At 41.5% G+C, this 144,179-nt stretch overlaps 2 protein-coding genes across 3 annotated transcripts; both read right to left on the bottom strand.

Moving 5' to 3' along the window:
- Positions 1-25,525: 25,525 nt before the first annotated feature.
- On the bottom strand, positions 25,526-46,422 carry ints2 (integrator complex subunit 2). 2 transcript variants are annotated; one of them, XM_061740170.1, is made up of 25 exons: positions 46,324-46,422; positions 44,544-44,853; positions 44,285-44,423; positions 43,639-43,741; positions 41,271-41,384; positions 40,207-40,337; positions 38,833-39,003; positions 37,233-37,453; positions 36,935-37,060; positions 36,684-36,755; positions 35,579-35,693; positions 35,020-35,088; positions 33,240-33,374; positions 32,716-32,892; positions 31,665-31,779; positions 30,828-30,932; positions 30,553-30,717; positions 30,180-30,381; positions 28,356-28,481; positions 28,028-28,223; positions 27,626-27,907; positions 27,306-27,413; positions 27,057-27,162; positions 26,634-26,810; positions 25,526-26,065 (listed from the first exon to the last, which is right to left on the bottom strand). In XM_061740170.1, exons 2-25 carry the CDS (start codon positions 44,834-44,836, stop codon positions 25,884-25,886), a joined length of 3,630 nt encoding a protein of 1,209 aa, XP_061596154.1. In that variant the 5' UTR covers positions 44,837-44,853; positions 46,324-46,422; the 3' UTR covers positions 25,526-25,883. The 2 variants fall into 2 exon arrangements, with proteins under 2 accessions (XP_061596154.1, XP_061596155.1); XM_061740171.1 differs by having other exon boundaries at positions 31,665-31,776.
- A 2,632-nt stretch (positions 46,423-49,054) lies between these two features.
- med13a (mediator complex subunit 13a) lies at positions 49,055-127,736 on the bottom strand. The gene is made up of 31 exons (XM_061740168.1): positions 127,330-127,736; positions 127,105-127,207; positions 117,290-117,524; positions 103,444-103,612; positions 85,615-85,760; positions 79,344-79,541; positions 79,054-79,248; positions 78,768-78,930; positions 76,767-76,877; positions 74,705-75,445; positions 73,270-73,486; positions 69,517-69,547; positions 68,798-68,919; positions 68,402-68,492; positions 66,474-66,685; positions 65,703-65,899; positions 61,695-62,617; positions 61,122-61,289; positions 60,609-60,832; positions 60,229-60,418; positions 58,625-59,012; positions 58,193-58,424; positions 57,196-57,387; positions 56,280-56,503; positions 55,902-56,044; positions 55,647-55,805; positions 54,734-54,910; positions 54,211-54,353; positions 53,938-54,102; positions 50,295-50,395; positions 49,055-50,154 (listed from the first exon to the last, which is right to left on the bottom strand). The coding sequence occupies exons 2-31, from the start codon at positions 127,168-127,170 to the stop codon at positions 50,022-50,024; spliced, it is 6,456 nt and encodes a 2,151-aa protein (XP_061596152.1). The 5' UTR covers positions 127,171-127,207; positions 127,330-127,736; the 3' UTR covers positions 49,055-50,021.
- Positions 127,737-144,179: the final 16,443 nt, after the last annotated feature.

Genomic DNA, 144,179 nt, shown 5'->3' with positions numbered 1-144,179 from the left:
CAAACAAAACAAAGTCCAAATTAACATTTGTAATAAAGTACTTAGGTCTTTTCCTAATTTCTCTATAATACTCCACTCAAGACAAACAGTGATCCACAGTCTTCCCTGCAGGAAACACAGAATACAGTCCTACTGGGCCTATCAGCTCGATGCCTTGATGAAAAGTACCATCTGATTTACTGTTGGAGCTAATTGGAGCTCCGCTGTGCTAATTAAATCAAGGAGCCACCTGGCGTGTGAAGAGTGTGTGTGTCCCAAACGGGAGGAAAACTTCCAGCTTCTGTTTATGAAGACATGCAGATGATATTCCAGCAGATTTTTTTTTTTTTTTTTTTTTACTTGCTCCATCTGTATGAGCAGGTTGTCTCTTGTCTCGTTTATAACCAATTGATGGTTGCTTATAAAACCGGTTTGGTCTCTCAGACCCAGTGCAACAAGGGCCGTGTGAAAATGATCCCCCGTTAACAATTCAAACAAGCAAAGAGGCAATTATGCTACTTTTGTGTTTCCAGCGAGGCTCCGCTGTCTCCTGACACAATTCTGACGTGAGGGCCCAGCATTTTAATAGCACCAAGAGAAAAATGACATTCCACAGCTGCGGCGAAAGACTGACTGGACCATAATCATGCCCTCCCTTCTCAGACTCTCTTATCCCTCTCAATCACCACTATCCTTCTCTTCCTGAGTCTCACCTCCTCTTTCATTTCCGAGACAGTCTATTATTTGGGCAAGGCGGCAGCATGATGGTGGCTTCCGCTGGAGGGAGCAGGGCCGAATGCTATCATCACTCCCAGGGCCATAATCAATAGTGTCAGTAATGGCGATGGTAGGAGGAGAACAGTGGATTGCTGCAGGGTCCTCAAAGATCATATTGGAGGGCTTTGTTTGCTCCCTGGCTCTCCCCACAGTGCTGTTAATTTATTCTGCAGGCGTCTCCACTGTCAGCATCGCTTAACTGAGGTTGTGTGATGCTCAGAAAGGGTTTGGAGATTATGTTGCCTGTTGAACACTGGATTAATTTACTGGTAAGGTTGATCAAAAATATGAACTTATACTACGGCTTCAGCCATGTCCTGTGTTAGGTAAAACATCAAAATTGTCTGATATACTCTGAAAAATGATAATATGCAACATTTTACATCATTATTACTCACTGACCCTTTCGCCGGGCTCCAGTCGTTTTAAAATACTTCAATATTATTTGCAGCACGGAGCCTAAAAATGTTTTTCATAGGAGGAGGATTTATTGCATGCAGCGTATCTCGCAGTCTTTTGTGCTGCTCCAGAAGTAAATCACAAGAGACCTGTAGGGGAAGCTCACACTTTGAAAATAACTCAAGTTACTCTAATAAATCAGACCAGCAGTAATAATCGTGCATGAAGCTGAGCTCACTTTTATTGCTTGTGAACCACCGCTGCAGAACACGCTGACATCGCTGTTTAGTTGAACATTTTTGTGGGGAAAAAAAACGAACATGTTGTTTATATTAGTACGCATCCTGCTTCCATGGAAGGCAACCCGATCCTCTTAATGATCCCTGCTCTTGTGAGGAAGCGGCTCACACGGCATGATGTCAAATCCAGGTTGCAAATAGCAAGATTTTTATTTACTTTGTCATTAAAAGAGTCATATTATAACCTTTTTTTCATAAATTTCTGCACTACTAATGAAATGTCGGTAACAAGATTTTGTCCATGAATAAAAAAACAACACAAAAACACACTTCTAAACCATGAACATTAATCTATGACCAGTGTTGCGTCTATAAGACTTCCGGATAAGCAGGACGTAACAGTTGATAACGTCATCATACTGAACAGAAGATGCTCACAACTGTCAGTTTAGTGTATTCTGTAAGGTCAGGTAAAAAAAAAAAAGTAGTGAATATTACTAGTCTATGCAGACGATCTCTATTTCCTACATATGCATGGTATATGTACCTATTTTAGAGTACTCACTGTACTATGTTTAATAGTGCTAAACATGGGGAGATTGGATAATGCAATTTAATTCAGTAACACTTTATTTATCCCAAAGGGAAATTAGATTTTAGAGAGAAATTGTATGACGTCTTCCAAATACACTTCTGAATGAAAACTTAATGGTTGACCTGGTGTTAAATAAGGTCACAGTGTTCATATCGCTGAAATTTTGTGTACAGTAGGTAAACACTTCAAATGCTCAAACATATGCTCCCAAGAAAAGAATAAATTATTTTTTTAATACATTTTCATCATGAAATAATCGGGTTGGTTTGGCTTCACTACCAACAGATATTTCCAAGTACAAAAAGTTACAGATTTCCGCCTCAACCCCGCTGTGACAGATTCTCTTAAGCTCCCCGATGCTGTCGGTTCAGATGTAGATCAAACTTTTATATTCTAAATAAATAAAAGCCAAGAAGGTCTCTGGTGTCAAGTGGGGACGCGCTTAGTTGTATATTTCAGCACTTTAACTAGTCCTTGTCCTGCTCTCTTGCCCTTGCAGCAGCATGAGTGGTTTAGAAGAGAATCTGTTCTCACAGAGGAAACCACAGAGAAAAAAGCACATCATTGTCAAGCCATGGGGGAGGCCCCAGAGGACCGGTACAGGATTAAACCAGCAGGTCCTGATCCCGGTAACCCACCTGCCTGAAAACAGCTCCGTGTAGCAGAATATGTATAAAATATGCTCAATCTCCCTTGTAATTTTAGCAAATGGCTTGTCAATTCATTATGTCTCATTTGAAACGGTTCCAGACCATGTTCGCCCACTGGCCCTATGCAGAATTTGCTGTTTCTTTAAGATGCAATCAAAGAAAACTGGAAACTGTAATTACATCATATGTTACTGTAAATGAGAAAATAATTACTGAAATGTAAATCCAAAAGTTTTGTTTGCTAACTCAATTTTTTTATTGAGAAATCCAAACCGTTTTACTTGCAAATCTAAAAGTTTTGTACAGAATTCAAGAGAAGCCATATTCTTATGCAATTATCTTGAGATCATAAATGAATAATTGTGTTATCTTGAAATAACAACGCTCATTCTCATGATAACAAGTTAATTTATCTCGTTATCTCGAGAAATCGTCCCCTTGATTTCTTGAAATAATGAGATATACCAGCTTGTTTTCACGAGAAAATGTTATGTTTTATTTCATTTTATTTATTATTATTAATATGATTATGATTATTATTTTAAACTTTAGATCATGTTTTTGTCTATGTTTCAATGTCTATGTAAAGCACTGTGAATCACCCTGTTGCTGAATTGTGCTATATAAATTAACTTGACATATAACTCTATATCCTGTGGGAGTTCCAGATCCAGACTATAAACTCCATATTAAAGAAACAAAACTCTGGAGATGTCAGCCATCTTGGCTCATGACAGGTGCTGTACTGCTGCTCTGTTGAGGTGTTTCTCTTTCATAGCATTCGTTTCGTGTCTCACATTGGGAACGCCCTCGGCGTGACCTCATCAGAAGCTCCTACTGCATTCTGCCAGCCAAGATTGGCTGGAAATAATCACGTCAGTGTCAGGAATAAAGGGACCTGACACTGCGCTGCCCGTCATTCAAAAACCTCTACTCGCTACGAGCAGAAGTTCCAATTTCTCTCGTTTTGACTGTCTCTCCATGGCCTAGCTTAACTGTTCACTGGCACGAGTGAAAACTCGGTCACCGGGCGCTTTGTTCACGGCGTGCACAGTTATTCGGGATTTGACTGCTATCTGGGAAGTAGCAATACTTCACCAGCTAGCCGAGTGGCAACGCTCACGGTAGCAATACCACACAGAGTAGCAATACCCGCGCTAGCCTCACCTGGCTACCGCACAACAGAGTCGCCACACTCCCGCTGTGTATTCCGCCTGGAAGTCGCAACACTTTCAGTCAGTGTCCGCTATTCCCCAACCATAACAGGTTAACATTAGCAACCCACACAGCTTAGCATCACAGCTAACGAACCCTGCTAGTGACCATGGCTGACACTAATACAAATGTCCCCACTAAAGCAGAGGAGAAGCGCAAGCCTGCCCTTGCGGGAATAAAATATTGAGCGAGACACTCACCTGATGTGTGTGATGTGTCTCGGGCTTAAACACGCCTTAGCCGCCTTCGAGTCCACGGAGAAGTGCATTCATTGTGAACGGCTTCCCCTCAAGGCGCTTCGGCGTCGTCTGACCCGCCAGACGAACCTGTCTGGCAGCGACCCAGTTCTGGCTTCCACCTCGGAAGCTCCGGAGCCGATGGCGCTCGCTGCCGTGTTGGTTCCCCAATCTGAAGCAGGGCCAAGCTGGAGAAGCCAGCTCAGCTTCGTTGACCTGCTTCACTGGGAATTAGACGGGCCCAGCCTCGCGGGCGGTCCGCTTGATTACCTGGTGGAAAGGGCGGATGACGACTCGGGCAGTGGGTCGGAACTCCTCATGACCGACGAGGATGAGGACGATGACCCTTCACTGGCTTTGTCGGGCCGGGTTGCAAAACCCCAGCCACCAACGGCACCTTAGTCGGCGGATGGCTCATCTTCCCCTGTAGGGGATTTGGACCTGCAGGACGTCTGTAAACGCGTCGCTGCTAAGCTCAACGTCCAGTGGCCCGAGGTTCAAGCCGAGGTGATGCGGTCCCGTTACAACGAGAAAAGGTTGCCCAAAGTGAAGAGAACAGGGAAACAACTCCTGCCGATCTTCCCAGAGTTACTGGAAGAATTTGCTGTCTCTTGGCGTAACAAGCCTTACAGAGAGAAGCATCCTGTGGCGGGCAGCTCCATGCTTGACTGCGATGGAATGGAGAGCCACGGCCTCCACAACATCCCTTCGGTGGAGCCCGTGGTGGCGGCTCACCTCCACCCGAAAGCATCAGTGGGGCCCACACTCCCATCCAAAGCAGACCGCTTTCAATCCAGCCTCACAGAGAATGCGTACAAGACGGCTGCACTGTCGGCCCGGGCTCTCAACGCCACTTCACTCCTGATGGCTTACCAGGCCGAGCTGGAGGAGGAGATGACAGCTTCACCTGACCCCGTGTTATGGGAAGAAGTGTGTGTCATCACCGACCACTGCCTCCACCTTCACAAGGTGGTGATCCAGTCACAGGGCAGAGCCATGGGGCTGATGGTGTTGCAAGAGAGAGCCCGCCTGCTCAATCTCACCACTCTGTCCGCCAAGGAGAAGGAAGACCTCCTCGACAACCCCATAACACCCCAGGGCCTCTTCAGCACGGCGGTCACGTCGATGCAGAAGAGGTGTGAGGAAAGGAAGAGGGAGGATGAAGCCCTGAAGCTGTGTTTGCCGAGAAAGGCACCCACTGTCACTCCTCCTCAGTCCTTTGCCCAGGCTGTGGCACGGCCGCCTCCCATCTTCAAAATCCCCAGACTGCCCAAACCTCAGGCAGCCCCTCAGGCTCCACCGAGAGCACCGGCTCCAAAAGGCCCGTGGCAGAGGAAGGCCCCATCCCAAGATGGGACTCCGCCTGAACGGCCACCTCCGACCTCCAATCACCTGGTAAGGAGGAAGAAGCGGCCGGCCTTATAGGCTCAGATGCAGCGAGCGAGGCGGCCCTGTTCGCCCCTCTGTCTCCGCTCGTTTCAGCGGCTTTGTTCCCGAGCCCCTCCACAGAGCTCAGTTTGGTTCTGCGCGTGGACGACGGGATGTTCGACCCGGCTCAGCGTCCTGTGAAGAGAAGCAGAGACAGTGTTCAGCGGGTAGAAACCCCCAGCAGTTGTCGAATATGTCTCACAAACACTTCTCACTGTTGCAAAACATTAAATTGATTGTAATTGTAGCACCTGTCGCATCCAGGCATTATGCCGAGGGCGCAGTTAAAAACAATGGAAAGCAAACTAAAACTATTGTTGAACAACAATTTGGTCACACAGTCCCCAGAGGGAGTGACCCCTCTCTCAGGCATAGACAACTGTGCCGCGAACGGCACGGCACACGCATGCGCAGTTTTGAAAGAGCGGTGCTGCGCCCCGGTGCCACGAGGGGGAGCCCTTACCCCGTGTGACATACGAGTCTGTCAGCCCCCAGACTGACCGGTCAGCCCGCTGTCACTGGGAACAGCGAGGTGGTTTTTATTCAAGATATTTCCGAGTCACCAAGAAGGGGCACGAGGCATGCATGCAATTCTAGATCTCAGAGATCTAAACAAGCATCTCAGGAAATACAAATTCAGGATGTTGACGCACGGGTCTCTGCTGCGTTTTCTGCGTCCGGGCGATTGGTTCACTTCAATCAACCTCAAGGACGCGTATTTTCACATCCCAATATATAGAAAATATCTCAGATTTGCTTTTCTGGGGACATGCTACGAATATCTACTCCTCCCCTTCGGCCTCTCACTAAGCCCAAGAGTGTTTGTGAAATGCACAGGGGCAGCTGTGCGAACGCTCAGGAGGCGGGGTGTCCAAGTGGGGTCCAAGCGGGGTGTTCTGTGGCTGTGATCTTGGCTTTCTTACAAGACATGGTGGACAAAAAGAACTATTAAGGTACTATTAAAGAACTATTAAGGTGTATTTGGCAGCCATTTCAGCCTGTCATATCGGCTTTGGTGGAAAACCGATGGAACAGCATCCTTTGATCTGCCGCTTCATGAGGGGTGCGCGTCACAGGCTCCCGGTGTCTAAACAAATGGCACCATCCTGGGACCTCCACACTGTCTTGGATGCCCTTTCAGCCTCACCTTTTGAACCACTAGATCAGGTGGACTTGAAAATGGTGACTTTAAAGACAGTGTTGTTGCTGTCTTTGGCTTCAGCAAAACGGGTGGGTGAGATTCACGCTCTTTCAGTACACAAGAATGTACGAAGTTCCTTTCAGAACATACTGGGGTGACCTTACAGCCTAACCCGGCTTTTATGCCTAGGTGTTAGGGTCATGTTCCCCTATTGATCTTGTGTCCTTCTATCCCTCGCCATTCCTCTCAGATGAGCATCGGCGGTTACACATGCTGTGCCCGGTGCGGGCTTTACGTATCTACATGGACAGAACCAAAAGCTGTAGGAAAAGTGACCAGCTTTTTGTGTCTTGGGCAAAGAATCAGACGGGGAAGCCAGTTTCTAAGCAGCTGCTTTCTCACTGGATTGTGGGAGCTATTCGTTTGGCTCATACCACCGAGGGTTTGCAGGCACCAGAGGGTCTGCGTGCTCATTCTACCAGGGGTCTCACTACCTCATGGGCCCTTTTCAAAGGGGTGTCAATTCAGGAGATTTGCGCCGCAGCAAGCTGGGCCTCTCCACACAACTTCGCCAGGTTTTACAGGCTTCATGTTACAGCTTCCCCATGGGCCCATTCAGTGCTTGGTGTGGCTAAACCTTAGTAGGGCTCATCCCGGGACAGTTAGTCCTCTGATGGCGTCTGCCCGGATGACGCTCAGGTAACATCTGCCCAGCAATCCGGGAGTCAGTATTTTCCCAATGTGAGACACGAAACGAATGCTATGAAAGAGAACTTTAGGTTACTTGCGTAACCCCGGTTCTCTGAGTAGCATGACTGAGTGTCTCACCAGAACACCCTCCTTGCTCTTTCGTAGCGAGGAAGAGGTGAGAGTTTTTGAATGACGTGCAGCGCAGTGTCAGGTCCCTTTATAGGGGAGGGTCTTCACCCTCCCTCACACTGACGTGCTTAGTTCCAGCCAATCTTGGCTGGCAGAATGCAATAGGAGCTTTTGATGAGGTCACGCCGAGGGCGGTCCCAATGTGAGACACTCACTCATGCTACTCAGAGAACTGTACGCATGTAACCTAAAGTTTCTGAGCTGTTTGTTATTATCTGGAAGAGATTAGTGCAGGGAAAAAACCTGGTTATGTAGTTCTGGAGCAAAATTAAAGAAAGTGGAACTATCTTTTTCTAAAAACAAAGATTTTTCTTTCTTTCTTTTTTTGGGAAGGCTAAAGAGAGCTTTCAGAAGAAGCGTCAAAGATATAATTTCACAGATGAGCTCACTCACTTGGGTTTCAAGCCGGGAAGGATTTCACACCTGAAGTAATAACATAGCGGAGTTAGAAGATTTTTTTACACTGCTGCCCTCTATTTATCTTCATCAGAGAAAATAGTGTTGCCCTTTAGAAGGTCTTAAAGTACCACATGCTTTGAAATAGCAACATAATATCTTTCTCTATCTATCTCTAAAATCCACTTATGCTTACCCTTTATTCATCTGGTGAGACTATCTTACACAAGACCCTCAGTGTTACTCTTTCTAAATGTATATTATTTAAATTCATAATTTTTTAACAAGTATTATGATTTCTAAATTGCCTTTTAGTATAATCTCCCTGGTGTACCTGGTGTACCAGGTGTGTCTCCTGGTGTCTTCACTCTTTATTCTGTACTATCCACAATCAGCATTTCACTTGAAAAGCAACCTGCACTTTCCATTTTATGCTCTTTTTTCTATGACCACAAAGCTTGTCAGTCAAAAGCAGACGGGGGCGGATGTATGTTGACTCACAAAGGAAGAATAAAAGTTAGCAAGATTTGACCGAGCATGCCATGAACGCCTTGAAAAATGTAACTGTTTCAGTTAGCAGCAAGTTCTTTTACCCCAGTTAGAACCATGTCAGAAGAAATCCTATGACCATGGAAAAGATTTTTCTTTTCAAAATTTAAAGTTGAGACATGAACTTGCACCATAAATATTCATTTTAACTATACACATACTATCAAGTGTTTTGTAATTTCTTTCAACAACCACATTTTCCTCTTTTTTGTCCAAACAGCAAAACTTCTCTGATACACGTTTTACATGGATTTCATAAAAGGCGCCTAGCTGCCTGAAGCCCACAGACCTGGATATGGATGAGGCCATAGCTGTACAGTCATCTATTCAAAAGACTGAAAACTTCCAGGAGTAAACTGCTTACTTTGAAATGATTCATTAAATAACACTCTGACCCCCCCCCCCCCGGACCCTCTACATCAGTGATTCTTAACCATAAGGCCGCGGCCCACACTTGGGCCGCGAGCGCCATCTAGTGGGCCGCGAAAAAAAATCTGTTTTGTACGTGTGGGCCGCGAGGGCCGCGGGACTGCATAGCAACTCCCGACCAAATGAGGAGAAGACCCTCAGCTAGCTGTACGTGTAATAGTAAGAGAAATGGTGTGTATTTATAGAGAAAATCCTTCATTTTGCACAGAGTAGGTTTAGATCCGCCAGGATCAGGGATCGATTACTTGGGTCTGCGCCCAGAGCGAGCGAGCGCGGCGTGATCATTTATCCCGACACGTCCCCGCGGCCGGGGAGGTCGGTGCCGCTCGGGCGGTGGGCTCCGTCGTTTACTGCTGAAGGATGGTAGATGCGTGGGCTGACGTGTCTGCTGGACTGGACTGTTGTTCGGGCTCGCAAAAGCATCGGAAATTGACTCGGCTGCAGCGGCCAGAGAGCTGCGGTGCTGGCTCTGCCCGCTCAGGCTTGGATGAAACCCGACACGCGCAGTCCTGACAACTTATTAATGTAAATAAAACGTAGTAAGTTACTTAGTAAGTAATTAGCTTGACTCTTACAGAGATGAGAAGTGTAACAGGTGGAAAGGGAAGTTCAACCCAGAATGGACAGATTCATCCTGGTTCAGTCTTCCCACTGGGACAAAACCAGTGTCTCATACGTTCAGAGACCGTGGCGTTCAAAGTGCGAAAGTGAAACGCCACTGAAACAAAACACAAAGTTTTTCATCAAACATATCCACTCAAGTCTGAACTGAAGTCACAGAAAATAAACTGACCATCTTAAAACATGTTTGGGTCCACATACAGCTGTGAAGCAGCTTTGTCCACAATGAACAGAATTAAAACTAAATATCGTTCCAGGCTCAACAATGAACAGAATTAAAACTAAATATCGTTCCAGGCTCAACAATGAGCACCTTCTCATGCATATGATAACCTGACACCATCCAGCCCAGATTTAAAGTTCTGACAGGAGAAATTAGAGCTCAGTTCTCTCACTGAACGACAGAAAGTGGGGGCATAAGATTAAGGGGAAGAAAGAAAAACTGCAAAACTGTTCAATTGTTAAGATGTGTTTATATTAATTTATTATACAAATGTGTTGAGACAATTAACAAAGAAAAGGGGAAATTCAAACTGCTGGTAAAGAAATAAAATAAGATAGCATTTGAAAAATAAAATACAATCTATTTTATTTTTAAGAGAAAGAAATATGTGTAATTGAAGTTACACATGTTAATGGGCAAATATGTACTTTTTTAATATAACAGTCAGATGCAGATGTTGATACAACTATGAGGCTACTTGAATATATATATATATATATATATATATATATATATATATATATATATATATATATATATATATATATATATATTTATTATGATGTTCTGGACCTTCGCTTGAGTAAATTTTCTATAAATGGACCTCTTAAAGTTGAATACCCCTGCTATACAGTGTTAATATTTAACGGGCCCCGGGCCACTCTGTACTGAAAAAATTGGGCCCCGAGGTCAGAAAGGTTAAGAACCCCTGCTCTACATACAGTATCAGACATCAGACTGCGGAGACAGAACATGATGGAGGTGTGGAGGGACAGGAGAGGGCAAGGCTTGGTTGCGAACCTTTTGCCACTCTGGTGGGGGGTTTACGGGGGACAAAAAGGGATTGGGCTGGAGCAAAGATCTGAGTCCAGTGTTGACCCGCTCCATCATCTGCTCAGTGACTTTCAGGTGAGGGGAGGAGGGAGAAGGGGAGTGGGAGGAGCACAATTACCAGTCACAGATTTGGGGGGCTGGGGAAGCTCTTGGTCCCTGGTCAGGGTCATTGGTGCTGTTGAGAGGGTTGAGGGCAAATAAGGACCCCTCTTCTTGCTTCTGGTGTCTCTCTTTTCCGAAGCTGTCTCCCGGTGGCAGCAAAGGGCGACTCCTCCTTCAGGTTTCTTCTGGGCTTTGTTTGTTCCTCTCTATGAGATAACTCGTTTACCTCAGCCTTGGCACTGAGCACAGATGGATGACGTACAAGATAAAATATGTTGGAAGTGAACAGTTTCCCCCCGGACTTGTTAAAATTAAATCCATTTGTCTTAAAAAGATGCCTGCATTACCAAAAAATGTTAAAAGTATTGATAAAATGCACTGAGTAGTCAGCACATGTCGATAAAAGCCATTTATTCAGTGCTATCGACCTGCTGAATCTCTCCTCTCCTATTCTGACTGGTGGTACAGGTCCACTGATGAATACAGCTGCATTCAGAGAGCTCACTGGCTTTAATAGTCCGATAGTAGTAGTCACGTTTCAGAACCTCTGATTGTTGCTTGTATAGTACAATATGCAAACATAAGAAAAGAAAATGTATATATTTTTAATACATTAATGTAATTTTCAGTTGGCGTTGCCCTTTGAAATACATGTGGAGTTACATCATTGCATGCTTTTTTTTTGCATTTTGAAAGTTTTTTCTCTTCCATGCTGTTCTTTAATTTTAAGCAAACTGTTCACTATATGTTGACCATAGTAAACCTGATAATCAAAGTGACTTTAAAGATAGCTCTTAGTTTATAGGAACTACTATCATTGTTGTTAAAGGAGCTGTATGTAAGAGCAATAATAAAACGAATCATAAAATGACCCCGATATGTCAACAGACATTTAAAAATCATGTTCATTTCAAATACTTATGTCACTGACAACAGCACTCAAGCCAGGATATTCCCGTTTAAAAAGAGGAGTTGCAGCCCTCAACTGATGTTTATGTTGTCATTTTTTGTTTTGGCCTGAAGCTCCACCCTCCACCTATCTCCCAATCACCAAGTCAGTATTGTTTCTGAAGCTCCACCCTCCACCTATCTCCCAATCACAAAGTCAGTATTGTTCCAGCATCCGGGTTGCCAGCTCGGCTCTAATTATCGCAGCCATGGCAGCCTACGTTCCTGCTGCATTCTGCAGCCTACCTGGCAACCTCTGATCGGGGGGAGGAGGGGGAGGGTACACGCCGCTCAACAATATTTTGAAAGTGACTGCAGTACCAGTTTTGGCCATTTCTTACAGACGGCTCCTTTAATATTATAATAATATACAGGTGACCCTGCTGCCAGTATTTTACTGCTTTTCTACAGGACAATTCTTTACAGTTCTGGGACTTGAACATATCTGCCTCTTTTGATTGTAAAAAAAACTGTAAAAAATTAATATACGTGTATGTATATATGGGTGTATATATATATATATATATATATATATATATATATATATATATATATATATATATATATATATATATATATATATATATATATATACACACACATGTATATATAGGCTATACATGCATATGAATGTTTTACAGTTAAAAGAGGCAGAGATGATATATATATATATATATATATATATATATATATATATATATATATATATATATATATATATATATATATATGCGCATGTATTATAAAAGGATGTTTATCCCTTAAGTGTTTTTGGACCCTTTCTTTTAGTATTTGCTTATAACCGTGTTGATATACTGTTAGTTTACCAAATGTTCCCAATGTTCTTTCAAAGGTTTCCTTGAAAATTAGTTAAAAACAATCTTTATCCAGCAGACTGAGTTTGACACCTGCCTCCCTTCATCCTGCATGTGACCTGTGCTGGATGCATTGGGCATAGCAGGTTTCTTGCCAAGGATGAATGTTTCTAGTAGATGTAACGTCTCATGTGCTGAGTGGGGGTTTTCTTTATTGCCTTTATGATCCTCCAGATTTATGTGATTAAGCCTTCAGTGTCTGGTCCAAGTCAGCAGGTTTTGAAGATTAACTTTATGGTGACTGCCAGTACAACTATATTTCCTTTGAAGATGTGGAGAAAATTGATTACATCAATATTTTCAGAATAAAGAAAGAATCTATTTTTGTAGAGGAGTTATGCACATTTGAACAGATGAATAACTCTTGTCTGATATCAAACTCTCCATACATCAATCAAAAAGATACCCCTTCATCTGAGGAGAAGAAGGCAGTCAGTTTCATGGAAATTAGTCCACAACAGGACTTAAATGACAATAATAATAGAAAACTTAATAGAAGTCCCAGGCAAATTAAATGGAAAGATTTTTTTCAACAAAAGCCCAAATTAACCTTGACGTGAATAAAACAAATAAAGCCTTTGAGTTGCAATTTTTAAACATGTATTATATTTTAATGGCATCTTCCAGTAGTTCAAATGGAGTCCTCCCTCTTTTTATAGGTTCAACAGTCAATTTAATTTTTAATTTAGTTTCCCCTCACAAAAATGTACTTCTGAAAGAGCAATTTTTAGACATCCTAGAGACAGAGGCAGATGAACTCTACATAAGCTATGCATAAACAATGACATCTGAAAAAGTCTGAAATGTCCCAACAATCTGCTGTGACAGTTGTTTCAGTGCAAAAACAGCCAGCTGACAAAATATAAACCTTTTTGCAATCTTCAGATAAAGAACGCATGATTTTAAGTTATTTCGGAAGGAAAAGAGGATAAATGAAAATGCGTAGCAAAGTTTTTAATATGTAACATTATGGGGATCCAAAGTAATTTCAAGTGGACATCAAAGGTCATTCCTGTCATTCTTGTCTTATTTATGATATATTAGCTCAAACCCATCCCACATTCAAACAGTTTGTAATTGCTTAGGAATAATTAAAAAAAACTTTCACATGTAACACAGCTTCCTGTAAACAAGATGATGTTGTCCTAAGTGTTTTCTGGTTGCTTGAAAATCTGGAGATCCAAAGGTCTCCATTGATTGGTTGGATTTCCTCAAAGTTTGTGTCAAGGAGCCTCATGAACGCCCACAACTCCTGCTGCTGATCAGGAGCTCCCAATCAAGCTATGATAAACAAAACTTTAAGACATTGCTTCTGTTTTCAACAACGTCCAGAAATTGAGCCCTACACATTTGAGCGAGAATCAAATCTGGAATAAGAAAAGACTTCAGTTGGAGGACATCTCTGTTTGACTTTCTGTGATATTGTGCTTAATAAGAGTTTCATCACATCATCTCAAGCTGAAGTCGTGTTACCCGACAGCACTTTCCAGTTGCTTTTGTCATCAACCAGTACAGGTTGCTGCTTATGACAGCTGTGAAATGAACTGCTATGGAGCAACACACTTTCTGGAGCGTTCCTTTCAGTCCTCTTCTAAGATTAGGCAATGATACATGTATGATTATTTTTAGAGGTACCAATCAGGCTCCTCAGGCTATTGCAGGTGAGGTATATAATAGTCTGAGAGGTACTGGTCGCTACATCTTTCAAAACAATACTGTAGTTTTCTCTTTTCTTTTTTTTATGGTTGTTTTGTAAATCTCTGTCAAACCTATACAATTTTTTTTAGCTTAAAATAAATGCCTTGAATGACTTTAACCAATGATTCAAGTCATCGTGCTGAACATACTACAAAAACACAGTAACACCTGAACCCTGAGAAACCATTCGCTGCACATATCACCATCCTCATATCCTCGACTCTCACACCTAAACCTCAATTTATTCCGTTATGCTGCAGACACTAAATCAGTCATTATGTGTCAATCAGGAGCTTAGACTCAGCTGAGAAATCAATCTGTTATCTCACTGAGTCCCATCTCAATGGAAAAGCCGAGCATGCACAGCTTCATAGCTGTGGCAGAGGACAGTCAAAAGCCATAATTGCTTTTCAAATCACAACATTAATGACAAGGTTTATAGATTGCAATGCATAATGATCGCGCCATTAATATGGATATGATGGCAGCATTGGGAGCCATCTGTTCAGCTCATTCAGCCCTCCACGTTTTCCAAAAGACATACACTCTTCAGGAACTCTATTTTGGCCAGCCATCATTGGCAGCATAATCAATGTGAACAGCCCCGCTGGGAGACGAGGAGCCCAAACTGATCCATCAGTCATCTACAAAGACGAATGTGGATTCAGCCTTGCCTCACTTCGCAGTTACTCACACTCGCAGATGAAAGAACCAATAAAAAAAAAGAGAGGGGAAAAAAACAGGAGCTCTTTACACAGGGCTTAGTGTTGGCTCTTTGGTGGGTAGGTGACTGCCTTGGGTTACCTATGGGTGGAATCAGTTATACAAGCTTCTTAAAAAGGCGTCTTTGGTCTTCACTGGGAAGTCCAGAGTAAGCAAGCTCCTGACGTTTCTAGCATTCCTTTTTTCTTTTTACGTCCTAATATCAAACTTTCTCCTTTTTAAAACTTTTACGTATTTACTGGCAGAGTGGAAATGTGGGGCGTTTGAGTTATTTTTGCCAGCTACAGTTGCCCCCTCCCTCCTTCGTTCCCTCATGACTAATGCATTTCCAATACAAATAGTGCGCTCTGCTTTTAAAGAAGCTCTGCAGGAACTCCTGGGTGCTGTTGCTGTTTTTGTGATCGCTGGGGGTGGAGAAGGATGAACAAAAACACTCTTTATTTTGCCTCAGGGTTTTTTTTAACAGCTTTACTTTGTGTTTTAGCATTAAAAAGACTGAGAAAGCATAAGTCTGAGATTGTTTTGATATGGGTATTGTTGTGCCAGTATATTCCCCAATCCCAAGTACATGTCTAAGGAGGCTTGAATGGGGAATGGGTTTATGGGTAATCTGAAGTAAAAGATTAATGGATCCATGAAATTTAAGTCTCTAGAGTAAAATCAAAGATAAAAGAAGGAGACAGCAGTGATTAGATCAATAGTCTAGACCAGGAGTCCAGACAATGAACACTGTGAGACGTTAATATTGTAACTGCTCCCTTGAGGGTGATTGTGATTGCCAGATATTGATTGCCGGATAGGTTTAAAATGAAAATAAAATTGGACAATTTTTTTTCCTGTTTGCCCCTTTTCATTATATTCTGAAACAAAGTTAATTTAGCAATGAAAGCAGAGGCAGTATGAGACCTTAAATGATTGCATTTTGCATTTACTTTGCTTTCGCTGCAACTAATTTGCAATGGTTTCCTGGATTTTCAAAACTCTTGAAAGAGAACATTTTTCTCACATCTCCTAGGCTTAGCTTGAAGCGTAAGGGTATGCAGGGTGCATGCTACTGTTTGTTTATTACAGTACATCACACATGTAGCAATTTAAATTTGGGACTTTTTAACCTGCTGAAACATTGAAGCTTTGAATCTTTTTCAGTCTGTGCTTAATTGGCAAGCCTTTCTACACTCCCCCAGAGCAGAAGAAAGTCAGCAGGGAGGAGAGCAACCAACGCAACACATCTTGTCTCTGCAGATTTCTTCATCGCTTGTAATTAATTGCATCTTTAAAAGAACAAAATGTAAATACATCGCTGACACACTGCCAATTAATTTTCAATTGCCGTCTTCCTGTTGATTTCTGCTCAACCGAGGGGGAAACAAAATTTTTTAGAGGGTGCTACGAAAGCTTTAATGGTGTCCCTTTGTTCCTGGCAACATATTGTGAAAAATGCATTCAGGCCCAACAAAGTGTTCCTGCACTCTGTAATCAATTCCCTTTAGCTTCTTCCAGCATAAGGAAAGCCTGAGAGGCTCGGGGATGCTTGTTCTCTCTTTGTTAAAAAAAAAAAGCGCTTCTTGTACCATGAAGAAATGTTGATATCGAGAAAAACACTTCATCTACGCAGTGGAAATAATCTGAGGGAAGAAATAATCTTCCCTCAGTAGGGCAACAAGTCAATGAGCACTGTTAGACCAACAACAATTTTAACCATTTTAAGGGCCCAAAATAACTGATACTACAGACTATATAAAAACAACTGGATGAATTCATACACTCAAAAAAACAATGGATGAAGCATTAAGTCATATGACCCATTGGTTTCTGATGAACGGTTCTGAAGCCCTGTTGCCCGGGAAGACAACAGGATCACGCCCAGCTTATCTCAATTAAAGTTAGCTGTGGCTACCAGCTCCTTCAGCTGATCACTGCCAAAATAGCTTCGTCATACGAGACGCCAACTTGATGGCATAATCAAAAATTACTGTCCCATCTAGCCGACACTGGGTTCATACTAACTCCCAATTTAGGTTTAGTCGCATGACTATTAAAGATAAAAGTGGTAAATCTCTCCTTACATGGCATAAAAAATTTCACCCCTCTCAGATTCGTTATGGATATAAAATCAAACAACTGAGACAGGAATTATAATTTGAACCAGGCTGTAAATATGTTTATTTCTGCTCTAAAGTTGGACATTTTAACATGAGAGTCAGTGGAGATTGACTTGTTTTTGCAGCCAGCTTCTCGTGATCAGTTGAGGAACTGCAACAAATCTTAGTTCCGCATTGGCCTCAACCCACAAGTTCGATGGTTGACGCTTGTACAAACCCTGTATGATTCCACCCATAGCAGTATGATATATTATATTTTGCCAGGAGCTGACACCACCTGAGCCCAGTTAATCCAAAAATTGTCCAAACAAGCAAAAAGAGCAAGCCTGCTATTGGTAGGGACATGCCATCTTTTCTCAGTTACCACAATGGTATGCATTTAAGGTTGGCTTTTTCATGCTAACATGTGATGCTAAGTAATTGTACCTTCCATTCATATTCATGAAATCTGTCAACTGAGATGAGATGAGTTATTGTTAGAACTCCAGTATCATCTGCAAAGATCTGATAATCAATGTTGTCGTGCATGATCTGACCTATTGTATAGGTTGTGTTCTAGTGGTCCAATAATTGACCCTTGAGGGACTCCACAGGTCATGGGGATATGCTCAGATTTATGCTCACCTATGGGAACAAAAAAACTCTTTGGAAGACTGGGTGGGATCAGCACACACAAGTCTTGATTCAGTCTGCTGGGAGCTTCTCTCCAACAGTGCCATGGGCTGAACCATTATCAGGCAGTACTACAGCTGATGTTTTACCTGAGTCAGTGTTCAGATAAATATCATTTAGACTTTAATCAGTGCTGTCTCATTTCTATAATGTTGTCTGAAGCCATAGTGACATCTCTTAAAAAAATTAATTAGCATTTTAGAAGCTGAATCAAAGCAGTTTTCTTAAAAAATAAAAAGAATCCACTAAAAGGAAGATTGTCCTGTAATTAAAAATTAGTTATAAATTGTTTAAGGATACTAGTTGCTTTTCTTTAGTAGGGGCTTGGTAACTGCAGTTTTGATGGTTTTTTTGAAAAGTTGAGTGAATCATTGGCAATTTTCAGCACATCTGTGTTTAGAGAAGGGAAAACAGTTTTAAAGAAGCTGATTGGCAGGAAGTCTAAGCAAAATGTTGATAGTTTCACGTTCTTGATTATTTCCTCCAGGCTTTTAGCACTGTTGGATTTCTATCTGATCAATCTGGGTGGCTGGTTGTTTTGGGGGGGGGGCTGATCTAGCCTTTTTTATAACACCGGTGTGATTCTCTTTAACGATTTCCAGATTACTTTTTCTCCATTCACACTTTACTGCATTCACTTTTTTGATTCGTGATAGATGGGCTGCTTAACAATCTTGTTTTCTTGCAAGACAAATTTTCTCCTTGTTTCAGAATAATGTCAACTATATTCAGAGCTGTTACATTAAAAATGGTCAAGAAGCAAGTCAACAGACTCAGATCTTAGGCTTCCTGTTATAGACACGCCCTCCATGTTAATAATCGACAGCCCAAAAAGACATTTTATCATTACAATACGATTTATTGTGCTCTGTTAGGTTTGCAGCCTAGAAGTCAAGATTAATGGAAGTGCTGATTGGTTAAAAGGACAGATAGCTGTTTAACACACTGCAATGTTGCTATCATTCAGATAAATCATGCTTGTTATTATGCAGAAATTTGTAATTTTGTGTCATTTTAATTGATGAAGGAGGTTATCTATTCTGCCAATAAAAGCAAAGTCATTGAGTTTTCAAAGTTGTACAAAAATATGTGTTGAACAATCCACAATTCCACAAAAGCTTAAGGGTGTATAATTTGGGACATCATGTGTTCATACGTTTAGTCTCACCTGCTGTCTTCAACTATGTTCATCTAGCTGATAATACTAGTCTTTTATTTGTACTTTTTGTTTTTATGTCACATTCATTTTTTTTTCAAATCAGACTTTTAATTCCAATAATGACATTAACATTGTGTCTCTTCAGTAAATGGTTTGAAAGCAGACACATATCCGATATGTGGCTGTGCAACAGGAGTGAAAATATCAGGATTGATGTGGCCTCTTGTCTAAATACATGCACTGAGCATTGTGAGACTGGAGCTGCAGTTCCACGGCGTGCAGAACTCTGCATTAGACACAGCTGAGAGGGACAAAAGAAGAAATCAATCAGCAGCTGTGGAGGAAATGAACTGTAGTCAATGACAAGATGTCACCAGTAACACAGATTACACACACAGCCCTTACTTCCATGTGCATGTACACAGTGAGACGTTCAACAGTGAGGGCTCACATTACTAAACTTTACGTGTAATGAAGGTTTAGCACTCATTGTAAAAACATGTCTTTAAGTATAAACTGACAAATATAGACTGCCATTTGAGGGAAGACGAAGAAGGAAAAAAAATGGTAGACTGTCACAAGGCTGTCTTCTAATTCATTTGAAAGATTTACTACCCTTCACTTCATCGGTTTCTTACATTAGTCAACACCCAGCAATGCATGTTTTGGGTAATAGCAAAGTTTGGGATAAAGTAACTATCCTGTAAACCTTTAACCTGTAAATAACTTCAGACAAAAAGGACTAGAGGGAAACAGACAGGTGAGATACAGAAAACAGGAATTAAACAGACTGATAAAGGGAGGAGAGGTATGAATCTCTGCACATAGTATTACTGTAATGTCTGTCACTGTTAAACATGGATGTGGATATGACAAGTCTATATTCTGGCATTTACCAGCTGCTTCAGTTTCAGAAGCAACTTTATGACTGTAGCAGTAATAGTAGGTGAATTAAGCGACACTTGTGTAACATACTGTATTGCAAATTTCATGTAGTCTTTGTTGAGTTAAAAATGATGTGTTTCGACTTGCAGGGGAAGCCAGCCCTTAGTAAAGCTGCTTGTCTGACGAGACGCCTGCTGGAAAAGGCCGTACTGTGTGAGAGAGCTTCTATCCCAACTCAAACAGTGGGTTTGAAACATCAAACACCCAGACAAACATTGTCTTTCATGCGGACGGCTTAGCAGCAGTCACGGCGGCGCGTGGGAGTTTCACTGCATTACACCTGAAGTACCACTCTGTCAAAGAGCCGCTGAGAACAAAAGGGAGAGAATGTGCCGCTAACTCAATGGCTCTTGTAAAAAGCTGAAGTGGGATTTCCTGCTACCTCTTAAGGGTTTGGCCTTTATCACTAACAAGTAAACAGAGGCAAATAGACCTGTAATGTGAACTGAAACAAGCTGGAGTGCAGCGCTGGTGTTCAGCTGGCTAAGTGCATTAATGCCATTTAAGTGCTTCCCTCCGGCGATCTCGGGGAAGTTTCTTCAGAGGTAAGAGCACCTTCTCCAATCAGGCTGGTGTTTATTCATCACTCAACACATCAACAAGGAGTGCGAGAGAAAAGACTCACCACAAATAAGGGATTCAGATTAAAGTAGTAAATACACCCACAAGCCGCTTTGTTAGGTACACTTAGTTAGCCGTCCCTAATAAAGTGGCCAGTGAGTGTACATATGCAGCTTTGTTTTCTTTTTAGTTGTCAATTTCCTGAGGCATTAGGGCATTAGTGAAATATCGGTTAAATGGTTTGTCTAAATCTGACATCACATTAGTAGCTGGTTTGAAGCGTCGGAGTGAGGATCTCAACCCTGCTCTCCTTTAGGGTGTGAATCTTTTGAAAGTGGTTATACGGCTGTGTGTTAGCCCTCTCAGAGCTGCAGTGAAAGCAACAAGTTTGGTGGAGACAAAGATGAGGAAGCTGGATCCGTCTCTCCTGATCTGAGTCTGTAATGTCTGAAAATATAAACTGCTCACTGAATGACCGACTTTCACACCAAACAGGCCCAAACACAGTGACAAGGCAAGAGGGGCTAACTGGTAGGACGTCTCTGCTGATTGGGTATTCTAAAAGCAGGAAATTATGTTCAGCCCTCTCAGGTGAACTTAATCAAGTGACCACAAATCGTTTAAGCATTTTGCTACGAGTACATTTGATGAAGTTGGAGAACGAACAAACAAAACGATGGATGGACGGATCAGTGGGTTCAGGTCTTGCTGTCATATATAATATGGAGGTCCAGCGGGGGGGTTTCTTTTAATCTCAATTGCTACGACTGCTGTGTAGGTTAAAAAAGAAAAGCAAGTACCATCTGGTTTTTACGTGTTTCTTCCTTCTTTTTATTTTCTGCTGGCTGTTTGCGAACTGCAAAAAACGCACATTACCGCCAGCTGGTGGTCGGCGGCGCTATTTTTCATTCAAAGGTTCTTGTGTGGCGCTACACTGCAGTGGAAACATGCCGGCTGTAGGGGCCGAGGAGACGGGCTGCCCTGTTAGAGGTTTCTGTCCGCCAGATTTACCCTGAACTCCCACTAGTGGAAACGCGCCTTTTGTCTGATGATGTCAAATAAAACTATTATACTTTTTTTAAAGTCACGATTTCATTCTGAATCAATATACTGGTAAACGATTCAATTATGAGCAGTATATACAAGTACAGTATATCCCTCACATTCCCCATTGTTGTTGTTTTTACTAGATAAAACTGTAATGATAATGAATGTCACAGTTTCTCTCGTCCTGTTGTCAGGTATCGTATCCCTTCAAAATTATTCCGTCTCCTTTGCAGTTTCTTTTTCCAAATTTTTTTTATTTTTGGAAGCTGAAAGTTAGAGGGACGGTGACAGCATCTGTGAAAAAAAAAAAAAGACTACTCTGTGATTTCACCCTCACTTGCTTCGGGCATTTCTCACAGCATTGGGAAACACAGAAACACAACACACTGTTGCAGAGTTCCTCCACTGAGAGGTAAAGCTGCACCCTGCAGGCAGGTTGCTCCTTTCGCTTCACGTGAAACACAGATAGACATAACCTGCATTTCTTATTTACTGATAGACTTTATTTAAACCATTTTATCTTCCAGTTGATTATTTTTTCTGTAAATGTCATCTTATAAACTTAAGTCTCTCTGAATTGCAGTGTTAATGTTCACTTGTTAGTGAAAACGACGACTTATCAACTTAAACAGAATTGTATTCTTTTTTTTTTTTTTTTTTTAATCACCTACTTTGAATATTCATGTAATTAGTAGTCTGACAGAGGTTTTATTTTTGTTATTTGTGCAGCAAGACTGCCCTCTGGTGAATTACCCGTATATATCTGCCAGGATGTGATTGTTGGAAATTCCTCAACAATCATTGTTTTCCTTTCAGAAAATCTTTAATTTCCTGATACAGGATTTTTTTTAAAGAATGCACTGAAAAACAATGGAATACTTTTTACATCCACTGTGGCTTTGCAGATAAACAAAATATAAGATAGGTGAGAATGGTGTAAAATCAACCACTTCGTAATTATCTGTTCACCAAGGTCAGAGAAAATGAGGTAAAAGTGCACGTTAGTGTCCAAACTAAGTTCAGTATGTTTCCTACAAATGTACATAATCAGAATACATCTATAACAAAGGGTTTTCTAAAACTCAGGGGGAAGAAAACATGAACATATAACTGAATCTGCAAGAAAAACAGCTAAAGATTTCACTTCTTTTCTTGAATCTAAGTTAAAACAATAATTAACCAATTGTAGTTTGCATTTCAGTATCTTTAATTGTTTGCATTTATTAGACACTTTCTTGACCAGCACATTTGCAACCATCTCAGAAACAGACTGAACCGTGAGAGTGAGAGTGAGAAAGAGAGAAAGAGAGAAAGAGAGAAAGAAAGAAAAAGAAAGAAACTGCACATTTTTGTAGAAATATTTCTATTTTATTGCAATTTATTATGGTTCAATTTAACCCATAGCTCCCACTGTGAAATTTAACTACTAACCTTATCAATTTAGATGACCATTTACCTAAGTCATATTTATACATTGGAAACTAACTAAATAGCATAATAAACTTTTTCTAACCTGGCTAAATCTCCTTTATGGTAGCATTCATTACATCAGATATCCTAAAAGTTCATTTTGAAATGATAAAAAAACTTTTTTTATTTTTAATTGGTGCTTCTCTTATGACCTCCTCCTAATAACAGAGGTGATATTTGGCCCTCAGGGCTCAGTCACGGCACTGGAAGCAGCTTCGTGGGCGACACAGGTCCCAAACAACCAGACTAAAACTGGGCTTTGGGACGCGTCGCTACGAACCGCGGCCCAAATCTCATAAGGTAGTTTTGGGATGTGATACAGCCAGTGTGGTGAGGGCCAGGTGTGACCCAGATGCCCAAAGATGATGAACTGGGCCATATCAGATGGATATGTGGCAGAGTTTAAGCAGACACACTGACCTCGAGTCAATGACGCAGTCAGCAATAAACATGAACTAAAGAAAACTACAGATATGTGCAAAGTCTGAGCCAAGCAATCTTTGCTGTCTGAGTCTGTTTCCTGTTCCTCCAGAGATGATCAGTTCTACTGTAAAATACAATCACATGACCATACAAAAGCACAGATGTACCATCCTCCCCGACAACGAGTTAGACCACACAGTTGTGTGAAATTCCTGTCACTTCCAGGATTTAGTCAGAGATACTGTAAAGTTATATGAGAAAACACCTTCTACAGATACATGTAGCAAGATGCATTTACAACAATAAAAACAATAGTAGAAAATCAATACTGGTTTCAGATCACACTGTAAAAACTAATGAGTCATTCCACTGTGTAGAAATGAAGATTATATTTCTAGTTTACCATTGCCATCACTTTATCTGAACTTAGTTTACAAAAATGACTTGTTATCTCTTCATGTACTGCAGTTGTGAATGTCCACGGGAGCAGGCCTCCGATATAATCGCCACCAGTCAGGATCAATCGGTCCAGCGACCCGCATTGATTAAGAGTTAGGGGGGATTGTTTGTCAGGAACTGTTGGTTAAATGTCAGGAGGTAAGCAATTGTGAATTATCTCAACACGCAACCTTTTTTGTTACATTTAGTGAACATCTTCTCTCCATCCGCCAGCTCCCGCCTCGCGGGTCGGCTACACACGTCTGCAGGCACGGCCTCCAGAAACAGGACAGCAGCACAGTAGGGTGGAGTCAGTCTCCCAAACTACAACCAACATAGCTCCAACCTGGCATCAGCAGGGGGAGGGCTCATGCTTTTGCTCGTCCACATGGAGTGGGGCAGGGGGGGATCTGGTTTCTCCTGGAGTAATGGAGAGGGATGGAGGAGCCACCTGTACCATGTTTTTTGTTGTTTTTAGCAAACGCCAACAGAGGTGACATTATCCAGAAGTTCCTTACCCTGCTAGGAGATAAACCAGAGCTGCAACCTGGACGGCTGAGTGGATTTTCATTAACTTCTTACTTTGTCACTTGTCTCTCAACGTCTGCTGAGGAAAAGGTCCACATTTTCACATCAGTTGTCTCATTGAAATCCAGAACAAGTTTCAACATTTTGACCGTTTGTGTCACTCAGGTGTCGTATTTGTTCTATGATATATGCTGTGATATATGCTGGTTTCTTGATTTTTGTTGTTCCTGACAGTTGAGGACAGATCAGACAAGCAAGAGCTCACAAAAAAAAGCTGACTCTACATTTATACATGTCTGCCTTCGCCTAACACATAATAATAAAATAAATATTAGCATCCTTTTCCTAAAAGGCGTACAACATTCTTAGATAAGTGTTTTGTATGTACTTTATATTCACTAAATATAATTTCCATAGCCCTTTTATAATTAGCACTAATATCTGCAGTACTTTCTTGGATCTGTTAAAGTTCACAGTTAAATAGTTTGAAAGATGATATATTTGCAAGATATATTAGTATAAAAAATACAGGATCCTTTATATGAAATAGTACCATTAGTTTTCAAAACATTATGTCTCATGATATAGCCTATTGGTGTAAAATTACATGAGGTCTTTATAACATTTATCAGATATTTTTAAAAAATAAATTGATTTCTTCATGGCTCAAAATCAGAACATCTCTTACAGAACTGCTATCACAGAAAATGAAATGTTGGTGCTCCTCAAAACAATTTCCAAGCAAAATGTTGCTTATAGTTGTGAGAAATCGAGTAGAAACAAAATGTAATTGCCACATTTCTAAAGCTCTGCTTCTTTTCTATCATTGTTTGCCACCTGTAACAAAACAATACTGTAGTTTCCTCAGACTGATATCAGCTACGGCCTCCAGCTACCTAGTGAAGCTGCATGAGTTACAGCAAAGGACCGGCACCATGCTCTGCTTTGCCGTTGACAGGGTGGTAGAACGGATGACTGCCAATAGTTGTCAGCTCCGTTTGCAGACCTTAATTACGAGTTTTCAGGATAATTGTACGCTGCAGTGATCTCAGAAGATGCTCCTCACCTTAACAGCAGGAGAAGACGCTCCTCACCAGGACGTCCTCGTGAGATTCTGAGCAAATTCCTTGGAGAAAACTCCCATAAAAACTCTCAGTAACCACCACAACTCTTGCACAGAAATACAGGGCACCGGTTACATTTTTCAATTGTTTTATTAAAAACAAAGAGTAAAAAAAATCTCCATATTTCAAAAGAATATTTTCATTTTACGGTTTGAGAAATGAGTTCAACAAAGCTTAGCTTAATGTTGTTGGTATTTTTCTCTCTACAAACTGACAAAGCACTTTTTCACGCATTTTCTAAGAACTCATAACACGTTTAGTTTCACGATGTCTGATGGCTGAAGACGGGGCCTTTCAGTCCACCCAGTGCAGACCAGAAGAGAAAACACCACAACATTATGTGCAAAGTACCTGAAAGCCCTAAATGAAGGTGATTGGATTTCTGTTGACAGCAGCCCTCTCGGGAGTGTGTTCAGAGGCAGTGTTTGGACTTGGTGACCGAGGTCAGGTCCTGCTATAATGCACGTGTGTGTGTGGTCTATAGTCCATGTAGGGTGGAGCTGATGATGTCCATGAACGTGGCTTCGATGCAGTAGCAGAGCTGGACGTCGGGGTCGGCTCCACCCAGCTCCTCTGCCGTCTTCTGGGGGAGAGTGAGCTTGGAGGAGCCTCCGCCCGGAACCAGAGCCTCCTGAGGTTTCTCTTTCAGGTTCTGCAGGCCTAACGACAGAGAAAAAATAAGTTGCTCATTTCAATACTAAGATTATTATTTTTCTAATCTAGAATCTTTATCAGTTGTTGTTATGATTGTGACGTAATTATTCTGGTTTATAGACACCTAATGAAATGCAGGTATAAAAATGTTTTAAAAAGTTTGGACACCCTTCCTTTAAATGAACGGATTAAAAACACATGTTTATTCTTGTCTGTGTACATTATAAAATATAGGGAGTGGACTGTTACAGCATAATTTATTTTCTTGAATCAGTCTGCCACATGAGGTTCATTTTGATAATTGAATTAGATGTAGTGCTGATGATAACAGATACTAATATGGAGCATTTATATGTATTTTTGACATTTATTCTGTGTTTACATAGAAACTTTATAAATTATTAATATCTAAGCTGCAGTTGATTCCAAAAATTGTCCTCATCAAATAATAATGATTTTTAAAAAGCTGTTAAAAAGCACATTCAGTCCAGACTGGTGTAACCTAATGATAAAAATGGCCTAACCGTACCACTTATCAAACGTCTACATCATCCATGTAACGTTTTATACTTACAGGTGATTAGCGGGTCGATCTCCCTGGCTTTGGTGGCCACATCGGAGGCACAGACCTGGCCAACTTGCACCAACAGAGCTGCTACATCGTCATAGAGGGGAGGGAAGGCCTGGCAGAAAGCCACCAGACACGGCAGGGTGGGCATGAAGAAGGAGAACCGCTTGGCACGAGTCAGCACTGTAAATCAGAACAAACAGAGCCGTGAAAACCGTCAGTAAAACATCTAATGGGCTCAGATCCTGCAGCCTTTGGGAATAAAGAGAGGAGGCTGCACTAACGGCTGGAAGCCTGATGGTGGCAGCCAAATACAAGGATGATAACCGTGAATACTTTTTCTTTTTGAGCAAAAGCAAAACAGTAAGTGGAAAATAAGAGAAACAACACAGAGTCTAACAAGATGAAAAAGGAAAGGTGTTTGCTGACCTGTTAGAAGGGTGCCCATGACGCTAATGGCCAACCTGGCCACACTCAGGGATTTGGGTAAGGCGTACTGGGTGCACAGGTACGACAGTAACTGAATTGCAAAGATCTGTAGGAACAAACCCAACCAAAAGAGCTTTAAACTTCCTCCTGTATATTTATATAACAAACAGACAAAACTGTTGCTAAGCACCCCAACACTGTAGGAGATTTAATGCAAGGAGACGCGGAGGGAAAGTTGGGAGGACCTACCTGCTTTTCCAGCTGAGGCTGAGCCAGCAGCTCTGGGATGAAGTCCAGACAGATATGCATGGAGGGGATGCCTGCCACCGTTAAAGGCAGCAGAGCCTGCGGATAACCCTGACAGGGGGGAAAAGGAAATATTAAACTCATAATTACACCACGAAGATGTGGGAGCCTACAGGAAATATATTCAAACAGTTGTTTCCCTACGGAAGTCCTATTTTACACACGTTTGAGCACAAGCATGCACGACGCAGCTTCTTCTTAGCAAGGTAGATAAGGGTGGAATAGTGTGAAAGGAAAATACAGAATAAACATGTTGCATTTACCTGAAAGTGAACCAACTTGGCGATGTTGGGGTCAGCGATGAACATCTGATGCAGCAGACAACAGATGAGACACTGCACCTCCCTTATGTCACTGAGCAGGCCGCCCTCTGGCTCAGCGTCCTCCTCCACCGCCCTGGCTGCTGACCCCAGGCTGCCCTGCTTCCTTTTCCCTTGCACAGGGACCCGAATGCTCTGCAAAAGACTCTCCGTGGTGGCCCCTAACTGCTGCTCTTCAGAGTTTGGCAGACAAATCTCCAAAAGGATCTGGACTGCTGCACTGTCCTGGAAATAAACCGACGTGAGTGGTTTTCACACTTTATAATTATTAATGCTCTATCCGTGGAATGAAGATATAATGAGGACTTTTCTATGAAACTTGGCATCTGTAAAGTGTGGACTTACCTGCGCAGATAGAAGCGCGTTCTTGAGCTCCTCTCTGGTGACTTCAGGTGTGTCAGGCTGTCCAGAAACTCCCAGGTTTGAAACAGTCTGCCGATCGAAGTCAGCCGTCTCCTTCAGGTGGCACTGCAGGTAGGCTCTCGAGGCCAGCAGATAACCATTCAGCATGTGAAGGACGATATCTATCAAAGGAGGACACCTGACCAAAGAACCACAAAACTTGTCATTGACAGTGATGTGTATGTTTCCATTTAATTGACTTCATGGTTGACAGGAAGTACATTTCTATCTTTACTAGCATTTTTAGAGCAGGATAAGGAGGAGCCGTCACCTGTACACCCTCTGATCACAGCGCAGCACAATGAGAGGATCCACCATCAGGTCATTCTGCGTGTACGTCTGCTGCCTGAGCAGCTTCGCTGAAGGCTGGAGGGCGTTTACCGTCATGACCCACAATCTGAAACACACACATTACTTTGCATTTACATTCAAATCACAGTTTTATTGAATGAATAATACACTTTACGCTAGGTAACTAAAAGATCTGTTTTCTCCGGGGAATTGGGAATTGCATTAGGAACTGGCTTTGTTTAATGATTATCATAAAATTACTGGTTGGAAAATAAAGAAGCAGTTTCATTGTAGGGAATAAATGACTGAATATAATTCAAACTGAATAAAAGGAACACTTCTGTGTGGGTATAATAACTTTTTTTATTCACAGATTGATGCGTATCAGACCAGCGCTGATCTCTGAGCGGGAGGTGCTCTCCGAGTCTTCAGGTTCAGCTTCCATGGCAGCATCAATCAAGGGATCTATGTGAAATTTGACACTGTTGCCCTTCATCTCAACCAAGGCTTCTCTCATCCATCTCTCTGCAACACTCAACATATTAGCGGAGGCAAGAGAGGAACAGAGGGAGGTGGGGGGGACATCCCCCCACATCTGATGCATCTTTCTGCCCTGAGCTCTCCTTGTTAAGGGCCTCTTGTGGATCGATAGTATGTCTGCTCAGAGCCTTGTGTGTGTCAAAGGGCACAATGAGAGTGACCCTCATTGTCGAGAAGGTTCTCAGCTAAAAGAGTTGCTTTTCTTAATGCTCCTGATTGATTCTCAGAAGAAAGAAAAAAAAAAAAAAAAACAGTGAGCAAGAAGCTTTCAATTAAGGGCAGGATCTCCTCCCCCATAGGTATTCCTGTGACCTCTTTAGGGATCCTTCTACAGATTTTCTCAGTCCCGAGAGAAACACCAGCAAATACTACACTTGACCTATCACTGCTAAAGCAACTCACCCACACCCAAGCAAGAGGCTTGGTAAGACATCCCAAATCCTAATTAGAATAATAGTGCAGAGGAAATACTGTATCGATCATCTAATTTCTGGCTCAAGATGTCATTGGTTGTAGACAAAATAAATCTTGAATCCTGAATTAGTATCTATGTTTACAGCTTACTGTTGTGTGACAGCAACATTACTTCGTTAGGCATTAGGGCTGGGTGATATGGACCAAAAGTCATATCTCAGTATTTTCTAGCTAAATGGCGATACTCGATATATATCGATATTTTTTCTGTGCCATAATTGGGGTTTCCCCCAAAGCATTATAGCATAGCATCTCTGTTAGCTTCATTTTTTTCTGAGGCAAACCCTTAAACAAACAGTCAGTTTTAATACAAAGCCTCGTGCCAAATGTCACACAGGTTCCTTTATTAACAGAGGTCTGCACAATATCAAAATGTATAAAATAAATGAAATAAAAATAAACTGCCTGCAAATATAGAATAAAAATGCTTCTTGAATAAAATAAAACAAATATCCCTTTCCTGCATAACAATTAAATTAAAATACACTGTGCAATTAATACAATGTAGACAGTAACAGGCAGACTTTTCCACTGAGGTTGACAGTTGTGCAAATAACAAAACATTTGTGCAAATCTCAAATAAAACATTCAAGTCAATTTGTCACAAAATAAACTATATCAAAATCGTAAAAAAAAAAATATATATATTTTTTTTAATCGATATAAACGATATTGTCTCATACCATTTTGCGTTTGAAAATATATCGATATATATTCAAATCTCGATATATCGCCCAGCCCTATTAGGCAGTACCACTTTCAATAATATCAAGTCATACAGAGCTCGTACCTGCGGGGCATCACAGTGTTAAGACCCATCCAGAGCTTGTTGAGGGTCTGCATTATTCGGCGAGGCACCGCAGGCTCCAGCAGCAGAGCCGTGCTGGCTGTGAGGGCCTCTGCGTAGGGGATCAGGTCTCCAGGTGAAAGCAGCGTCAGATGCTCCAGGATGCGCATGAGCCTGGGACTGCTGGACGGCAACTTCTGGAAGGCTGTATGTGCAAAAGGTTGGAGTTATTTCCCCAAATGAGATAATTCTGTTGTGTTTTCCATGCCTTACATTTACAATGATGTCACAATCAGGAAACGTTACCATAAAAGCAAAGGAGATCTAAATTGAAAACAAGCTGCCCCAACCAATAATTGGCCTCCACCCTGCTCACCCTGGTGGAGCTGATTCTGGGTGTATCTACAGGTGTTGGTAGGCAGCATCATCCTCCTCAGCAGAGGAAGGGTACCAGTCACCTGCTCCTCACACACCCAATCCTCCACAAGACATAGGTGGGGATAGTTGGTGGCGAGCAGTCGCAGCAGGGAAGAGTGCAGACCTGGAACCAAACACAGGATATTTTGGAGTTTATAACAAAATTATTTTGAGCTTCATGAGGTAACTGTTCACCAGGGTTCTCATAGACTGGAAACAGAGTTTTAAACTCACCCCCCAGCTCCTGCTGCAGACCCTGGGCCTGAGTAACCAAGTACTTAATGGGGATCTGATCCATCAAGGCAGCTGTATAGGACTTTGGCTTCTTCTGCATCAGTGCTTAAAAAAAAAACAAAAAAAACATACAAGGGTGAATGAAGCGAAGACGTTAAAACGGCAGAGAAAGCGATCACAGAAAGCAGAAGGACAAGTATTTTAATCGGGCTGCATAGGGACACCAGAGCCACTGTGCCGATGCATTAAAGAAACGCAGAAGTGATTTTTCATTGACGTGGGTTCATTACCACCACTGATGGGCTTCATTACTCCCTCTTGAAGGCTATGGAAGCACTTGGGTAAACAGCAATTAAAGCGATGGGCATAAACTCTCACATAAATCTGGCCTAATGAAGGACAAGGGGAGAGCTCGTCATGTGAGGCAACAAACACCGACTTAGCTACCTGCTTATACTCAATCTAACCCGTGCCTGCCCTAGTTAGCGAGCCTCCCACTGCCATTGTCCTTGGCTCTTTGTCAGCCTTCCATCTCTTCCTTACGAGGCAGCCAACGTGCAGTGTAAAGAGAGACAAGGGAGAATGTCTGCTCATCCAGAGTGAGAGCATCTCCTTGAACTTAACACGGGACAAATGCTTCCTTTCTCTTCTTTCTGCTTGGCAGATTCACTCCAGCTTACATACAAAATATTCTCAAGAGAAGAAAATGATAAAGGCTGCACTTCAGAGAGGCGAAGAAAGAGAACATAAGGAAGCAGGAAAGAAGTGAGCCAACGTCTCAGTGTGAAGCTGGTGCAGTGCTGCATTTTGCTGGGACGGTTATTGTTTCATACATACCCAGCTGTTTAGTGCTAGCCAGCAGGTTCTCCTCATAGGACAGGATGTAGTAAAGGATGAGCAGCTGCGTAGTGATGGAATACCGCTGCCGCCCTCCTCGACTACTGTCCCCCTGCTAACCGAAGGAGAACGAGAAACAAAAACAACAGCACTGGTTAAAAGGCAGGGAGCATAAAATATAGTCTTGCATTGTTAGTGGTTAGTGTTAATGGTTTTTTCAAACAATTCACACAATTAAAAAGCCCCATTTACTCCTGAACTGCTCAGACATTATTTACAAATTACGTACAATTTTTTAAACAAAGACAAAATTTTAATTCTGAATCTACATTTGACATTTGTGCAACTGCAAATTTCTTTCTATCAAGCTCACGTTTTTGTAACACCTTTACATAATCCTCAACATCAATAACTTTAAGTATATAAAGGTCAATAATCTCTAATCAAAAATCTGTAAATAGTGCATGCTTACCAAATAGCAAGTATAAAAAGTGTATCATCCAGAAAAGCAAAAATAAAACTAAAATGTACAACACTTAACTTTCTGGAATGCGCAAGAGGGCTGAATTATTAATCGAAATTCAAATCAAAATTGCAATTTAAAACAATGGAAACAGTTACTTGTAAAGGATGCAACTATTGTATTGTATAGTAAATTATGCAGCATGTCTGACAAAGGCTCACTGATTTTACACAGAGACAATTTATTCCTTCGTTATAGTTATGTCCGCCAATTAAAAATTCCAATTCCAAATTATAAAACCTCATAAGAACTCTGATAAAAGATTTGCCATTCCCTCATATTTTAGTCACATTACGCTCCAAACCTGCTCAAACATTTCATTAACAATGACCTTCATCTGAACAACATACAACTTGCAGAAATGCTCTAAAACACCAGACAAATGCATAGTGGATATTGTATGTGAGCTTGATAATCATAAATTGAATCACAATATTTGTCAGAAAAAAATGGAAAAACATTCTCCCTAAATGGTTCAGCACTAGTGAGGATCTGTGCAGTCCTGTCAAAGCCCCGGGACAGACTCACCCCTGCAGAGCTCTGGAACACATTGAGGATCTCCTGCTCAGTGATCGGCTGATTGGTGGCCTCTGGGTTGGCTTTGGATGCTGGAGTGAGGATGGAGTTGATATAGGCATCAATTAAAGGAATCAGTTGTGTGTGGATGGGTGTGGTGGTCTCACACAGTTGACGATAGATCCAGTCCTGTAATAAAAATAAAACCAATAAGGCTGAGCAAATGGATAAATACAGTTTACGAGGTATTTGGCATGACAATTCACAGATTATTTTTCAAAACCTGCCCAAAAGCTGTGTGGCTGTCCAGTATCTGTAGTTGTGCACTGTGTTATCAACTACTTCTATCCCTTTTAAAAACAAAATAACAGTTTTTCTCTTTTGCAACCACTTTCTGGTTTGAATCCTAGACACATACATCTGCAATATGTTGATAATACCCAGCTGGGACTTATGGATGTCAGTTATACGAATTTAACAAATCTAATTCTATTACAGAATTAAAAAGAAAAAAATGATCATAGTGCACAACATACTTTGATAGACACTTTGTGCTTGGTGAAGGACCGGCTCCGAAGCAGCTGGTAGATGCAGTGAATAGGCAGAAAGCCTGTGATGTTGGCACTTAGGTTGTTGGTGACTGCAACCCTAACTGCATGGGCCGTGACTACCTGCACATCAGAGATAAAATACATGTTACAAATACAGCAACCGCAGCAAAAGGATTACGATCAACTGGACATTTTCACATGCGTTATTTTTGTCTGATGATTTCTGCACAGTGCAAGACCGTCCATTAACTTCCACTAAAACAAATTCAGGTAACAGGAGGCAGAGCCGAAGCAGAGAGACCCAGGCCTCCCTCTCCCTTGCCCCCTCCTCCAGGGGTATAATCGAGGCATTCCCAAAACAACGGAGAATTATTATCTATGCAGTGTGTCCTGGGACTGCCTTCATGCTCCTCCAAGTTGAACTCCTGCATGGCTGAAGATCCGTGAAGGAAACTCATTTCAGCCGCTTGTATCTACAACTTATACTTTCAGTCACTACTCACAGTTAATGACTTTAATTGAAGATTAAAACATATATCGACAGATAAACGGAAACCTTACCTTTTAGCTTTATTCACAGCACAATACAAGTACAGTCCGCATTTCTGCAGATGCCACAACCATCTGCTTGCCAATCTTCCGATCCATTTTCCCCTCACTTGTGAACACCATGATATACTTTAACTCCTCCACTTTGGGCAGCACCTCACTCCTGACCAGAAGAGAGTATTCCACCCTTTTCCAATTGAGAACCATGGTCTCAGATTTGAAGGTGCGGATTCTCATCCCAGGCACAACACACTAAGCTGTGAACTACTCCAAGGAAAGCTGAAGATCATGGCTAGATGAAGCCAACAGGACCATCGACTGCCAAAAGCAGACATCCTTTGGCCACCAAATCAGATCCCCCTCTCCCCTGGCTGCTCCTAGAAATTCTGTCCGTACATTTTATGAAACAAACTCCCATGGTCCTCCAGGAGGGGCCATACAAAGCTGGTCCAGTGTCCCACAACAGAAACTGTTGTGGGACACTGGACCAGCTTTGTTCCAGAGGCCACGTTGATCCTCAAGAATCGGATGTTCGATGATCAATCAGCCTCTCTGTAGCAGAATCTTCTCCGAGCCACTTTTAAGTCACTCTCCATGGACTTTCTGAACTCCTCCGACACCTGAGTTTTTGCCTCAGCAACTGCTGACGCTCCCAGCAAACCCTCACCATACATTTGGGCCAGGAATGTCTGGCATCTTCTCACATCACCTGATCCAACTCATCACCAGATGGTGATGCATTGACAGCTCAGCTTCACTCAAGTGTCAGGGGCATATGGCAGCAAATCCAATGATACAGTTATGAAATCGATCATTGGACTATGACCCAGTAGTGTCGATCTACAAGGGCGTCCAGGAACACCCTTATGTCAGAACACAGCACTTGTTATGGACAAAGCAATCCTCGCATAGACGTCCAAAAACAGAACAGATATAGATCAGAGGTTGTTCTTCCCAATCAAGGCCTCTCAGAAATGGTTCTATTCATCTTTGTTTAATGTCATGATGGTAATCAGCATATGCGTCATAATGGAAAAATGTTTACGTAACACAACACACAAACCCACAGTCTTTGCGTGTGGTTCTCATATGGAACTAATTGATGTTGAGATGCTGAGAATATGAGCTCACAATTAAATTACTGAAATTAACACGAAAGGTGCTCCGTCACTGGGAACAGAGAGCATTCACAAAGATGGATGAGTAGCATGCGTACCTGTTCAGTGAAAATCTCCTGTGTGAAGATAGTTTTCATCTTGCTCAGAGAACTGGGCTTGATGGCAATCTGTAGGAAGGTAAACAACCCCCAGAAGAAGAAGAGGAAAAAAACAACAATGAGAAACATCAACAGTGGTAAGCTTGCTGCGAGTGAAAATAACCTGCAGGCTGCGGCGCTGGTATTTTGTAATTCCCTCCTTTCATATTTCATGAGAAAATTCTACATGGCAGGCACCACACTGAATTGAAAGAATTGCCCTTGGGGTGGAAACAAACAGGCTCCAAATCCAATTACATTACACATCTTAGTGGAAAATACACTAAGACAGCAAAACTACTTAGCACACAGGGAAGAAACAACAATGCACTTAATAAGTAATAAAACAGCAAACTGGCCAGAGGGTATGGTATGTCTTGCTAGATATGTGTATGGTGCAAGCATTTCATTAGTGGTATAGTCCTCATATGCGCTGCTGCTTTAGTGGAGAAGTGGGGCCAGCACCTGGTCAGCCAGACAAATATATTGATCAATGTCTCCCTCCCACCTCATACCTTACCTTCATCCCCAAAGTAGAGCACACCAACTCAATGATGGAGCTGAGCTGGTTGCTATGGAAATACATGGCAACCAGTAATAGCATCTCTCCAAAAGAAGCAGATACTCCTGCAGCACTGTAATGAGGAAGACACACAAAAGCAAGTGAGAAATACTGAGCAAGCCCAGTTTTAAGGCGTGCTGATCATCACATCACATCCCACCGGACAGAATTTCAACAAACTGGTTGCAATTCTTGAGTCAACTTTAGATAAACTTAAAGTCCCACTAAGTTGAAGATGTATGGTACATGGACCAGAGTCACAACAAAAATGAAAGAACTATGCCCACGCTCATGGGACCTGCAGTATCTATTACGAGCTTGTATTAGAGGTTGAAAACTATGGGATTTTCAAAAGCCCATGCCAATCTTTATAAATCAGTGACATTAATGTTTGAGTTTCAATTACTTCTATCTTCTCTTTTTTTTTTCTTCTTTTGGACAATGTGTTGGGCCAATTGCACAAAATAGAACTGAAAACAAAACTATAAAAGCTGTAAGCACTCTAAAAATACTGAAATAATACTGCAAAAAAATTGACTGCTACTCTAAGTGTGCAACTAATTACATAATATCCTAAAATCAAAAGCCCTGTCACAGTGAGTTTTGCACAAAATTGCACATTATACGCCAAGCAGGGTTTCCCACACTATGTTAGAACTTGGGTGAGACAGACAGACAGACAGACAGACAGACAGACAGACAGACAGACAGACAGACAGACAGACAGACAGGACTGCACAAACATTGTGGAAACCCATTCATATTCACATATTTTCATTGTTTTTACCATCTAAAATCATGACATCCAGTTCAGTAGGGCTACATGCTCTACATTGCTTTGATTCGGCCTGTACTGCTTTATCTCTTACACACATACACACACTACTCCCCTCTCATTACACACACGTTAGAAGTTCAATCATGCACAGGATGAATGCTTGTTGGATTAAACTACTGCCAACTATATTTAGAAGCTTTAGACCTTTTTGCCTTTTGCTCTCAAAAAAACACAACTGAAGAGTAAGACCCACAGTATCTCTAATTATAAAGGTACAGTTCCTACCTCTCAAAATATTCTTCCTCTTTGATCATCCAACTGAGCCACATGACCATCAGCTGTTCTTGCTCTGGAGTGCTGCAGAAAAACAGATATCCACTCTATAATGCTACGTATAATAAAAAACAATCAATCAAGTGTCCAGAGAAAGAAAAGGGGCTTTTGACAAGCAACGCACGATGCCAGGAAATCAAAATTCAACACCACTGGTGGCTGAATAGGCTTCATCGTCTGAACATGAGGTGCACTTTATATACCTGACCAGGGTGGGGAAGGCCAACAGCTTGCAGAATGACAGAGACACGAAGCGAACCCCTGCGGGAGTTGCGGGTGGCCGGCTAGTCATCAGCTGTAAGAGCTGCTCGGCCTCTTCATCCGTAGGTCTAGGGAGGAATCACATAAAGTAGATAAAGTAGTAAAGTAAAATAGATTCAAATACTTAATTTAAACAGTTTAATTAGTATTTCTTTAAACCACACTCCATAAACAAACAAAGTAAGGTCTAAATGATGAACAGATACATTCCAGTTTGGTGCTGCATCCTCACTGACCTACCTGAGACCTGCGATCCCCATGAGAGCGCAGTAGAGGCGGAGCAGCGCGCTAGCCTTCACCACATGCTCCTCTCTGAGACCAGAGTACCCTGAACCACTTTCATCATCCATGTTGCCATCGTTGGGCACGTGGGTGCTGCGTGAGCGTGGCAGAATGGCTACCAACTCTAGCAGCAACTGTCTGCGCATCTGCCACAGGACCGAACTGCTCTCTCTCTTACGCTAGCAGCACAGAAAAAGACACAAAATATAAGCAAGACTAAAACAGTTTTACTGAAGTACAGATTCTGACATTACATCTCCAATCAGTGAACCTCCTTTATTGGGTGGTTAAACAACTGCTAAATGACAGTAGTAACGTTTTTTACAAGACTGCTGCCAGCTGACCCATCGTTAAGCCTCTAGCACAGATCAGCCAGTGGCTGCTGAGTATCAGCTGCACAGGAACCACCGCTCAAGACATGTACAGCTTTCTGCTCCATAGAAAAACACTAGAAGACCCTGGACCCTCATCTGTTTCATGGATCTTGTGCCAAAAAACAAATAAAGATTTAAAAAATTGGTAATGATTCTAGATATTCCTAGAGGATTAACAATAGATGTTTCTTTTCTTCCATTCCCTTAATCCAAACAAACAGAGCTAAATGTATGCTTAAACTGATTAAAAGTCATTTATTTTACTTTTAATCATCATAAAGACAATTAAAATATGGCTTTTCCCACTTGCACTATGATTTCTAAAACCTGAGCTTAAACTGAACCAAATATATTTCTATATTTTGTACATATCCCTCCATGGTATATTTAAATCCTATTTGAATGCTCGTCCAAAATTTGTCTTAAACATCTTAGGACAAGTTTTTCATGCAGGCTGTTGCTGTTGTAAAACTGTAAACAACGCTGAGAGATTTGAATACATTTCAACAATGTAGAGCGTCTTCTGCCAGCTCAGATGGAGCTTTATTTTCTTAAAGCAAAATTGTTAAGAACCGACATCTGCAGTCTGGATGCCTACAAAGCACATCCCTGCAGAATGTTAGCAAATAAAAAGACTTGAAAGTCCATTTGTGCCTTTAAATACATCTTAACTGACAGCTTAATCTAGTGAAATTTAATTCGAGGAGTGACAACACAGGAAGCGACCTTAAGCAAGACCACCACTGGTGTGTGATACAAGACTGAGGGGAACAGCAGCAGTTTGTCTGCGTGTGCTGGTGCTTGTGTTTGCACTGCAACCATTTCTTGTACTGCTTATTACACAGAGGCCAATGTAAGTAAGCCTTTTGATGAGCCTTCATTAATTCAAACTAACTTGGTTTTATTTACAAGGTTGAAATTAGACTAAAGGTTTTGTTTAAGTATTTATTTACTATGGTAAAGGAAAGAGTTTGGGTTTTGAGAATAAATAAAACCTGCAGAGATACAACTGTCGAGACAAGTGCACCTATAAACAGTTAATCTTAATTTTTAACTTAAAGGATGATTACATTACATGTTTTTTTTTATTCCTAGCATGAGTTTTACATTTCTATAAATTGTGTCTATGCTTTATGTACACTTTATGTTGATTCAAAAAAGCAAGGTAAGCCAGAGACCCTTACCTGTTGTCCGTTGCGAATGAACATGCTGAACCACGTCCGTACTTTACTATTGGTTCCCAGCAGCAGACCGCTGACATACGACACGAGGGGGCTCACGGCATCATCCGCTGCATCTGGTTTGTAATCCAACGTCAGCGCTACACCTAGGCCAGGCAAGTGACACTCCTCCACCTGGGAACACACACAACATAATCCCGCACAGTTAATCCTCTGATGGCAGCCTACTTCCATGTCTGTATAGTGTTTCTAAGACAACAGCATCTTTGAAACATTACCCCGTCTCATTGTTTTCCTCGCTTTTTTATTATTAATACCTATAAGAATCATTTCTTTGCATCCTACGTGAAGTGACCATGGGTGTTTCCATCTCTTTCATTCATCGTTTGCAAAATATCTACACGTCCTCTGATTCGATGACCATGCCAGCTGCCTAAGCTGCGCTGATCACTTCACGTACGAGTCCTGCAGAACCATCACTGAGCAAAAAGCAATCATTTCCACAACCTCCTGTGGCCTTGATAAATAACTGAAGTGTTGTTACCTCCCTGAGAGATAAGCATTTGCGACTCTGCCCTCAGTGTTTGCACCAGAACGTGTATGACAACATAAATCAGTAAAGGGAAACATTTATTTTACCATTGTTTATGAAGTTAGTTCATCTTCAGAATATTTTCTTTTTAAATGTCAAAGACACAACGGAGCCCCACATTTGTGAGTTATGCGAGACCTACCAGATATTACTTAGCAACCATAGAGGGAGTTTTTCTTTGCTACTGTTCCGCTTTAAGGTTTTTCTCCAACTGGGTTTTTTTAATTATTTTTTACTTTCCACCGTATCTTTAATATTTGCTCAGAATCTATGAAAAGCACCTATAGAGACCACTTTTATTGTAATAGATACTTTATCCATAAAATTCAATTCGCTCATTTTCATAACACAGATACACAGATGAATAATACAAGAACACAATGCTTTAAATCAATTTGCTATCAAGAGAAACTGCTAAATCTTGAGATAAAAGCCAAAGATTTTAGATAAGAGCAAACAACTATGTCAAGATCACACTCAATATTTAATTTAACCATGTTTCCGCAAACATAATCATACTGTGTAATGCCAACACTTCCATTGTGAAGCATTTCACAACTAAAGAGAAGATACTGAAATGTATTGTTGCATAATTCATGTAGGGAAACGTAAAACAAAATCAACTGTAGCAGGATAACTGAAGCATAATTGTATCTCCAGAGCCAAAGTTAAACAATATCTCTCGCATCCAAAATATTGCATTATTACGCAACATTATTTTAAGCTGTAGAGCGTGGTTCAGGATTCAGCTAGGAGCCGGGGATTGAATCAGCAGTGATACTAACCACCATGGCTCGGATGTTAAGGGCTTGTGAGGGGTTCATCTGACACAGCTGCCTGAGGGCTTCGGTCCTGCGCCGACCACCCACACTCTCTTCATCCTGGCGTTCCCCATTCTTGATCAGACCTCGGCACACTGTAAAATGAGAAATGCACTTTAACAGCCTGAGGACATTTACTGGAATTCTACAAAACGGATACCTTGAATCAGGTGGCTGCATGTTCAGAGAACACAAGTCTTTTTTCATACATCACTAACAATGACTATATCATTGCCCTGTTGCTTTGCCTTATAAATATACCAAAGATTTATGAGCCCACCTCATCAGGGAAGTATTATGTAACTTTCTAATGGCTACTGACAAGCTGACAGGATTATAAATAAATAAATAAAAACTGGCTATGACTATTAGCTGCCATTTACACTTCTTTTTCATCCATTTCTAAATAAAAAAGGAATGCCTGGACTAGCAATCAGCAGTTGTTAAAAATGACTGGGACTGATAGTCTCAGAACTATTTCCCACACTTCACCACTGCATCAATTAGTTTCACTTTCAATTCAATGAAACAAGACCTATTCTTGTAATAAAGCCAAAAGGATTCCTTGATATTGTCTGCTATGTAACACACAAATACACTATTGACTAGCTCAGACCCTATGGGTGATAAAGAGGCACTGGAGACAACTGGCATTCTCCTCTAATTTGTCTTTCAAAGCACACAGCCCTCTCTGTGAGTCAGACACTAGGATGTTTATCATCACAGACAAATGCACACAGCCTTTGGCGAGTGGCATGGAAACAATTAATGGGGGAAAGCTATTCAGAAAAATAAATAAATAAATAAATGAATGAATACAAGCTTGCACCTCTCTAACCATCTGTTTAGATGTATAATAAAGCCATCACAGAAAGTTTCTGAAGTAATATTGAGTCAAATCCTGTCCCTGCAACAACAGGCAGGCTGCCTAACCATCTGAAATTAGTACTGGCAATTAACCAGCCACTTTATCTAACACTATCTATTTTCCTGACAGCTTGTGCAGTGTTGCAAGTCAGATGAATTACCTTCATTGAAGCTGTCAGGCACGTTGGCAACCAGCAGACAAAGAAACCAGTCGCCATTGCGGACATGAAGCAAAGCCTCAGCCACGTCCACAATGGGCAGCAGAGAAGGCAGCTCTGGGAGGGAAACAAAACACATGTATGTGTCAGTCTGTAAATTACCAAACTTTGGTGTCTGTTAGGCAGTTTCTACGATGGTGCATCCATGTAGGAACAGTACTCATGTGACATGTTACATCTGGTACACCGTCTCGTAAACAACAGATCTTAACACACAAACATGATCCCAAACACAACTGATCTTGTGTTTAAAAACTCAGCATGTGATGTAACAAGGTGAATCTATTGATGCACTGAATTAATCTATTACATTAAAATGCAAGTTCCTTAGCCTGGACAGTCAAATAAGACCATACATGCAAACTTTCTATAAGGATTTATTGAAACAGACAATAATGTTGTCAAAACATTGTTGGCTCAGATTCTGGTCATCATTTTGGGACATCACGCAACAAATCTGCTGATCTAGGCTAGTCCTGCCGGCCTTTGCCTTTTTTTTTCCTTTTTCAAGATTTAGAATGATGCACAAAAGAAATGTTATGTTTTTAAAAGAAACATGTCAAGGATAAAAAAAAACAACCTTTTGATTACATTTTGTAATTTATTGGTATTTATTTATTAATTTATTGGTAAAGTCAAGATCTTGACTTTGTGCTGTCAAGTCTTTCAGTATAAAGCAGTTTGATTCATCCTCTCCAGTGTGCTCCTGACTCATTTACTCATCTGAGAGGACACACAGTGGGTTGGTCTCAGCCTGAATGCCAGCATAATTGAGCTTAATTTATCACAATTATCTAATGTGCTATAATTTTATACACGATTAATGTTGAGATATAACTAATCCATAAATGTTTGTTGTCAGAATAATGACCTCTGCCCCGGAGTGTAAAACATATTGGCTGAATAGAGGCTGGGGACTGACAGGTGTGTGCAGGCTGCTTCTCTCTAGGTTTATAGTTTGATTTTCTGACAGACTGCTAGTTGTTCTTGCCTAGCTCACAGGCAGATTTTAGACCTATGCTTTGCTGCTGTCAACATGAGTTGACTATAATCCAGAACTGTTTTCACTTTTTCACTGTTTGTAGGCATGATTGCCACTTTTACAACATCAGAATGCTGTTACATGAAATGACTCTGTGCCTTGTTTTGAGTTGTTCTGTTCAAATACAGCTCTCAGATTTCCTGGATTCTGCCACTATATTATACTATATACTATATAAATGATTGTCGGATCTAGATGTCATGATCCAGACAATCCTGTCTACGTGTAACTGTGCCGTGCCCGAGCCCATCTCTTCCAACTGCACCAGAGACTGGAAACTGCACTGTTACAAGTCCAATGACCCGGACTGGAGAGGTCAATCATACTTGGGCAGTAAAAGGACCACCTAGGGCAAGCTGGCCAGGTTAGATATTCCTGCTTCCAAAGAATTTGTCAATAACACGGTGGTGCAGACCATGATGACAAGCTGATTTATTCGAATCAGGTGTGTTGAAGCAGGAAAATGTGCAGAACAGCATCTTGCTGGTCTGAAATAGGGAAGCCTTGGCCTAGTGTGACATATTTATTATAAAACCATGTTCAAGTACGAACTTATATCTGAATTAATCTACAATTACGGTGTTACACAGCTTCTTTTTTTCCCCTGCTTATCAACACACGACAAAAGTATCATTACTAATATACTGGACTCTATTACTTATCGATTACTATCAACTGCACACAGCCTTGTCCAACCCACCTGGAGTGTCCCAAAACCTATATTAGGATGCTATTTGTCGATTTCACATCTGCTTTCAACACCCCCCTGGTCCTTCCATCTCTCAGCATAAATCGTGAGGAGGTGAGGATCCCACTTGGAGAGGAGGGCTCAGCAGAGACATTTCCTTCTGCAGAGGTTGAGAAAGGCCAAGCTCCCCTCACAGCTTCTCATCAACATCTACAGGAAAACAGTTGAGAGCTTTCTGTGCTACTGCAGTACGGTCTGGTTTTCCAGCTGCACCGCTGGAAGCAGAAGGGACTTGGCCCACATTGTCAAGACTGCACAGTGGATTGTGGGTGCACCGCTTCCCAGCCTGGACTCTGTCTATTCTAGTCGGCTTAAGAAAAAGGCCAGCAGCATATCCAGAGATCCCACTCAACCAGGAAACAGACTCCCCTTCCATCAGGAAAAGATTCCATACATTAAAAACAAGAACCAGCAGATTACGAAAAAGCTTCTTTACCAGAGCTGTTGCCACTATCGCACCCACCAAATCATCATCTGAGCAATAAGAACTTGAATTTAGAACTGTGGATGGAGTAGGTTACCTGCTTGTAAAATACAGAGGACGTCTGCCACTTCTTCCAAATATACAGGGCTCTCAAAGAGTTCAGAGGACTTTAAGAAGAACTCCCCATTGGAGTCTACCACCTGAGGAACAACAAAGAAATGTATCAATGGTTTAATCTATTCCAAAAGAATTGAGAAATAAGCATCACTCTATGGCTCGATATTCATTCCACTTTACTGAACAAACTTTTTCCCCTCACCAAGATCAGTGCTCATGAGACAAAGGCACTAGTGCATTATACCAACCTATATAACATACTATAGCCTTTTTTTAAATCTTGAATAAGGCTGGAATATCAGTCAATAAAGTAGTATGCATATGATAATGGACTGTATACCTTGTGAAATCGGTTTTCAGTGATTAGCCTTCCATACTGTCATATAATCTATTCAAATATCCAATTTTCTGCCAGTGAGGGGAAGCAGCTGCCAGAAATGTGTAACTCCCTGTACTAACTTTTGTTGAATAATTTTAAGCATGCTGTGTCAGTATTTATTTTGCTCTAAGACCCTTGTCTCATAGTAAGTGCATGTGTGTTTTTGTGACATTATATCTGTTAATTTCATGTTTAAGAACAGCATTGTTAATGAGTTGCCATTCTGTAAATTATACAAGAACTACACCTTGTTCATGATTGCCAACAGCTCACTGAGGGTCAGACGGAGTCTCCTGAGAGGATCACTGTGTTCAAACTCCAGGGTGAGGCCATGTTGTAGCTGTGACACCAGGACGCTCTCTCCATTAGAAGCCCCTGCCTTATGTCTTGCAGAAGCAACAAAATACTGATCATCATTGGTTGTTAAAAAAACAATTAAGTTATAAGTGCATGATTATGAAGATGAGGTCATTTACAGGCAATTTGCATGAGAAAATAGGCTTTACCTGAGCTGCTGTTCCTTCCGTGCATCCTGCTCCAAAGCATGGAAGTCGACAGACAGAAGTGCTACAATGGAGTTGACAGCTTCCACTCCAGAGAGGAGACGGAGGATAAGCTTCTTGTCCTGCGCCCAGGACTGGCTCTGATCAGCGGGTGCACATAAAGCCATCCTGACCAGACAGGGCAGCAGAAGCCTGAGCTCTGGGTCGCTCAGGGCGGCCAGGCGCACCACGTCCACCTTCTGCATGGCTTCAAAGGCATAGGAACTGACAAACTGCAGCCCTATGCTGTCTGCCATCTCTCCTCACCTGAAATCTGGGGGAACAGACAAAACAAGCTATATATATATATATATATATATATATATATATATATATATATATATATATATATATATATATATATAAGAACAAACTTGCTAGGGCTGGGCGATATATCGAGATTTTAATATATATCGATATATTTTCAAACACGATATGGTACGACACAATATCGTTTATATCGATTAAAATTTTTTTTTTTTTTTATGATGATTTTGATATAGCTTATTTTGTGACAAATTGACTTGAATGTTTTATTTGAGATTTGCACAAATGTTTTGTTTTTTGCACAACTGTCAACCTCAGTGGAAAAGTCCGCCTGTTACTGTCTACATACATATTAATTGCACAGTGTATTTTAATGTAATTGTTATGCAGGAAAGGGATATTTGTTTTATTTTATTCAAGAAGCATTTTTATCCTATATATGCAGGCTGTTTATTTTTATTTAATTTGTTTTATACATTTTGATATTGTGCAGACCTCTGTTAATAAAGGAACCTGTGTGACATTTGGCACGAGGCATTGTATTAAAACTGACAAACAAAATGAAGCTAACAGAGATGCTATGCTATAATGCTTTGGGGGAAACCCCAATTATGGCACAGAAAAAATATCGATATATATCGAGTATCGCCATTCAGATAGAAAATATTGAGATATTACTTTTGATCCATATCGCCCAGCCCTAAAACTCGCATTCAAAAACAACAGTCTGAGCCTTTGCAGCCCCATTATTCAGATTCAGAGGACTTTATTAATCCCTTTGGGAAGTTCCCTCGGGGAAATTGACATCTCCATCTCACTCACACAACGCTGTCATTTACAAATCAAACACCCCAAAAACCAAACAACCATATAAAAGATAAAAAGATAAGAAAATAAAAAATAAAGATAAAAATAAAAAGGTAAAAACAAAAAATAAAAAAATAAAAATAGACAGTGCGGTGCCATAAAAAGAATTCATTCATTGCTGTTTTATCATAAAAATAAGCCAAAATAAACCAACAGCAGCGTTTAACAACAGCTGTCATATGATAACTACATTCTTAATTCATCTAGGTTTAAATATGACTATTTAATCAAACCAGAGGTTTGGTTATAAACTAATCACAGCATAATGTTAAAACTGGAACTGTCACATTGCTAATAAAATAAGGTAAAAGGGGATTAATGCCAGAACTCATAACTAGGGAATAGTGATTATCGTTTTTAACTGGGACTCTCTCCATCCATCCCGATGTTGACCTCGGTTAACACATATCTGTTAAATATACCCACCATGTGTGTTTAAAACACCAACAAGCTCTTCTGGCTGGATTGTTACCGCTAGCCGCTAGTTAGCATGCTAGCAGCTAATGCTAGGCTGTGTAGCATGTGAGAAGACAATAACACGGGAGTAAAGTGTGAATAGTTTCTCCTGGCGTGAATAAAGCGGTCGTGTAAACACAGTTCTTCCACCTACCTCGATTCTGGACTTGACTGGAGGTTAATGTCCACAGTTAAGCCTCGGGGTGTGATGTGTGCAGTCAGCCCTGTGAGCCTGAGCTGCTGCAGAGCTGCTGGACACAGTTATGGTTCTGCGTTAAATCGACGCAGAGACTACGCCGTCGGGTACGCGGCGACGCGCACCGTCCGTGCACGTCGCCGCGTACCCTACGCCGTAGCTCTGCGTTGGTGTGACGCGGAACTATAAATCAGCATTAAAAGTTCACATGTAGACAGTGTTAATGGTGGAAAATAGAAAACATACACACGAATAGATCAATCCAGGCAATACGTTCAAGTCCAACTGCTTACCAGTTATTATTAATAATAATGGGGACATATTATGAATTTGAAACTGTTTTTAGTGTCTTGAGTGACTATAATAATAGCAAACACTCCTATTTAAGAAAACCAGGCACTTTGTTTTGGGCCAAATTTGAACTTCCAAGTTTGTGTTGATGGGGGAAATAAGAAACATGTGCAGTTCATCCACCAACCACTAGGGGCTGCCCCCAAAAGCGAGTCGACCGCCAGTGGCTCCAGTGAATTAATTACTCTACTGCCCCCTTACTTTTAAACAACTTGTGCTTTTCTTTTCTTATCATTTTATTTAATTGTATCTGTTATTTACTGTTTAATTATATCTTGCTGCGTTTAATGTTGACGTAAAGCACTTTGAATTACCTTGTGTTGAATTGTGCTATACAAATAAACTTGCCTTGCCTTAATTAGGGGCGTAATCTTTTGGTTGGCAGTCGGCATAGCCAATGGCTATCTCTCATCAAGTTTGCTACTTGTTTTTTTTTTTTATTGAACACAATTTATAAACAAAAACACACATTTATACAAACTGCTTGTGGAGGAAATACAATACAATATAAGTAAATAGAACATATTTTGGGAGGTATCATGAACAAGAGACACACAAATGATAAGGTAAACATAAATACAATTAATAACAAAAACAGTAAGGCATTTTAATGCAAATAGCATCGGCGTTTCAGAAAGAGATTAAAATAAAATATACTTTGATGTTGTTTGCTACTTTTGGTTAGCACGGTTGAGCGTTGCTTTCATCAAAAAAAATTGGGGAATTTTTGACTTGTTATTCATTGCGAGCATCAGGCAATCAAATTGCAGCTACCCAAAGATTGTACACGTTTCAAAGTACAGGACTTATTCTGTAGCAAGAATATATATTTTTTTAAGAGGCTTCAAAGGCACTCTTTTCTATACTTCTGAAGTTTGTAAAGCGGGTTGTAACACCCATTTTTAAAGATAGACATCCTTTAGAGGAGAGGAGTTCAATCACCTAGATGATTTATGCTATGATAGACACATCACATGCACCACCCATTGAGCGTTAATGCAACACTGCTGTGTGGGCACACGGTTAGAGAATAGTCATTTGTATTTGAAAGAGAATATGCTTTGTTGTGCTGTTAATTGCAGACTGCTGTGGTTGAAGGTTGTAAAACATGTCGGAACACCTATTATAAAAGATAGGCTGCTCACAGACAACAAGACTCCACCCCTTGAACCAGCTGCAATCAACAGAGCTGTAAAAACATGGCTAAAAGGGAGCTGTAGTACTTCATCTCTGAGAATGTCATCATCACCTAAATAGCATACTGTCAATTTGTTGAGAAATAAAGGCAACATCTCAAGTATTTCAGCATAAATCATTTACATGACAGCCAGGCAGGTGTGTGATTTCTTAGTGCTTAAAGAGCAAAATGTTGATTACAGAAAGATAATAAATCAATTTTAATTTAACCTCGATATGTTCGATCAAGGGTTCTTTGAACGGCTGCTATCTCATCTGTGCCGATTTTATTTAGAACTTACTTGTCGGTGTTAAAGACATTTACCTATTTAGTCCAACATGAGGCAACATACAAATTGATTTGTTTTCCAAGCACACTGTCAGCAGTTGCTGATAAAAAGTAAGAGGACAGAGGTGGGCCTGTTTATTCAGAAGCTGCTGACAGCAAGAGGAAATGCAGAAAAAGTCAGTAGAATGAACTGCCCACAGCTACATGACCCTGGAGCAACTCTGCAGTTCACAACTGACTTAGTTATTTCAATGACTTTCCTATTTGTGGATGAATTACAGTATTGCCAGATAAATACTGGAAACCAAGATTTTCCAAAAACAAGAAAACATGGGAAAATACACTTTCAGATGTTTATTAATTTTGAATGTATTTATCTACACTCAAAGGACAAAATACATTTTGATGTTCAAAATTTTCAGGCCAACACATATTGGCAAAAAAATTCAAGATAAAAATCAATGTCAAAGGTTTGTCTTACTCAAAGAGGAGAAACCCAGCTGGCACATATTCCTCATTGAACAAACATCAGCAGCATATCCGATAGGCAACCATCCTTAGCTGGTTAACGCTCATTGACACCACACATTTACTTTCACACTGAAGTAAAATGGGATTGTTTTGAATGTATCAATAAACAACAAGCAGTGCCTGAACAGCAAGACCTCAGCAGTGAACTAAGGGACACTGCATGTTTGCTATTAACACTGTGTTCATACTCCAGCTGTCATCATCCTTATAAACAGAATAAAAAGGTAAAGAACCTGAGTTTAGCTACTTTAAGAGTTGTCAACAGCTCCTCCTTTGGTGTCCTGGTCCAATTGCACATCATGGTCTCCCTCCCGATAGCAATAACCACAAACACAGGGAAAATAGGTTGACGCACTTTATTCCTAAAACAGAACCCACACCACCAACTGCTGGCATGGCATTCATATATATATATTTATTTATATATATTGCCATTTGGTTTTTGTGTCTAAATGTGTGGTATAAAATACTATATACAACAATGTACCTCTTTATTTAAACACAGTGAAGTTCATTGCTGTACAAATCCTCTGTAGCTACAGCTTTGCTGCAAGTCCATCATGCTTGAAGGCATGGAACATAATTCTGCACTCTTCTGTACATTGCAACAATACAAATATTCTGTCTCCATTACAAAAAATAATACTCTAAAAACAACCTACTGGGACTTTATTTCATTTTTGTGGGATTTTTCCTGGTTGTTTTATATTATTAAGACGATTACATATATCTTAGACCAATTGCTTTAAAGCAGGAAGGTGATATAAACCTTCATTTTTTATATATATATAAAAGAAGGTAAGAAATAAGACAAATTATACATTTAAAAACTTACAATAAATAAGATAGATGCAGGCATTTCCGTTGGATATCACTTTATCCAAAGCATTAAAAAGGAATTTTATGTCTTAAAACCAAGGATCCATTTCTGAGTTTTTTCCAAGATCAAATATGTCCCTTTTCCTCCAATAACTTTACAGATACTCTCTGATACAGAATGACCAGTTACTGTACTGCCATGCTACATACCATGACAATATGTCATTCTTTCACGTTCACTATTTGCAGCTCAGCTTCTTCTTTATTCCCTTGTTACTACATGAATGTCTTTAAACGACAGAGACAGGCCTGTGTCAACCAGTAACAGCCACAGTGAAACGGCTTTTCCCAGCCGCCTGATCCCATCCGGTACAGGATCCAGCTCTGTACTCCGTTTCTTTCATTTGTCTTGATGGAGCCCCGTTTGGAGCGGTCACTTTGCTCTTCTGTGAAATGTTTCCCCTACACCCCTCTCGTAACAGGCTGATGGTTACAACATATTCATGATGAAGTTGTACATCTGGTTGAGCACCACAAAGTGAATGGGCAGACACGATCGTCGGTCCTGCGTGGCCGGGTCACACGTTAGCCAGGAGAGGGCGTTGTACTGCTCCAGCACAAATCTGTTCAGACACACACACACACATCTGTTAAAAAAAATACTAAAATCAATTCTATCAATGCAAAAGCCCGCATGCAAACAGGAGGGTGATGATAATTATCTGTGTGCCTGGCTTGAGGCGGAGTGTGTTCTGGTGTTTACCTGAGTACATCTGAGGTCTGATTGGAGTCGAGGGGGTGGGAGTGTTTGCTATGCAGTAGTTCATCTGATTGCACTGAAGACACATGGAGGTGCAAAGAGGCCTACGAGAGACGAGCACAGGCAGAGAGCTGGCATCAAAAACACAATAATTACACTTCTACTTGTTCTACGGTGAATAAAAAGTGACAAGAGAAAGTACTTAAACCCCTTGTAAATAACTGGTTTTCTGCATACATTTTCAGAAAACGTGATTTAATCTTCATCTAGGGACAAACACTTGCTGAATACATCTATTAAACTTTCACAGTGCTGCTGGAAGAAAGAGGGAACCTTTGGAGCCACTAGCTGGTCAAACCTATTGAGGAAATACGGACTTCAATCAAGCTTTGCCTGCATCTTTGGATCAGAGAATAATTCCTCTAAAATGGGCTCAATTCAGACACATTTGTTGGATGTCTGGTGTGAACATCCTTCAGGGTCATTCAACAGCATCTCCTGTCTATAATGTCAATAACATCTCTTCCCTCAAAGACAGGAAGTCAGATAGAACACATGTAGTGTGATGTCACGGTCTTGTGTGTCCCGACTGAAGAAACCTCTAATCACGAGTGATGATGGTTGGGATGGGTCGCTCTGTACTTGAATTCATCCATCATCCCGGTCATCCTGTAGGTCAGTTTTTAATATTGCCCCTGGATAGACGCTCATCTCTGAAACCAGCTGGTATGTGGGGCAGTCAGCTGCTGTACCTTGTTTCCGTCATTCAGGGAACAAGTTAAAAACATCATGTTCCCTTTCAGTCGATTCTCTTGGTACAGCAGATGCAGTATAGAACATATATACACACCCGCAGGGCAGCCGGAGAACCGAGGTCAACCCCTGCACCTCAGAGCTGAACACATCCAGCAGAGATCAGAGTGAGACACAGAAGGGGCCGTCACATCCAATTGATAGAACCAAACGTGTGCTGTGACGACCAGCTGGGTGCAGCACAAATATCACCCAGAGAAACTTTCTTAGACAGAGCCCGTGATGTTGCCACCCCTGGCTGGGCTGACTGGGCCCTTATAAACACAAGAACAAAGAAGACCCCTGCTTCAGTAAGCCAGGGAAATGGCTTCCACAATTCAGTGAGAGACAGCTGCTTAGAAAGGTTTTTTTTTTTAACTCTGGCTGGATTGGCAAAAACAGACAAACTGCTGATCACACAGAAGCACGCTTTGAGTACAATCAACGCAATTGTGCAAACCGCCAACTGTGCACAGGAGAAGCAAATGCAAGAGCAGAGAGATGCAGAGGGGAAAAGCTTGTGAAGTTGACTGCAATGGAGCTGTAGTCTGAAGGAATGAGCTCGGCTAAGCAGGCAGCGTCTGGGCACAGTGACCTTAGAGCCATCTGATATAAATTAAGCACATGAGAGACGAACCAACAGTGCATGACAGTCAGGTCCATAACTTGATCAATTTGAAGCATGGCCAAGAAGCTCAGTGTGTAAGTGCTGCTTTCCTGTAGACATGAAAAACCCACGGTGGTTAGGGGTAAGGGAGGGGGCTGGATATGCTGCCAAAGCCCAAGTCCAAGTTTTGTCCAGAATGCAGGTGGAGATATGTTTACCCCATGATGATGTCAGCTCTGAGACAAGATCTGGGTACATGGGCAAGCAGTTCTTCACCATAGGGAGGTTAAAAACCAGTGACAGCGTCCGAGCAGGTGGCCTGGCGGCTCATTTTAGATATTCATCTGTAAGGTGGAACTATGGAACAACAAAGGAAAGATCTGCCCTCTTGACCCACCGACACAGAAGCAACCTGACGATATGTATTCCTGGCTATCCTCCAACACTCCATACACATCAAAGCTGATGTCCAGGACATCATTATCATCATACATCTGTTGAGCTTCCAGCTGGAAATGTGGCTGCTAAGCATCCTCAAAGCGCTCCCACTCAGTCCCCCTTCAGCCCCTCGATGCAGTCCACATGGTCAGTCCAGCTACACATGAGGACTTTGACCCGAAACAAACCCCATCTTATTCTCTTAACTTGTATGAAGCCGGGTCCCTGGGTACAAACTTTCACCGCCTTGCCAGGGTTACGTGCCAAACACGGTTACAAAACACATAAGCCTGGGCCTCCATCAACGCTCTCCTGGCGTTGATGCATCCCAGACGGACGAGGCATTCTTCACGTTGGTCCTCATGAAGAGAGAAACCACATCCCAGAGGACGGCGATGAACAGGAGATTTATGCTTCGCCTGGGTTGGCTTGAAACACAAGACGGCTCCTCAAGTTTGGAAGCTTGCTTGGAGTGAGATTTAAAAAAATCTTTTTAATTTATCCTATAACAAAGGAAAACACTGTAGCGGCCATTGTCTCTCCACAATATTCATGCTATATTAAATAATTTGTCTTAGTGATTTATAATAATAACAATAATAATTATTCCCATTCTGCTCTAAACAATCAAACAAAAAAATTAAATAAAGAAAAACACATTTAGCCCCAAAAGGGCCCCTTGAACAGTGGTGGTTATTCGGTGTGTGTGTGTGTGTGTGTGTTGTAACTTGGGTCAACTCTAGAGGTGGGTGCAATTCATCGATGTGTCGATGCATCGCGATGCGTCACGTGACGATTTGGAATCGATTATTATTTATTTTTTTTTTTTATCCTATCCAGATTCCAGACTGAATAAGCTGCTGAATCATTTCATTTTCAAGAATGCACATTTCTTATTATTCACTTGAATATGGCGGATATGTTTACACTAAATAAATTTGATGGAAGTAAATATCTTGTTTACTTGAATTAATGAACTCATTAAATCCAGGGCTTGACCGTTTTCAGTGTTTTCCGCCAATAGAGGGCGCTCTCATGCAAGTGCAGCTTTCCCTGGTCAAAGTTAAGTAAGTCAAAGAGCAAATGTTTACATAGTCATAAAATAAATTATTTTGTGTCTTTGAAAAATACATGTCAAATGTTCAAAAAACCTTGTTATTTACTTAATGGGTGTTGTTAGAGGAACTGAGTTAATTGATTGGCTATTTATTTACAAATGTAGCCACAGATGAAGACAAAATCAATCTTGTATGGAAAAAAGCATTAAAAATCACAATAATCGAAGAATCGTGGAACCAATAATCGAATCGAAAATCGTTATAATCGAAGAATCGAAGCTCCAATAATCGAAATCAAATCGAATCGTGAGGTACCCTTGTTTGCACACCCCTAGTCAACTCCGCTACGCATTCATGGAATACTTTAAGCTGAAACTCAAACCTTACCCGGAAACAAAAAATTCTATTTTCTAAATTGGCTGATAAAATTCTTACAACATTTCATGCCATTTTGAAGCAGAAAATCTGTTACTTTCAAAGGGTTTCATCGTTGGGCTTAAACTGTAGTGACAACAGCAACAAGTCTGTGAGCCACTGTAGAGGTAACATTTATTACTCTAAATCAATTGTGCCGTTGTAGTGTGCTCTCCCTTAAATAAAAACGGAAAGGATAGAATAAAACAGCTGTTTTTGTCTGGTTTGCTGCAGTCACCCAACATCAACCACCAACATTCTACCATGTACAACTGTATAAAAAGGCAGCCTTGTACGTGTGCAAGCATACTGGTGTGAGAGGGGCGAAGGCTGGTACCTTGAGGAAGAGAGGACACTGGTTCTGAGCCTGTGGACAGGCGGACCAGAACCAGTCAGGTAGAGAACCCGCCTTCGCCGTGGAGACAAAGTAGCCAAGTGCCAGAGGCTGCTGCAGGAGGTTGGGAACTTCTTCATGAGACTCCATCCGGTCCGTGCTCTGGCCCTGCAACACGGCAGGGAGTCAACATCATCTTCGCTAGCAATTAATCATATTGAATGCTGTACCTCAAGTTTGTCGATGTGTACATGGGTGTGTGTTTACGGTTCTCACCTTACTACCATCACCTCCATGATGATAATGAGAGCCAGGGGAGTGCACCGGGGAAGTGTTGGGCGAGATGTTGATGATGTCTGGATCCACTAACTCGTTCTCCTGGTCCAGCAGGTCTATGATCCCAATAGTGTCAGATCCATCTGGGAAGAACAGGAGATCATTTGGCAATGCTGCAAGTGATCACATGGTTATTTCTTCTAATACATTCAACTCGACTGATTTATTTAACTGATAGTTAGAGAAAATAATACCAATTCTCCTTGCAAAATTGGCCTAAACTTCCAAATAGTACGCTAGATTTTAAGCCTTGCTGTTAAAAATCTGCATAGTATGTTTTCAAACTAAAACACTATTCTTCACAAAGGACATAAGCTGCAGAGAACTGTGCAGGCATTAAGAATGAAAGAGTGCAGACCATCAGATTAGAGAGCAACAAACAGCACATAGATAAAAGGCGATAGTTCATTCATGTCGATTTGTTTGGGAATGACTGAGACACGGATGAGGAGGCTCCACTGACCAGTGGTGGCGTTGAGAATGTCGATGTTGGTGTCATTGGAGCTAGCGATTTGGACGGAGGCGGAGGTGGGGAAGACCAGGATGTGGGTGCAGGATGTGTCCTGCGGGGTGCTGAGCTGCGACGTCTGCATGTTCAAGGTGGTGCTGCGGCCAAACACAGAACCCGTCGACACAGAGTCTGAGAGGAAAACATCAAGAGTCAATAAACACCACGGCAAAGAAAACTGAAACAGCTGGGAATCCTTAAAAGCCTTTCATCCAGAAGGATTAAAACGAATAAACTTGGTTAATTCCCCCTCAAAATCGACTGATTTTGAATGATTTCACTTAACTGCAGCATAAAACGTAAGTTGGTAATATATTATTAAAGTCTTTAGCTAAATATCAAGTCAAAGTGACCGACATGACTGGACAAGCTAAACCGGAGAGTGGTGGTTTAAAAGAAATGCATTCAAGCACATTATGTAATGAAAGGAACAAAAAAAAGAAACTAAATCTCACAAAAGCTGTTCTGTTCAGTGCCAACCCCATTGCTTATGTCTGTCAGCTTGAGAAGTTTTCGTGCAGAAGATGTCCTCAGCCAAGCATAGATCAACACAATCCTGGTATGATTCACTGACAATCCCCCACTTGTTTCCCAAAATAAACCCATTGATCAGGCTCTCCATCACACTGCATTGAGATCAATGGGCATCCGAGAGGCAGTGCTTTACGAGCGAAAGGTACATGCTCTTCCCTGCCATCAATCTGCTCTGGACAAGGGGGGGACGTGCATTATGATATGTGGTTGCCACCCATCACCCCACACACCAGATCTGCTTTTCTGTGTGCGTTATCGTCACTCAGATAAGAGGACGTACATTAAACGAGATTCCGAGTGTATTTATGATCCTCATCACATGCATACGTCATACCTGGCATGATGATAAAGGATCCCTGCGGCTCCATGGCGACCAAGCACACGCTGAGGATGCTGGGGGTGTCTGAGGCAGAGATTACGCACATTCGACACATTTCTTTCAGTCGCCGACTGAGCGACTGCAGATTTCTCCTGCTCAACAGAATACTCCAGTCTGGAACAAGAGAGGCGACAGGGGGGGGGGGACTCAGTGTATGAATGCACCATCCATCCTCCACGGAAAAGCTTTTGCCATGGCAATTTTCATTACCTTTCAACTCTCCGTGGCCTATCCTGCCCAGTCGGCCGATAACCACTCTCCAGGGAACGGATGTCATCTGCACCAGTCCCAAGCACCAATCCCACAGCTTTTGCAGGCCGAGCCGACGAACCGACCCCTTTTTCCTCCGCGCCCTGTGGAACACAAAGATATCAGGTCAGATTTACTAGACACGGATAACTGCAACAGTGTTTCAAATTCACAAAATGCAACAAATGAAAGAACGAAAACTAAATGCAAAATTACATTTTCTATCAGTGGAACACTTGGAGCTGCTGTAGCAAGTGCTGTAAAATGATGGTAATAAAAACTCTGGAGATGCTGTGTTTAAATGCAGTGTTGGCGGGGGTGGTGGGGGCGTGGTCCTACCTGTTGGGCACGTCTATGTTGATGATGCAGGTCTCCAGGAGTTCTCCATACAGGTCAGTGCACGTGGCCAGAAGCCACCGCTGGTCATGGGACAAACAATATCCCACAAACAGTATGTTGTATTTCTGCGACGCCTCCCCAAACGTTTCCCCCAACTCTGTCTGCTTGTCCTTTACTGGTGCGAGGATGAACGGCGGCGTGTACAGACGCAGACACTCCGGCCTCTGAAGATGAGACAGAAAATAAAAAAACTTCAGATAAATGTTTAAAAGGTATTGATTGGTAATGACTTAAAATGTATACTTTAAATCCTAACATCTGCACACATTATACTGTCTTAAAAGCAGAATAAGCCATTGTCTCTCTCAGTCGTCCTGTCTTCACTCCCAGTTCTGTCAACAAACAGCTCAGGAATCGCCGGGGCATTAAAGGGAAAAGGTACAACTTGCTGCAAGGAAGGAAGTCAACTTAATCAGATCCTGATCTAAGGTGCCCCTTTGTCTAAACTGGGAGCCAAGATCCCATTATGAAGGTCTCAGGAAGGTAGCCAAGCAGATAGAGTAAACTTTACAGTAACAGAGGTTACAAGTTCTTTTAGTCCTGCTAAAAATAAAGGAAAATAAACTAAACTGATGATATAGTTCTCTCTAAAAAGCGTTACTCTTTCCCTTCACTGGCAGACTAAATAAAGTAAGGGCAAGAGGATGGGTCAGGCTCCCGTCTCCCTGAGAAGCTTGGAGTAAAATGCTGCTGCGAGGTCACGGTGTCAAGTGCCTCTTTACTTACTGATCAATAAGAGAACAGAGTACTCTTGGCTGATCCTGAACTCCAGCCACATACAAACAACTGCCACTTCTCTGTTGATAAATGATGTCAAAGTAATTAAAGGTGCAGCTGAGCTGTGCCTTGCATTTACCTCTGGGCTCTTCAGTGCAGTGTCGATGGCCAAACCCGGGCCGAAGCCGGTAAGAGACTTGACGTTGGTGGAGGCGGGAAGCGGCCGTCTGCACTGAGTGAAGACTGAGAATGCCAGAGATTTGAGGTGCTGAGCGTAGATGTGGCGGTCTTCACCTCGCACCGGCTGAAGGAGGTACTGGCACGGGACAATCTGAGGTTATTAAAAAGAAGAAAGAAAAAAGAAAGTTAACCAACTTAAAGCATCTCTGGACTCTTTCAAATCTTTAACTGACACATATTGACATTAGAAAATGTAGAACGTTACCATAAATCTGTCAGAAAAAGTCTTACATACAAGACAAACTTTGCATAAATACATAAACCCCGTTTAATAACGAGGCGAATTACACTTCAATATCAGGCTGGCAAAACCTGTCCAATAAAAGGTGCTCTGTGTTAAATATCATTGCTACAGGTTTGTCAATGCACAGTCCTACAAACTGAAAACCTTCTCAAAATGACTCGTATCTTAACTACTTTACAAAATGGAATATAGCAAACACAAAAAGAAGAGTATCTTTTTGCAGTGAGACTCATTTCTGTAAAAATCGGGGACTTGTTCAAAGAGAGGTTCAGTTACTCTTCACTAAACTCCTGACCTACTTCTGCTGTTGTGACAAACTACTAATCATGATAATGTGACAAACGTACTCCCGCTGAACATTCAACCAGTACGACAGCTCAGAGTGGATTGTTGTTGTGTGTTGATGGAAAAAACGTTTTCTTGTCACTCCCTCTCTCTTTTTGATTAAAGTTTCAATAACTCATCTTTGTTCCTCAAAAATCAATAACAATTTTGAGCTATTAGTGATGGATGTCAGATATGAAACAGATGAAGAATTTAACAATCCACAAAAACAGCTTTAAATATGTACAATCTAATTTTCTACCCAACATCTGGATCATGCAGTTATTGATGTAAAAATGTAATACGCCCCCCAGAAACATGCCCTTACCTGTACAGAAATGGAATTTCGAATGTGTGGGGGCAGGACCTGGAGCATCTCGTGGTAACACCGCAGCAGACCCAGCGTCCACATGCTGGAGTGGGATGGCACCGGCCCAGAGCCTCCGTCGGCTTCCTCGTAGCTAAAGGGGTCCACAATGTAAACGACAATGGCAGGTGGATACATCACAGCGTGAGATTCCCCATCTGTGGGCACGCCCACCTTCTCCCGCTCCAAAGTGCTGGAGACAAAAAAAGCTCTCTTTTAGTGTTACAAAACTAGCTTAGTCCAAAGCTATGTCCTCAGTTTTATTCAAAGCCTGTGTTTACAGCTCATGGCACATTCTACTAGTGTTCTTAATGAATAAAACTAAACAAAACAAACATAATAAAATCCATGCCTGCTTTGCTGAAAGTGTGCAGTGTTTGTGTCCTGTGGTACCTTTCAGGCGGCTCTGTGGGCCCCGGGGCCTGGCTGCTGGAGTTGTCCCCTGAGGCGCCAGTGTTCTGGGTACCAGCCTGCTGACCCAGCTGACTGCTCTGGGAGCCCTGGCTGCTCATGCTTCCAAAAGGCGGAAACGAGTTGGACTTGGCTGACGGTATTGTGCTGACAGGCTGGCCTGAAGATGTTGCAAGGTTGTTGGAGGAGGCGGGGCCGTTTCCCAGCCCACCACCGCTGCTGCTGTTGTTGGGAACAGAAGAACTCTGCTGGCTGACTGTGCCGGAGGTGGAGCTAGATTGTTGCGTTGATGAAGACTGGTTGGACGAGGGGGAGGCACTGGGCTGTGTGAGGAGGGAACTATCTAATGCCTGCGATGCGAGGTATGGAGCTGAAGTGAGAGACAGAAATGCAACAGTGAAATATTATTAATGTGGTCCATGTTAGATCGTCAACTCTGTCTTGCAAAAGATCCCACCACCATAAACATACTGTATATCCCACGACCAACCATGCTCACTGAAAATGCCTGCAAGAGGGAACATTCAGCTTGAAGTAATCTATGCTGCAGATTGCTTTTACAATGGTTTTCCTCTTGCAGTACTTAGAAACACACATTTTGGCTACAGAACAGCTGATACCAACAACAAAGTCCGCAGCGATGGCTGTTCTGTCCCCACGTTGTTGTTTATGTCATCTTAAGGGTGCATCTGGTTGTATGATGCGTGCACGGCAAATCAGGGAAGGATATGTAGTGAGGCACGAAAGCAAATCTAAAAGCGAATATGTGCAACAACGGTGTCATTTATAAACGCCTTCAGTTTTGCTGTGGAAGCAGGTTTTCCGTGTCTGAGGTGTGAGGTGTGGTGATGTGTGGATGTCAGGGATAACTGTAACAAAAGTTTGCTGGTTTAGAGTGTGACCACATTTAAGCGGATGAAGCTAAAGTTTGTACGCCTCTGCAAAACATCCCACGTCTGCCAATACATGGAACACAAGACTGTAACCATGGCAACATTGAGCAGAAAACTGTTACTGTATTTTACATTAAAATGTAACGGCCAGCAATAACTTTTGTCCTCCCAGATATTTGGTTAAAGTCTGCAATGATCATGTTTGACTTATTTATTTTTCTGTTTTGTGTGTGTGTGTGTGTGTGTGTGTGTGTGTGTGTGTGTGTGTGTGTGTGTGTGTGTGTGTGTGTGTGCTTGCGTGCAGTGTTGTAATGCCAGATTGAACACTAACAGAGTCTAAGCACCTCATCAATCAGAAGTAAGCTGTCTCCAGCACCTGCTGTCCCTGGACACACCACGGAGACAGATTTATTAAGAAATAAATAAATTGACTCCATATCAGCATCTCCAACACTGATCTCACTTCTTTGGCATTTCAAAGCGCTGCTCTCCTTTAAAGCAGTCGAGGTTCTCCGACTAGACTTTTACAAGAAAGCTGCGTTATAATAACTAAACCAAGAGGTGCTGAATATGGAAATTGTGCAACAAAGAGCTGAATGAAGCTCGTCTCGAGCGCAGGAACACCCAAGGCTGTATGGAATCAAGAATGTTGCTGCTGAGCAGCCGTGAATGTGATGTGTGCGTGACACGCACCGAGGTTGTGGCGGCACACTTGTGCATAGAGTTTGAGCTTAATGAAGGCGTCATTGTTGCCACTGGCAGCCTTGAGGAACCAGTCGCTGACTGGCTGATCCACCATGCTTTTGGCTCCGCTGCCGCCTACGAGGACGATGCCATCAGGGTAGCCTCTTGAAATGGGCCGGTGCTGTCCCAGACGACAAGACTGCAGAAGATCAGACGGAAGCGAAAAGACTGAGTGTGTATAATGGGAACATAAATGGAATTCATTAGATAATGAGGATCTAGTATCTTTTTTGGGTGAAATTAACTGCAGACCCTGAGGGAGACGCAGCTGAAGACATGCTAGGCTTGACAGAAATGACACGGAAAGCTCTGCACCGTTCTTTCTTTACCTCGTAGACAGCTGTGAGGTCTCGGAAGAAGCTCCTCGCGCCGCTGAGCAGGGCCTCGTTGTCAGGACAGACAACAAGGTACCCGATGTCCCGCTGGGAGCCAAATGGATCAAGCAGCAGTTTCTCCCAGTAGGGCAGACTAAATGGAGAGAGCACCACAAAGTCATACTCATAACCCACCAGGAAGGTGGGGATGGGCAGAGGCTCTGGAGACTCATCCGTGCCTTTGGGATGGATGGAGAAACAAAGAAGCAGAGAGAAAGTAAACAGAAATAATGAGTGAGAACAGTCAAGAAAGAAAGTATCACTTCACCACTTCTGTCACTACGCAACACGATGTGAAGTCACCAAAATATCTAAGCTCTTCCTAGAATACTGCTACTGACATCCCTGATTACACACCAAGATACACAGCATGTGTCATGTTCACAAACATAAAAGGAAATAAAAAGCTTCATCTCTTTCCCTCTCAGATTTTATCATCAGACATCTCGTGCGCGGGTTCTGCTTTACCGTAAGAGCCGCGTCCAGCCATCTTGTGGAACTGCTGCCAGGTGAGGGGACCCTGAACGCCCCACGACCTCACCGTCCTCTTCTTCTGGATGGCGTCCTGAAGAACGGGCTGGAGGGACATCAGCACCCGGAGCACATCCTGAGAGCACAGTGCACTCACGTCCACCGCTGGGGGACAAATGCGTAAAAGGAGGAGATGATCAAACACTTGTTGCAAGTTCACCGTGAAGTAGGTGTATATCTGGAGAGGTGCCTGCTGCAAAGTTATTACCTGATCAAAACAGTGACTATTTCAAAGCAACATCATGTAAAGCAGAACACTGGGATGTAAAAAGTGTTTTGCAAAAATGTTCTTTTCAAATCCTTCAGGTATAAAATTCCCATATAAAAAGGACATTGTCTCTTTGTTATAGAACAGAATTGTTTGCAGCCTTTTCATTTCGATTTATGGTTAAATGGACCACTCCAGTACTCTAATTATGCCAACAAAGAAAAAGAGAAATACTACAGGAGTTATCCATGCATGCAACAATTCCCTTTAGTGATAAAAAGGTTATTTTTTTTCCCGCTCACCGTTTTGTTTTCCCCAGTGGTGCAGGCAGGTGCTCTTCACCAGAGCCTCGTCCACTTTGCCTCCTGACATGTTATCCATGAACTGCCTGCCGTGTTCCAGGGCCATGTAGCAGTCGCTGCAGTAGTCCTTCTCCTCCACCCTCACACAGGGCGGCACAGTGGTGCCACTCGGCCCCCGCGTGGCGGTTTCCTGCTCTATGATTGAAATGGGTGAGAAGGGGTTGGCGCACTGGTCCTGCACCAGCTGGATCAGCTCGTCGGGGATACGGTCCCCCCTCCCGACTCCCGTTCTCTCCAGCGAGGACAGCCGGAGTTCCTCAAAGCGCTTTTCTGCCTCCCTGCTGACGTCCGAGCCGCGGCCGATGATGTCCAGCTCGTCCTCCAGGAAGAGGCCCGAGCCGTTTCCGTAGCGCCGGTTGACCACGGCGCTGAAGCCGCAGCTGCAGGGGTCCTGGGCCTCGCCGACCGGGTCGCTCAGGTAGACGCCCACGTCGGATCCTTTGATGTTCATATTGCAGACGCAGATGCAGCAGCTGTCAAAGTTGCAGTCTTTGAAGAGGTTCATGACCGACTCCGAGAGGATGAGCGTGACGTAGAGGCTGTGGGCCTCGGGGATGGAGGGTACGGTGGCCGGTTCCACCGAGTTCAGCGGGCGACAGGTGGAGGGCGTGGATGCTGGTGAGTATAGATCAGAGTTCTCGTGCTTTAGCGATCCCTGGACACTGGAGGGCCCGCGAGGCGTGCGTGGGGTGCGAGGGGTGCGTGGGGTGGGGGCGGGGAAAAGTGGGGTGGCAGGTGAAGGGAGGATGCCAGTCCCACCGTTACTGGGTGGAGCACTGTTGGATATGAAGGGAGTGTGGGTCTGTGGGGTGTAGGTCTGGCTGTAGTCCTGGTCCATAGTGCTTCCCACACTGGGGATGTTACTGTCGGGAAGACAAGGTAGAGGACACGAGTTAGAAACACTACGAGAAAACAACTGCATGCAGTGATCATCAGGGTTCATGCAGATTTGCACACAATTCAAGGCGGAACAACTTCAACACCACCCTCCGCCCTCCATGAAATCCTAGTTTGGCACACACTGAAAGAACGTCAGAAATATATCAGCTGAGACTGTTAAATACTGAACCTGTACATCAGTAAATATCATCTACACAGCCTTTACGGGTCAGGGCTGTCACTGGCTCCCGATATTGAAACGGTTAATAGTGGTCCTTAAGAGGACCACTATTATTCTATTATTCTACCTGTACGAATGCATCCAATTGTGAAGAAGGATATTTTCGTTGCAGGAAAAACAACATTCAGTTCATCGCTTCAGGCAACAATAGGTTGTTTTCTGAATATTTAAATGAATTTGCGAAGAGATTTAGAGTAATCTGACAACTTTCACCACAGAAGGAATGCAGATTGGAGTTTAAGAGAGAGGGAGAGGGAAAAGGAAAGGGGCAGTGAAAGGATGAAGCACATTCAAAAAAACATTTCAATGATGGCTCTCCAAGGTAAGGGTTATTTTCGTGCTGGAAAGCAACTGTGAGGGGGTCGCGTGAGAGAGCGTGCATGAGAAAGCAGGAGGGAAGGATGGAGGGAGGGAGGGAGGGAGAGCACATCGTGTCCCGCATCTGTATGAGGGGGAAAAACCCCTGGCACGGACCCATTAGGAGGAAGTCCCGGTACCGGTCTTTCTTCAGACAAGGCAGTCGCCGCGGGATGAAGATGCACTGGCACTAGATTTTAAAGTCTTAAACAAAACACTTCTGGGAAAATGGCCAATCGTTGACAGTTGCAGACATCTTTCCCTCCGTGTAGCGTCCACTTTAAGACTGGAGACATCATACATGAGTGCGTATCGCTCTCAGAGCAGATGTCATTTATGTTCGTGCACTTCTCCCTCAAGAACCTGACACGCCACGAGTACTTCATGTGATGTAATAAAATTCAAGATGCGACAAATTGTGATGGCATTTTTCTTTTTCATTTCATACTTGTGGTTTAAAAAAAAGGGTTAAATAATGCTATGTTTGCTAAAGTATCTTCGGCCTTAGTAAGCTCCAGCACTCAAATAAAAGAGTAAATGTTCTACAATAATCTGAGAATTAGGAAGGAGCAAAACCCCACATTTGCTAATAGCTCTGCTAAAAACAACAACAAAAAGATGTCACACACACACACACACACACACACACACACACACACACACACACACACACACACACACACACACACACACACACACACACACACACACACACACACACACAGATATATATATATATATATATTATATATATATATATATCTGTATATATATATATATATATATATACACACACACACACACACACAGTAATGTGAACGTGGTTCATCTTTGACGTCTCGCTGCTTCAAGGATTTGCATTGTGTTCTGCATTCTGATTGGCTAAACGGTCTCCCAGCTTCTTCACTTCCTGTGTGTCAATAACGTTACAGTTTAATATGTACTGTACATGTACATGTACGTAAAACAGCTTGCCAAATTTAAGTTTGCAAATTTTCTCCAAAACCCATAATGTAAACAAAACGTTCAGATCCAATAACTCGGGGCGGTGCTGATCGCAATTAGAAGCCTTGTATAATAATTGTAAAAAAAAAAATAAAGGTTACTACCTCACGGATTTCAACTATCACGGGTTCTTTTTGGAACGTAACCCCCGTGAAAACAAGGGATTACTGTATATATATATATATATATATATATATATATATATATATATATATGAATAAATCAGTGAAACAGTAACAAATTCCAGCTAAGGCTGAGCATAGCTGACAGTCCACCTTTCAGTTAAAAGCCTACAAATATTCTGATCCCCAGCACACAGAGACAATACTCTGCCGTTAGCTCCAGGCTGCTTCATATGATCATAGTCTGTTGTGTTTAGTGGAAATTTCATGGCTTGTTGAGCATTTTATATTATTACAATTAATTCCAAACACATGAGGTTAGTGCGGTTAAAAAGGGAAATAAGATATTGTGAAAGAGGAGGGAGATTAGATGCAGATCAGCAAACACTGGGGCACAATAAAACAAATGGAGAAAACAAAACAAGGTTTGTTTAGGGATTTCTACCCATGCTGATAAGAAAATCCCATGTTTGCGTGAAAAGTCAGAGTGCTGCAGCTGTTTATTTAAAAGAAGCAGTGACAGCTACACTAGTGACAACACGTTGCTATGAGAAGGGAGGTGGCATGGAGCGGCGGTGGGGGCCTCAGCTCATCACTCCAGTGATAATCCTGTCTTCGACCAAGAAGGCATTTTACACTCGCCTCCTCACTCCGCCTGAGGCGCTCATGCATGCCTGCTGAGGTGGTGTCCGAAGAGTGGACAGGTTAGAGTGGAGGCTAACTGAATTCCTGCACACTCAACACAGATGACCTGGACTTAGCACTTCTTCTGCAAGTCTAAATTTAAATCCTTCTGTGACTTATTTTCCAGATCATGGTCGTAAATTATGAGGACTTTTCTGAAACAGGCCAAAGAAGACAAACAACTTCCACACAGTTCAGAAGGATAAAACTGACAGGCACAGTTACGCTTAGGGGTTCTTATACACAAAACTGACATGAAAAACCAGGCGTGACAAAGATCTCTCCACTGCGTTTCCTTGCGTCAGCAGTTATTGGGCAAAACAGTAAGTACTTGGACCCACTAAGAAGACAACATCCAGCTTCCAGGGCATATAACGTACTAAGAAGCAATGATCTGAATTCTTCGGTCTCGACACTCATAAAGCTCAGACAGCGCTGTTGAATCAATGAGCTGTATACCTCACCGTTCTGGCCTAAAGGCAACAGGCTTGTTTTCAACATTTCTTCCCAAACTAAGCAACTTCCAAAAACTAAAACAATGCAAAAAGGGAAATAGCGTGTCGACGTAAAAACCACGGGATGTGATCTATGCCCATGTCAACCTTTCAGATGCTTTTCAGTGACTACAGCCTAAATGACAACAAATTCCCAGCATCTCACCTGTCTTTGTTGAGAAAGGTCATGACGGGCACGGGGTTGAGCATCTCCCGGCCCATGGTCCAGCTTGGGCGATAGATGCAGTCCTCTGGTATTTTAACAGGCGGGAGACACTGGCTGGGCAATATCTTCAGAGGGGCAAACATGGAGCAGCCGACAAATGCCTGACACAGCTCTGGCTTGTACACAAAAGAGTAGTCCTAAAAAATGGACACAAAAAAAGAAAAAAACAACTGTGTCTTTAAAGATGTTTCTAAAAAAAAAAAAAAAGAATAACTTAAAGAAAAATGACGGAAAACACAAGATAGATGTTACGGCGGCATTTCTCTGCCATCTTATGAAACTATGAGGACATTTGTTGGGAACGTCATTTCAGATTCCATTTCTTATGACTGACAACCTGATAACAGTTGTAATTTGCTGTGAACGTGCAGCAGAGTATGTTGCATTTTCAGAACATTTAGTGCCATTTGTGATCTGCAACACCTTCATGGATGAACAAAAAGAAAAAAGAAGAAAAAACTATCATCGGAAAACTATGATTCTCAAGAAAACTCAGAAGTTTGTCATTTTAAGGAACCGTCTCCTCTTCATCTTCTTCATGGACTTGTGCGTGTTTATCAGCAATGCACATTAAAGATAGCTACCTCTCCTAAGCTGGGAAAGACATGAAATTAAAAAGTGTTAAGTGTATCTTGTTTCAGAAAAAAAAAGCACACAGCAATTGCAATAAAGCACTTATTTGTGTGTTTTTTAGTCCGAGTCTGGACCCACCTTGACCTCCGATGGTTTGGGGCTGCAGAAGCTCTCGTCCACCTCGATCTTGAAATGGCCTCCCAGAGTTGAGGTGCCGTCAAGTGTGGTCATGCCCGTGTTGGGCTCCATCCTGCCGTACTCTTTGCTGCACATGTATATGGGGGAGTAGCCCATGATGTGTGTGTCTGGGGAGGGAGGCGTGGGAAACATCCGATGCAGATCTGCTGAACCTGATTGAAGGGTGAAACAAGAGCACACGAGTTCAGATCGGGATTTTGTCGGGACTTGTTTTGAAGTAGTGAAGGAGGGCCTGGCATTATTCCAATATGGCAATATTAGCAGAAACTAGTTTTTGTTTCCTTTATCAAAGCTGCCAAGCAAATGCCAGGCACAGATATATCAGGTGATTATGTGAATGATGTGGATGAGTTGGTGCTTTCAGTCGTACCACCCATTCAGACAAGATGCTCGCTGGCGCGACTGCGTTGTATCTACAGTTGATGAACCGTTCACACAGCTAGTTATCTTGGCAGTTTCCCTAAATGTTTCCTTTGTTCCTTTGAGTGCTTTTACAAAATTCAGAACCGTCAGACAATTTTGCGGGGGCATAGTTGAAAGGCAGATAAAAGCCTTTAAAGGCTGCTTTCATTTACAACTTAAGATACAACTTCACTGGAGTGACAAGTTTCCTGGTGAACAGAATAAATGCAAAGATGATATAGACTTAAATCTCAAACCGTATTATACCCTTGATGTCAACAACGATGATTTAGTAGAAAAGGAATATTTATGAAAGGCTGAGTCTTTGACGATATCCACAGTCAACAAGTTCGTGAGGAAAATAATTGGTATGTTAAAAAATGATGTTCAAAGAAAGACTGGAAGGGATTTGCATATTTCTTCCTTTGCAGCACATATCAATGAAAAATTCAAGGAATGGGAGGAAATTGAGTGTGTAAAGGGCAAAGGCACAAGCCACAATTGGATGCCTTCAGATGGTGGTGTGGGAAGAACGACCATTCAGCGATATCTGCACAAGGGATTTGTCAACATGACAATGCAAAGCAAGTTTGGCTAAGATTCCAAAAAGCATGACAATGAAGAAGAGTCTATGGGTGTTGGAGAGGCGCACGTGGACTGCTGACCCGTAACAACAAACTGTACAGCTGCAGGACGAACGAGACCAAATAGCTGAAACACTTGAGAATACAGAAGGAACGGCAACAACGACCAAAAAAGCTTCACCGTCCCAAATTCATTTTGGAGTGCAGCTTAAAATGTCAAAATCAATGTATATTACCAAATAAAATCAAACGGATGGGTTTTCTATAAATAATTTGTTCCATTTTTGGGGGGTATGTGTATTTTTTGACGCCATAGTGTCTGCATTAGAACACGTACCAGTAAAAACTACTACTCTGATCAGTAGTTTATAGTTTACGGTTTCTAGATTACTGAAGATTTGCGTTAATGAAAACTTCTACAAGTAACGCAAATGTGTATCTGCTCGATTTGTACGAAAATTTAAAAAAGACTGAGTGACATTAAGTCTGGACTCTGCTGGTAGTACAGACAGACAGCAGCAACAGGCTGACAGTTGGGAGCTCAACACTGACAAACTGTGACATGTATTGGACATTATCTTCACCACTAGGTGGCAATGCCAAGTGTGAGTATCAAGTGTGATTGAACAGGGAAGAGTCTCATTTTAATTAATGAATTAAAGGAATTAAAACCATTGTGCTTAACTGACCATTTGAGCAAAGAGAGCAGTACATCTGAAGAGGAATTGGATTCTGGCAAATTTGAACATCTCATTCATTTTTAACCGGCTTACATGAGGGATGATTTAATACTTGCAGTTAAATCATTTCTGTGGACATGGGGTTCAGTGTTTAAGCAGAAAAGGGCAAGGGAGACATCACAAGAGATGAAGAGATACATACTATTGCAGGATACTGGGTCCAAAGTGGATGGCTTCGGTTCCTTGCTGCCAAATTTCTCATCTGTTCCATTCACTGGTCGCCTCGAGCCAGGCTGCGGACACAAAAATGAGACATGTTAGCAGCTGACCGACACTCTTGAGTATCAGTAAGTTAATATCACTCTTATTATCCCTCTCAAATCTGAGGGAGCGGCAAGTCAGTATCACCCGTGACATCTTGTTAGATTAATAGCGGTGAGAAGTGAGTATTTTCAGCTGATGAAGGGCAGAGTGGAAGCACTGCTCCAACAAGGATCCCAGTGGAAACTGGCTCTTACACACACACACACACGCGCTGCGCCAGATCACGCTCTGTAATCGGATAGCTGCTGCAGTGTGAACCAAGGTCTGCACTCACCGCCATGTCATCCTCATCTGAGTTGAAAAGGTTGTCCAGGTCGTTGATGGACACCGCCAGGTCTGTCTCGTGGATGAGACTGGTGGAGGCCATGCGGTTGTGGGCAGCTGCACGCTGAGCATCTGTTCACACAAACACACAAGATGTTCACACTAAACATTTCTGGATTCAGTCTTATTATCCATGGGTGGATCCTGGCCGCTTAAGAACTCAATGAAGCAAATATTTAGCTTTCAGCTATTATTGTTTATTTGGACTATGGGGGTGGGCCTCAATTTACTTTTATTTTAAATCAAAGAGGAGGTAGATTTTCTTTTAAATCATTGCTTTTCCAAATCCTTGTGGCATGAAAAGTTTGTTGCACGAGATTTGGATAAGAAATAAACAAGAATGACTGTAACATATTTAGGCAAAGAACGTAGTTTCTGTCATGGACATAAAGAGTGAAAACTGGAACAGACAAGTTTTATTCACCATGACAACTCCCAAATCAGAACACACAGTGGGATTTAGATCACACTCCCTGATGTCCCCATCCAGGATTTCTGAGGGGAAAAATATGACTGTGCTGCCGTCTTGGCCAGAACACTCTTGTAAAAAATATTATTAACCTCATTCAGATTTTACTGCCTAAATAAAGGTTATAATACATTAAAAACAGGTCTGTGTCTGAGTGATGACTGCAGAGGGAATAGTTGGGAAATAAAGAAGCGCCTCACCATCTGATGGACCTGATCCTCCATCTTCACCCTGTTGAGAAGGAAACAAAGAATACAAACAGTTTTATACATATACCTTCAGTGTGGACTGGGAAAAGATCTGGTAATGTTTCCAAGATGTTGTAAAGTTTCCATTAGTACAAGTTACTATTAATAAAGTAGATGAATGGACTTAAATGAATGACCTGTTTGAGAAGTTTAAATATTTAGCAGTCAGGATTAAGTTGCAATTCTCCGTGAATACAGTTACACCCAGGCGCCTCCACTTGAAAACAATGTGAACAATATACTGTAGCCATCAGTTCCAGCCACACATCCTGAGTGTGCGTGTCGAATGATTCCTGTATGCGAGTGTGTGCTTTGCTGACTGACTGGGTGCTGAAAGTACTTGAATTCAACATTTAGTAGAGAGATTTAAATAAAAGATAAAAATAAAAACTTGCAGGAGTATTTTCCCTGAGGATATCCTCATTAACTGGGATGTGTGTGAAAACACTGGTAGCAGCATTGTAAAGACTGCACTATACAAAATGTTGAAAGCGCAGCTTCTCCCATTTACCTCACACAAACATATACAACCTCAGCACACAGCCAGATGAACACACCCCACTTAAATACTCAGCAGTTTTTACCGCAGATTCCTTTCTACCCCTAAACAGGTCGTGCTGTGACAGTATCATGTCTGCTTCAGCTCTGGTTCTGCCAAATACCCTCAGCCCTGGAGATCCTAGATCCTTTTCTATTTCCCTCCCACCGACCAATTAAATAAGATGTGGGATGTGTAAAATTAAAAAAAAAAAAAAAGAAAACTTAAACAAAGCAATATGATAATTCAAATGCGTTTGCAGTTTACTTGATAGAATAGACAATACAAACTTGGACTTTAGTTCCTAATCTTTCACCTAACTAGCAGTTACTTCATGTCCTTGTGGACATTTACGTGAATTTAATGACATCAGTTCAAACAGTTTTTTTAAACTTATTTTTCCTCTCTTTTTTTTATTAAGTTGGATATTGCTTTTTTTTAATAGTCTTGTTATTTGATACACTATTATGTTTACCTTACTATCACTTTATATTAACTATAAAGTGATATAGAAGGACCTGTAACCTGGTACACATTTGAAGAAATGCTAAAGTTACATTTACAGTAAATATTTTATTACGAAAAAGATTTTTCACTTCAAAATTAAAAAGTTATTTTGTCTAATGCCAATGTCAGTTACATTACAGTTCAATCAACATGATGAACTTGATAGAATAGTAAATCTGAATTGCTTAAGAGAATCCAAATGGGTGCATCCCTACTAACAACAATGGTTTTTCCAATCAGAGAAATTTAGAAAAAACAACAAATGCTCATCGTGCAGTAAAGAGGAAAATTGGACGGAAACCGAAGACCAGGGTGGAGGGACTGCTTCTCTCCACTGTGGCAAATGGGATTTCCAGCACAGACCGGAGTGAAATCATGATCCAAGGAATGGCTTCTTAGTCTCCTGCCCAGACATCAATATCTAGGAGGGCTGGCGGCGTGTGTGTGCTCGTAAGACTGGCGGTGTGTACACAGTGTGCAGGGCAGATCTAGCTGGGGAACAGGACTGTTATGTCCTTGCCATTGATTTCATTACGCTCCAGGGCTATTCTCTGAGTAACGCAGGCTTTAATCTGTCTCTCTTAAAGGCCTAATCCCACCGGTACACAAATGCATACCAAGGCCGCAATCTATAGGCAGCAATAATGCCTTAACCCCTTATCAATAACTTAGCCTTGGGTGGGATAGTGAGTCTTGTAAAGATTCTTTACATATTGAAAAACAGTGTTTGACTCCAAAAGTGCCAGCATGAAAACAAAACAGTCTATTTTTTCTTCCTGATTCATCTAAATCTGTTTGTGTGATACCCTGTACTTAATTCAGCAGGTGTGCCACTTCTGGGCAGTTATCAGATGATGTGTCCATTAAAGCCCGAGTCACATGGCCAGCAGTGCAGTCAATAGCTCTCCAGTTAAGAGACTGCTCCATCGCTGCTTGATGCTATGATATTGTTCATACCGGATCTCAGCGCTTTCGCCAGGTAACAGAGTGGTTTAATATTCTGATGAGGAATGAATGCCGGATGTTTGCTGAGCTCAAAGCTCATTTGCTCAAGAAAAGAATAAAATGGCTGAGAATTATTACTTTATCTCAGACACATTTTGATACAGTCATCCATCTTGGGGAGACGATGTGATAACATTTACAGGCACAATAATGAAAGCATTTCTCAAGAGAAGACAGCTACAACACTTATGGAATTAACAGTTAAAGTAAAAGTTAGGCAGTAAAGCGAATCCACATGTCTGCACAGACAGCCGCAGGTATGTGGTGGATTTACGCACGCCACATAAAGCTGACAAATGGTAGAGTAGCGCCACTGTGCAGACGGCTCCTCGGGGACTCTTCCCCCCAACACAGTGGCAAAGATGGGGGGCCATGCAGTGTTCTTAACCAGACTGTGGGTAAAGAAAATATTTGCATGTGCTTTTTATTCTTCAGTGAGCCAAGTTTGTACAAGGCTGTGAAAGGCTGCTGCAAACATGCAGCCTGCACAGAAAAATGTAGCTCCACTCCAGAGCTACAGGTATTACCAAGCTAAGAACAACTAAGGAATATGCTGCAAGGAGGAGGAGGAGGAAGGCTGGATCAAATAAGGAAAACATAACTTAATGGAAATTGGACTGGCCAACTATTTGGCATTCCTTTGGGGGAAAAACAACAATAGTGATTCAGAAATGGTTTCCTGTTCAGTTAGACCTGGCCAGTGACAGCGGATGTACAAAGAAAGTGGTTGCATAGTTATTTTTAGTGCCGCGTTGCAGACTGTGCCCATGTCCCATTTTCTACCTCACTTGCTTCCAGATGTTAAAAATCAGCCTTCTTGCCCCATTTTGCCCCCAAGCAAACTGAGGAGGGTGCGGTTTCCGTCTATATTTCCTCTCAAAAAGCTTCAAACCACTGTGCGACTATTTTTTAAACTGTCACTGCTGTTTTGCAACGAGTCTATCCTGTGGCTGAAAGAGGGATTAAGAGGAGCTGGTGAGCAGCTGATTTCAAAGGGGAGTGGATATTTATTTATTGTGCCAGCCAAGCACAATAAATAAACAAAATGGCAAGTTTGAAAATAACACATGAATGTTCTGATTACTGGTGGATGCAGAGCTCTGGGAACGTCCCCAATGCTGCTCACTACATTTCTACACCATTAATGTAAACCTCAGTAAGAATAATGTAAAGGCCTTAAATGTCACTACATGATAAACTAAACCATGTGGTCTTTACAGACTTTTAAAATTAGGAAAATATAACCTTTACCAGGGCTAAAAACATGTGGAATAGATGTTATACAACACCTAAACCGTATCACACATGAAATGTTAGATTTCTGGTGTGTTTCATCAGAATTTAGCCTTTTTTTTTTAAACTTTTCTGTTAATGATCCACATGCTCCAATCTGGCAAAACTTTTGTGAAAATCTTGATACACCTTCAGCTGCACTTGAAGCACTTTTAATCAGTTTGAATGTTTTTATATCATGCAGACGCTGAAAAAAAAACAAAAGAAAAAAAACAAACTGTTGGACACAACCGGATTCATTGAAAGTAGTGCTTGTCTGAGGAGAATCTGAGTGCTTTGTTGAGTAAACCGTCAAGGTCAAAGTGTGGCACCTTTAGTTTGGTAAAACTATACTTGGCACTTCTGCACCTGGCCTGACTTGCCTTATGTTTCTTCCCCGGCTCTCGCTCTCCTCCTGCCTTATCCTTCTTGTTGGAGAACGTGAACTTGACATCCCCCTCCTCGAAGGCATAGGGGTCCACCTCAGGTTCATGGTCTCCATCAGTTACTGCAGCACATAGGTACTGGTTCTTCCTGGCTCTGTACATTTGAACGCGCTCTTCAGACACCTTTAGTGGCCACTTCGATGTAGACATCACCCTGGAGGAAAAAAAAAAAAAAAAAATGAATGAATGGTCAGGTGTCAGAAATCACAGATCCTATATATTCACTCTTAAATATCTTATTACAAAATTAACTAAACTGAGTATTTAGATGAGTGCTCAGTTTGGCCAGACTGCACCTCATAACATGTCAGCGTTACTACCAGGTTCACCTGCAGAAATACAGATGTCAGAGGCTGTAAACCGTTCTGACAGCTGTCAAGCAGCTGAACCAATGCATCATGTTTGCTGTCAGACTATTATATTTCTGCTAAAAACAAGATGACTGCAGGAGTGCCTGTTCATGCACTCACATACACAGTTCCCACCTGTTGCAGAGGCATCTGTCTTTAAAATCCCTTATGTAACAATGAGTTCTTCCTCGTATGTGGCAGACTAGGAGGGGAAGGGATGGAGGGAATAAAAATGTCTGCTTTACAAAAGAGCTTGGACTGACTCAAGTTATGCATCATTCCTCGCTCTAAATGCCTCCAACATTTCTCTGTGCCACTGCCCGCTCGACATGCTTGTCCAGCTCTGATGCAAGGTGATGGTGTGCAGTGGCCTGGGCAAGAGATTAGCAGCCTTTCAGAGCTGCGGCTGGAAGGATTACAGCTCACTAAAAAAGGCCATCCAAGTTGCTAGCCCCTTGGGATTGCATAACCCGCACAGATAATTCCCCCGCCCAGCCAACCTGCATCCTTCCACAGTCAACAAACCACCAATCACTCTTTCAGCCCACGCTTTTCTGGCTAGCAGCTTTTTTTTTTTGGCTGCTCCTTTCCAGTCCCAGTCAAACTGATAGCCAGAAGACAGGAATCCTATCAGCTCAGAGTATATTACATCAGCTGAGGTTTATCTTAACCTATCATTCTTCTTCCTCTCACTGAGTTTATGTGCAGGAATCAATGTGCTGGCCACGCACATTGTTAATGTATGATGTCAAAAGCACCCATAGCATGAGATTAACATGCTGTGTGCAGCTAAGCACTGCGGCGGCCATTCTAAAGCTGATGAATGGGAGGAGTGGAGAAAGGGAAATCTGAAAAAACAAGAGCGAGAAGGTGGGCTTACTCGACTACAGTGAGCAGCCACCCTGTAGCGAGGAGAATGCAGGGATGGCCCGGATGCCTGACCGAAGCCTCGCCTGGGATTTTTGCGCCAATGTGGGGGACTGAGACAGGGAGAGTATGTACCGACTGGTGGAGATACTCACTCTGTGACTGACACCAGGTCCTGTGATGCTAAGGCCTCGTCCCTCAGCTTGTCCCCAGGCAGCAGCGGCGTGGGTTGCTCGGCTTCCTTCCTCCGGGGCAGGTTGAATAACCTCCACGGCGCGTGGGAGCCGTCATCCTCCAGGTTGACTGCTGCGCCGACGTACACGGTGGGTTCAGGAGGCTCAGAGTAGGCAGAGGTCGCTGAATGCGGGTGGGGATGATGGGAGTGGAAGTGCTGACTCAGACAGTCCGACCCGCCCGGCTCCTCGCCACCCTTCACCCTGACGAGGGAGGGCTCTGGGGGCGGCTGGTAAAAGTGTTGACTGTTGGGGGTTGAGGGGTTCTTCATGGCATCCCCTGATTCCTCTTCACGCTCACAGGGGTGGGGGCTAAGAGGCGGGGGTTGTGGGGAGTTGGCCTGTTCAGAAGGCCCAGTGCTGATCCCCCCACTGTGGAGCTGGGGGGCTTTGGGGATGGAGGTAACATCTGCAGAGCGAAACCTCCCCCCATCCTGACCCCTCATGGCCAGCCTTTGGCCGACTGCTGCGTCTGTCTCTAAGGATGTTTCATCGCTGGTCAGGCTGCGATGATGGAAGGGCGTCTGGGGTCTTTTCTGCTGCTTTTCACCTTTTTCTGGCTTCTCTCCTCCAGTTTTGTGCTTGGTTGGAGGCTGGGAGGGCTGGCCTGCTGACTGAGTTTGACCTGGCGTGCTGCCTGCTCGCTGCTTTACTGATTTGTGTCTGCGGTGCAAAAGACAAACAGGGAAACACAGTGTGATCACACCATGAAACAGCAAGCAAAACAGTGGCAGAGATGGGTGATCAGACAAACCATGAAGATGCCAACTGAGCATTTTTAATGGACACATTTCATGTCTTAGCTTTTCAAAACCCTATAAACAATAGAATATGCATAATTCATGCCCATTATGTAAGGTATAGCAATATGCCACAGCGGCGCTCATCATAGTGGCCAACATGTCGGATCTATGCGTCCAATACGCAACGGTTCAGAAATGCATATGGAACACATCCACCATGAAGGTGGAGTGAAGTGGCATTAATCTGTCACTTCTCCTGGGTCACTATTCAGCAGACCGTTGAGGTTAAATTAATGATGAAAAAGCTGCACCTCTTAAATGAGCAGGAACACTTGAAGGCTTTTCTACACTAAAGAGCTCCTGGCCACGAAATAAGTGATGCAGAGCCACTCATCTCTCTACTGTCAAAGCTTTCAACAAATAAACCAGCCCCAGATGACTGCCCCAACCTGTATCTCAAGTCTGTTCTTCTAGGCTTAGGTGACGTCTGCCTGTATGCACAAAACTAAGTGAATCTAATCCAGGAAAACAAACTTAAATCCATACAAGATGGTACTTGCTTAATAATCGTGATCTGTTTTTGTTTGACAGATCTACCATTGAGGATTTAAGTACACAAACCTCAGCTAACGTGTTAGAAAAGCAATAGACAAGATTGTGTTGGCATGCGTCTCTGGGAAGTAGTGAGCCAAAAGGCCAGTTGACGACTGAGGGATATGGGAGATGGAAGACTGCTGTTTAATTCGGTTATGGCAGTCATTCAGGGACATAAGATGGATAAGAAAATACGAACAATACTGAGATTTTACAGTAAAAGCCTGTGTGTCATTATAGGCTGTTAAGATTTAGAGCCTATGATCACACAAGACTTTCCCTGACCATATTTTGCCGGTAAGGATCCGATGTGATTGATCTCTTCCTGAAGACAAACTGACATTTCAACTACTACAGCCACCTCATTTCACTAATTTTAAAACACATTTGACAGCTTTAGGAACTTTATCAACACAGCAGACCCTGATTGGTCCATATTCTTTCTCCTTGGAATGTTTTCCCTTCAGTGTTAGAAAGAAAACATTTTTTTACATGAATGTACAACCCAGCAAAAGTCACTTACACAAAACAGAGATAAATTAAAGACATATGAAGCCGATAGTGCTTATCAAAGTCTAGACACATAAATTACTAGTGGATATTTTGGTGACTGATATTTCAGAGGTCCTCTGCGGTGACTGACTGACCTGGAACAGTTGCAGTTTGACCTCTGTGAAGATTCTACGAAATCCCAGGCTCCCACTTTGGCCAACACCTCCTCCTCGCTGGTACCACTGGCAGCAGCTGAAAACTTCCGCCTGGAGAAGAAAAAAGAAAAAGAAAAAAGAAAAGAAAGAAAAAACGCATATCAGAACCACATAAATACAACTCAAAAGCTTACAGCTTTGTATATTGTTCCTGTGTTGCAGTGTTGCTTCATAAAACATTTGCAGATTGCGATTTCATCACAATACTTGGAGCGATAATACTTTGGCTGATGAGCCAAAAGCTAAGTGTAGCTGACATTCTGTGCTTGGTCAAGGGGTAACAGATCCTGGGGGGCTCCCAGTGTGTCAGATTCACTGATGCTGCATAACACAATAGACCACAGGACAATACTGTGCACTCGAGCCCAGATTTACTATGGCTCTGGGCTGAGCGCAAACTCTGCTTTGGCGTCATTGTCGATATTTACTAATGAGGCACAGTGGTATGTCAGCACCTCAAAGGAGTGGATATAGCAATTTTTCATCTGGCCCTGATGCTTGTGTATTTATGGGAATTCCCATTCAGAGCGCAAACTGATGGGGGGTGATTATTCAAATAAATCCTGCAGACCGACAACACTATGCAATTGACATTTTGGTCACCAGCACTATTTACTGAAAGAAAACAGCAAGTCTTCTATCATGTGGTTGATGATGTTGCTGCACAGAGGAGGCACAAACACGGCAGGAATGAAAGAAGTTTCTACATGTATTTAGTTGTGATGCAAGATTAACTTTAGTGACACTCAAGATTAGCAGAGTAGATCTGATTATCTTAGTTAGTTAAAATATATTATTTGCCTTAATTAGTTTAATATTATCTGCACTGAGGTGTGATAACAAGGAAGAAGTTGTGCTTGTATTATTGATGAACAACAGGCTCCCGATTGATCTGCGGCTCTGCTCGTTAGTGACTACGCTGATTTGTGTTGCTCCTGCTTGATTGCTTTGGTCTGTAAGGAAATTAGTTTTGTTATGCATGTGTTTGTATCCGAGTTTAGAAAGTCAACCACAGAAATGGACATCTTCAATTTTCAATTTCAAATCCCATGAAAATGTGCCAATCAATCTTTTAACAGATGACACATTGAAAAGATGCCATATAATAAACATCGAATTACACTAAAATGATTAATTAAAACTGCAGCCTTTCATCAACTGTCTCAAATTGGAGTACACTAACATTTTAGACAGTTATGATAATCCCATATTACACTGAGCATTCAGTTCAAGCTAAACATTGATCCAATACTTCTCTGCATGATGATATTTAAATATTGCTTCGATTTGATGTTGCTACTGGGTTCTACTAACAAAAACAATTACAGCGCTTTTTATGTCAATTTCTGATGCAGAAGAACAGATCTTTCTCTCTCTGCCCATTTGCTACATCAACATGTAAAATTAAAACCATAAAAAGGACTCAAACATGTCTCTTCTGATTTAAATGATGTAGACAGAAAACGATCAGAGCATGTCAATGATTTTCTTAAAAATAACCAAGCTCATTTTTGTTGACGGCTTTCCTGAAAGCATAACATAAACTAACAACATCATGTCAAATTGGAGCACATATAAGGGCGCAGATTTCAAAATACTTTTAAACCCGTGCTTATCAAGGAACAGTCAGAAAGTATGTCCACCAGATAGCACACTTCTTCAATCAGACACCTGCATAAACACATAATACGTCTAACAGCTGACAGCAGATGATTGAGTTCAGCTACAGAAAGATGACAGGTTGGGAAAGAAGTTACGACAGAGAAGCCCCCAGCGCTATTTATTAAGTGTCCTGAAATACATCTTCAAACACTGTCAATATTACATGCTCCTTATAATGAATAATAATTAAAAAACAAAACAAACACACACCTCTAGCGCTTTTTATTTATAGTGTGTTGGAACACTGTGTGTCTCTTGAAGACCCGGTGGCAGACTCACTTGTTCTGGGCTTTCTTGATATTGCACTCTTGCCAGACACGCTCCACCACCTGATTGGCTAGCCGGCGTGGAATCTTCCCTCCGTGGTGACTTGTTCTGTCCACGCTGAACACATCACAAGATGAAGGCATCTTTACCCACTTCTGGGCAGTGTGAGAGTCCCCTGGAGAGTGGAAGAGGAAGGTTAACAGACCGTTCTATGAAAAAAGACAAATGCAGCAGACCGTGACTAGGGGAAAAAAATATATATATATCGAGAGGAGACCAAACTTAAATCTCCTCGTACCTGTGTGCATCTCCTCAGGTGACGTGGGAGGTGTGAGGGTCACCAAAGACATGGCAGGCTCTCGCTGCAGAGCAGGCACTTGGTTGCCACCCGTGTAGACGGCAGTGCAGTGGGAGGACCCCACAGGGGCCACAACAGGGATGTCTGACTGGGGCACTAGCACCAGGCAGGCTGGGTATACCATACGCACACCGCCTGCACACGGACAACAAAAACAGATGGACTGATCAGAAACCAAATCAGCCAAACGGGAATCCAAATCTTAAAGCTGATTTTGAAAAGGAACTGACCAACGAGGACCTCTACAGAGGCCAAAGAGTCATCTTCCCAGTCCATGTCCTCCGCCTTGTCCTCCGAAACACCCTTGGCTCTGGGGCTGATGGGATAAAACTGGTTCCACTCCTCAATCAGTTTCTGGGTAGGGGGGTCTGACATCTTGAACGACTGACCAGTCAGGGTTCCGTTGAGGCCAAACGGACTCAGGATCACTAGTCAGAAAAAAAAGGTTGGAGAAGACAGAAAGACAGGTAATAAGCATCAGTCCATATCCATACAGTATCACACTCGCGTTTCCTTCACTTTTGTATTGATTTTATTCCTCACTTAATTTCAGTTGTTTCCCACTTCAACAGTCTTGAAAGATTGAGATATTTATGCTCTTCAGAGGCAGACACTGATACAGATATACATGTAATAATTGTTTTAAACCTAGATTTTTATGCAATGTGTCATGTATTTTCTGTTTGATTTAATGAATCTTCAATCAAGTTTGTGGTGGCTTTATTGTTTTTAAGATGTGAATAGTATGTTGCTTGTGTATAGCCAGGACATGTTGCTCTGAGATGTTAAGTGTCTCAGAGCCTGATTGATTAATTATATACCGTCATTCTTAATGTTTTGCATCTGTCTCTAATTTTTAGCAATCCTTACCACGTCCCTTTATTTATCCTTTTATCATCTTTCCTCTCACGCTGGCCTAAAAGCCCTCAGATTGTCTTTCTTTCTTAGCCTCACACATACGTTCTCATCTTTGATTCTTACTTTCAGACAAAAGAGTCATTTTATCTTGATCCCTTTTCTCCAACACACGTTTTTCGTCACTGTCACTCTGTCATCTTAAAGACCAACAGGGTTCTGACCTTTTTTTACGAGCCAATTATTGGAAAATGCTGGTCTTCCACAGCCCATAAACAGGGCCTTATAAAAGGGGCCACTTCTTGGCAAACAGTGATTTTACAAAAAGAGTCGCAGACAGAACCAATCACTCCGGCTAAAGAGCATCCATCAGCCAAAGCAGATAGCCTCATAAAAACACAATGCATAATGCATACATGTGAGCACAGAAACCATATGCATTTCAAATAGAGACATGCATATACACAGACACATGCACACAGTTTCATCTCTCACTGTGTGTATTATGCACAGGAATGTGGAGACGGAGGATAATGGCTCAACGGCCAGACTGTCTGGGTGGGTGTGGGCACAAGTGTTAGTTAATGTCCCCCTCTGCTCTGCCTTTCTAGTATGTCATTAGCAGACTGTATGGCCTCTGTCCTGAAGTATTGATCGAGTGGCTGGACCGCAAGAAAAAAAAAACCTTTCATGACAGGAAAATGGCAGGGGACAATGAAAAGAAAAGAGTAGGAAACCGAAAGCGAAATGCATCAAGCGTGATGACTGGGGGTGCTTTTCTCAAAGATTTATTTTTGATACACAACTCCAAAAAAACGCTGTGTTATATGCCCATAAAAAAAAAGACTATGAACTACAAAGCTTATAAACCCTTATTGTTTTCACACATTATGAATTTGATGGAAGCTAGTTATGACGTTGACAACAGAAGGCTGGAAAGGTAAACGGTGCTAACAAAAACAAAAAACATATGCACACATGGTGCAACACTTTGCAACCTGTAAGTGTACTGGTAACAGGTTAGTTAAGTCATACACACACCAAATAGAGCATCTCTGAGAGGCTGAGTGCTCAGAAGCAAAGAGGGGTATATTCTCTATCCTGTATCTATATAAACTGTCAAACAATGTCATATTAAAGTTAATCTGCATAAAATTGCAAAGGCTTATAGTACCTCATAAATATAAAAAGATTCAGAGAGTCTGGAGAAACGTCTGTGCGCATGGGTCAAGGACAAAAATAAATACCGGTTGGCCGAGCTCTTTAGGCTCTGTTTCAAAAATAGGAATGATTCTGTCATGGAAATCACTACATGGATCAGGGACACTTCTGCAAATCACTGTCCAACTACGCAATCCACCAATACAGGTTCAAGGTATCAAGGTATTGTGTATGGTTTTATGAGACTTTGAAATTCTTGCATTTTGTTTGTATTAACATTTCATGCTGTGTTGCAAAATTATTTTAAAAGCAGGTTATCTGCAGTAACTGCAAAGTAATTTTATATTCAGTAATTACCCATTAATGCACTCCTTTTTTTAAAGTAGTAACAGAGCCTGTGCTTCCCATCGAGGTATCTGCCAGAACCCATTTAGGATTCCAGCTCACTGATACTAGTCTCAGTATTCAGCAGTCACCATCTTCCCATCAAATGAATTATATTAACTTGCTGCTGCTGTGAGCCATGTTTTTCCCCCAACTGCCCCAGTTTCTCCGCTTTCTGTGGTGATTTTTACTGTAACACAGGCAGCCACCGAGAACAGTTACCACTGCAGTCTAGACGAACTACCCCGACCCCCCCGGCCCATCCTCAGTGAGTTGTTCAGGCTTAGCAACAGTGAGTGCAAAGATAGGGGCAACAGGCTTCACACCTCCAACTGCAGAGCAAGATAACAAGCTCCGTAACTATGCCCTGCTGCTTTGTGAGTAAACCGTACACAACATATACACTACAGCGGAAAAATCACATAACATCTGTAGCTACTGATGTACCAATGAGTGACCTTTTATGCTTGGTTTCTCTGCAAACAAATGCACAGAGCTTTTCTCCTGTTGCATTTCCTGACAAAGTAGGTGCTTCAAGGAGCGCTGCAGTATTTAACTGCACCCCCCTGTTACTATGGCAACCCCACTTGTTGCCAAATCGACCTGGAGTGAATTTTAAAAAGGACTTTAACTATGATGGAGAAGGTTTGGACATTTTTGCTCTCAATTATTTTTGGATAAACAGATCCAACACTTGTGGGTACCTCGTGGATGTGTAGGGAGTAAAGGCAATGTTCTCCTCTGTCAAATGAGTCTGGATAGCCTTCAGAAGATATAGAATGTCTTTAAAAGTCATAAAACATGTTGCTCTGCCCCGCAGCAGTTTGGACCACACTACAAACCACACTATCACAGCACATTTATTTATGTTACCATACACAATAACGTCCAGCTATAGGGGATTATGTTAACCTTGATATTCAGCCTCGCTGCTTTTGCGTTTCATTTCTGCCTTTCCTGCTGCGTAAAGATTCTAATGACCGGAGGCCAGTTGCGGACGAAAGATCAAATTCAGCACAATTATACAATTATATAGAACTGGTTTACCCCCCATCACCAACCCACCTCCCCCATCATCCTCCATCCCTTCTGCCCCACTCTCAGGCCGTGAGTGTATCTCTGGCTCCCTGAAGACATGTCAAATGTGCTCAGCTCAGTGTAATGGGCTGAGAGTTCATTACATTCACTCTGCGCCCTTTTATGAGGTCACATCCTGGAGAGGTCAGCGTGCCCGAGTGCTCTGCTGCACAGTAAACCAAGCTTGGCAGAGGTGAGTGGGGAGAAGGAAAGGGGGGGTTGGTGGATGGATGAAAGGCGGTGGAAGTCAGCCCTTCCTGAACGCTACGCTTGATTAGCCAGGAGGAGATACACTGCAGCAGGGAAAACACACACCTGCACATACTCAACATGTTGGAGATAAAACACACACAAGCTATAGAGATATTAACTATAGGTGCTTCAAGTACAAATTGATGATTAAAACATCAATGATCAATATCAAGATAATTCATAGTTCAGGATTCAAACCATAAGCAGCTTTTATTAACAAAAGAAAAAAAAAAGATGGGTGTTTTTGTGTTTATATATATGTCACACATCAATGCATTATGTAATGACTACTTATTAGCTGGTGACTGCACAGCAATGATCCAAAATGACTAGCAGAAGCCATCAGCGGCCCTACAGGAATCCAGATGGGGAAATAGTCCAGGCACTAGTCAACTGAGGGGGTACTATCACATTCCTTCAGGAAGATCCAACAACGCTGGTTGTACAGGAATCATGACAGTAAACACAGGAGGAAGAAGTCTCACAAAATCCTCCTGTTCAATTCCATGCAACATTAATTTTGGGCACACACAGTTCTGTGTGTATTATCTTGGGTCTGGAACAAGTAACGCGGTAAGTCAAAGTTGAGAACATTTATGTTGCTAAATGAAGCTCAGAGAGCATTTAGGAGAAGTAGATACATTAACCTGTTTTATATTTCTGAATATCATGCAAGGTGCTTATAACCAGACAGGCGGAAAAACTCAGCATTACTGAACAGTGATGGTTCAAGAAGGTCTTAAGTTTTAGCTTAATTTAAATGCGGAGCCTCATTTGCAAGAACAATCCTGCGTGTTAACTACATTTAAAAGTAGTGACAGCGACCAGGAATTAAGCAATTGTTATTCTGTTTATTTTACATTAAGTTCCTGATTAGGGCTGTAGCAATCGAATAATTTGGTAATCGAGTAATTGAAAAAAAAAAAACGCACTTTTGCTTAATTAAAGCCCAATTATAAATACACAATAGAAAACAAAACAGATCACTTAATAAAAGCAACCAATTTGTTTCTTTTCTAAGAAAAATTACTATTTATTTACATATCATGCAAAATAGTAAGCTGTTTGTAAAATTTTCCAATCGAAATAACTAAAATTACTTATATTAAATAAATAAAATTAAATAGTATCAAAAATAAAATAAAAACTGTCATTAAACACTGCTTTTAAATTGTGCATCTTCACATTCAGAACCAATACGTTTAAACAGCAATGCTTGGTTGTGGACCGGTAAGACAAGAATCTTACACAATGAGGACCGGGACCTTGACTTTTAATTCAGAATGATCCCACGGCTTTAACATCTTCCGTCTCTTACTCTTATTACTTTCTCTTTACGGAGTTTGCTCATTGTCGCTGTCACTATTTTTGGACCCGGTCCGCCATCTGTCCAACAAAACTGTTCACGTCTTTTTCATCTTCTTTATAGAAAACGCATACGTGTAAGCATGTTGTTTCATACTAGAAATAATCCGTGCGAAACTTGAACGTTGAATTTATTTTTTAATTAAACGAAGCTTTAAGGCAGAGGAAATTCCTCGATGACTTTCTGTAACAGAGTTACTCGAGGAATCGTTGGAGCCCCATTTCTGACGACAAACTGCTCAGCTTTTACAAAAGTCTTACCAGTGACGCACAATCCTTATCTTGCCATCATTTTATGGATTAAAACCGCTGCATACAACTGGATAATGTTTTTATGATCATCTCTGATGGGGTGACTAACATTTGTGGAAAATAATAATCTGATTATGAAGTCGTACTCCTCAGAAAGAGCAGAACTTCCTTTCCCACAGAGGTAAGACAGAATGTATATTATAGTATTTACACAGTCATGTCTAGGTGTGAGAGACAAATGTAAGCACGCAGTAGTTTTGGGACTACACTGCATTTGGCCTGAGGTGGGCAATGAAGGAATATCATTAGCGTTGCTCTTTTATAACGACACTCCAGTATAATTTAAAGTGACTGTGTGGGCTATTCTTTCAAATTGGCTGCCAGCCAATCCGTAATGAAAGACAGTCTGACAGGAGAATATATGTACTCTATCTGGATGCTCAATGCAGCACTTACACATTTCAATCAAAATCATTTAAAATAACATTCTTTTTCATGTTTACAACAAGAACATAAGTCTTGTTTGTGCTCCAATCTTACTTTGACATATGACATGGAGCTGTTTAAATCTTTATGACTAACCTGTTATTGGGTATAACTAAATAAAGTTGTAAAAAGAATAATCCTAAAAGGTAATGCGTACTCCATTGTTTAGTCATTTCAATTTCAGATACGATTGGTCCACTGAATGTGAGCCATCAGGATGCACTGCACGCATGTCATTTCACAAAATAATTCATGTTAAAAGTAATTGCTTAAACCAAGAGGGGAAAAAAAGGCAATAAAAGCAATTGGCTGCAGCCCCGTTGGCTGCTTCTGCAGACAGGACAGGTCTGTGTAGTAACACAAATGTAGGGTCTCCAGTGGGCAGTCAGCTGCTGAAATAGGAAATGCCATGGCAGTGTTGATGCTTTAGTCCAGAACACAAGCTTCTCTCTCATAAAAAAAACAAAAAACAAAAAAAATCGCACCCCTCACCAAAGATTTGTGTCAAACTCCACAAATCAAAGGGACACCAGACCACAGGCCAAATGTTCAATGACTGATCAAACTTTCTCAGAACATCTGGGTATGATGCGCAACAACATTGGGTCCCATGTTTTTTAACACTATAACGAGGTTGCACAGCCGGTGCAGCATGACACACACACCCACCTTGAAATGGACTGGATGCTTGCTGGGCCAATGTGAGGTGCTCCTCGGTTAGATGGTAGATGGGCTGGTGCTGGTTGATCTCCACACTGGTGCACACATTACTCTCCCCGTGTAAGAAGAAGGTGAAGGCGCAGGACAGGTGCTCGCTGCAAGGAAAAAAAGGGGGTAAGAGGTTTCAAATAATAAAAATAATAATCTTTATTTGTCATTTTGCCATTTTTCCGGTGCCTGGTGACCAATTAGGGTTAAGGGCCTTGCTCAGGGGCCCAAAGTAGTTCACCTTGGTTGCCATCCTGGGGGCTTGAACCTGGGTCCTCCAGATGTACACATTAAGAGTACATGTCTCCCATTTGAGCCTCATTACCTGCCATACACATTTTAGGATCCATTTTAAATTGATTATATCTATGTGCTTTTAAATATCTCAATAGTCTTGCCCTTCTTCACCTCTCTGAGCTGCTACATCCTTTCACGCCCACTCATTCTCTCAGGTCAGCTGATCGGCTGCTCCTGAGCATTGCAAAGACTAAAGGTAAGTTCAGAGGGACCATGCATTTGCTCGGTACACTGTCTGTTGTTGTAATATTTTACTTCAAACTTGTTTTATTCGCATTTTAATATCTTATGCTAGTTGTGCATTTCATGTTTTCATTACTTATGCTTCAGCACAGCACTTTGGTTCACTGCAATTGTTTTTATAGTGCATTATAAATATTGTTGGTATGGTGTATGAAATGAACTCCAACAGAAGGCGGGTTGAGAAGCGACTGATGTGTGCTGATCAGATCACAGAGATCATGTTCCTGTTTTAAAAACAGTGAAAGCAACATCTTTTATTTAGTTATCTCTATTGAAAATAAATAATTGTGAGCAATTCCTTAAATATAAAGACGCATGCAATTTCAAATCAGGATTGTTGACAAATGCTCAAGTGGGGATGGAAACAGTCAACAAAGCTTTGCACACAAGTGCATGTGTGGTGCTGTGTGCAAAACAAAGGGGCAAGTCCTGGCTAACCCTGGCATTGCAGCCAATAAGCTCAGCAACAAAATAGCACCTACTCTCACACATGTACACACATAACAGCTCCTCTTCTTACGATGCCTGCCTGTGCCAGTCTGACCTCAACGGCACACAACAGAGAAGACAAACTACAGAGGGGAAGGGAAGACAAACTACAGAGGGGAAGGGAGGACGAGCAAGGAAGAAGGAGAGCAGGGTAAAATGCAGTGCATTGTCTGGGGGATTTCGACTCTCTGCCAACATAAAGCCATGCAAAGACACAGAAAAAAGAAAATGCAGGAGGCACCACAAGCAACTGATGACCAAATAAGAGTGAATGCAGTAATATTTGGAAGTGGATCAAAGGGTTCCTCATCCGAGGATTTGGTTAAGAAAATATCAGTCTTTCTTTCCCCATCTCTGTTGCTCTGACACACCTAGACTGCAGAAGATTAAAGAGCAGGAGCGAAACCGAAAAAGAGAGAACCTGAGCAACACAATATCACCTGGAAGAAAAAAAAACGAAGAAAAAAAAAACAAGATCATCTAATGTCAGCTGGAGGGAGCTTGTACACCTTTACTGTATTGTGGCTCTTAATTAACAATGTTCCTCAGCTGAACACCTGACTGGGAAAATCGAACAACATTTTCAATCAATACAGCTTTTAAAAACAACATTTTCTTTAACGTCAATTAAATATTAATCACAACTCTCTATATGAATAATTGCCATAGAGTGAGCACACAGCCCACTAACATACAGTACCACCACACTGGCTACACAGCCATTTACCATCCGAGCTCTTTATTACTGCCGACATCTTTCCACCGTGGTTTGCGTTAAAAACACACCTGTATGCTCCGAATCTGCAAACTGGAAACACTCTGCTCACAGCCACTAATGATGAGTTAATCAAATGTATCTGATGAGCAGCACTACTTACAATGCTAATCCCTACAGAATCAATAAGGGTGTACAGTTTCTGCATTTCAGTGTTTATAGTTTTGCTGAAATAAATGAATGACTTTATTTCATGTGATGATACCTAACATGACTTCCATAATTTGTGTTCGGTTACAGCTTCGAGGATCACTGGCTGTTCATGCACTGCTCACATGTGGACCTTCTGTGTTTCCACCTGTGCTTCTTTGTAAAAAGGTAACTGGACAGAACGTTTCGGCACAAATAAACCAGCTGGTGATGAGCTGAAGTGTTTTCCTCTTTATCAAACATAAAAGACAGCAGCGGTAGCTGGCTGTGTGCCTTTTACAGATCTTCAAATTGGCTGTTCATAATGTTTCACAAATGGTCCACGCATCCCACAGTCAGCTGTGCATAGAAAGTAGCAACACATATTTCAAATAATCAAAGTCAACTTCTAAAGTTGTGAGTAGGAGTTGCATGTGGTAAACATGCCTTTGTGTTTCTCTGCTGAGATATACTAACAGATGTCTATATAAATCTGCATTTTACTGTACCTGATAAAAACCTGTGTGTGACAGCGGAGGAGTCAGCAGTGCAAATAAGTGATAATCGTTATGCTAATGCAAAAGATTAGGTTTCACTTATGCTCACTTGGCAACTTACAAAAACATTTAGCTACGCGCTCATTATCTTTAACAGACAGTAATTTTCATTTTCTTTCGTTAAAGAGGCAAGAGGGCTAGTGGAGGACAATATAAAACCACCACTAATTATCGTTAATGAGCAACTTGGTCATACACTAGAATTTCACTTTGCTGGAGTTTGTGACGGCTCCAAATGAGCGCTCTGTGGACATTATGTTACAGGTGGTCTATTTTGATGTTATTTCACAGTTTCCATACAGGTAGGTGTAAAATCATCAAAATACCTGACAAATACCAGGTGAAGCTATATTTTCCCCATATCAAACTTTCTACTAAGGTTAGAAGTTAATTCAAGGTTAAGATCCCCCTTGATTCTGGTCTAGACTCACACATTTAATTCCCTTAATTTTTACTTAATTGGTTATTAAAGAATAAGTGTTTAAAATACATAAAATGTTTCACACACCGTCTTTGTTTATACCAGGTTTAATTGCCCAGTAAGTAAAGTGGAATTAAGAATAAAATACTGGTAAGAAAAGAAGGAACAAAAGGCAATTATGAGCAGTCACCTGAAGAAAAGCAGAGGGCTAAACGCCAACAGAAGAAGAAAAATACTGGTGAGCAGCCAGATCAAGCTATGAAAAGACATCTGGGGAATTCAGCCACATGTTGGCACAAAAAGTAAATTTTGCTGAGATTTTTGTTTGGAAGGTGGGTCACTACAACTCAGGTATCCAAGTAGTAAATTATACTACTTTGCAGTGTGCTGGGGGGTAGGGGAGGGGAGTACTTCGGGTGCCAAGATCAAATTGTAAGGTATTATTCCAACTAATGAACACAGCAAGCAGTTGTGACCACTGAGGGACAAAATGTGCAGGTTTGTTCTGCAGACGTCAATAAAAAGACAGTGTGCCATTCTTTACTCGCGTGCAAAGAAAACCTGACACTACACATTCACACGTACTGTATCAGTGCTGGCAGGACACTTGTAAGCTTAAGGTGGAGAGCTGCCATCTGTGGCTCAGCAGGCAGAAGTACAACTCAGCTCTCACAAAACAGTCACAGTACCGTGACCAGATCTAAATCAATGTCTTTTACAAATGTGACTGTACAGATTGCGGTGTCAGCTGGAAAGTTAAGAAGATTATCAGATATGCCAGATGTTGACATTTAAGCATTCTCTGCATCATCGCTACAAAAACATGCCTTTAAATATCTTAATGTTACATAACAGCTCTGTTTGCCGAATTAAAATGTTCAAATTCAGAGTTGAGGCATTAAAAGAAAAAAGCGTCTGTTCCTTTTCTGTGCGCTGAGTTTGTCAAGCGACTTAAGTGAAAGGGCTGGGTCATATGTCAACAGGTGCTCCATCAGCTCCCGGCCAAGTTAGCACTGCAGCATCAACAGCAACAGATGACACATTTCCTCGCCACTGCCTCCCACTGACACACATACACACACACACACACACACACACAAAAAAAGGGATTTAGTAAAGCTTGCACTGCGACAAAGTACAGCAGAGGCCAATTTAATCTGTTAGTCTCTGTACTGGTGTGTTCATTGTCCCGTCCACGGTGGCACACACAAACACATGGAAACATACCAATTCAAGCCATCAGCAAACAGCCACAGCCTGCAGCTGCAAACACGAGCTCACACACACCACAGCATGTGGGAAACAAGCATACTGGTAAACAAAAGCGGCCATGCATGATGGGAAGGCCTGTATGAGGGTCAAGTGCAGGAAACCACAACACCCCCATATACATTTGTACTTTCATCAGTGATAAGAGTTAGATAAGAAAATTATATCTGGGAGGCTACAACCAGTAGATCAGTAAACTAGCTTAGACTTAAGGTTAGAAACTGGGGGAAACCGCCTGGCTGTGTCTGGAAAGAGCTAACAAAAATCAGCTTACTTCAATTTTTTTAAGACTCAAAATTTAAATACATGTACTCACTCACTCATAGGGCTGGGCGATTTTGGACAAAAATAAAATCCAGATTTTTTTCTCTGAAAACCCGATTTTCGATTTCTATTTTTTTGGTAAAACTACAAAAGACAATGGAATAAATTGTTTCAAATATTTTATCTTTATTTTTAAAGAAAAATAGCAAACAAATTTCCCTATTGGGAATTAAGTGCAATTGAAAGATACTGTAAATCCTCCTTGAGTTTAGTAAAGTGACAACATTTACAATTTTCTTGACCAAACAAAGATGACTAGACGAGCTCTGTTTGTAATGCAGCCAGCTACAAAAAAGGAAAAATCGATTTTCAGATTTCCTTTTTTTAACCTCACTCACTCACTCACTCACTCACTCACTCACTCACTCACTCACTCACTCACTCACTCACTCACTCACTCACTCACTCACTCACTCACTCACTCACTCACTCACTCACTCACTCACTCACTCACTCACTCACTCACTCACTCACTCACTCACTCACTCACTCACTCACTCACTCACTCACTCACTCACTCACTCACTCACTCACTCACTCACTCACTCACTCACTCACTCACTCACTCACTCACTCACTCACTCACTCACTCACTCACTCACTCACTCACTCACTCACTCACTCACTCACTCACTCACTCACTCACTCACTCACTCACTCACTCACTCACTCACTCACTCACTCACTCACTCACTCACTCACTCACTCACTCACTCACTCACTCACTCACTCACTCACTCACTCACTCACTCACTCACTCACTCACTCACTCACTCACTCACTCACTCACTCACTCACTCACTCACTCACTCACTCACTCACTCACTCACTCACTCACTCACTCACTCACTCACTCACTCACTCACTCACTCACTCACTCACTCACTCACTCACTCACTCACTCACTCACTCACTCACTCACTCACTCACTCACTCACTCACTCACTCACTCACTCACTCACTCACTCTTAAAAAATCACTTGTTTCATTTAAAAACTTGATGCGTTGCCTATGGTTCTCCAGGAACTCCCTCAGGGTCCTGATTCATGGCACATCATGTCCGTTACATTATGTATGCAGCACAGTATGTATGAGCTGGTGTACACAAAAATGCCTGTTTGTCAAGACGGGACATTCCCCACTTCGTTTGTTTGCCATTACAGGAGAAGAACAGTCCATTTCTCTCCTGCTTCACACCTAGCTGCTGTGTTAAACAGTCTTCAAAACAACTTGACAGAATATTGTGTTTGTTAACAACATTCGCGGGATCTAATTTCACATTTTCATGTGCCCCGTGTTGCGTCTGTCATGTTGAGAGAGCGTATAAGGGAGAACAAGGTTGCCACCGCAGCCACGAGATGGTTTAATCATCGGTTTTTCGTTCACCTTCTTTCCTCCCTTCTCTGCTCTTCATCTATTAACTGGCAAATTGCTGCGACTGCTCTCTGATCTGCTCTCTCCTTTTTGTCTACTTCTTGTCACAGACACTCGCTCATTCCGATCGTCCACAGCGGTACTCCCCACACCATTTCTCAGATGCAAATAGTCGGTGGCCTTTAGCTCAGTGAGGAGACAATAAGATAATCCAGTGAGGATTTGAAGGTGAGCCACATACAAAAGAGGGCAGGTGGGCAAGTTTGCCTTCAGCAGGGATGACATAGAAGTGTGGTGCCAGAGACCAGCAGTGCCCAGTGTAGCAGCAGGGGGGAGATCAGAGCAAGGGAGGGAGTCATGTGGGGCTGACAGCCTGCATCAGTGTCTCAAGGATGCTCTGCTACAATCATGTGGAAATAAATTACTCTTTCAATGCTAAGGATTTGTCCATTAGGCTTTTATAGAAAACTAAAACATAAATCTGGTCCATACCAGGTCTAAAAATTGGGTTTAACTACCTCAGAAGAAAAACAACACGTGCCATGTGCAGTGTTATTTCACAAAATCTTAATGCAGAGTGTGAAACACCAAATACAACTTTACTGCTTGCACATGTACTAAGAGGATAGATAGCAGTCAGATGCTGCTAATCAAATGCTCTTGATTAACTCATCATCGACAAGTATGTGTCTGTTTAGGTGTGACTTGGCACGATGCCAAGGAGGAAAGGCATCAACTATGATCTTATGAGCTCAATTGCTGCTGGCCATCAATCAGGGGAGGTTTATACGTCCATTTCTAAAAGAGTTTATCATTCTACAGGGAGAAAGATCATTCACAAGTGGAAAGCATTCAAGCAGAGTTGTCAATCTTCAGAGCACGGATGTCCCAGCAACCTCACAACAAGGTCAGACTTGCAGTAAAGAGATATTTAAAAAACACTCAAGAGCGCCATCTCAGAATCTACATTTAGCATGTTAAAGGCTGGAAGACACAACATGAAAATGTTAGAGTTGCAAGTGAGTGTACTTTTACACGCATCACTAAACCAGATGAGCAGATTAACCATCAAACACTTTAGATTTCTAATTAATAAATCAATTTGTATTAAAGCTTTTTTTCTTGGTGACATTTCTCCGTCTCAGAATTCTTGATGCTTCAGTCTCCTCAAACACTTTTTAAATCACAGGACAGACATTTGTCAAAAATCTGAATCTGCTTTTTCTGACTATTCCTGATTTAGTAATCTGTCAATCATTTTTGCAAGTTACAAAATGGCCTAATTTTATATTTTCTACTTAAGCAACAGATTTGAATTTGTAGTTGGTTGGTGATAAAATACAAGACTTTTCTCTCTGAAAGCGATTACTATGAGGGAGACAATATCTCACCATCTTCCATGGTTTTTGTATGAAGGCTTGCCACCAGAAACATCTGAGTCTTATTGTTCATGAAAATGGCAAAAAGTGGTTATCGTGTAGCCGGACAATATTCAAATTAATTATTTCTTATTCTAATGTGAAATAAATTAAAATATTTTGCCCTTTTGAATCAATGGATTATAGTTTGACGGATCAATATGCATCAGTGGCATTTTTCATTGAGTTTTATTTCAGCTGTTTAACCACTTTTGCTGCATTATTCTGTTCTCCAAATATGTTCACTGAGGAAATTCTCCCACAGGACAACATGATGTTTGGGTTGTCTGTTAGCTTTAAAGAAAAAATGTTTATGTAGTCATTTCAAAGCGTTGCTTCAGTGTTTTAAAACCGCTCCACTTCTGAAAAAGATGAACCAGTAGATGCTGAGTATTGTGCTTTTCTGTTAAGTTTGACAAATTCCTGTGTTTGCACTTGACAGACGGTTTCAGAGCAATATAGAACTTGATCTGAGGTGAATCCAGTCTCTTGTGGAGTGTGGGTGGGTTGGGAGAAAAGGAAAGTGCTGTAGAACTGTGACATTCCACAGATGCTTGTTGGGCTTGGCTGGCTACGCTCTAAGAACTGACCTTCCGTTTAGCTGATCTACACTTTCCTCAGTACAACAACAAATGTGGCTTCCTCTGAGAAAAAGACACTCATCCCATGCCGGCCATTTTCCTTTACTTTGGAGCAGTTACCTCTAATCTGCCTGGTGCATAAATATATTCCACTCATGGCGGCTTGTTATTGTGATCTGGGGTGTGGAAACATGTTTTGACTGGTCAAGTTCAGCTGCAGTGACAGGATGTGCTGTTATAGGCACCGCTTCTGACAAGACATTACGATGCAAAGATTTAGTATTTAAGCTTATAACATGCAGCGCTGCTCTAAAGAGAAAGGAGACAAATATTCCTGAAGAATATCATACTATTTTAGCTGACGTGATTGCTTGCATCATAGCCATAATTCAAAGAAAAACACTGACGACCGAAAGGCACCACACACTTGTTTTTTTTATATGAAATGCCACATTAGAGTTGATGGGAGACAGGACTTATAATTTTTGTTATTTGTGCCATGCTGCTTAAAAGAGAAACATAACAAAGAGGGCGGACAGAAAAAAAGGGATGACGCTGGTAAACAGCAGTGAATCAGAGGACACATTTCCAGAATGATATAATCTTCCCTACTGTCTGGCCACCTGACTGCTGGGAAACAACAGCACTGCCTCCTGCCAGAATGACACAAACACCAAAACGCACAAGGCATGCAGAGACACACCAGATAAAGCTCCAGCGCATGTTTAACAGAAAAGGCTGGATGCTCGAGAAAACACTCGACTAAAACTCTTAAGCCCGGCACTTTCACACATGCAGAGCTCTATTACTTGGAATTGATTTCCCCCTGTCACAAAAGGAGAGGAGGCTGAGCCTTTTATACATGTCAGATTAAACTTGGAGAGGAAAGAAATGGGAAGAGGCAGAACAACATGTCCATAAAAAGAGGAGGAAACTGATACACTCCAAGTGGATCATGACCATACACAGATAAAGCCAGAATCGGAGATAATGTTGCCACGATCCTTGCAGAAAGTCAGCTTCCAGCTCCTTCCCCGTGCAGGACAACACACAAAAGGACCCAACCCAGGGTTTTATAAATGTAAATGTACCCGTCAGATAAAAAGTTAACGCCTCAATTTAAGCCAGATACCTTTGCTCTTCTTTATTAGAAAAAATAATAAATCACAATAGGTGTTCATTGGCACATTAATAACTCTTTGCAATAGTGTGCAGCATTTGTGCAAGAAATATTACATCAATGTAGTGTGATGTGCTTAAAATTGCTAAAACACACAATTATCAAAATTAATAATGAACGCACAATTAGCTGCAAAAAGATATACTATAATCCAAAAGTAAATATCTCTGCAATATTGATATGTAAACCACTAATTGTAAGCATGATCATTAAATCATCATGACATAAGTAATTCAAGTTGTTCAGCTGTAATGAAAAAGATGTATTATTCAGAGCTATGAGCAATTAGCCAGCCTGATCCAGGATTAAAGCTGAGCTTCTGCATTTAACCTAGAAAGATAAGGCCCACTGCCTTTTCTTTTAAATGCAAAATCAATCATATACTGCTATTATATTACTTTCATTTAAAGTTAGACGCCGTCACACGATCTGCATTCAGGTGTAACTAAATGCTACATCCAAGACTAATTAGGAAGAGACACATCAATATGAAAGAAAAGCTACTGTTAAAGTTCACAAAGCTTGGTGGTGAAGCAGAGAGCAGGTCTGACTGGCTTTGAAATCTTGAAATTAGGCATTGGCCCTGAAGTAAAAGTTGCTCTTTGTTCTCATCAAGTGGAAGAGATAAATTGCTAATATAGTCTGCACGGCAGTTCATTTCATCTATTACACTGGCCACACTCAGAAATGCTGAATCCAACAGGTTTTCACGCCTCTTGAGAGGAGAAAACAGTCCACAATTGGCTTTTCTAGAAGAAATTCTATCAAAACCTCACCTAAACTGAGCAGTTTGAAACTACAAATGCCTTTACTTTTAAAAGAGCTTCTGATAAATGGCTTTATATCATGCTGCTTGTATTGATACAAAAGTGTTGAATGGACAGATATGTTCTTAATTTTGGCCTTAGCTGAGAATTCAAACAAAGTTCCCCTGGATGTTTTTAGGCTAGTTAAGGCTACACTGCTGTAGTTTACAGTCATGAGGCAAACAGTCTAAAAACACAAAGGATTAGCTTTAAGTACAACCATCTGTCTGAACCTCTGGATTAAAGACACCAGCACATGAATCACAGTTTCTTACAAAAGAACTGGGAAGAAGGGAGGGGGGGACTAGGAGGGAGTGATGCCTGACGGATTAACTATGACGACGTCCTCAGACCTTCACTTGGCCCTGTGCTCCGCCACAGCATCTGGTCACATGGGGAGATGGGAGGAATGGGAGGAATGCAGCGGCTGAGGAGGCAGGAGAGTGAACGGAAAGGGGGGGTGGGATGCAGCGGAGGAAATGTTAGGAAACAGGATTCCCTCAATGAACAAGGAACTTTGTATCCGCTGGCTCCCTGAATTCAATGCCCACACCACTGTGGTTTTATAAATAAAGAGAATAACACCGTTAACTTTATTAAAATGAGATTAGTTCTTTGTTCTGGCAGGGCTTTCGGTTGGCATTAAACAAAATAAGGAAAGTACTTAGGGCAGGATATTACTGAATAATTACACAAGGAGCTTCTGCATGAAATATTTTAATTGTGTGGCTCACTGCACACCGTTTCATTTACCACTAATTTGTGGTATTCATCAACAGAAACGGTTTGCTTGTTTCTTTGAAGAAGTAACTGGTTTATATTTGGTTTGAATTAAAGCATTCAGTTAAAAATAGCAAATGGCTTTGAAATCATGATGGAATTGACTTTAAACTTAAAACAAAAAGCAAAAAAAGAGGAAATTAAACAGAATATATAAATACCAGTGTTTACTCTACATTCATTTAGACGTAGCATGCTGCCATACCTAAATTCTAGCCGCCGCTCCTTTAAATTTCTTCTTTTTTTTTTGATCAGCGCAAATATGCCACGGTTGCATGTCTTCACCTTACAACTCACGAATACTAAGCTAATCTAAAGACGACTATCTTGTTCTGTTTGTACTTTTTTTTTTAAATTGTTCAAATGATCTTAATTACTTGCAAGAGCGCAGCCTTGAAAGTGACATCCATCAGGCAACAGGTGTCCTCTTGGAAAACAGGGCAGCGAGGTACCAGAGAATAGGTACACTTATTATCTTAAGATAACTCATAACAGATTTTACAAGTTAAACAGACAATCTCAAGATATTGATGATGAGCTAATGTTACATAACATTTTTGTAGCTTAGGTTAATTGCACCCTGGTGCCAAGTGAATGTCACCAACTTGAGTAAACTAATCGATGGCATAAGTTGCCAACTTAATAGTGTGAACTCAACTGTGAGAGGGAGTTTTCAACAATGAATAGGGTAAGACATTTAATAATATATCAGACACAAACTACAAACCATTTTAAAATAAGTAGGGTGTATAATATTGAGAGAAACAATCTCATTATTGTGTCTAATTGTAGGTGAAGACTGACTTGAGAAACACCTTACAGCTGGATGCTGCTGAGCATCAACGGGCCACCCGCTGCTACACAAAAAACCCAGTTCTGAGCCTGGGTGCAAATTTTGCCGCTGATTCTCCATAAAAGGAATTATTATTTACTGTTTTTATTTCATTTTATTGTTTTATTTATATAATACAATATTTTTTATTTAGTTATTGTTTTATTTATATAAAAAGTTATTGTTTTATTTATATAAAACAATAAGTGAGTGAAGAGCAGGAGGCTACGAGCTCATTCATTCATTCATTTAGTTAGTTTCACATTCAGCCACCAGGGCCCACCTGTTGTTTCACAAAAAACCCAGTTCTGATCCTGGGTGCAAACTTTGCCGCTGATTCTCCGTAAAGAAATGTATTTTTTATCGTTTGTAATCGTATTTCATAGTTTTATTTATTTAGTTTTTATTTTACATTCAGCATTGAAAATGCAATTTTTAACTGGCTATTCAATAAATAGTTTGTAACAGTGAAATCTAGAATCGAGTGTCATGTCTTTACGCTGCAACGGCTCCCCGGAGAGCCGGCCCCCACTGCTGAAAAAAATCCTAGAGGAAACCCTGTATACACAGACATCGTAATTGTGTAGCAATGATGTCAAGTAGCATAGAAATTAACAGCACTGGTTCTTTTCAGTGAGAACCATATTTATCTTCTTGGCAGGATATCTCGGGGAACGTGATCTATCCAGAGTGCCAGGTCACATGGTCTTACATCCCGGTCTCCCTAGGCCCTGTTGCTAGAGAGGCTGATGAAGTATACGCGAGAGCAGGGGGTAGGGGCTGGATTTGCGGGTTGGGTATTAAAGAGAGGTGTTGAGTTGTCCTGTATGTCTATATCAGAGCGGCTGCTGTGTTTGCACAGTTGCGTACAGCATGTTATGTAAGCAGCTTCTTTTGACTTACTTTCTTCTGCCTTATACAAGTTGTTCTGATGAAAACCCTGTGTGCCAACTCCGTGACTGCCCTCGATGCGGAGCGGTTTGCATGCCAATTGTTGACAAGGATGTTTGTTTGCCCATATCCCTGTGTGTTTGTGTTGTGCTGGGAGCATGGGGGGGTGGGTGGGGGAATAAATTTAGAACTTTAGCCCCAGACTGGAGGCAGTGGCCCTTTATCCTGCACTGTCCTACTTATCAGAGTGCTGCTCTCTGCTTCCGCCTGCCAGCAGTACTCACGCATTCACCTCCGAACATCGGCCAAAACCAGAGGAAGAACGTGCACCGTCAACAGGGCCCTTTGTTGTGGGGAAAATGCACACATCTGCATGTGTCCGTGGAGCCATATATGTGAATGTGCAGGTATGCTTTGTATTCATTCATAATCACTCACTCTTGTAATATACGCTTCTGCAGCATGGCCTTATTTCATAACAGCTTGATTTATTATCGAACAGCAAAATGCACAACAAAATACACACTGATTGCTTCGCCGCTGTTTTTTTTTTTTTTAAATCTAAGACGCCCCCTGATTGCACAGCAGTTGGAATCTACAAATCTTGTAAAGGCTGCTTTAAATACACAACAGCTAAGCCGATAAAAATAAAATAAAATAAAGTAAATCTCTCCTCTCCTGATCAAATTGAAACATCAAGGGAAAGCAGGATTTGATGTTGCTCTGATTTTCCTTAATGCAGCCATTTAGGAGGAAGACAAGGAGTTGGACTGCCTGAAGCTGACCAATAGACCATGAGCATCCTGCTTCCCCTTGGAAACATACGATCCCAGGGTGCATTTTCCTGCTGCCATGACGACAGAGAGGAGCTCTCCCTTTCTCACCCCTTCCCTCCCTCCCTTGCGTTTTCTCCCGCTCTTTCACTGTGTCTCCTGAAGGCAGTGTACCTAACAGCGTACTTTTCACAGAAAACCACCAGGCTGCACAACTTGGAGCTGCCTGTACTCCAGACAAAGAGAATTACAGGCAGCTGTATCAACATATAGTGCTGCACGGTTCACATGGAAACAAAGGCTTTTGACCAATCTGCACTGGTTTAAGTAAAGGAGCGCCTTAAAATGGTAAAATGTCATTACTGAATTCTAACAGTCTTGACATATTTTTTCTTCGAGCAGGCACATAAAAAAAGAGCATCTGGAGGAATCATCCGCCTGATTACACATAACCACCTCCATATGTGGAGGAAAAATACAAAGTTGAGCAACTCCCGGATATTATATCATTAATGTTTTCAGATCCTGTAGATTTTGTTTGCTGTGTACCATTTACCACAAATAAGAACATGGGAGGGGAGGGGTGCAAAGATGATGTAAGTATTTCAGCACAGGCTAAGGTTTGAGGCTGAGGTGGGGAGCGCTGTCGGCTGACTACAGCATCCACCGACTGGTGACCGGGGATGTTGTACAGTGTGCTGCCTGATGATCAGTGGGGCGTCCCTGATTTCCATCAGCAGACTATGATTGGAGCAGCACATCCAAGAAAACTCTTCAGCATTTATTATCTCGAGCTTTTGAATATACATGAGGAAATGCTTTTGAAAGCACGGGCTGATTGATGACTGATAAATTCAAAGACGCAATGATAAACATGAATAAATAACTAAACTGTCACTAGAACTTGAAACTAGCGATGATGTATTTAAGTCCCATTTTCTCCATGCGATAAGTCCCACTTACCCCGTCTGACAAGCTGACACAAAGACTGGAGAAAAAAATTTTTTGACAAAAACTGATTGCTTAATAAGAATGTAATCTTAATATTGAATCAGTAATTAACATAATTGTTAGTTGTGATTCCACACAGACACAGAACTAAACATATGACATAGTGCCTTGAGCAAATTAGATCTTGTAATTTTACACATTTCACACCGATGACAAGAGACTTGCAATAATTTTGTGGGAATCCACAACTAAAATGTAGATCTTCTTATTATCCTTTAGTTTATAAACTACGAGGGAAAAAAAAGATATTAAAACATGTGTTCAGTGGTCTCATACCCAACAATGTCACGTAGTTTTCACATAAGAAAGCGACTTCACACAACTTCCCATCCAACTCCCAACTGAATCAGCAAGTAATATCCATAAAGTCAGTCATGCCCTTCCATGCAGTTTTACCAGAGACCAATCTCCACAGCAATATTAAGAGGTCAAAGTAAAATTTCATGACAGTTGCCCCAAGTTCCTTTCCTAAAGTAAACTAATCACTGAAAATACCAAAAATATCGGGGAGAGAAAAAAAGAAACTACTTATGCTTGTACATAAACTCTAGTCTCATAAGTAAACGTTCAGCAATTATACCCTTCGTTCACCGCTGTTACGTCTCATGTATGCTCCTCATTCGTCTATAGTGACTTCCTGAAGACTATCTGAGTAGACAAGCATGATTGTACACAGTTTGGCATTATTTTGTCCAACAGAAATAAACACCAGCACTACTTGAGGGATAAAACAACAATGCGGATACACAGTTTTGTGCTACTTTGACTGTGGAAATCCCAGCGTGGTTGTGGCAAAGTGGATCACACAAAAGGAGAGAGAGGAAAAACATCCTTGACAACAACAGAGATTTGGGGTGGTTGCACCACTATTTATAACCTGCCCAGTCTGCTCTGTGGCAGCAGAGGGGGGTGGAGGGAAGGGCAGAGCCAGAGTGAAGAGGGCGAGGCAGAAAAGCAGAAACACAGACGGAGGGTGGCCTGTGAATTTTAGAGCAGGGAAAAAGAACCCCCCCCCCCCCCTAGACAAGGGGCTTTTCTGATCAACACATTGGTTAAAGGGCAATTTAAAAATGCATAGTATAGCTTAGAAGTGTCCCGATTTAATATTCAGCTCTACTTTGTGTTTTATGTCTCTAATTAGTACCATCTATCACAATTATCCTGAGAGATACAAGGCACTGTTTACAAATGCAAGGCCACAAAAGAGTCGGCAGTAAACCTGCCAACTTTGTTTCCTTCCGCAGACATCGTTAGTGATACAGACTGACAACTGGACAAAAAGGGATTCACCTCATTACAATAAGACTCATCTGCAAATTAGCAAGTGTGTACAAAAAACAAGTCTGTGTGATAGTGTGGCCACCACAATCGCCTGGCTTGGGAAAAAAATCTTGCTACACAAACGCAAAAACAGAGACACACACGTGCGCCAACCGAAAAGTTAAGAGACTTTTGATAAGTTAAGAGCGTTAAGAGTGTTAAGAGTTAACAGTTCCAATACCGCAACACTTCTGGTCTTTTAAAAACTATTACCACAACTGTTACAAAGCGCACAGTGTAATAATCTTCAGACGTGATCTGCGGGATGGGAGTCAAGACTGCCACAACTGAACTGATAGGCACACTAAATGAGCAAACAGAAACCTAATCAAATCAATAATCAGGAATAATGACATAAAATTCACGCACGCTCATATGAACCAGTAATTCTTTTGCAATCTGACAGTTTTCAGCTTGATAAGCCACATCTGGAGAGCGCCAGCCAAATGTGAAATATACCCAAGCCGCAGGATTGTTCACACCAAAGCCTATGAATGAAATACTATGTATCTACAAATGACAGTTATTTTGAGATCTGGTAAAAGTAGATGACAACTGGCCCTTGCGATACATTTTCATACAAGTACAAAGTTAAAGGTCCCATACTATCCAATATTGATCTTTATTCGCATCGATCAAACACCACAACAGCTGTTTTACTCTGATCGCAACTGAAACTCTGGGTCAGGCAGCCGATATCTCCTGTCTCCGTGTCCCTGCGTTCCCTTTCACTCTGCTGTTTGTTACCATCCTAAACAATTCAGACGTTTACTCCCAGCCACGTGCCACAGCAACAGAAACAATTGGAAAATGTTTGTTCAGCGCCATGCTTTATTTAATCCTAACTGAATAAACCAGTCAGGGACCAGAGCCACGGGGACTTGTTGCTGACTGTGGGCCGCAAAGTACAGGAGAGTTGCCATCTTTTGATGATTAAATCTGCAATGTTTCTTCAAGCGAGCACTGGGGAAGGAAAATCGCACTATGCATTTGCAGGTTGTCCAGGAAGGGACAACCTGCAAATGCATAGTTCAGGAGTGGCGGCGGAACAACGAGGGGATTCTCCAATGCATTTTTATAATGCCATTGCTGGGTGAATACAATTTCAAGTTAATTAAAAAGTTTCTGAATGCTGTCAATTATCGTTACCAGATAGGGATAAAAACAGAAGTGTTCAAATCACTGAGCTGCTTTGGGTTGAGCTCAAATCTTTGCATGAGCGTCACATCCCCCCACTAGGTGCATTAGTCTCATTATTCTGTCTAGATGAAGTTCATTTAAATAAACCATATCTGTATCTTGTTTAAATGACGGTTTTAGGTGTCAGCTTGACAGAAATGGAACAACTTGTGTTTATACTAATTCTAAAAAAATAAAAAATAAAGTGTTTTGAGCCCCTTTTAGACATCCACAGCTTTCCATTAATAGGATGGCGCCGGTTCAGTTGTGGGTCACTCTCAATATGACACAAGCCTGACGTGCTGCACATTAACAGAGATGCAATGCAGCTTTGGCTTATTTTGACACATGATCTGTTCAGAAGAATCCAGCACAGTATTATTGAATAAAGAAAATCACTTTCAAATATTTTTCTTTCACTATGGTTTTAGCAACAAATAAATAAATAGCTGCTGTTGCAGGTTTTCAAAGCATTTAAAAAATAAGAGAAAACTGATCAAAAATGTTTTAAATGCAACTTCTGCTCTCCATCTGATATTATATCATTCATTCAATTGTGTTTCTGATAGTGCTGGAGCTTCTTCTCTGTGCTAATATGACATAAAAGATAATGGAGCTTCTCTCCATCATTGCTATGTTTGATACAGTTATTGCATTATTGGCCTACTACGATGAATCAGGACATATGTCCTAATTGACACATGTTTTTATTAAAAAATATAAATGAATAAAAAACAAAAAAAACCTGCGGTTCATTCAGATAGCAGGTAGTATGCACATGAGACTTTTTTGGCCAACGCTACAAAAAAAAGGAACAGGAAATTCCTGATGCAATCAGTAGTACTAAACATCTGCCTCAACCCAAAATAGACGTATGAAAAGAGCCCAAGTAATGAAAGTGTTGCTTTATTTGCCTACACAATGAATAAGACATTAATTGTAACCCGGTTTATACAGTGGGCTGCTGTTCAGCCTGCTATGCTGCACCAGGCCACGTCGTAGCAACAGAAAACTATAACAGAGCTGAAATAGGCAACCGTAAGGTGGGGGGGCACTTCTTCCACAGTCCAGCTACAAGTGTGGCCTTTTGCAACAACAAAGAAATGTGAACAGCTACACAGAGCAAGCGGTGCCAGCGTACCTCTTGTTGATGGGCTTCTCATCCTTCTCATAGGGTTTGACAAACCATTTGCCGATGCGAACAAAGCTACGATTCATGAGGCAGCGCTCCAGCAGGTTGTGGATAGCTTTGAACAGCAAGGTGCGACACTCATAGGAGAGACCGTATTCCCACAGACCATCGTCCTCGGCTGAAAAAAAGAAAACACAAAGATAGACAAAGGTGTGAATGGAAGGGGGAAAACTTTAACAGTGATCATTTTTATTTCTTTTAACACATCCGTAAGAACTTCTCTCAGCCACATTATGTCAGGCTTGAGAGCACAAAAGAAAAACAAACAAAAAAAAAAAAAAACAGTGCTGCATGTTGCTGCAAAGTCCAGTCTTGTATGTGATGAGATGGCACATTCACTAATGAGGCTGTTCATCTGACTGTGAGAAATTCAACAAATGTGAACATTAAAATACATTTCTGTAATTTCTCATTGAGAGCTGTGACCATCTGTTGAGTGTAATGTTTAATACCGAAATTCGAAATCTCTTGCAATGCAAAGCAGCAAGTCTAACACGACTTTACGAGAAGATAGGAAGCAGGTCATGTAAATGAAAACTAGAGTGTGCTTACTGAAACGGAGAGAAAAGCCAAGCAGAAACCTGCCTTTTGCCTGCTTCTGGACCGTTGAGGTTTCAGATGCTTTCTGCTTCTCTGCACCGTTGAAGAGAACAGAATACTCTAAAGCCCTGTTTCCACTGAGCAGATCAGTCCGAGCCGGTATGGTTCCTAAACCGTTAGAATGGTCCCTCCAATTCGGGCGAGAGTTCCCACTGCAAGTCGGACCGCGCCTGGCCGTGCGGGGTTCAGACCAAATGAACGGTGCGGTTTGGTTTGGTTGTATGGGAACTTTTTACAAAGGAAACCCACAAAATAGCGTATCCAACTGTACCGGATCAAATCACACAGTGGAAATGGGTTTTAAGTGCGAATGTAGACCCCTTTTGCTGCCAGTGGGGGAGATTATTTTCTTTTTGATGAAAAGTAATGTGCTCAAAGATTTCAGCTCGTTATCTAACAGAGATAGTGATGGAAATGAAATGTCTCAACAGAAAGACAGACACTCGCCCCCTTTACATTGGCGGATACCCTGTGTTTAAGATGCGGATTTAGCACGTCACCTTGAGGGGTACACTTAACCTCCAGTCAGGACTAATTTAAACAGAACTAAGTAGGGCTGAACGATTAATCGCATTTGTGATATTTGCCATGAAATTAAAAAAATACTATTTTTAAATCACGATGCAAGCGATATAAAGCTGTCACGCGACAAGAGAGCGAGTGAGCAAGCACTCGACTGCATCAACTCTTCATGCTGGGCTTCACTCTGTTGGCCTTTGGCTAGACTGTTATATACAGTCTATGGGATAGATGGACCAGTCTGAAACTGAATCACCTGAAACTGTCTAGAAAAGGAACAGTACACGCATACTGTAGGATTATTTGGGTTTTTACAAAATGAAGATGCCGTGCAACATCACGTGTTCAGAGCAAACCGTGCTAACGTTGCTACTTCACGGACTAAAACTACAAATTTGTTCCAGTATGTTAAAAACAAAAACACCAGAGCCAGGTACGACACGTGTGTCTAAAATGTCGAGCGTTAGTGCGCTAGACAAGCCAATGACAGGGATCACTGCCCGAAGTTTAAAACAGGAAAATCACTCAACTGTGTCTTTAGCTAATGATGTGATGCCAATGACCAAGCCTGTGTTCATGACATTGTGATGATAAAGGGCCTAAGTGCTGGTACATAACCGCTGCTGCATCAAGTGACACTCATCTAAACATACGCTTTTAATGATTTTTGTTCTTGAATAATTAAAATAATATTTTCAACTATTATGCCGATGAAACTCCTTGATGGTTCTTTTATCGCGGTGGGATACTGAATACTAAAGTTTACTATCAGAGCTCTTATTAAAACTTAATATTCTGCAGCACGGTGCTGATTTACCTTTTCTTTTCACATGAGTCACAGACTTCACTCATCAGTCTCAGTTCACAGATTGGTATTAAGATATTGGTCATTTATGTGCCCTTGAAAAGAGGTGCTTAAATGAGTAACAAAATCAGATCTGTTTTAAATGTCTTTCAGCATTTTGGTGAGTTTAACTGACCCACTTTGAAATGGAGCAGGAGCCATCTCTGATACAACTGAAGTTGGTTGAATCACAGCAAGACCCGAGAGCCGTTCCACCACATTTTAGAGGAACGAGGGCTTAGACCAGAACCAGTTCAGAAGCCACAATACTGAAACTGCTCAAACTAGGATTAACTTAACTCTGGGACACGTTCGGTTCATTTTATTATATAACAATATTATGTTAGTATTAAAATCATCCATTAGGTTTTACTGAAAAAATACAAATTGCATATTAGATTGCAATCGCAATATTGGGGGGGGGAAACGCAACTAACACAGGGTTGCGGAATGTGAGAGTGTGGAGATTTGTTGATCACATAATCTGAGTACAACCCAAAAAAAAAAAAGTATTATTATTATTTTATTAAATAAGGAAACAGCTGATGAGAGTAACAACAGCAGCAGAAGGTCCCAGGTCAGGTGTATATTTGCAAGATGAGTGAATGGGGAGACGAGGTGATCCGAGAGTTACTCAGCCTCAGAGCCCAGGACGCCATAAATCTGCGTATGTCCGGAACCATAAAAGGATGGTCCATTGTTTGAACAACTAGCAACAAAAATTACAAACCGGGGCTTTGCAAGAAGCAAACCCAGCAAAACACGCTCATCACGATGTTCTACAAGCCCACACATCTTATGTTATGCAAATAACGCCTCTCGACTCACCTTCTCTTCCCTCAACTCGCCTTCAGGCACGGGGTGGTAAATAACACGCCTTACGTTTATATTACCCAATGCGCGTTAAACACGCGTTCATCATCCAGAAATAATAGTGGGATCCAAAAACGCCTACTGTCAGCTGATGGGTAAGTACAATAAGTACAAATACTGCAAATAACTAAAGGTCGACTCACTGTAGCTTGCTGCAAAAGTCTCAGAGTCTAGCATAGTTCAGATAAAAGCCAGCAAACAAGACACTGCCAAAATCCAAGGGTAATTTGCATGTCTGTTCTGTTTAAATTGCAGGACTAAAATTACCTGTAGTCTTGTTCACACTGAAAAGAAGCAACTCATCCCCCGAACTCTGGCGAGCTGCTTGGGATAAAGAAGTGTGCCATTAGGCCCGTATCAGACTTGCTTTCTGAATCACATTCTGCGCCAGCCTGAATGCTGGTCTAATCTCATTAACAGCCACTGCTCACATCTTACAGCACTTAAGCTCCTCTCAGTCAAGTCTGCAGCAAACATCTCCCCAAGTGTGCCGTCTCTGCATGAGCACAGGCAAAACAAATGTGATCCACCCTTTGTGTCAGCTTGCCATGTGCCAGGGTGGCACACTCCAGGAGAGAAGTGTGCCAATACAATCTTTTTTAATTGTTAAGCAATCCTCAGCTTGCTGTTGATATGAAGGTAAGTGAGAGTATCTTAAATCCAGACAATCGCACGGGTATTGATGACACAGGAAATTACACTAGTTCCCCTCTCTGAATAGGAGACCTCTACAGAACTTATGCCTTCTTAGCAGATATAAAGAGCCATTTTAAAGAAATGCTTTTGTGAGTTTAACCAAGAAGTCAAATATATTTAACTTCAATTACAAACATTACATGAAAAAATGTAAATAAAACTATCTTCGTTTCAAGAGGAACAATGAAATCCCTACCACCATCGAAAAAACATTTAAAAAAGCTTCAAGTAAACACGGCAACTTCAGCTAGCCTTTAAACCAGTAGATCCAAAGGAAAAACAACCTCAGGCTAACTGCCAAGAAAACAAGGGCTACGTGTCCAGCAATTTTGAGAGAAACACACCAATTCATCAGGTGTAAACATATCTTGAGGGATAAGATCAGGAACACAGAGAAGCAGAGCAAAGGCAGGAAAAGGGAAGGAAACAGCAATTTCCCCGTTTAAAAATGTACTGTACCTTTAAAAAAAGATTTAAAGCATCTAAAGCAGAAACGCATGTAATGGGTCAGGAAAAAAACAAAGGAAACAAACAAGGCCAAGTGGAGTGACTTCTCAGCTGGAGACATGGCATGCAAAAGGGCAAGAAGTCAACAGGTGAAGAAAGTTACCACCCAGAAGCACATTGAGCGAAGGGAAGAGGATTGGTCAAATTTGGTCTGATAATGTTCACCGGGAAGAACAGCATGGCTCATGTATTGTATATAAACAATAGAGACAACAAGCCGGCACACACAGTAGACATACAGTCTTTCAGCCCTCTGCGGCTCCTGTGTGAACCTGGGGAAAACAAAAAAAAAAACTCACTCCCCTACTTTTACGTCAGCTGCTTTTCCTTGTCAATGCCACATCTGCCCAATATGTAGTCCTCCCTCTCTCCCGTTACTTCTCAGTCCTTCCCTCAAGCAATAAGAAGCTCTAAAACAGGCATCTGGTTTACATCAAGTGTTCCTAATGACTTCATGTTCACTGTGCAAGGCTCGCTGCAACACTTGCCACTTCAGACAAAAAAGGAAAAGAAAGGGAAAAAAAGAAGAAAAAAAACACTTCAATAACAAGAACAATACTTTTGTCACCATGTAAACAAAATACCACTCGCAAAAATAATATCTATTGGTAAAGATTTAACAAAAAAATTGAGTAGCCATGCATCTAAGGCAAGTTTGACTCCGGGGCAGATGGGATTCGTAATGGGTTCTCTAAATGACTCGTCTCTGCCAGAATCCCAGCCAACAGCTGTAGAACAGTTTCAGGGGAAAGGAATAACACTAACTCCAAAACACTCGGATCCCTGAACGTGTTTGTTGACATTACTGCACTTGTCTGATCAAGCCCCCGAGTAACACCCATTAACCTTCTTTGGGATAAAAGGAAGAACACAAGACTTAGCTCGCACACAAGTTAATCCATATCAAGCATCTAAACATAAAGCGGCTTATGAACTTTACCTACACTCTCATCAGATTAAAAAATAAATAAATAAAAAAATCCTATGCATGTAATGTCAATTTAACTATTCGAGCCTCATAATGTGATTACCATTCCCTCACCAGAGAGGGCAGGGGTTACGGCAAATGTGTTAAATGGCAAAGCCTAGAAAACACTGTTATCACTATATGAAGCAAGGCGATGAAGCAAATCCTCACCACTGTAAGCTGAAAATGTACATACTGTTTCAATTTCAACCTGCTGTATTGAATGTCTAAAGGTCCAGCTTGTTGATCTGAGATTCCTCCTGTGGTTAGAGGGGGAGTGAATGGTGGGAAGTGGGCAGCAGAAGGGGTGAAAAATGAGTGGCCTCATTTAGACAAAGATTTATGGGCTCAGGTGATGGCTGTGACACTTTCATGTCTCTCCCTCCTGTGAAGCAGACCCAGATGAGCTGACCTTTATAAGAGCGCTTAGGCAGGAGCAGGGCGGCTTAAAGAGAGTACTCACATCTGCAGCACAGAACGCCAACAAACACCTCCCTCATGGACACACCATGCAGACAATTAAAACATGCAAAACTGAAGCTGCTCAGTAAGCACAAAACCTGCAAACCCATGATACTGTTCGGCCAACCACGGAGGATGTTAAGCAAACACCCCAAAAGGAACATTTTCTTTACTTTTTTCATGCAATTTTTTTTGCCCTGTTTGTTTTTTCTCCTTAAAAAAATACATTGTGAGGTGTATGGACCATCGCTATAATAGATAAATCTAGTACAGCAATCAAGTACTGAAATCAACTACCATATTTTCTGGACTATAAGCTGCACCTGAATATAAGCCGCATCCGCTCTATTTTAAAAAAAAATAAATAAAAAAAAGATATACAAGCCGCATCCACTCTATTTAAAAAAAAAAAAGATATGCAAGCCGCAGATATTTATGTTGTTAGATTAGATATTTACTACATGTACAGAAGGAGTTTGAACTGTAAATGATGTACATGTATGTACCTAAATAGATCCTTTCCTAACAGTGTCTTTTAACACGGCAGCAACTTTGCTGATTAAAACAGGACAGAACCAAGAGAAAATAACCGATATTTATTTATCTATCTATCTGTTTGAAATCTGCTTCTACTTCTATCTGCTAAAGAAGAAGTAACGTATTCTTCTTTGCATTTATTTTGTCTTAGTTTTGATTCTAATTCCGGTTAGAGCGCCCCGAGCAGTGGAAGAAAAATCCACAGAATAGCTGCATCTTTGTATAAGCCGCATGGTTCAAAACCTATGAAAAAAGTAGCGGCTTATAGTCCAGAAAATACAGTAGTTTTGATGGAGATGCGCGATTGCACAAGCTCTTCCTACTGTTTTGATTGTGCCTCTGAATGCTGGCTTTGGCTTCCTCAACTACCAGCCCTACCCCAGCCATCCCTGGTCTATTGTTTCTGGTCACATAAATCAATCAAACAGAGAATATTGCAGGACAGCCACTACTCAGCTTTGTTGTTGAGCTGTTCAGCACACCTCCCTCACATGGACAAATTAGTATAATAACAGTATAATTGGAGGAAAGGCTAAGGGTTGCCAATGTTGGATGACAAATCTGATCTGGAGAGTGATGCTGGTCATCTTCAATGCAAGAAAGTGTTGCGTGATACTTCCGAATACTAAGAAAGTTTCAGGGCAAAATACATGCTAACAGTGCGAGCAATCAGATGATTTTCTGATTCACAAACTTCTTTCACTTCACAATTTACCATTTCCCCAACCATTCTCTTGGCAACAAGTAGCAGAATTTGCTTGTTGAACCCCGGACAGATAACGGGAGTGATCGTTTCAGTGCCTCTCTGGTGGTGCAGGGCATTAGATGGTAGTCTGGCTCGTGGCTCCAGCATCTCTATTGTCTGTTGCTGTAGACAGCGCTTCGGTGGATTGAGTTTCACGAGGCCTGCAAGTGCATACCGCCTGGGCCTCTTGTTGTTTCCGCAGGCTACAACAGGAGAGCCTTGACCTGCAACCAAGTGGGGTTTAACCCCTGCCATTGCCAGACAGGCATAAACTGTCCTAGACATCAATGCCCTCATACTTTTCTACAGATTCATAAGTGTGCACTTGAAGGCCGGGTGAGGGATTTTTGTTTCTTGACTTATGCTAACGTTAGTGCCATAATGCCTATTACTCCAACACAGGAGCTACCGTCAGTCCATTATGTGTTTCTGTGGTATTCAACATTGAAAACCCTCAATCTCTCCAATTCTGATTTGAGGAGAACCTTAGCCAGCTATCATGAGGCATTTCAGACATCAGTGATGCAAATTTAAGTAGTAAAAGCAACCCCATGGTTGAAAGGGGAGGGGGGGAATGATATTGTATACTGTACTGCTAATCCACCCAAAAATCACTGCAGCACAGATTAAAAAAAAAATATATATGTATAAACTGGAAAAAAAAAACTTTAGGAATTTCATAAAAGGCAGAGAAATAATTATAACAGATCCCTAACTCACAACCACTCATCTGTGTATAAGCTATTACAGCAGCAGTCAGTCATTAAAGAGAAAAATTAATGCCTTGTGATCGACTATGCTCAGGGGGATTGCACCGGGAAACCAAAAGGTTTTCTCCTCTCCTCCACTTCGTTCTACAACTCTTCCTTATCTACAAGGAAAGAAAGAGCGAGAACTCTCTGTAAAGTCTCTATTACTAATTAATGAATATTTTTTTAGCAGGAGGGAGGGTGAGGGGGTGTGTATGGAGAGGGAGAAGCAAGGGAGACTACACCCATGGGTCATAGCTGCATTCATGGCCGAGTCCCTGTGCTGTGCCAGCCAATGGAGATCAATCAGGAGAGTGTGGGAGAGGGGGATAGGAGTAGAAAGAAAAGAGGAAAATGGAGGGTGTTTCACAGGCAGGAGATTAACCCTGGAAAATTGATCCCCAAGCACAGAAGCCATTGGCTTCCTCTAGTTTTGCCTCCCAAGAGCTGGCCTAGGTTAATCTATTCATCAATCTTTGAATTACACACTGAAGTGCAGAACCATCTTTGAAGAAAAACATGCACCACCAATCCTAATCCAAGTTTAACCAAGTGCATCTAATTTTCTTTGATGCACATCTACAGCCTCACAAGTCCAGCAAAAAGGGGCAAATAAACGTGGGACATTCTCCATTTAAAGCGTCTGGAGAGATTTTATTCATGTTCACACAAAGTTTAGGGATTTCCAAACTCTCTTTGACTTTCATTGTGTCCTAGTCAATAATATTCGGAAATTCTAAGGAGTAAGTGGCATTTCTCCTTTCCGAATCCTTGCCTGGGGCATCCACTGAGCGACAGTGCTTACAACGGGCATTACATCATTGCAGGACTGAATTTGTCTCAGTCGTCATGTGTCACTGCTTCACTCACTGTTCAAAAGAGCATTTATGTCGTTACAATCTGGAGATAGACTGCAAGTGCAGCATCAGACATCCATAACCCAGACACTTTGACATTTTCCTTGAAGATAATGACTCTGTTACAACCAAATATGATCCGAGGTTGTCATTGTGATGAAAAGAGGTCTTTGGGGGCCTGTAATTGCAGTGAACGACCTCAGGCCGATGGAAACACCAGTCACACCAACATCACATACTTATGCACATGTTTTCAAAAACACTTGTCTTGTACCGTGTGGTTTTTTTGTTGTTTTTTTTTTTTCTAAAAAAACAAGGAACCACATGCAAGACACAAGTATGCCAAGCAAACATCAAATCAACTTGCAGCCTGTGGGGAAGAATAGTTTGTGTTTCAAAATGCATTTAACTTCCTAAACCCTGGTGCAAATTTTTCTCTTGTTGCTTTCAGCCCCCGTTAAGAAAATAAACATAATGATATAGACAGTACAACGTGTGACGTCCACATATGTATACGCCAGGTCTGAATTGGCTTTATTTCAAATTCTGAAGTTGCTTCCTATAATAGATAGCGAAGGTAGGGACTGTCTTATGTAAAGCACAAGAAACACATCTGTCACTTTTCACAGTAAACTTGCTGATGATAAATGCAAAAATAACGCAAAAAGTCAAAGAAAACCAGTGGCTTTAGTCATATCGATGCAATCCATTATCGTCCGTCTCTGGTTTTCCTTTAAGTTTGCTTTATATATAGATCATAAGGCATATGAAAAGTGAAGCCAAATGAGTTAGTAACAGTCTCAACCATCATATTTGCGGTCAAACAAACATCTGCATTCCAATAGTAGAAGCTTCAAACAGCATCTCTTGCCAACATGAAAGGATTTCAATAATTTAAGTTGAAAGATCTTCAAAGAACAGCAAAAAGTTAGCCTGACCTGTAAGAAAGTGAAACTTTCAGCCAACATGCCCCTCACAGACTACTGATATATGCCTTTTGGAACTGGATATTTGCCCTGAGGTGGTAGGCAGGGATGCCTTTATTTCACCCTTGATTCAAATGCTAACAAAAAAAGTCACGAGGAAAACAAAAGAGAAACCCTGTCATTTGCTGCACACTGACAAAAAAAACAGCATCAGAGTATTACTGTCAAAGGTAGCTCATATAGTGCTGTAACAGTCAAACCTCCACTAACCCACCACCGTCGCCATCCCTCTCCCACGATCTCATAAAAACGGTTCATCAAACTGGTAGAGGAGATGGAGATTTTCAAAGCAATCCCTCTCCCACCCCCATCATTCCGCCAGCAATCTGAAGAGATTGGCTCCAACACCCAGTAATGAATAGATATGGAGCTTCCAATAACTGGAGTCAAGACACTGCACTGATAACCTGTTCTGGGCTGTAGATGGCCGTTGCTACTTTCTGACCCTTTCCTCCATATTTTATAACCTCTACTTTACTAGTAAAATGCAGATATAGTGGGAATATGTTATCGACAAGACATCAGCACTCTCGTGATCCAGAAAATCTCTTGCTTCCATTGAGAAAAGATTTGCTGTGTAATTTACTCAACCACATTGGGTTGATGTCACCCCTCAGGGTCAGGGTCATAATCAGCTGAGGAGATGGAGAACTAAGAGAGACCGAAGAGAGAAAAGTGGTGTGAAGACTGCCTGGAGAGGAAGCTCATGTGGGACTTCCAAAGCAAAGAGAGAAATATGCCATGGACCAATTACTCTCTCAGAAATCTACGCCTAATTTCTACGCCAAAGAATCTGCAAGAGGAAAAGGCACCCATTTATCTTTCATGTTGGATGCCCCGGGTCAGGAGAATTTTTTAAGGAAGAGGACGATGAACAGAGAACTGCATTTGCATAAGAATACATGCCTATACTCGACCACTGAGATGGGGGAAGGCAAGCTGTTTAAATCAGCAATGGAACTCGCTTGTTGGGAATAATTTCTATGCATAGCCAGGTGAAGATTACAATTTCTTGTTAGTTCGGGCAGGTCAGGTTGTCCAACAGTGAAAAGAGAAGGGACTTGGTGGCTTTCTCCCTTTACATTCCTTCAATGGCGATTAAGAGAGTTTTAATGTTAAAAGATCCCTTAAGTTTTCCATCCTTCACTACACCCATCTCTCACTCACCCCTTCTCCACTCATCTCCCTTGAGAGAGGATTACTGGCACACTGGTACACACAAATGGCACTTGCTCAAAATTAAAAGACTTTCACAGGCTGCTAATCTAATGAGGGTGGAAGGGGGTGTGGGGAATGAGCAAGCGCCATTTCAGTTGCCGAAATGAAAGGACAAGAGTGGATTTTCATGTTTACCACCAACATTGCACTAAATACTTACCAAAAAAAAGGCTGGGGAAAAAAACCCAAATAAAGCTCCTTGAAATTCACAATAGACAAGCACCAAAAGGCAGAGAAAAAACATCAGGCTTGTGGAAACCAAAGAGTGTGGCAATCCAAAGGCATCAACACTTGGCATCAACAAATCAAACTGGTTTAGCCAAACCTAACTAGTATTCAACACCAAGAGTCCATAACCTTTGTGTTTTTCATAATTGACCATTCTTGTCAGGGTTTCACCCCTTCCCGTTTTAATTTTGAAGTCCGTGTCCTTGTATTTAAGTTCTGGTTTGACCTTCCTGTTTCCCATCTGCCGTGATCGTCTGCACCTGTGTCTCGTTATCCCTTCTGTATATCTAGTCTTGTCTTTCCCTTGCTCCCTGCTGGTCCGTATTGTTTCCTCCCTCCGTGTTTCCCATGAGTTTGGTATTTTTGATCCTAGTTCAGAGTTTTTGCCTTCCTGCTAAGCAGCGCCTTTTGTTTGAATTAAATGAATGTTTGCTTTTGAGAACTCCTGCCTCCTGCTCTCTCCTACATCTGGGTCCGAACAACTACCATATCACAACAATTCTATCAGCAGTACAATAACACCAATATCAATTCTCCTGATCAATTGTAGTTGAGAATTGTGGTCTGAAAGTCTGACCTTGCGCAGGGTCAGACCTTTGGCCATTCTGTCTTTTGCAAACCTATTGGGCCAATTTCATCTTTTTCTTCTCTTACTTTTGAAACAAATTTTGCAAACATTTAGTGAAATATATATTCCCAAAATAAACTTTAAAATGAAATATATTAAATCAAACAAGAGACACTAGGTCTTTTTTGGATTGGATCCTGCTAAAATCGCTGGATGATGGAGTGTTTAACGTGTGTTGGCAACGTAAACGCAAGGCGTGTTATTTGTCACCTCGGGCCTGAGGGCGAGTTGAGGAGAGGGAAGGCGAGTCGGGAGGCTTTATCCACGTAACGTAGCCTGTGTGGGCATGTAGAATGACATATTATCCCTACATCCGCAAGATTTATACGCCGTCAGACGTATAGAGTCTTTTTTGGAGGGTTTTGCTTCTTTCAGAACCCCGATTTGTCATTTTTGTACCTAGTTGTTCAAACAATGGACCATCCTTTGTGGTTGTGGACATACGCCACTTATGGTGTCCTCGGTTCCGAGACTGAGCGGCTCGTGGATTCCTTGTCTCCATAGTTACTTATCTTGTAAATATAGATCCTATCTATGACCTTCTGCTGCTGTTGTATCCTCTCATCAGCTGTTTCCTTATTTTATAAAATAATAATTAATACAACATTTTTAAAAAAATCCCTTGGTGGCTTGTATTCAGGTTACGTGCTCAACAAATCCCTCCCATGACCCGCCACCCCGCGTTAGTGCTGTTTACATTGGACCTGACCCGCGGCTAAGACTACGCCTCGGAGGAGAGTTATTCACGGAGCAGCTCGACAGCCCACCCTGCGTTGGTCAATGTAAAAGGGGCCCACGACACGCTAGATCCACACGTTAAACACGGGGTATTCGCCAATGTAAAAGGGGCTAGTGTCACATGTATAACAACAGTTAAGGCCCCTTTCCACTGAGCGGTTTGGGGCTGTGCCGTTTTTCTATGGACACACACAAAAACACATATATAAAAAAAAAAAGTAAATTGGCCAGATTATTAATCTGTCTTAAATCCAGATCAATTCCCACAGGAATCCCTTTGTCAAAGATTATAGAAAAATCCCACATAAAGCGAGACCTAGCACAAGGCAAGCACACTTTCCTTTCTTTTTGCTTAAACACAGTTGAAGTCAATGTTCAATTACCACATTTTCATCGCCTGATACACTAAGTATGTCATGTTTCATCCCCAGGAATCAGCGGTGAACACAAACACAGTGGTTTCTAAACAGTTTCTAAATATAGATTTGGAAATGGACAGTCCATTAGAGGGCCTGAGCCAACCACTTCAGGTTATTACCAGGACCCGTTAGGCTTGAATAAGCTGCCCATCATAGCCGCCAGCTCCCATTTTGAGTCCACTCCAGGCATGATGCCCCCTAATGAAGGAGGGCCACAGATGGGCTATGTTTGGCTCAGACTTTATAGTTCCAATCTAAATGGTAGACTATGTGCATAAAGATTGTTCTATCTTCGACCACTGTTGTTACTCCTACCCGAGAGTAGAAAGAAACAGGGGGTGGATTAATTTGCCTGATTTCTGCATGGCTGCCTGTGCATGGCTGCTTGTACCCACTGTGCTTTTTACTCCAGCTATGATAGGACTGAGCCCAGTCCCCGACACCTCCTTTTCTTGTTCATCCTCTGTCAAACAGTGGCACACAACCTCAGCTCGACTTGTTTGACTTCACACTAAAATGCAAGTGGCTTCTTCATCAGTCATGAAGCAAACGCTACTCATATTTCTTAACCCTTCACCCAAGCCGAAAGTAAAGATAACAGTGCATGTTTTCAGTGTGTCTCCGAGGACGGGGAAATGCCCTGCAGATCTTGGCAGCGGCAGTCTCGCATGCTGGATTATCTATCAGCATCAATGGTAAACTCACGGGCATTAGGAAGGCATCACATTACACAGATAACACGTCCCTACGGCTCTCACTTACAGGGCATGCCTCTGGTGTCTGCCTGACAATCGCTGAGTGAAATCATTTTCACTGTGCGATCAATAACATATTGACACAGTTATCTATGTTCAAGTGTTTCTTTTACAAAAGCTGTTAACTGTCTACGCCTCATCCTTTACAATTATCAGTCTTTTACAGCGATATAACCTTGGCTGAATATGAAAAAGGTCTTTTGGTAAGTAGGTGAATTTCACATTCAAAGAACACTTTTATTGCTGGAGAAATAATTTACCCTTGCAGCAGCAGGTTAAATTAACGGCTCTTAAAAACTGTGAAACTTTCATTGACCTCCATTAAAGCACCGCTGCAAGAACCTGGGGCATTGCTCTTTTGTTTTATCCTGATCTCCATGAAGTGAAGAGAATTTGCCAACACAAATATTCACATGTAAACATCCATTTTTTTTCTGGGAACATGTGCATGATAAGGGGTCTCCTACCTGCAAGTTCATGATGGATGAGATCAGCAAAGTTGGGGTCGTCCCCCCACCAGAAAAGCCAAAGCTCTCTCCGGCCTTGCCGCTGGCTGCGCCGCCACACGCTTAGCACGTCGGCCTTGAGGCAGCGGCTGAAGCTGCATAGGATGGGGTCCTCCTCTGTCACGGGGAAGAGGATGGGGGCAGAGGTGGGACCCTGCCATACAAACCTCTTCCATTTGATCCCTGTCAAGTCAGCCTGCAAGGGAAGGGAAGGGGGAGAGAGTGTTAATGGGAGAAGTTGGTTTAGGATACACTCAGCATCTTGGAGGACATGTGTGCTGAACAGCCTGAATTAAATCCTCCATTCACCCACAAACAACTGCAGGCTAGTACTGCTGTCAAAACTAATATGAATGAATAAAGCAGGTAGGAAAACATGAGGACAGAAATACAAAACACAGAAACAGGAAAGAAATAGCTTGTAAATAAATAAATGGGTCAATTGATTCTGTCTGTGATTGACTGTTTACTAGCTGAAGGAGCTTGTAATGGCTTTTTGATGCCTACTCCAAACACAAAGTTGTTGAAACTAATGCTGGTGAGAGTGGAGTCGCCATCTTAATCCCCATTATTGGTGAGTGCTGGGGGAAGATGGTGGTTTTGCCTTTAAATAAATAGTCTGGCTTTTATAGAGAACAAAATACCTAAGAAAAAGCCTCATAAGTAGTAAATCACTGGCAGGGTTATTAAGCGTTAAAACAGGAACATAGCCCTCCACTACTGGCGAGGACTGCAGCTAAATCATCAAAATGTCGATAGACTACCCATGTCTACCTAAACACGCCAACAAGATGAGAAAACACAGTGCCTTAGGCGTACGTATCCATTCCACCCAGCAATCTCAGCACGAGATGCATCCTTGTAGACACTTCAAATAACCGGTGAGCACATGATATGAGCATGTTCCCGACATACAGATCTTGTTCATTGAGGCTGAGTTAGGGAGACATTCCTGTGCAAGTTTAACCTATGAATCCACTACAATTCAGGGCATAACTTAACTCAAATGTAGAGGCACTAATTGTAAACAAGTAATCACGCAGGTTTGAGGGGAAGCAGATGCCTTTCACCTGAGGAGGGAGAAGCTGAAAGCTCTGTGGTGTTAGGAATGGCAGTAGAGGAGATGGGGACTGTAAAAATACCACTGGGTGGCATCAAATAGAGCAATGATCCACCTTTGCTCTATTTGAATCCACCCAGCGGTATTTTGACAGCCATTAGATCTAACTCAATTGATTCTAAGTAAACAATTCCTTTAATACCTGCATATTAGGGCTGGGCGATATGGACCAAAAGTCATATCTCGATATTTTCTAGCTGAATGGCGATACTCGATATATATCTCTATATTTTTTCTGTGCCATAATTGGGGTTTCCCCCAAAGCATTATAGCATAGCATCTCTGTTAGCTTCATTTTTTTCTGAGGCAAACCCTTAAAAAAACAGTCAGTTTTAATACAAAGCCTCGTGCCAAATGTCACACAGGTTCCTTTATTAACAGAGGTCTGCACAATATCAAAATGTATAAAACAAATGAAATAGAAATAAACTGCCTGCATATATAGAATAAAAATGCTTCTTGACTAAAATAAAACAAATATCCCTTTCCTGCATAACAATTAAATTAAAATACACTGTACAATTAATACAATGTAGACAGTAACAGGCAGACTTTTCCACTGAGGTTGACAGTTGTGCAAATAACAAAACATTTGTGCAAATCTCAAATAAAACATTCAAGTCAATTTGTCACAAAATAAGCTATATCAAAATCAAAAAAAAAAAAAAAAAATTTAAATCGATATAAACGATATTGTCTCGTACCATATCGCGTTTGAAAATATATCGATATATATTAAAATCTCGATATATCGCCCAGCCCTACTGCATATGTCCAAAATGTAATAAAGCATAAAAACATGCAACCAAGCTCAATTAGCTCATTATGAATAAGTAGTAACTGCCAGAAGGCATGAACTAAAATCCTGATGTCTGATGAACAAACTTAAGTCAAAAACTGCACCACACAGTGACGACAACCTCCTAGGTTCAAAAATTCAAGCTAAGTCTGAGTGTAACGGCTGAGCTGCAGCAGTTGGGCTGCTCCTTCCTGCTGGAGTGTGAGAAGACCCACTTTACACCTGCGTCTCGCTCGGAAACATCTGTGCACACAATGGAAAAGGAGGGTGGAAACAACAGTTAACTGTGAAACCAGATCATAAGCTGAACAGACAGGCAATAACAAGGTCAACACCCCCTTCACCCCACTGACCACGACCAGTCCCCAGTGGTACGGAGAGCTTCTTCATGTAAAGCATGTTCAGTCCTGAGTTTCTGACTGATTTTAATCACAATTCTCACATCTGTCAATGTGACCATGTGCTGCACCCTGGACAGCAAGAACCAAGCCGGTCTCACAGCAGATACCCAAGTTTAAACAGTATGACTGGTATTCATAAAAGTACTTCAGTTACTCTTCTTTTTGTGACTAATTCCTGCTTAAATGTCAGAAAATAATAATTCAATGTACATTACCCCACCCAAAAAAAATAAAATAAATCAGCTACCTTGTCTGAAATATCCATGAAGGAACATTCATATAAGGCTGTGGAGTAAATTGATTTGACCAATTTATTCAAATGTATAATTTATGGCAATACTCAAAAATGAAAATTGATCTCTACTTTAATCTTGCAAAATTTTTGTACTGCTTCTATGAGCTTTTGGGGTTAGGTAACTCTCCCCAGCAGACAAATCCACAACGTAGCTGCATGTTCTGTTAAAATTGAATCGTTTCCGAACAAATGTTTCCAAAACTGGCAGTTTCTTCAGTCAGCTGAAACGAGTTGGTGTTTGTGACGTCCAACATTGTACAAACAGCTCTCTGCCATGCTGTTCATCTTTAGCTGTCTACAGTCTGAGGGAACTAAAGGTGGCTGCAAGTCGTATTTATCAAAGCATCTCAAACAGAGGCACACAGCTAAAGTGTACATCACGCCAACCACTGTCAGCTTTTAAAATGTGTCCACAGTGCACGGCAAATAAAAGGTAGCAACAAGGCGAATTTATTCCAGCATCTTAAACAAGTGGTGAGAAAAGTGTGTCGCATTCACTACTAGCTGCACGACACTCTTAGAACATCCAGGCTTAACACTAACTGCACCATTTCCTACACAATCCCTTTAGGTTAGGAAGACGACCTGGTGGAAATGCACTACAACTGTGATGGTGTTTCACACCACTAAAAATATAGAGCTCATTAAAAGTCAAAGAGCCTGGCTTCATCTACATGCTGACTACAATGTGGTTGTGTCTGAGAAACAGACACAAGACATGTTCTTATTCTGTATTGTCATTTATTTAAAGACACATATTTCTAGCCATCCATTCAGGTGGTGGTTAAAACAAGTTTAAAGCACCACAGGATGACCCAAGAGTAATCTAAGAGCAAAAATGATAAGAGATGAACATTACAACTGCTCTTCCAGGTCACACTATGGCAGCAGTGAAGTGGACACATTTAGAGTGTAATTGCTTGAAGTGAAAATAAAATGTTCCACATAGTTATATTGAGCGTTTGAAGGGACTTCAATGTTAACACTTCCTATTGTGTGTTTTGTTCAAGTAAACTTGATATACAAAAGACAAGGCAAGGTTATTTGTGTAGCACATTTCATGCACAAGAATAATCAAAGTGCTTCACATAAAATCTTTTTTTTTTAAAGCATTTTAAAAAAAGGAAGAGTTTAAGTTAAAAAGAATGAAACAAATGAGATGCAAGAAATAAAGTCTGTAGTGCATTGTGGGAGATTACTGAAATGCAGCAGTAAATAAAAAGGTTTTCAACCTCGACTTAAAGCAACTGAGAGTTTCAGTAGCCCTGATGCATTCTGGGAGTTTGTTCCACAGGCGAGGAGCATAAAAGCTGAACGCTTCCTCATCATGTCTAGTTCTAACTCTGGGTACAAAAAGTAGGTGTGACCCTGATGACCTGAGAGTTCTGGTTGGTTCATAATGGACCAGGAGATCAGAGATGTACTTTGGCCCGAGACCGTTCAGAGATTTATAAACCAACAGCAGGATTATATAAATCTATTCTGTGACAGACAGGAGGCCAGTTTAAAGATGTAAGCACTGGAGTTATGTGGTCTTGGTCTGAGTGAGGTCTCCGGCTGCAGTGTTCTGAACTAACTGCAGCTGCCTGATGGATTTTTCAGGGAGACCCGTGAAAACAGCGTTCCGGTGGTCCAATCTACTGAGGATAAATGCGTGTTTCTGAGTCCTGCTGAGACATCAAACTGTTCTTCACTAAATCAGATGTGAGGACTGTGATTAGTTGCAATCTGTGCTAAAACCATTATAAAATTAAATGATTAGTAAAACTGTTGACAATTCGGTTTGTCAGTGAAGACTTTTAGGAACATAAAAAGAAGAAAATACTGATATGATCAAATAGATATTTCAATGAGCTCTTGGTGTGGTGTCAACTTGCAAAATAGCAGGAAAAAATGAAAGCTTACTGACATGAGTCTTGTAATTATCTACAGTTTCTGTGGAGCAACTGGACACACAAGCCAAAGCAAACCAACTGACTGCCTCCTGTGGGAAGCGAGAATTTGACCAGGTTCATTGCTGAGATCAAGCCACAGTTGCAGCAGTCGCAGCTAAAATACTGATTAATGTTGTTGCTGCTGCGTTGTTAACTTGCAGGAGCGGCAGGCTACTCTCCTCATCTTACATTACAGCTCTAGTCATGACCTTTTTTGTGACTGTTTCTGATACCATCAGGACATCTGCATCTATGCTGTAGTTTCTTTGCCAAGAAGGCAACTAGGTGGATTCTGAATCTCTCCTTCACTGTGGAACATGGTATTAAAACAGGAAAAGTGTAATTGAATGACTCATTGTCACTACCAACAAGCAGTTATTTGTAATAACTATCTATTAAAAGTCATATCTGACAGGAAAATGATCAAGCAGCCATTTCAACTCTGAATAGCTCTGCAAAAATAAAACAGTGAATAGTAATAAAACAGTAACTGATGGCAGGTGGTGACTGAAAAAGGTGAAGTATTCGACAGAGTTGTGGCGACTTATGTAAAATATAGAGCTTGCCATCTTAATCGTGAAACTCCTATCACAACTTCACTTTATTATTGCCTCTATTCACCAACACTCGATCTTTACTCATAATGGCAGCAGATGCTACCTCAAGTCAACTCTTCACTGAGCAAACAGCTCAAAGCTGCAAAGACGTCGAGACAAGGTGGACCCAAAACGAAACTCCCAAGTGTGACCGCAGTGAGATTTTGGGTGGAGGAGTTCAGGTTTGGCCTCATCTAACTGAATCTACAGTGAGACTGCCAGACTGCTGAGAAAAGGGATGCGCTGGCTTTGAGCCAGTAGTGCCGCTTTTTACAGACAAATGTCTGCGCCTGCTAAGATTGTCTGATGTCATCTTCAAAGAAACCATCCCCCTCCTGCACGCAAAAGTAGAAAGTAAGTAAGCCGAGTGCTCTCACTGGTGATTCATATTGCACCTAATGATCGCAACTGTTTGTGTAATCAATTATTCTAAAATAACAACCCCAACTGCCACTGCAGGAATACTGAAAGTTTGCATTTGCAGAACTGATGGATGACAGTACTCCAAGTCTGAAACACGGCAACAAACTCTAAAAAAAAATTACATTTACAAGAGGCAGCAATTTTCCTGAAGTGCCCTGTCAGCCAGTATTTGGCATCGGCTCTGCCAGGATATCATCAAACTGATAATGACTCTTACAAAAGCATGAATAAAATTTGTCTGCAAAAGATGGCATCGCCTGTAAAATTGTGACAGATTCTTTTAAGTCCTTTGAAGAATTTCATGAACCCAACCACTTCTGGATGTGTCTGTTTCTCCCCACAACACACAGCAGTAGCAGCAGGTCTTCAAAGTTCACTCTGCAGAATGTGCTTTGCGTCACACATCATTGTTCAGCAGTGAGGACGCTCATGTTGCTCCAGTTCTTGGCGTAAAGATACTACAAAAAAAAATACATTTCTCCAACCAAAAGTCTAAAGTTCGCTTTTTGAATGGTCATTTTGAAGAATGGACTTCTTACACAAGATATGTTTTGCAGATGCCCAGCTGGCTACACCATTAGGAATGACAATGGAGTTATATCACATGTATTAAAATGTCATGCAGCTAAAATAGAGTAAGTTTTTCTCAGCCTCCACAGTTCATCTCTTCTTAGTTGCAACAACAGTCTTTCTTCTGATTTAAAAATAAAAAAAAGGTCTGAGGATTAAAACAAACTGTCCTTACATGCTACTGAACTATAAACCCCATCCATCAAAGCTGAATACACAACGCTGCTGCTCCTGATCAACAACAAAATCTGAGGCAGACTGCTCTGGCAAGGATAAACATGCCCTCTGCAGTTCTGCAGTTTCTCCTGTCTAAATAAATTAGTTACAGACAATGTGTGAAAACAGTAAGTGCCAAGGAATTCTGTGCATTTCCCTCCAACAATCATACTTCCCAAACCGTGTGCACGAGTGTGTCTCAAACATCTGAACTCTTCTCTCCTGACTGCGCCTCGGTAAATGCTCAGGTATGTGAACAACAGTTTAGAAAATGTCCCAGCAGGGAAAGCAGTCATGAGAAGTTTTATCTTTCACAGGCCAAAGCCAAAAATCACACTGCAGCATTGGCAGGGGGTCTAAGAGCAGAGCCACTGGACACGCGCAGGAACTTTTCCGGAGGTGACATATACTTTAAGAGAGTGAGATGCGGGGTTATGACCTCCGATTTTGCCAGCTGCTCACCTTCTCCCTGGCAACTTGGGGAACTGGGTCTGAATAGGGAACACTGTGTTCAAACAGCTGCCTTCCTGCCTTTCAAGATACAACACAACAGGTGAAGCTGCTCAAATCATGCCACAGATGCTCCCCTTTCGACTAGTTATCTGTCTCTTTTCCTGCCAGTCACTTCTCTTCCTTCAGATAACACCACTGTGAAACGAAGATGAAACTAACAAGTGTGCGTTTGCATTTTTGGTTGAGGAGAATGCAAATCCACCTAGTTTCATTTGAGCAAATTAACACGTGGCTCTTTTTCATTTAGTCAATCTCTCAGTGGAAGCTTTGGCTAAAGAGAAAGACAATAAATGAAAAAAGGAAAGTGTATAGTAATGCAAGCTGAAATAAACTGTGCTTGCACTTTGAAGTAATCCCTTTAAACCCCACTATGGAAAAAAAGAAAAAGTAAGCAACAAGTAGTATCATACTCGAGACACACAGTGTTAGTTTTCTCCCCCTTGGATGGAAGGCATCCACAGAAGAGTGAAGGGGAGAAAACTACCACAATGTGTTCACATTCTTTCACCATAAAACCCACAAAGCGGAGTCTGTGCAGCAAGTGAGTCATAACAGCAGTGGTGTTATGCTTAGTCTCAGTGAGCAGGAAAATGTCACCCAGACAGGCACAGCACCACAACTACCAGCCTCTCTCTCTCGCCTGTCCACTGTAGCCAACGCTGCCTTCAAGAGCTGTCGTAAACATTGTAATTATGAGTTCAGCTCACACAATCGACCCAGAAGAGCAGTATCAAGAGAGAGGGTGGGATTTTCTGCTGTGAAATGTTACCTTCAAGAAGGCGGACAGCTTGAAGCTGTGTCAATTTGTACTAAAAGCAGTGTATGATTTCACTGTATTGTTGTTGTACTTCATTTAATGTCAGCATCCCCACTCTCACTTATCATCTAACTCCGTAACACAACTGCACTTTACATCTGCACATTTTCTAATCCTGTTGCTGCAGTTCGGTGGTGAATTTAATCTGTTAACAACAGTGTACGGTACTTTTTTTCCTTTTTTTTCCTCCTATGAGCTGCGTTTCAGCACTTCACATCATCACATTAAGGACTTCCTACTGTGGAGGCATGAGCTTCAAGAGCACATTACACTGCCTGGCTACCATACAAGTGTAGTTAAGCCTGTTGACAAGCCAATTAACTGCAACAACAAACGCACTCTGACCATGTTGTTGGGCCAGAGGAGGGACTGACTGTACACTCACCGTGTACACGGTGGCTGCTCATGTAAACCACCGCTGTGGCTCCACCGGTTCTCAGGCACAGCCACAGCTGTTTAAGGTGACATTAACCAGCTACGACTAGTACCACGACAGCATGACGGGGAAAAAAGAAAGAAAAGCCGGTTTCATTACAGTTTAGTAACAACTTGCAGCTAACCTTTTTGTTATTACCCAGGAATGAAGAGTAATCAATCACTGCAATAGCAATAATAATAATAACAACAACCACAATAATATGCTGTAACAATGCACCTTTCAATAACCATGTATACCTCATACTGCTGCACCTTTCACTTAAAAAAAAAAAAGTATATATGTTAATGCCAGAGTCCTTACAAACACCACATTACACCGGTCATGAAATCACTCCACTTGCTTCCAGTGAGTCAAAGGATAGAGTTTAAAATCTTACTGCTGGTCTACAAAGCACTGAATGGTCTTGGACCAGAATACATGGTTGATCTGTTAGTTCCTATGAAGCTCCCAGACCCCTGAGGTTCATCTGGATCTGGTTTGTTGTGGTTCCCAAGAACCAGAACCAAGCAAGGTGAGGCAGCGTTCAGTTATTCTGCTCCTCACCGGTGGAACAAACTTCCTGTAGACCTGAGGTCTGCTCCAACTGTCAGCTCCTTTAAATCAGGATAAAAACATTACTGTTTACTGAAGCGTACTCTTAAATTAAATACTTACCTGCTGTACTCTACTGCCTTTACTTTTTAACAACTTGTGCTTTTTTATTATTTTACCTCTTTTCTTATTTTATTTGTTATTACTGTTTAATTGTGTCTTGCCGCTTTTAATGTTGATGAAAAGCACTTTGAATTACCTTGTTTTGAATTGTGCTATAGAAATAAACTTGCCTTGCCTTAATAAGAGCTGTCATTTGTCTATTTACTGTACAGTGAGCGAAACAACCGGAGTCCAATTCCCTGTCTTGTTTGACCTGACTTGGCCAAATAAACCTGATTCTGATTCTGAATGCCACAGATTATATAATCAGCCTGCAGCCTGTGTCCTAGTTGCTGTCAACACCGGAATATGAAGTCCAATGAGATTAAGCCTCTTAATAAAACCATTTAGTCCACTATACAGAAAACATTTACGATGCAAACAGTTCAAACTATGCGCTTGCTGCGACAACAACAACAGCAACACGCGTTTGAGGAAAAAGACAAGTGTCAACAAGCTGACAGCGTTTCCTTCACAGCTGACGTGCAAACCTCTGCTGCCACTTTCAAACTTCAAGCTTTAAAGTTTGTTTGATTATTTCCAAAACAGGAATTCAAGTAAAAGTCAAAGTAAAGTCAGTTGAGGGTTTAGTTTGCAAAAAAAAAAACAAAGACATTGTTAGAAAGTGTGACAACTTCTGACTTTTTCCCGAGTCCTCAAAAGCAGCATGTCTTGTAAATTGTAGTAAATTAAGCTTCAGAAAAGCAAGTTCCGTCAACTTCGAATGTGCTGCGCGCGGATGCAGTGGAGAAAAAATAGGTCGCGGCGCACAGGTCGCCCCGGCTAAAAGACAAAGTGTTTTTAAAAAAGCAAGGTAAGGAATAACATCGGTGAAGTTGGACACCTTGTCCCGGCTTGATGCGAGCTTGGCAGGGCCTGAAGCCTCGCCGGCTAAGCTTAGCCTAGCCCCCGTCCAGCTCGTTAAAAATGGCTGCTTTCCTTTAGTTTTAAATCTCTTACCAGACAGAATAGATTGGAATGGCAATCCTCCAAGCTGGCCCCGTTTGGTACAAAACAAGAACTCATCCTTCTTCAGTGACAGATCCAAATCTCCATCGTTTCACTTCCCAGGGAATAAAGAACAATTATTTTTTTGTAGATTTTGCGTCTCCTGTGATGTGCAGGCTTGATCAGCGACTAATTATTTTCTGTAACATTTGGCTGGAGGGGAGTTAATTCAACAACCTTCCGATCGCAGTGTCCCTCCGCCGGGGCTGAAAGCGCATAAAAGAGACTGCTGGGTCTCTACGTAGACATCTCCAGGAGTCCGCGGCCAAACCCACGCTAAAAACAAGCGTGAAATGTTCATAAAACAAAAAGAAAAAGGAGAGCAAAGAAGCAACTCTCCCCCTCCCCCTTAGCCCTAAAACGGTCTCCGTTTAAAAAAAAAAATAAATAAATAAAAGCGTCCCGTCTCACTCCTCCATTGCAAATTTGAGCCTCAAAACGAAGCACATCCTGTCACAGCCTCTCGAAATCTGGCAGCAGCCTACGTTTTTATGATTATTTCGGTCATTATTTCAGCCTCGGTTCCTGTTGGTTTCCATTTGAATTCATGGATTCCTTTCTTTAATGGCGGCCACAGGGACAACTCTGCCTTCCACAGCCGATTGGCTCATTCTCGGTCAAAACTCCGTCAAGCTGCAACCTGACATGGAGGCACGACTCACACGGTCGCCCACACTTCCGGGAAAGTAAAGGTTTGATATCAGGGACCTTTTTGGCTTTGCTTTGGATGGATGCAGGCAGTACTCGAGTTGTAAAAGAAAATCAGGGGGGGTGGTGGATTTTATCATATGGGGACAGATAATTTGTGCTGATTACAAATAATATAATATATTACAAATAATAGCACTGACTAGGGCTGTTCGATTAATCGATTTTAAATCGTAATCGCGATTATGTAATTAGAACGATGTTAAAATGTGAAACTCGTAAAATCGATTTTTCACTTTTTTTTTTCTTCTTTTTTTTTTTACCTTGTCTGCACACATATTAATGATTGATACCATATTAATGATTGATGGAAATACCTCTCAATACCTGCGACAAGTGCCCCATCGGAGAGGCTCTTTAGTGCAGGAGGGGGCGTTGTAACACCGGGCATCCCTCAAGCCAGATGCGGTAGACCGGCTCGTGTTCCTTGCAAAAAAATTGCAAATGTGAATAGCAAATGTAATGACTGACATTACACACCTGTTGCATTATTATTTACCATGCAAAGACCCAGTTTAGTTTAATTAGAAAATGTCTTGTTTTATTTAATTGGAAATATAACTTACTGTATGTTTGCAAGTGCTGATTTGCCGATTTTTTTTCAGAGATAAAACTTTATATTTTATTATATTTTTAAAAACTTTTTTTTGACTTATTTTACAGAGTTTTGCACTTTATTCATTCATTTTTGGTTTAATAAGAGCAAAGTTTGCACTTAAAGCCTAATGGGGCAAATGTTCAATAAAAAAACTGCATATTTGAAATCATTTCTTTGCCTTTTGTCAATTCACAAAATAATCGTAATCGTAATCGAAAATCGGATTTTGAGAGAAAAAAATCGAGATTTTATTTTTGGGCAAAATCGAACAGCCCTAGCACTGACCAAAACACCTGCAGAAATACTGCAGGAATGGCATAGCAGCAGTTAAATGCAGCCTTCGCTTTAAATATCCACTGGGCTTACATCTAATACATCAAAACACCACAATAAAAAACAGTTTTCTGAACTTATCAATATGACTCTGTCCTTCACAGGATAAGTAAAATGGATACCTGCAAAAACCCAAAATAAGAATATTTTTCCTATTTCTAGTTAAAAAAAATCTTATTACACTTAAAACAAGGCTCATCACTGGAAAAAACAACACTTTTCACCTGTTTCAAGTAGATTTTCACTTGAAATAAGTAGAAAAATCTGCCAGTGGAACAAGATTTTTTTGATTGTAATGAGAAGATAAATCTAAGAGAATCTTAGAGATTTTTCTACTTATTTCAAGTGAAAATGTACTTGAAACAGGTGAAAATGGTCAAATAAGTTATTTTTCTGGTGATGACTCTAAATGTTGAAATAGCAGTAAAACCACATTCATTGATGAAATGACATAAGGGATGGAAAGGGGGGGTGGCAGTTTTACAGGGGGGATGATTTTGACCGTTTTTATTTCAGGGGGGGATGCCACCCCCCCTCATCCCCCCTCAACTCGAGTACTGGATGCAGGTGAACATTCTGCCCCATCCTCCTCCCCGATCCCCATTTAAAAACAATAAACAAACAAAAAACTACGATGTAATCTGGAGAGGTCAATCCCTCCAGATCTCCTGTGTTGCATTCATCTTTTAAATGTAAAGAGGAAAACAAACATTCAAATCAAGTACCAGATATCTTACAAAATGTGCAGTCCATCGACTGACTCCCATGTTAAAACGTCAAACTTTGTAGGAGAAATAAACATATTCACAGCCTGGCTAGAGTTCAAATACATGACAACTGTGTGTGCCATGTCAGGTGAATTTATATAAAGCAATACATTTATTTCTAACATGTGGTTTAGCCTTTCGATTGTCAGTTGCCCATTTTTAATCACCATAACTTTTTCATGAGTTATCATCATGTTGTGAAGCTCAGTGAAGCAATTGGCAGTGTTGGTTAAACACAGCAGTCATTTCTGGTGTCACCACCGAAACAACACATGAAATGGGATATTTTTCTGCAAACGTTCTGTAAATGTTCTCCAGAACTTCTGCAGCTCCTCTGGCATGGGCCGGCATAAGGAGCTGGTAGCCACGGCTAACGCTGATTAACATGTTCCAGCCAGCTTCCCAGGCCTATTTGTGTCACTGTGCAGACCGAGGGAAACAACGTTTCAAAACCAGCGTTCTCCACCTGAAGGTGACGTCTGTCCAGCAATATCTACAGTCTATGGTTCAAATTCAAATTGTGCCAGGCAAGCATAATCTGAGCTAATGTGACCTGAAATAGTAGACCCAGCATATTGTGGCCATTTGAGGGAAAAACAAGGGATATTTAAAACAAAGAAACAAAAAATAGACAAATAAAACAAATATGTTCTTATAAATTATGAATTCATAAATAGAAAAATTAAAGAAAAAAACAAACAAACAGAAAACGTCTTTACACCCCTAATCCCCGAGCAGACTGAATGTCATCCTCCTGCCAAACAGTAACATGTAAATATATAATAGTTATCATCTAATACACTTGGTTTAAAACATGTCACAAAAAGTTGTTTACACACGCATCTCAGACAGGCGTCTTATTTTGAAAGTCCTCGCACAGACTTCCGCGCCTTATTGCTGGCAGCTTGACGTGTCGTGGTCATGAGGGCTGTAATAACACAAGACTTATAGGTATTGCCGCCGGGCCAGCGCAAGTGGCGCTACTGAGCAACAGATTTTGTTACTAATGATCAAGTTGCTCACTTTCACAGTGCACCACCTAGCGCATGTGATGTTGCACTGGCAATTGAAATGTACATCCAAGAAACTGATGCGCCTTTTGTTTTCCTTTATTTCAATCAAATACATTAATTTGACAAAAAGACATGTAAAGAATGCACACAATTCTAATGTTTATTTGGTGAAGTATTCAAATCAAACATATGCATGTTAATTATGATGTTATAAGAAGCGAGAGATCAACAGATGATCAGTTTATAAAATATATTTGCTGACAGTTAAAATATTTAAAACAAATGATACATTGGTGTGTTCTTTAAAATCTAGTAATAAACTAAAAAATATGCTTAATCTTTAGGAGCTGAAAACACAGTCAGACATGAACACAGCAGTATTTCATACTGATAAGCCTGTAGGCCAGTTAATCTGTAGTGAAGAAAGTCAAACATCTTAATAGTAACTGACCCAGTGGCAGTATTTCTTTGTCTTAAAGCCTCCACATTGCTGTCATGTCAACTTCATTTTATTTGTTACTGCAAATTTTAACTGTCTCTGTAGTGTTTGGGCCTGAATCAGGTTTTCTGTTCAATGACTGTACTTCTGATAGTTGCACCACACAACAGGATGCCCAGACAGCCTTCAAGTGGAAAATGTGACGTAAGCACAGAAGTGCTAAAAGAGTGAACCCCAACCGAGTCGGATGAGGGAAGACTGGCCTCACAAGTTCTGAGGAACTTTTGCCGTTGTTTAGCGCTGACAGGAGTTTCAGGACACAGATTTGAGGATATTAACTGGATTGTTTGTTACCTCTTAACAGCATGTAGACAATTATTTGTACGATTGTTTTGTATTCAATAGTGATACTCAAAAATAATGGAAATTTTTTGAGATACTTCTACATTTTTATTTTATTTTTCATCTTTTAATTTCAAAACAAAGTTGAGGACATTCAAAGCACAGAAGTCTCAGCTCTCTGATGTTCTTCCAGATTCAGGTGAGTTACAGCTTCATTAACCTGTCGTGCTCTGGCTGATATATACGTTTCCCAGACTTGTTGCAACAAGATCCCAACAAGGCTGACCTGGACAGAATCCTACGAGTCACATTTCTTCTCAGATCTTGTGAGATATCTGACAAAAAATGTCAACTCGGCACACTTTGTTTCCAGCTTCACGCTGCAGGCCGAGTCGAAGGTCTGGACCTCGGCAAAAGCCTCGGTCAGCCTGAAGCAGACCGGTGGTTATTTTTCTCTGTGGACCAGTTAGACACTGAACTGTGCAGACACAAGATTTCAGAAAGATTTTTATTCCTTAGCCCTGGACAACACATTTCTAGGAGAGGACAAAAGGTTTGGCAGCTTGCTTGAGTGAGAGCTAGTACTGTTCATAGTGGGGGATTAAAAGTTTGAACTCAGGTCATCCAACACAACTCTCTTCCAATTTTTACTCAAGACACACTCTTGGCCCAACTGTTACCCCTTCTCTTTCTAAGTGTGTAACTGTACGTTTATGAAACATTAATATTTCTTACGATTTGAGCAAGAGCTTGTTCTTAATTATAATAGAGTGCAAGCTGTCTTTAGTCATAAATTCTGTCGAGACGTCCATGAAAGCAGATTGGCAAGTGAACCCATATTTTTTCTGTTATACTGTGATTCATTCGGGAGTATTTATAGTCCCCGAGCTCAACTTTCTTAAGCAGTTCTTTTCCTCCATCACAACTGTTTTTGCTGTTTAATGCCTGCATTTCTCAATGATTCTAAACTCCCACCTGTAAACTTAATGCAAACACCTGCCCATGTGCACATAAATCCGCCCCGTGCTGACGTGTGAAGGAAATCTTTTTGCTCTATGCCCAGGAGAAGCATAGACGACATATTCTGTTAGCAATACTTACAGCCAGAACTGGGAGAAACAGGCCATAAAAGAGGTGATGATGACATGTCCAGGGGCCAGAAAACAGCTGGCTGCTCCTGAAACGCTGATGGACTCATTAAGGTGAAGTAGCCTGAAGAGAGTATGGGAGGAGATTGATTTGTTCCAGAGCTTATCAGGAAGATACTTCACCAAGATCACTTGCAGAGGGTGGAAAATGTGCAGACAGTTCAAGAATTATTTCCATTTCCAACTTGTGGTGCTCATTAACTAATACTGAGCCCTTCCCAGAACATAATTGCCTCTGCATGAGTTAAGCATGCAACAAATTTGTTTTTCTGGCTGAAAAGATTGCCTCCAATCAAAGGAAGCATCTTTATCCTGCATGTCAAACACAGGAACTATTCCAGATTTGAACAATACTATCTAGGGTAGATGTGATAACTGTGCAACCGCTTAAACACATTACCAGTGCGATGCATGGCGAGACAATTTGCTTGTGCCACGCAGCCTCAAAGGCAGCAAGAAACTGCTTTATGTGTTTCATCTAATCTCAAAGCACCGATCAGCACTTTAAACCTTAAATCTCCTTGGTATGATAAACAATTGTGACATGATAGCATCTTTGCAAGAAAGAAAAACATATCTAATAGATGAGCACAGTTGTCTTAGCATAGTAAGTAATGTCAATGCCAGATTGCTATCATAGCTGTTGATGCGTTTCCCACATTTATCTCCAGCTCGCTTTATCTATATCCCATAGAGCCACTCTGTCGTGTATATTTCAGAGCAGCAGCCCTCAAAAATATTGGGGAAATGAAAGTGTAGGATAGTTTGAGCTTGGCCCACTGCTCTTTTGACATTTGATTTGTCATGCTCTGTCATCCATGCCAGTCTGCTGTAGGAGCATTTGTCAGACGGCCCGCCTCACTGTTGTGTGACTAAATCCTGTATGACAAAGTGAATAATAAATCTGAGATTTAGTCAAAAGGGGAACACGGGCTGAATGTAATGAGGGCCTGTGGTCAGCCAAGACAGAAATCACAAATGTGCTGGTAAGAGAATTTGACAATGTTCTCTTTAAACATGATGAAATTATGAGGTGAGGACAGAAGTAGACGGTGGATGGACAGATCTCAGGAATCAGGTGACGCAGAGTGACAAGAAAGGATTGTGGAGTCAAAAGAATGAACTGCATTTCAAGGAACATCCATTTGCTCTAATATATGATCTGACTTTCATTTAAATCACTTGCTTGAGCCGATAACAAACGTTTAGTTAAAACCTCTCCAGTTTTTATTGAACCTTCACAGTGCTGGAGGGAAACGTGTTGGTGTTAAACACCCTTCAGCAACAGTGAGCTCAAGAAACCGTCGTCAGCAGTTTTGGATCAGATATCCAGGAGAAATTTTTGGACTTTTCCTCTTTCCAGAACTGCTTCATCTCACTGTTCTCTTGAGGTTCCACAACATTTCTATGAGGTCAAGGTCTGGACTCTGACTGCAAAAGGCAGATTTTCTTTCTCTGAAGCCGCCCTGTGGTGGAGCATTTACTTCCATGCTTCCGGTCCTCTTCCGTCACCCGGCTTCTACTAGGCTTCAATGGATGGACAGCTATCCTGGTGTCATCCTGTAGAGTAAACTAGGGGATTTATTTTCTCCTCAACGATGGCAAACGTTACAGGCCCTGAGGCAGCAAAGCAAAGCAAAATCATGGTGCTCCCTCCACCATGCCTCACTATTGATATTCCTCCCGAATGATGGTTGACGTGACAGTCTTTAAAAAGAGCAAGTCCTTATTACATTTATCCAAATTAATCAAATAATGATGATTGGCACTGACTTTAAGGTTGTGGAAATGAGAAGACCCCGAGAGCCACAGCTGCGCTTAAACTGTAGTGATGCTATGTTTTAAAAACTATCGGGTTGATCTGAAGTGCAGACAAATGAGACTCAAATACCAGTCGTACATGTATTTAGTCACTCTCCCATGAGAGTAATCAGTCTTTTCATGGTCAACACTGAGCATTAAAACGATTTTAAGCAAACAACTTACATTTTTGTTTTTTAAAAGAGCCACCATATCATCCTCCTGAAGTCTAGCAAAGAAATTGACTTTGTAAGAAATAAACAAGCAATAACATTCACGTGTATGACAGCAGAACTGAAGTCTGCATATCAGGAAATAATGAGTAAATCTAGCTGGAACCATGGCAGGGGCTCAGGTGGTAGAGCGGGTCATCCACTGATCGAAGGATTGTTGGTTTGAACCCCGCTCTCCCCGTCATCTGTCGTCTGACCCTCCTTTCCTCCAGTGAGGGCATCGCTGGTGTTGGCAGCGTTAGACGCGGATTGGCAGCCACGTTTCCGTCAGTCGTCCCTCAGAGCAGCTGTGGCTACACGTGTAGTTTACCATCACCAAGTGTGAACTAATAATGGCACCATTGTGAGTGCTTTGAGTGTCCAGAAAGGCGCGATATGAATCAAATCCATTATAAAATATGACGACCAGCGAGCCAGGCAATAAAATGAAGTTGTGTTTAACTGGCTCTTGTTTGGTTCAGGTTCGGTCGTATATCTGAAATTTTATGACCAAAGTAAGTTTTGAGCTGCAGTATTTGTTAAATCATCGGTGTGACTTTATTCCAGCAATGCTTTAACTTTGGGCATTGTGTATTCGGCAGTGTATGCTCATAATAAACAGCTGTTAATATTCACTCTACTGGACGCTCAGGTGGAAAAAATGAAACACTTGTTTTTACGATATAAGATATTTTCAAAGATGCAATCACATCTTCTTGGTAATCCTTGGAGAGTACGCTCTGCAGCTTTCGAATAGCCTGAAAGTGGTAAATCCCATCAAGGAAAACTTTGAAGAAACCTGATCATGAATGAATAATTAAAAACACGGGATGTAATGGGACAGTAAAAGGAATGGTCCAACTGCCTTACACAGTGGAAACAGTGAGGTCAGTGAAGAACTCCTCACTGGCAGGGACCTGGACATGGAAAACGTTCAGCTGGAGCGTCTCTAGGCTCTGAACGTTGTAGGGCTCTCTGCAGGGCTAGCTGATAGCCATGTGAAACAATGTTCAGTACTGTGCTTTTAAATGTGGGTCCCATTTTCAAATCTTTCCACCTGAAAGTCCTCCCTGGGAGCTAGGGATAGGCTTTTTTTTCAAAGATTGTATCTCAGAAGAAGAGAATCTACAGGTCAGAAACCATGGTTGTCTTACGGGGTTGGGGTAACAAATTGGGCTAAAGTATCTAAGAGTTTTCCTAATGAGTAAACCAGTGATATGAGTATGTGTCTGTTGCGGTGAAGAGAGGGCAGAGCCAATCAGCCGAGTGCTACTGTTGTCTATGTTCCCACTCTTATGGGGGTCAAGACCTGTGTAAACTGAAAAAAAAGAGATTTCTGACAGAAGCAGCCTAAATTGGTCTCCTCCATCATGGCTCATGATAAGAAATGGATGAAGGAGCTGAGAGCTGAGGAGCCGGCTGGTTTGAGAAGACCTTCTGAGAAGATGCCCTGAGATGCATCCTGAGGAATATACAGGTTCTGAGCTAGTGCATAAAAAACAAGGTTTTAAATATAAAAAAAAGAAAGCTGGTGCAACAAAAAAGGTTGACATAGCTGGAGCTCCCAGCTTCTTCCATGTAATGCTATAATGATGTTTTTTCAAACAGCAAAGGAGGAGCAGCCCTCGTTAGGTAGAGATGACATGAGAACACTGAGGATGCTGTTCGGTTGGCATGGTTTCCTCACAGTCTCCACCTGAGCAGCCGAGCTGGATCGTGTTCAAGCGTGCTGAGTGAAGGGGGCCATGTGGGACTGATTGTCAACCTGAAATACTAATACCAAAAAAAACAGCCTAATGTCCTGTTAAGCATTGAAAGGAAACAAGACACAGCAGAGGATACAGAATCTTTCGTTGTCAGCAAACACCTGCTCAAATCTAACTGCATGACCTGGTTTGTAAAAGGAACAATGCTCTACAACAAAAACCCTCTTCAGAGCAGCATCAAACGCTGTTATTCAGAGACAGCTGGTAGAGAGCTCCTGTAGGTTGAGTCACTTCTCTAGTTAAATAGTGTGAAGCGCTTTTCAGCTCAGTTGTTGCAACTAAGCCTTTCTTCTCTGTCTGGGGTGAGGTCTGGCTGAGGTTAATGCCATGTTCCCTCCCTTGATGGAGCTGAGGGTTAGTGGCTCTGGTGCTGCCACAGCACACACAGGAACATTCCAGAAACACAAATAAAGCAGTAGCTGTGCCTTTGTTGCAGTGCTGACTAGACAAGAGCCTTTCTGCAGGGTTGCTGCCTTTAAAAAGATGAAGTCGTGCATCCCCGCTGGTAAATGATCTGACACACTTTTTACCGCTGCAGTCTTTTAACAAGCCCTTGTTGTGAAGTCATTGTTGTTATTCCCTCTCCCCTTTCCCGCCTTCTTGGTCCCCCTCCGCATCCCAGCCTCCCTTTATCCATTCCCCATGCCTCCTCTCTGTCGTTCAGTTTTTGCACACACACATACACACACTCACACACACACACACACACACATTGCGAGCAGATGGAGGAAAAGGTGTCTATATTGAAGATATTTTCCCCCTTCTTAAGCAGCCTTCCATCCTGCAGAACCAGCAGGAGATTAATAAATTCAACATGAATTGAAAGCTAATGAAATGTGCTCCCCCACCTCTCCCTCCTGACTGCCAGCCACTGGGAAGAAAGCTGAGCACAGAGCTCCTTAAGATCAGCCAGAGAGAGGGAGAGAATTAGATCATTGTCACAATTACACCATTAAACGCAGCGGTCGGGCCAAACCATAAAGCTGGCCCGCTGTCAGGAAAACTGACCTGCGTGACTGGCCAAAACATGTACAGCATTCCTCTGTGACATGCTGCTTCGTCATTTTCCTCCCCATGACACTGAAGAAGAGGCAGCGCTCACACTGTCAGGCTGGATTTCAGTGTGTACTTCTAGCCGGAATAAAAAACACGTCTCACACGTAGTTTATTGCTGTAGTACAATCCTCAATTCTTACACTTATGGAGGACTGTGGCCACAGGACGTATGCACAGGTTTGCAGACGCTGCAGTTTCCCCCGCCATCCATACGGACGGCTGCAATTAGATCAGAAACAGAAGCATAGGAGGAGATGGAGAGAAACAGAGACAGAGAGAGAGAGATAGAGAGAGCAACAGGGGACACAGAGAAAGAGCAATGGAGACAATGCAGTTCATTTCAAGGGCATGCTGAATGGCACTTTGTGGGGTGTCTTCAGGGCTGTTCATGCTGTGGAGCATCTCGTGCAGCAGGGTAAGCCATGTTTCAGATTTGAGCAGCCCCCAAGTTTTTTTTTATAGAGGCTGTGTGTAGAAAGTCCACATGCTCTCCTCTTGCTGAATATTAAAAAGGCCTGTTTACCTCCCAGTAGCTTCCAGTCATTGTGATATGAACTGACTAACCCATCAGTACTGCAACCGACACACATATGTTCCCCTGCTTGACGGATGCAGCGATAACCTTTACGAAAATGTTATTTCTTTAGGTTCTTATAGGTTACTTTATGTTTGAAACTGGGAAAGGTTATGATACCCCGTGGTATTTTAATGAAATTCAATAGCTTTTATAAGACACTGTAGAATTCATTGCCTCTGTAAGTGAAGAATTAATCTCAAGTACAGTTTAAAAGCTCTGTTACCCCTCTCTCTGCACCTCCACTGGCACTGCAGAGGGAGTTAATAGTGCTAGCTGCACTTTTGAGGGTGTGGATGAAACTGATGCCAGGTAAAACTTAAGGGTCCATCGTTCTTTTGCTGCTGCAGCTCACTATGGTTATTTTTTGCACGGAATCTCCTAGATTTACAGGTATCCTATTTTTTTTCAGTCTTTTAAGACATTTTTGGGTTCATTCTCTTTATGACGAGGCAGCAAAACTAAGATACAGCATCAATAGCGGCTCATCTGGGATATTTACATTTTCTTTCTCTCTTTTTTTTCATGTTGACACGCTGAGAGATTTCCCACTCAATCAAGTCTTGATTATAACCTAATTTAGAAGGATTTTCAGGCAGGTTTTAAAAACGGCATCCACAATCTGCATATTTTGAAGCTGCATCACTATGTTCTTCTCATGACAAGTTAAAGGCGATGAAAAAACAAAAAACAAAAAAGAAAAAAGAAAAAATTGGGGGGATTTTCTTTTTAATTAATCTATTTATTTTCCTGCACATGCATGCCTGGATTGAATTTTATAGAATACAATAAAACACAATGAAATAAACACAAAATAAAATACAATTTTTTGTTTAATTTATAGGGTAGGAAATTAAACAAAATGTTTTATTTTATTTTGTTTTTATTTCACATAATATGAGCAATATTAAGAGCCCCTCGATCCACTTTTCACAGCCGTAACTTGGGGTCGTCTTTTCCTGTGTGATTGTACCAGTCTTTTATTTGGTTATTTATTGTTCAAGTCATTCAAGCTTTGGGAAATCCATTTATGTATAGTTCCCTAAAGTTCCCACTACAGCCTTTGTATAGGATTGAGGTGTGGACTTTGCTTAGGCCATTCCAAGACCTCAGTCCTTATATATTTCAGCTTTTCTGGCATTAATTGGACTGATCTGTGCATAGGACATTTTTCTAGCAGTCTCGTGGTTTGTTCAGATGCTGTTTTGCAAACCTCAGTTATGCCTACACGTCCTCTCTAGACTGAAAAGATGTCTCATCAACCATTTCAAACAAACCACACATTTTCAGGCGTCTTCTAATTGTGCTGTGGTCAACTTTTACATTTAACACACTCAACTTGGCCTGTAGGGTCTGAGACGTAGTTCCCTTTATTTGTTTACTCTGATCTTTGCACAGCGTGGCCTTTGATCAAACTTGTTGGAGTGTCCCTGTGAAGATAGGCAACTACTGGGAATGCTTTCCACTTAGGAATAATCTTTCTCACTGCAGAATTTTGAACTCCAAAATGCTTGTAAATGTTTTATTCATTTATTTAACCGTCTGCAGATTGATATGCAGCAACAATTGCTTCTTTAAGACCATCGTTTGTCTCCTTTCCTCTTGACATTGTGTTCACAGACCTCCAATGGCACTTTTCCACTAGCACCTACTCAGCCCAACTCGCCTTGGCGCGGCTCATCCCGGCTCCACCCGTTTTGTCCTCGTTTGTTTTTTCCACAGCCAGGTGAGAAATGGGCGGGTTGGGGTGAAGCTGCTGTGATGTACTCGATTGCGCAACCACTTTGTTCGTGTCGGCGCAGATGAGAAATCAGCTGGAGCCGCGAGCGGCTGAGAAGAAAACAGAGCGCCTGTGGATCTGATCGTTCCTTATCGCCTGTCTACATCCCGTTTTTAATTCTCTCCTGGTAGATCTGATCGTTCCTTATCACCCGTCTACATCCCTTTTTTAATTATCTCGTCAGCCACCAGGTTTATGAACATCTGCACCTCAGAGTTGGATCACCAAACAGACGTTTGCGCTGTATAATAAAATTGCCACGAGTCGCTCTCGCGCTGACTCCCGCTTCCTGATTCAAACGTCTGACGGCCCCGCCCCCCGACCAATCAGTGGCGTGGAGGGTGGTGACGTCAGATATAGTGCCGGCTCAGCCCGGTTAGAACCTCGGCAGAATGGTTACAGAAAAAATAACTGCTTGGCACAGCTCCACCTGCCTTGGCCCGTAGTGGAAAAGAGCAAGACGGGGGCGTGGCGGGTAGAAGCGAGCTGAGCAGGTACTAGTGGAAAAGGGCCATAAATGTTTGCTTTTATAGAAGTCTGTACAGCTGGAGATCAATTTATCAAGGCCTGGGGCCTTATTTATTAAAGAGTGCATGGATCCATACTAAAAGTGCACGTGCGCCCCAAAAGCCGAAAATGGCGTGCGCACAAAAAAATCCGGATTTATAAAACTGTGTGCACGCACATTAGCACGCAATGTTCGCTTTATAAATCACAGTCCAGCTAGGAGGTTGCGCAGGTGAATTCGCCTCATATCCCGCCCTCTACACGCCCACTTCATACCATAAATGGACAAGGCAAAGTACTTGATGATGGTGTTTGCATATAAATGAGCCTGCTGAGCATGCGCAGCGGCTTCTTGCAGCCTGTTGTCAGGATGAATGAGACGTGTCGAGCCAGGCAACCGTGCCAATACATTTCACGGAGACTGACACGATCAGCGCTATTATATTATAAGTCTGATATGTGATGACATTAAAAGTATGACATGAATCTGGCTTCATTTCACCACCTCACCGCCTGCGTCGCCAGTTCCCCATATCTTCAAAATGTTCGTGCGCTAGGGTCAGGGTTGGCGTAGAGATACACACATGTTTCGGTTCGTTTTTTTTTTTTAAATCCCAACCTTTGCGTAGAAGGTGGCGTGCGCATCTTTCAAGCCCTGTTTTGTGCGCAAGCAAGCTTTATAAATGAGGCCCCTGATGATCACCAGCACCTGGCTGAAACTTACCTTAAATCCTATGGAAGCAGTAAAGGAGTACTGGGCAATACTATATTGCCCATGTGATATTCTCTTCTTTATGACTTACTTTTTGTTAAATAAATAATTGAACAGTATAAGAAAAAAAGTAACATTTTATTCTCTGTTATGGGGTTGTATTTTCCCATACTAAACCCAATATAATTTGATAAGTTATATAATGTTTTTACACACACACAAACACCAATCAGATGAAAAGGTGCTACTAAATATATGTAGCATATTACTGTATAGGTGAATTTTTATTTAATATTTTTTAATACAATTCTTATGAACTTTTATTTAAAATATTTATGACCTTTTTTGTTTTAATTTTATACCTTTTTTGCTGCAATAATACATTTCATAAGGGACACAGAAGGATAAATCTATTACATTATTCCATACTAACCCATTATCCAGTACAGCACAGTGTTCAATATTTTATGGGACATTGGTCAATATTCAAGTGCAGGGTGTACTTGAACATATTAATTACTGGTCAATAAGTTTACCAAAAAGCTGTATCCAAGGTCTCTGTGAAAAGTCTCCTCCTAATAGACAGTATTGTATCTACAGGGCTCTATCCACCTCTCCAGTGATCAATGGATGGAAATCATTAAATCTGCTCTGAATATAATGAACAGCATAATAATGTCAAAATACAGCCAACAGTACAGTGAGCACTGTAATGCATGCAGACATTAATGCAAGCATTAATACTTTCCATAAGTCATTGCTTGCTTAGTCCAGGCCAAGCTGGTACTTAAATACAGGTCGAAAGCTGCCAGGGAGAGATCCATCAAGGCTACCAGCTATGGCCGCCTGGCATGAGTGTGTGGACAGACCAGTGTGCATCCATGCACAGGAGAATATGTGTGCACATGTGTTTGGAGTCATTATTCACAATGCAATATGTCATAAATATTCTCAATACACTCCACATAGAGAACACTTCCTCAACACTCGTGAATAATGCATGATAGCGTCTGTATCTTATATTTACTCTAAAAGAGTGTCTTGTTGTGAGGGACAATACTGTTGGTATAATGTGTGCAATGAGCCTGGAACATTTCCTTTTTCTGCTTTGTGCAAACAGAAATTCAGTGCATGGTTTTGAATTGTCAGTATTGATCATGGGAACCTGCCTTGTTAGACGAGCATAGAAATTCCTGCATGCTTTCCAGCGGCGGTAATTTTCTTTCATCCAGATCTAAAGGTGTTTGCACATTGAAATTGAAATGTAACTTGATCCATCTGCAAAAAAAAAAACAGTTGTGAGAGATAACATTGTTTGTTTTGTGAATCAGATATGCCCAGGCATGTTTTTACACTGTCATGACTCTACTTGGAGACGACACAGCTGGCTGAGAGCGCTTCATTATTTTCTTCATAACTTTGACTGCTCCACTGACAGAGAGAGTTAAATCCGGAGGTTTAACTTCCCACAACAGGTGGAGCAGAACATCACAGTATATTTACTGAGCTCACTCTATAAGAGGAGACACATGATAAAACTTTGCCCTAATCTCTTTGTGCTCATATTGATTAGAGATAAACATCTGCCACACACAGCTTCAACAACAGAAGGTGTGCATTGATGTGGGTTTGAGGGAGTATTAAAGCTAATATTGCACTCTTGACACTTACATCCACTGCCCACACACACGCACAAAGTGCTCACATTTATTTCGGCTTTTTTCTCACTAATTCATGACAGCGTATGACCTGGTGAGTCAGAGACATCAAAGGTGTGCTAACCCTGTGAGGGCTGATTGTGAAACATATGATGCTTAAGCCCTCTGAACCACCCAAATTAAAATAAATTAAAATAAAAAAAATCTGTGTACAATTAAAAGAAAAAGATACTAATTATTGTGGTGACTGCATATCTCTGTGTACCCGATGCATCAAATATGAATCAAAGAAATGATATAGAATAATGATATAGATAGGTGTGTCTGGAATTGTATTATATATATATAATACATATATATATATATATATATATATATATATATATATATATATATATATATATATATATATATATATATATATATATATATATATATATATAATTTCGAAAGTCTTTACAGGGTTAATGTTTATGCCGCTCTGTATTAATTCAGGCCTAACAACTTCATTACAGGGCTCTTAGCTGGCATTTATGCAAGAAAGGAGGGAAAATAAACCTTTTGATGACTATGTCCAATAAATCTTGTTTGTTCTTAGTGTCCTGCATCTTTTTGTGTGTTGTGTTGGGTACATCACAGCACTGCATAACTGTAGCTGTTTCTTCATTTGATGTACTGTAGATAAAATAAAATTCTGTCACAGATAGGCTCTCTGTCATGCAAATTATCCCCCAATAGACATTTGTTAAGCATGCATCAACATAAAAGGTAACCCTGCCCTTTGCTGAAGTCAATTCTATTGACGGAAGGCAAAAAATCAAACAATTATAGGATAATGATACATTTGCAGGTTCTAGTCATTAGTAAAAAATCTGCTAAACAAAATTTGCCCATTTACTGTTTTGTTGTTTGTTTTTTCGTTTTTGTTTGTGCACTTAAATCAGTTCAATTCAGTTCAATTCAATTCAATTCAATTCAATTCAATTCAGTTCAGTTCAGTTCAGTTCAATTCAGTTGAATTGAATTGAATTGAATTGAATTGAATTTAGTTAAAGGGGACCTATTATGAAAAACACGGTTTTTCTTGCTTTAACATATATAAAGTGGCATCCATCTGCGTGTGTGTCTTACAAAGAGAGGCGTCTCTTTTTGTAACACAAGATTGCATTCACAAGAGAATGATGTTAATACAATAATATTGACATCTACATGCAGGAAGAGTAAAGATAACATAGTGAGGTATCCGCCCAGTGCATTATGTGGAGTCCCTTACTCTACTCTACTTGTCAGAAAACTACTTGAATGGGATCAGAAATCCATGATTGATTACTGGCAGGTAGATAAAACATGCCTTAAACCAAAACCATCTAAATACTACTGAAAGGTCTTCCTGGCTGATAAGATCTGAATGAATGATACATTAGAGATGAGTCAGACTCTGCAAAAGCTGTTTTGAAGCGGATGCTTTCCTTTGGTTGTTTCAATCATTCTGCAAATATAATCTCTTTATTTTTCCAGCCGTCAGTCACACTGAGAATCCGCTACCTGCATCGAGCAGCGTGAACTCCCACTAAGAGTCAGACAAGGCTCACTGCGTTGAGCTCTGATTAACCC

Source organism: Cololabis saira, chromosome 14 (assembly GCF_033807715.1).
Source record: "Cololabis saira isolate AMF1-May2022 chromosome 14, fColSai1.1, whole genome shotgun sequence".
NCBI lineage: Eukaryota > Metazoa > Chordata > Actinopteri > Beloniformes > Belonidae > Cololabis > Cololabis saira.
The sequence above is the reverse complement of the archived record's forward strand: the minus strand, read 5'-3'. Positions and strand labels throughout refer to the sequence as shown.

Coding starts and splice junctions, on each gene's coding strand:
- ints2 (XM_061740170.1), bottom strand. CDS start 44,836: ATGGCAGACAGCATAGGGCTGCAGTTTGTCAGTTCCTATGCCTTTGAA. Junction 44,424..44,543: donor CGGAAGGAACAGCAGCTCAG/GTAAAGCCTATT, acceptor TGCTTCTGCAAG/ACATAAGGCAGGGGCTTCTA. Junction 37,454..38,832: donor TCATTCGCAACGGACAACAG/GTAAGGGTCTCT, acceptor CTGTGCTGCTAG/CGTAAGAGAGAGAGCAGTTC.
- med13a (XM_061740168.1), bottom strand. CDS start 127,170: ATGAGTTCTTGTTTTGTACCAAACGGGGCCAGCTTGGAGGATTGCCAT. Junction 85,761..103,443: donor GAGAAGCCCATCAACAAGAG/GTACGCTGGCAC, acceptor TTTTCCTTGCAG/CGAGCACCTGTCCTGCGCCT. Junction 62,618..65,702: donor ACCTTTCTCAACAAAGACAG/GTGAGATGCTGG, acceptor TCTTCCCGACAG/TAACATCCCCAGTGTGGGAA.